Raw genomic sequence first — 101,061 nt, 5'->3', positions numbered from 1 at the left:
TTCTTGTTGCTTGATTTGGAGTATAGGTTCGAATTTGGGTTTGTAGGGGGTAAGATCACCCCTATTCTGTTGCGATCTCTGATACTGAGTAGTAAAACCAGGACCTACTACACTTTTTGCTTGTGTAAGTCGGTTTGCCCAGAACACCCTTTCTCCTTTTCTGAAGCCTATCGCTTCTTCATCCTGAATGAATCTCTGTTGGAGAATAAAATCATTTCCCAGCAGGAAATCTGACCCTTGGCCTTCAGATTGCCAAACATTCTGGATGATAAATGTTCCTCCACCAATGGTGATATGAACATTTTTTGCTACTTTATTCATGGTGAGAGGGCTTCCATCAAATGTAACACCAGTAGCAGTTCTTTTCTTTTCTTCTTTCCAGAGTTCTTCTGGAATTGCAAACATCTTTGCAACAGTAAATTCTGATCCATTATCTACAAAGGCATGTAGATGATATTTTTTATGATCAGGGAATTTCAGTCCAATTTCTATGTAGTTGCTGTATCTACTAGTAGAGACGACTTTCGATTGTTGAAGCTCATTTTCTTGAGCTTGTTCCTTTGGAATGAATGGTTTACATTCTTATGGAACAATTTCTTGTGGTTCAACCAGTTCAAAATTTTCATTTTCATCGATTTTTTCTTCATCGATGATTTCTTCCTTTATTTTTGAGGAAGATGGTTCCATGATTTCTTGGAACAAAGTTTCTACTTCTTTCTCTTTTTGTTCAGAGAAATATTCTTCATATTCTTGTTCTACCAATTGGCTGACAAGGCCATTCTTGGTTTTTCTTCTTACTTCAGCTATGAAGCATTCTTTGTGATAAGTCTTTTTAGACGTTTCACAAAACATAGGGAGACCATTCTTTTCGTGACATAGGCAGTAATCACAAACGAACGTACCAGGGTTCACCTGATAAGAAGACATTAAAGATTTTGTCTTGCTTTCTTCCCAATTTTTGATTCGTAGAACATTCATTTGTCTTGATTTGAAGTACTCTACTTCAGAATCTGACTCAGATTCAGATGAATCTTCTTCTTCAGACCAGGCAGAATAAACTGACCTGTCGTCTTCTTCATCATCAGAATAGGCTATTTCGTAGCCTTTCATATTTGCTGATTCTACTATCTGCTCATATTCTTCAAAGAGAGCCTTAGTAAATCCTTTACCCTTTTCCGGGCATTCATTGGCATAGTGCCCTTCAGCTTTACATAACCAACATCTGCAAGCTTTCTTGCTTGGTTGTTTATGCTAATGAGTATTCTTCTTTTTCTTGAAGAATTTCTTTTTAGGATCTTCATCCTGTTGTTTCTTGTAATTGGAACTTTTCTTGAATTTCCAATCCTTTTTCTGATTACTCTTTTTGAATTTTTTAGAGTAATATTTTTCTTTCTTCTTTCTGTGGAACTTGGATTCATGACATCCCCAATTGGTTGGCATATCAAGTATTCCATAACAGAAATTCTCAACTCCTTTGAGTTGTTTCTTGGCCATCTTAGCTCTAAGATTGGCTTTGCATTGCTCTTTTAATAATTGCCGGATTCGGTCGGCAATTCCTCCAACTGAAAATCTTTCAATTGGTTTTTCAACTATGTTTTCTCTCACAACTGGTCTCCATGGTTCAGGGAGTTTTCTGTGCAACATATTAACTAGATCAGTATTCTTTAGTTCACCAATTGTACAGTAATATTCTTGAAATTCATTCAAGTATTCTTCAAAATATCTCATGTCACAGATTTTGAGAGCATAGATATTTGATTTGGCCGTTTCTTTAGCCTTTTCACTCAGATTTGAGAGATCTCCACATAACTGATCGTACAGGGGTACTGCAAAATCATACGAAGATTTTGAATTTTTGATTTCTTCTAGCCAGTCTCTTCCTCTGGCAATTTCCTTGAAAGACAGATAATACCTTTTTGCTACTCCGATAAGAGTAGTTTCATAGTACACCTGCAAATCTTGTGCTTCAAATTTTCCAAGGGTAAGTGCAGAAGCCATCATCAGGCTATCTACCCATTGGTCAATGGTTTTTCTTTTATTTAGACTCTTGTCTAGATTTAACCAGATGCCATAGTTCGTAATTGGAACTCTAGGCATATTGTCCTCTAGGACAAATCTTTGGGAATTTCTTTCCCCTTTTCTACCCGTGGGGGCTTTCTGAACTAGGAGTTTTATTTTCCCTTTTCTCTGCTAATGAAAGTTCTGGAGCTTTCTCCTTCTTCCATTTCAATATCTTGGTAAGGAAAGACTTTTCTTGTCTTTCTGATTTTGAATTCTTTCATCTCTTCGATTAGTTTTTCTAATCTTTCAGGATCTTCGCAAAATTCTGCTTCTTCATAGAGTTCATAGAGCATTTCTGCTCTGAACATATTGACTGGTCTGTTTAGATCAGCTTCTAATTCTTCTTCAGATATTGGTTCTTCGACAGTGGGTTTTGTACCATTAACACTAGCTTCTCTAGTGCTATAGCTTCTTCTGAGAAGATTTTTATTTATCCTGAGGTTGTCAAGATAGACATCACTTTTTCTGTGATTGTCAAAATTGAGACTGATTTCTCCAGTCTTTCTGCTTTCATAAATTTTTGCTTTCGCTCTTTCGGGTGACTTTTTTGGACCGGATAATTTCCATTCAAGAGGAAAAGTCACTTCATTCCAAGTAACTTTATGAATCTGTTGTGAATGGTTCTTCTGATTGGTGAGGAAGCCAGTAGTAAGACCTGGAATATTTGTTATTCTTGTCTTGGGGGCTTCTGTAGTGCTCATCAATTTATAGTATATTCTATATACTATTGCGAGTTCTTGCATATCTTCTTTCATTGATATGTCATCTGTCTTGACTCTCAGTCGTAGACAGTGAGCTGCATCTTTCAAGCTGGTTGTGAAATTTGGGAAGCAGTTGAAATATGCTACTTGATCACATAGAGATGCTTCAAGAGTTCCCAACAGACTAGCTCGGAAGTGTGTTAATCTATTGTCTTGTAGAACACATAGAACCGAACAGTTTATGCCTTCACGAGAAAGCAGATTTATGCCTACTTGGACTGCTCCAATATGCATAAATTGGTATTTTTTTGCTTGAGCTATGGCAACTTCTGAAGGAGTGATCATTAGAAGATCAGTCTCTCCTCCTGCTGTAGCGGGGGTCGTAATTTTCAGTAGTTTAAAATAATGGCTATCCATTAGATCAAACGTTCCTTTTTTGTAGATTTGTTTAAAATCTAATTTTGGAATTGAGGAGTTTTTTACCTCTTGTTCGATTTCGTTGAATTCGAATTCTTCAGCATTTAGGAGTTGTACTCCTTTCTTTTTTCCAAAGATGCTTAACATCTTGATATCTCTTTTTTCCAGGTTTTCATACCGGATACTAGTCTGACTAGTAGATGGTTCCAGAAAAATCATGTTTGGAACAAGATTCTTATCTGGTTTTTCTAATGGTTTGAATCCATTAGCTTTCTTTTTTACTGTAGGCACTTTCTTGTCCTTCAGTATAGTTTTCATAGAATCCAGCGTTTTTTGCTGTTCATTGATTTTTCTACTAACGACTGTTAGCTTTTCTTCTTCTGTTTTTGGAAGTTCTTTGATATAATCCATTTTGTTTTCCAATCTTTCCAATTGGTGGATTATAGCAGGTAACTTTTCTACATGAGTTTGACATCTAGATAATTCTAGTAACAGCCTATGATATTTCTCATCAGAGAAATTTAATAGAGAATTTATTTTTTCTAATAGCAATTCTGACATTGTCCCCATTAGGAGGGATTCCCCTTTGAGCTATTTTACAAGCTCTGATACCAGTGAGTTGCAGATCTAACAAATGCTCAAATAATCAAGAGGTTTTTGTTCCTCTTCCAGAACATATAAGAGATTATCAATATCTTATTCTATTTTATAAATTCTGGTTTGAAGTCTATAGATGATATCCCAATAGTTGAGAGTTCCTCTGTTAAGACTTTCTCTATATTCTTTCAATTTTCTCAATTTTTCTCTCTCTTTTTGCAGTTCTTTGCTAGTATTTTTACAAATAGCAACTAATTCAAGTCTGTCAACGATCGAAATTATGAATAGTAAAGTTTTACTGTTTACCGTCGAATAGAGGATGCAATTTAGCTGCAATTATATCTAGACAAATAAATTCAAGATGAGCCCACCACGCTTTGTCAAAAATAAAATAAAAAGAGAGGGGTAAAAGTGAGATGAATAGGAAGTGATATTTTAGATAGTAGTGGAAAAGTGAAAAGATTTGTGTGAGTGGGATTTTCGAGGGGTGTATGGGAAGTATATTGGTGGATTTGGGGTTTATGAGAATTTTACCAAAAAAAAAATCTTTAGAACAGAATAATACGGGTACATTTAGAGATCAGTAGAATCTATAATTGAAAAATGCTTGAGATTTCTTATCCTAGAACCTTGTGGGTGTGCTTAGAGGACAAAATACAGTGTCATTAGCTACTTACACATCTCAAACACATACGACTTGGCTAAACCAGGAAGACATAAACTTGATCAGCCATACAACTTCTCAATCTCACTTTTGAACTTGGACTTGATCTGTTCCCTCTTGATCTTGAGAGCAGCAGTAACCAATCCGGATTCAGGTGTCCATGGATCAGGCGCCAAATAAATCTTTCCAGGAAGTTCAAACTTGTCCAATTTTGCTTCTTTTGCTACCTGCATGAGAAAGGCAAAAAAGAAAGATATAGATGCAGAGGAGAAAGCTATAAACTATTGAAATCATTTAGTAGATAAAGAAAAATTTATGGACCTTGGAGAGGGATTGCTGGACCTCACTAACTGCTTCAGCTTTTCCACACAGCTCAGAAAAATCATTGTACTTGATTCCAGCTCCCTGAGCCCACTGCTCCAGGGCTTGACGCACAGGGACAACTACAGCTACGCAGTAGTTGTGGAAGGGGTCTGCAAATACCATGATATTGTCCACATAATTACTGTTTATCAATGCTGCCTCAACCTGCATTAAAGCCATGACTAATGTTAACACCCCTGAAGAAACTACAGCTTGTTAAGTCCAGCAACATAGTTTAATAGAAATGGCACATTAAATTTTATAACACCTTTCCAAGGGAGATGTATTCTCCATGCTGGAGTTTAACGATATCCTTCTTCCTATCTATAATTTCAAGGCATCCATCAGGATGAAACATTCCAATGTCACCAGTATAAAACCAGCGCATGCCATTCTCATCAACCTACAGCATCCACGGAATCGTCAATATCACATATAAATAAGAATACAACGACAGGCTAAGGTAGAAAACTCACCTTGTAGACCTCGTCAGTCTTTTCTTGATTCTTAAAGTACCCAGCAGTTACACAGGGTCCCCCAATTACAATCTCCCCACGAGGCATTGGCTTGTCAGATGCCAAGTATCCACCTTCTTTCCAAGAAACAAGCTGCATTCAAATAAAAGATACATTCTTTTATATTGAAAGCTTTAAAATCCTATAATGTATCAGCATGAGTCCCTTATCAAATTTTCAAATCATCCTGTCTTATCTTGGTCAGTGAAATTTGCAGAACTTAATATTAGAGTTGGGATATAGACTTGTATTGTCATAAAAGTAAAACAGCTCATATTGATCAAAAATCTCCACTAAATTTTTTCTCGAATATAAGATACCTTAATGTAGCAACTAGGCAATGGTGGGCCAACACGGCCCACTGCTGTGTCATCCCACTCAGAAAACGTAGCTCCAGCAAATGTTTCTGTCAAGCCATATGCTTGCCCGATTGGAGCACTGTTTACAAACAACAGCTTGCCAAATTAACTAAAATGTATGCCTGATTAGGATCAACAGCAACTTGTGAAAGTTCATTCTATAAACTTATAGCAATTGATTTAACTGCTTTTGAATAGTTATGAAACGTAGAAGGATGCCATGTCATTTTTAATTTTTTATATCAAGACACAGTATTATAATCAGCTAACACCATGGAAATGCAAAATATTCATCTAGCGCCTAGAAAGCAATTACCCCATGCAGATATTGATGAATCGTTGTGAATCAGCAGATAAAGGAGCTCCACCACAGATCATAAAGCGAATGCGCCCTCCCAGCCCTAGACGTATAACTTTAAAGACAAAATTATCCCAAAACAATTTTTCCAGACCCCAAGCACCAAACCAGCTTCCTTCAACAGCAGCCAGTCGCCGTTTAAATCCAATGTCAAAAAGGTTCTTCGCTGTCCCCCCTTTCTCCTCAACCTACGGTACATCATAGCGATTAGTATAGAAAGAATTCTCGACCTACAAATATGAACAAATAATAGACGTGCAATAACATCATAGGCAAGGTGATTCACATCCACTTCTACCTTTTTAAAAACTGCATCACGAATACGATCTATAATAGCAGGAACTGTAGTCATGAGAGTCGGCTTTAACATAGAAACATCTCCCTTGGTTCCTTTCTTAATTTTATTTGAAGTGTCTGTTAAAGTCAATGCTGAACCATAACCAACTTTAACACCTGAAGCCATCATCACAGACTGGAAAACAACAATATTACGATTTCACCAAAAGTTGTACAGGAATTACAATTAGTATAACAAATTCCAAATCAAACTTACCTCCGCGGCCAATTCAAAAACATGAGCCAAGGGCAAGTATGCTAAGTATGCATCAGTGCCACCCAGACTTGGAATCAGTGTCGTAACAGCTGCCGTAGTGGCTACAATATTGCCATGAGTTATCATGACCCCCTGTATCATTGCCACTTAATGATGTTAAAGGAAAGCAACATTCAGTTTTAGGAACAACTAGTGCTGTCGTAGAATATTCAACTAACGATTGAACAGCCAAATTTATGAAACATGTCGTTTGAATCTGCATTACTTCCATAGCCAACAAAACATATGCAATTAGGGAAAGGAAGATAAAGGGCACAAACCTTTGGTAGACCTGTACTGCCGCTCGTATACATGATAACAGCGATGTCATTCTTAGAAGGTAAACGTGGATGAACAGAATTTTCTTGTCCAAGTTTCTCAACTTCAGAAATGGATCTGACCGTCCAATTGGTAGTACTTTCAAATTCTTTAGCATCTGAACTTCCCTCGTCTTCAAAATAAATTACATTTTTTATGCTATTTAGCCTTGAGCTTATGGAAGCCAGCTTTTTCAACTGCTTTGAATCACAGATCAATGTTGAAACTTGAGTCTGTCAAAAACATAAAAGCTTAAAATGAGGACTATCCATGTTCTCAATCTTTGATATATTGTTAAATTGTAGCAACAGAGCACAATTTGCTTAACATAAAACATTCATACACTACAGGTTAAAGAAAAAAGCTAATTAGTATGGAGAAGCAGTGGTTTGCAACCCACCTCATTAAGCGAGTGGATTAGTGCATCCTCACCTAGGGAAGAATAGATCGTAACAACAGTAATATTCTGCCGGAAGCACCCCTGGAATAGAGAAAACCAACTCTTTTAATAACAACAACAGAAACCAGAAGGCAGGTATATTAACAAGTTGAAGACTACCTGAAAGGTTATAAACCACTCTGCGCAGGTGTCAGCAAAAATTGCAGCACGGGTATCCACATTATGACCTAACTTAATAAGGCCAGATGCAAAGTTGCAAGCACGATCAAAGACTTGTCTGTAAGTTTGCCATTCATAATCTCCTAAGTGAAGTTTCTCAAACTTCTTGCCATTGCTAGCTGTGACAAATTCCCTTCCAATCAACTTCCTGGTTCCAAGAAACTGATTCTGTGCGTACTTTTCACAAGATTGCTCAAACAAGGCTGGCACAGTTGTCGCCTCTTTATGAGGAGTTTCAATCAAGTCAGTAACACGAATGTTGCGCATTGCATAACCTTCCTCACCACCAACTTGCACGGGAACTCCTCGTTGCTTCCTTTTCTTTCCCAGGAACACAGTTGATAGCAACAAAGGTACAAGTAGGGCAATAATAACAGCACCCAATATCCCAAATGCTCCATAGCCTTTCAGAATTGACAAGTGATCACTAGCACCCAAGTTTTCTTCAACCGGTGAGTTCAACACGCTCCCTTCAGAATCCTCCATCACTGAACGGACCAAATAATATTACCCACGGTAGATGATTGTTTATGATTAGCGACAGATCAAAATTTTATATCTGACAAGAGTTAAACAAGCAAATAGCTTACACTGCTTTAGAATTACTAGAGCACTGACCAGAACTAAACAAAATCCAGTATGCAGTGCACAGATGATGGAACAAAAAAATCAAGTTCCACCGCAATGCGGCACCACGTATGCTTTTCAATTCAACAGCAACTAACACAAAACGCGCGCAAAAGGAAAACGAAATTTTCGCTTCTTCTTTGAAATCACTCAAACTCATCACTTTAACACAAACCAGTGACAAACGGGAGGAATTTGAATTTCAAAACCAGTTCGATACAATTTCATCTGCGGCACAAGACTGTTGATTCGATGTCAAAATTCACCGATGCCAAAATGCAAATTCGTCGTACTACGATCAAACACTCAGTCGTACATGACAGCCAACTCATGATTCAGCTAGGTTTAAATCAAGCAACAGAATTTCAAATGCCACACACAAAATATACGAAACCCAATAAGCAAATTCATGGAAGAACATTCATCATCAACCAAAAAAAAAAAAAAAAAGATCATCAACCCTGATATCAAAACAATTCAAATCTTAACAAAAAGAAACGTAAAGCAGATACCTGTTGCTTCAAAACTAGGATCAGGATCGTCCCAGAAAAACTGAGCTCGTCTCTGTGTGTGTGTGTGTGTGTGTGATGAGAGCCTGTTGATCCTTTGGAAGAGTATTTGAGTAAGAAAACAACCGCACGAATATTAAATGGCCTATGGCATTGCGACTAGTACTGAGGGTTAGTTTCGGTAATTCGACTCCGCGTTCTAGAGTTACGACAAAGAACCGTATCCAGTGTCTGACACGTGGGGACGGGAAAAGTAATGAGTCACCTGGCATCTGTGGTCGCTTGCGAAATTTTCGTGACCGATGATTCTCCACCTGTTGCTGCTTTATTAAGCATAAACTAGGTTTTCAGGTGATTAGGCTACGGTGCATTAGTACGAACCAAAGTGCTTTAATAATTACATTTTTAATTTTCCTTCTCGTTTGTTTTTTTTGCGTAGTGACTTGCGCTAATGCGAAGGGCTTTTCATCTTTGATAACACCATATTACGCAATAGGTGTGTGAGATAAGGCTCAAATCAATTCTGTCAATCTTGCTCGTGATGATTAGCACCTCAACCACTTGGAAGTAGTCTGCAGTTGTGATTATCCTTATCCAAGTGAATTATACTTTAGGAATTCTAATTCAAAACTGAGTGGAATTTAAATGCAGCAATCCTCTTGGCAATCTTAAACACCGAGAGAACAATGGAGTGGATACTTCCCTGGCTAAAGGAAGGCATTACTGTCTCTAGGGCTACGCAGTTTCCCTCAGTATCACTCATGTGCACATTGTGAGGAAGATGGTTTTGAGTATGAGCCAGATCAGTTAGGTGCTTTGGTTCTTTCACTTAGGCACTATGGGCCTCCTTGTAACCAAAAGAAAAACACTGTGATATAGTTTCAAAGATATTTTCGATACCTACTGATCAAATGCTATTTGAGAATAGTCATAACCACGAGTCAGGACTTCAACAAAAATACGGGAGATATTGGTCACGCTTGAAACCCTTGCAATTTAACTGTAACAAGTCATTTATACCGGTTTACCAACAGAAGAAAACAATGGTAACAGTACATCAAATCATAGCTTCTAGGAAGAGACACAACAAAACCAAGCAGGAATTTCTACTTACTAGCTATAGCTTTTAAGGAAGGAACCTACTATTTTTATGACTGAATGATAAAAATTTGTGTGGTCCTGAATGATAGACTTTGACCTATGTGGGCATAAGTAAACTATTTCACTAATATCTCACAACAGTGCACACTCTTAGGAACAGAAGACAATATCCAATGGGAAAAAAATAACTGGCTCACAAAGCACTAGAAAACAAATGAATATGGGAACACAAACTACACTAGGTTGATTCTAACAAATGTTTATCACATAACGGTGAGCATCTTCTAACTGTCAATGGGAAAACAGATAACATATGACTAAAATGACAAAGTCTTCTAAGTAGATGATGATCTAAACTTGCAACCCGGAGAAACTAGTGGTTCATCTGCTCTTCTAGCTAGTACCTCTTGCTGTAGTGCCTAGGGACGATGGAACCAGCATGCAACTTCTATATGAAAGCTTAGACATATTTCTACCTTCCATAAGGGTGGTAACGACTACTGCCACCATATCCTGCCCTACTAGCACCGTACAAGCCTCGCGGTCCTTCATAACTAGCACCAGGGCCTGAATCATAACCATCACCCGAGCCTGACCCAGCATAACTTCCATAGCCCCTAGCTTCACGCCCATATGCACCTAACCCGCTACCACCATATCCCCCACCAAGCCCTCCACGATAGGATGAGAATCTACTAGGATACCCGAATGAAGAATCTCCGTGATAACCAGGAAAAGGACCACCTCTGAGACCCTCAAAACCAACACCAACATCATTAGCATCTGAATAACCATTGTAATCATCAAACCTATTGCCAAATTCTCCATGTGACCTATAGGAAGGAGGGCCATAAGAAGGAAGGCCATAACCACCAGGGCCATAACCACTATATGTGTTGCCGACTAAATCATAACTAGCATGGTATGGGGGTGCCCTAGAGTCTCTACTGAAGGCAGGAACATGAGCGGGGTTTGAGGCCTTCTTCGGTTCAGCCTTCTTGATCTCAACCTACAATAAAGAAGTGAGTTAACCTAAGCTCTTACTTAGCAAATTTATTCGTGAGACCTGGATTTGGGTAGAGAGAGAAAACCCTGCATTCAAGTCCACTTAAGTAGGAAATACGGAATGTAAAAGTCGTGCAAAACTTTCATGAAAAAAAATACACGTGCTTAAAATTAGGAGGATACTTTAAAATAAAACCTTTCAGTGTTCCTTTATACAAAACATTTACGTATGTATATACACCCAACATCATCAAAGACCATTGCCAAAAACTCACCTGTGTTCCATCCATATCAATTTTATTTCCATTTGCCAGCAAATTATCAACAACTTTTTCGCTCTCAAATACAACAAATCCAAACCCCCGAGAGCGGTTAGTGGCATGCTCACGAATGATCTGATGCTCCTCTACATTACCATACTTTGAAAAGAAATCTTTCAATTCATCTGATGTTCAAAGGGAGACAAAAAAAGAAAAAACATTGATCAGTTGTGCAACAAAAATTAGAGTATCACAAACAACAACCTATGCCAAGAGATAATACACAAACCTTCTGTAACAGTTCTTGGAATCCCGCCTACAAAAACTTTCTTAGTTTTGAAATCATTAGCTTGTCCGGCACCTTTTGGAATGGTTCTCTTTATCTCAACCTGGTTACCACGACAATAATCACAATCAAATAACTGGCCATATAATGTTGTAGCGATGATGAAGAAACATCAAATCCTGTAATTCTTCTACTTAACTAACGGAAATTCGATTTCTCTTAATTGAACATGCTAAACATTACTTGTAACTCTTCAATCAAATTGTAAAAGGCTGAAGATTACCTGCTTGTCATTGATGACGTGAGTCTCTTGAATAACCTGGTCAACAACGGAAGGATCGGCATAGGTTATAAAGCCGAAACCCCTAGGAAGCCCGGTTTGGCGGTCCTTCATGATGACAGAATCAATTATCTCCCCATACTTCTCAAAGTACTTAATGAAGGTCTCTGCAACAAACACAGATATGAGCAAATCGACGGAAACCCCTAATCAAACTTAAACCATCCAAACAACATCTATATAACTGTTTTGAATAGTAGACCCATATCAATTTTTATCTAGATAGAAGAAATCTATCTTACCTAAGGTGGTGTTCTTTGCCAAGCCTCCGATGAATATCTTCCTGCACAAAAAGAATGATGGAACCAATTAGCTGATTGTTCACGTATCGATGACAAAACCATCCAAGAGATAAGAGATAAGAGAGAGAGAGAGAGAGAGAGAGCTGACCCAGGGCTAGCGCCGTCGCCGGAGTGAGGGTTGTAGTCGCCCTTCTTGGAAGCCATGTCGTCGATTTGGTGGTGGTGTTGTGGATTTGAGATGGGGAAGCGATTTTAGGTCTTTGGAGCCAATCAGTAAATTAAGAAGCTGCTTTTATAGAGACGAAGCAATTTTTACAGAGTCGGTTAAGGCCTCAAGGGTTAACTATAAAGGTTGGGCTTTTTTCTTTTTTGTACAATAGGTTGGGCTTGGAATGGATTGGTCCACCCGAGTGTTGCGACCGACCGCTCTGTCCGAGTGGTTTACTAAGGGTTAGTTTGGGATTGCTGTGATTTTTAAAAAATTAAAATAAAATAAAAATGCTGCTACTGTATTGTGAGAATAATTAGCTGTGAACTAAAACAGTTTCATGTTTGGTAAATGATATTTTTAAAAGTACTGTCAGTACATAAAACAACTTCAGAGCGTGTTTTAATCCACAACAGCTTCTAAAAGCAACATTTGGGCTCATTCTAAAATCTGCTGTCAGTGACCTATAATTTTCAATTAAAGCTGTTTTTTATTTATTCACCAAACACAATAAAATCTAGAATTAAAAATAATAATAATAATAATTTTAAAGCGAAGCAATCCCAAACGGAGCCTAATTGTTATATGATATCTGACAAACAATAATGAGCTATAGTATGCAACGTGAGCTAGATATTTAAAGAGATCCAGCGTTTGATCATTCGCTTGTGAAATATATTTCTCGGAGAGAGTTTTATTCAAATCAAGTCCCAGTTCAGACTGGTAGCACACTTTGTCACCATTTTTGTATCCAAAAAAAATGTAATCAAATCAGACTAAACTTTAAAAAGAAAAAAATTAATAGTAAAGTACTATAAAATATCAAAGGAAAGAGTTTTCATGTTGTATGTCTAACTTGAATGAAATTTCTAAATAGTGGAATGCTTGGGTTGGGTAGTTTAGACTTGGTTGTGCGCCGGGTAGTCCACTAGTGTCTTGCACCTGCACACACGACACAAATCACAACAATTCATTTCCCCGTTCTTAGAGACTCGACGTCCCAGTCGACACACTTTGAGTCAGACAAACATTATTATAGGATTTAAGTCCTCGCGCGTATTTAAGTCCTTGCCTGTACAATTTTGTTTATTTTCTAACTTCTCTTTGCACCTCTAAACCTAACACATACACATTTTTCGTATGTCTTTATAAATTTATACATGGTCCCGTTGAAAATTATGGTTTTGTTTGAAATTATTTATTCGCTGTCTTTATAAGAGAGAACCAAAATGATTAGATGTTTTCCTAGGTTTGTACCAAAAGTCTATTTAACACTAAACAAATACTAAGTGCCTTGAACTATCAGTTCATCGGCACCTGGCCATTAGTCTTAAAACAATTATAAAAGAGGGAGATCCGTAAACTAATCTACTTATTTAGTCAAACCCAAGATCCACCCAACTAATCATGTAGTTTAAAAAGTTAATCCAAAGTAGGTGAATTATTGATTTGTTCATGACCTTCTTTTTTAGTAATACACTAATGCTAATAATGTAAAAACATTGTGCTAATGGATTGGATTAGCACAGTGTCCTTATAATATTGACCATCAAATTAGAATGGTTTCTATCTGCATCATGGTTCCATTAGCACAGTGTCCTTATAATATTTGACCATCCAATTGGAATGGTTTCAACTTTCTATTTGCATCATGGTTATACCTTTTAACTACTTATTCGCAAGGAAGAACCGTCCCCGATCTAGTAATATATACTAGCCTTCCTCCACACATGTTCCGCATGTGCAAATAATTTTTTTTTTCTTCAGAAAATAAAAAAGAAAATATAATGGAAGAAAACGGTTATTGCAGAGAAAAGTTAGTTGGAGAAAAAAGTGGGTTGTGAGATTTATTTTGTTTATTTTTATTAATAAAATTATAATTTGTAATTGTCATAATAGCCCTTGTGATTAAATTAATTTTCAAAGTTTTTTTTTTTTGAAACGATTTTCAAAGTATTTTAATCTCTTAAGATCATTTCTGTCAAAATTTTTGATTTTGGCTAACAAACTCTCTTCTCTTAATAATAGTATATATATATATATATATATATATCTGTCTACCAAATATGTTGCAAATGAAGCACACTAGTAATTTAGGTGAGTTTTTAGTGGCGTGGTAATATACTGATTTCCTATTTAGGAGGTTATGTGTTCGAGTCCCATCAAAATTGGAACGGGGTCGGGTTAAAAAAAAAACACTAGTAATTTGCTGTTCATAAATATTTTGCTTCATTATAGGAAGCAATTTTAATTAAATGAATAGCATTGGAAGTTCTTATTCTTTCCATCAAATAGAGGAGAATTACCAGCAATCAGAGACACCATGATCCAATGAAGTGTAAACTGTATTCACAACAGTCTCTAACTCTATTCTTTTGAACCATTGCGTTGATCTTGTATTAGAAATTTCTTTTCTACTAAGGGGGGTGTATTCAATTCAGATTTTAAAAGACTTTGTTTGAGTTTTTATAATCCATTGATTTATTTAATCCACGGATTGTTTAAATTCTATATGGACTCTAATTGATTCTAATGGATTTATTTACTAGTATTTGTTTAGATTTTACAAATCCTTATAATGTTTTTGATAGGTTAATTTTTTTTTTCTTCTTCTTTAATTAAGCAACGGATGTATGGATCCAACTATAATGCTATATCAATGACAAGAAAGTATGACACTCTACTATTCTTTATGTTGTGTATAATGATATATGAACAATAAGAGAAAACTAACTAGCCAAAATGTTACACAAAAAATAAAGTAGTAAACTAATGACATCATTTATTTCATATCTAATTTATAAAAGAATCATGTGTGTATGTATCATGTTAATAATACCATTGAAAGTGAGCTTAATTAGCTAGAAGGATTAAGGCTTCTAGAGCTATAGTGATAAAAATAAAATAAAAAATTATTAGATGAGAGCAGAGGTAGAGGAAGATAGTGGGAAAATAGGTCTAAGACAAAATGGATAAGTGTCACCTATTGAGACCCATTTTCTTTTCTTTTTTTTTGTGAAGAGCTTCTTCATTTTTTTTAGTGAGAAATAATCCATCAAAATCTTTTGGGAAGTGGTTGGATTGTTTTTGAGTTTTGCTATGTATAAAAGGCACTATAAAATCCTCCAAAATTAAGCATTTAATGAAATCCTTAAAAATCCGTATATTTTTGAATATCAGCATATTTGAATATATAAATTTAAATCTTAGTTGAATACATCAAGATTTTAAATGACTATTTAAAATCTCATTTGAATACTCATAGACTTCTAAAATATAAAAAAAAATCTTGTAGACTTTTAAATGATTCACCCCCCTAAGTCTATTTTGAAGTTTATTGTCAGTTAAGCAAAATCCTAATAATTACTTTTAGTAACTAACATTCTAGAGTTAACGTTTACTTGTAGAGTCACAAATCATGGTAAAAACTATCTGTCATAATCATATATAGTTTTTCTCTGAGCATCTCTAATAGTTATAGCTATTTTTCTTAGTTAAATTGGCTAAAAGTGAAATATAGGTAACTAGTTTTTGAGTTCTGCTCCAACAAGGTAAGCTAAGTCTCAAGTTAAATCAATTTGAACGTTAAGATATTTGAGTTTTAGTTTAATTCTCTCTCATCTCTACTTAAATACAGCTAAAAAGAATAAGAAGGTTACTCTCTCTACGAGAGAGGTGTTGGCCTTTGCCTACTAGCAGTAGTTCTGAAAATTTGGCTCAAGGAGATGGTGTATGGTCATTGTGAGAAATAGGGCAACGGGGTTCTTCATTGTCAGCTTCTCAAAAGTCTTACGGAACCCTGGTTCCAACTTTTTATTTTTGCTTCCTTGCTCGAGGTCTCTTCATTGGTTGCGGCTGTGGTGGTTCTACTGGCTTGCCATGGCGCCTTCTGGGATCGCGAGTGAATTTTTGAGGTGGGAGAGACGGCGAGCTGTGGTTTCAGAGTGGTTGGGCAAACCATATCGGGGTCAGATATTTGGAGTTGGTGGGGCAGCTGATGATGGAAAGTTTGTTGGTTGTAGCATAGTGGTTGGGATAATGAAAGGATTCAATCGACGAACTTCGGTGGAGGTAGAAGTGTGTGTCGGGTCGATGGGCTAATGCGGCTAAGTAGTAGTGTTGTGGTTGGGTTTGGCTCTAATATTAACAGTGGTGGCACGAGGGGGGTACTACACTCCGATGGGGGCTTTTCTTCAGGCGGCGGCATATAGTGGCGATGGGACAATGTGGTGGACACATACGAGGTTGCAGCTGCTTTCTACTGTGGGCTAGGATTGCAAGATTGGATTGGTCGTTGGTTTGGGGTACGGTTTCCCAGGTCATGGGATATTGTCCTTTGGGGCTTCGGCTCCTTAGTTTGGGCTCTTAGATGGTCTAGGGTCCTTTATAGGATCATGAGCTAGCGTTATAACATTTGGGTTTGGGCCGTAATTTTTGTATTCTCTATTTTCTTTTGTAAGAACTTCTTCTCCTCTACGGAATGAGTTTGTAGGATCTCTTTGAGATATGTTGCTAAAAGTACCCACAACATCTATACCCATTTGATTCCTGTGGATGTTTGTAGAATAGTTTTGATTGAGCTTCATGATCTTTAGAAACGTTGAATTGCTTAGGTAATTGCTCTTTTGTCAGCCCACACCGAGATGGGTCATTATGTATACTTTTGTTGATAAATAGAATGAGTAAACATTTTCTGAAGAAAAAAATAATAATAAATAAAAAACTAAAAACAACTAGAGAATTTAGCAAAAGTTTTGTTTAAGTATTCTGCTGAAGTAAAACTTTATCTTAAAATTAGTAAAATTTTAAATTTATTTTGAAATAAGTAATTTGCTAGAGATGTCCTTACTAAGAGTAATGAAACAACCTAACAAAGCACAAAAACAATTCTCAAACCTCACTTTCGTGCGAAACCATAACCTGAGGAAACCAAAAATAATCCAACATACTATTTGTACTAGACTAAAACCACTTAAATAAATAAAAATGATTAAAAAAAGGAAAAATGATGTCACTAAAACTTGTCATACTAATTGTACCAACAAAAAAAGAGCATTGTTATGTTGAAAAATAATATTGAAATTGAAAAGAATATGAGTTTTAAATTTAATTTTGCCAATCCATGTCACCGGGTAGAACCAACCAAATGACAAGCATTACACCATGTTGTCATCTGAAAGACCTTGTTGATTACAATAAAGATATTGGCTCAAACTAATAAAATGACATGCATACGCTTTGTTTCCATTTGGAAGACCCTTCGTGGATTACAATAAATATATCGATTCAGACCCGTCAAATGCATGTATGCACCCGATCTCAATTTGAAAAACCTTGCGAAATTACAATAAATACATTGGCTGGATAAGAACGAATCTATCTACTGGATGACAGTTAATCTATCTGTTAGCTTACAGAGAATATATCCGCTGGATAGCGATGAATAAAAGTGCATTATATTAAAACGGACAATCAATATGTCCGTCGGCTCACAGAGAATCTATCCGCTGGATAGCGATGAATAAAAGTGCATTATATTAAAACGGACAGTCAATCTATCCGTTGGCTTACAGAGAATCTATTTACTATATAACAATGAATAAAAGTCCATCAGACTAAAAAGAATCGTAAGATGCGAATTTGACATTACACTATATCCAGTATGAATTTCTATAAGGAAAATAAAATTTATGACCGTCCATATATGCATTTTGGGTATTCCCAACAATTGAGCGAGTTTTTCACCTTTGGAGTTGCTATGATTTGCATACCTAGAACTCTTTTAATTGATGAAAAATTGGGGGACTAATGACCAAACTAATCTACCAAAGTACCAAGTAGATTGGTTTCTGAACCCGCCTCCTTCCTTGCTTCATGTACTTCAATCAGATGCGGTGGCAGCTGTAAGGTTACTGTTGTAAAAAAAAAAAGAAAAAAAAAAGTACCAAGTACTACCAAGGTCTACCAGTCCATCATGTCGAGCTAGTGGTATGATTGAGCTAGGATAACAAACACATTCTGAAAAGTAGTGTTCTACTGCAAAAACATGGAACCAGCATTCCCACTTGGTTCCATTCATTATTCATATCATGGTGCTCAGTCTGCTGACCTCCCAGAACAAAAAAACATCAAAAAAGCACAGATTTTTATAGCACACACACAGTGAAGAAAAACCTGTATATATATTTTTTTTAAAAGGCAATTGGGAATCAAAATAATTATTAAAAAAAACCAAAAATAAAAATTGCCAAAAATAATTAAAACATATAAAAATGAAAAACCAAAAAGCCCTACACTCCAAAAACACTTTCATTTAGCTCCCTTCCCCCCCTCGTTCTCCTCTCTTCTTGTTCTCGTTCTCATTCTGTCTGTCTACTTGTCGTAGATCAATTCAAAACTACCCATTAAAAAAGTTCATCTCTTTTCTTTTTTATTTTTTCCCAGTTTTTTTTTTCTTTCTTTGTTTTTAGTTCTTCATGTTGATATAGTGTTCATCTTTGAAATCAGAGGAATTGGGAACCCAGCAATTCATTTTTCTTCTCCACCAGAGTCTCTCTGTCTATTTCACATTCTCTCTCAGAAACTATAAAGTCTGGGTCTTTCGGGTTTTCTGGGTCTGCAAAGATGAGTAGTGGTGGTGGGTTTAGGGTTTCAATCCCAAACAGTGTGAGGAAGACGATCCAGGACATCAAAGAGATCACAGGCAATCACAGCGAGGAAGAAATCTATGCAATGCTCAAGGAATGTAACATGGATCCCAACGAGACCGCGCAGAAACTTCTCCTTCAGGGTACCCTCCAATTTTTTATTCTCTTGCTCTGCTTTGGATTGGGTTTTGATTGTTGCGATTCTGTTTGAGTAATCTGATGTGATCTGTGAGGTAAAGTTCTTGTCTTTGCTACTGGGTCTGGTTCGTTTTCGGGTTTGATTTGATTTTTGATTGTGGGGAGTGGGAATTTGAGTTGGGTTTTTGATTTGCTATGATGGGGTTTCACTGTTTGGTGTGCCTTCATGAGGTTTTGTTTGGTTCTGATATTGTGTTTATGAATTAAGCTCTACTTTGTTTGAGTGACTATGCCATTTCGCGCAAAATGTAAAGATCTGGACTTGGTTTTAGGATTAGGATTTGATTATGTATTAAGCTTGTGGTCACTTTTGGGGTCCAGGAGTAATTAATAGCTTTTACTATCCTCATTCTTTAGTTGATGTTGAAATACTGTTGTTAGGTTTAGTTCTCCATTTGTAGTCCTGAACATTGGTGAAAAATGAAACAAAACTTTGTGTTCGGCCTCAGTTTTTGGTCCGAAATATTTGAGCTATGTACTATATGAATTATTGTTGCATTTGGCACAATGCATTGTTCAGTTTGTCGAAAAATGAAAATGTATCATGTATTGCTTCCGCAGAGATTGCTACCGCCCTCTCAACAGATTTTTTTAGCACCTGGTTCCGCACAATGCAAAGCCTATAGTAATAGCGCATGCCAGTAAAGCAAAGAGATCGTTGTGCTTTATTGTGATAATGGATGAATCTTTATCGAATAATATTAGCAGTAACGATGTAGACATCAGTGTTGGTGGGTGTCTTTTGGTTGTTGTTGACTTGCAGTGTCAATGCAAGATTTATGTGTTGACCTTTGTTAGTGTAGAAAGCTGTTAGACAGCTGAACACTATCTGAACCTCCCCCTCTTCCTCCTCTTCTCCTCCTTCTCCTCATGCTTACCTGTTGTGCATGCCCACTCACACACTTTGACATAGGCAATTCAGTAAAGGTGCCACTTCTGATCCTTTGCATGTGAGTAATTATTCATGGTTGTCTGTTGTTGTGCATTTCCTGCATGGTAGCTGCTAACAGACAAAATAAAGTTAATGCCTCTATGTCCATCTCTACTATGTGAATGATTATTTCCATATAATCTTTCTGCTGTTCTTGCTCCTTCTAATTGTTACTTTCTTTTTAAATAAGAGTTTATATGTCGGTCTGCAGATCCATTTCATGAGGTCAAAAGGAAACGTGACAAGAGAAAAGAGGTAAGAGATTATAATTTCGCAGCTGGTCGGTAATTTAGTGGGCCTTTAAACTGGTTCTATCATGAAGCAACTCGTTTGTTTTATTTAAAAAAAAAGAACAGAAAAAGAAATTCGGTTATGTGTTTTCAGGTACTTATTATTTTACTTCTGATGCAGATAGTATTTTTTTTTTAGCTTTAAGCCCCAACTGATTGTCGAATATCTTGCAGAATCTGAACAACAGAGAGTCTGCAGAGCCACGGTGGAGGCCTGGAATGCCGGGTAGGGGGGGTAGGGGTGGTCGGGTGAATTTTTCATCTCGTCCACCACATGGTAAGTGAAGTTCAAATAGAAGTTATATAACTTGTTTGTGGCTCAGTATTCTGTAGTTTCCTTTGTACCCTTGTCAAAATTTGGGTTCAATTATATGACTTTGATTATGTTTGCTGATTAATAAGTTATATATGTCTATCATTGATAACTGTTTTATACTTTCTAACTGCTACTGGCTTTGTGTTAATCCAACACTTAGCTGTGCTACACCTGTTTATTTTCTGGGTATGTCTGGCTTTTCGTAGAATTGAGGGAAACCATCTCTTCCCTCATCAATAGAGGGAACGTTTATTAACATGCTGTGCAATTGTTTTAGGATTTTGAATTTCTTGTGCCATTAATTTCAGTTGATGCAACCAAGCTAATTTTCTTTTTGTGTACTTGTCAGATGCCGGTGGTGGCAGGAACTCAGGTCCTGGAACTGAGAATGGACCCGCTCAGGTTGCAGAGAAAGGTGTTGCTCCCTCTTTGCCAACCACTCGTGAGACAAAAACTAAAGAGAGAAGTCTGGTAACAAGGTGGCTATCACTTTAAAATGCAATGCATTTTTACATTTTTCACGGTCCTTTTTCTGAATGTAGTTCATATAAATACAACATGAACAATTATGTTTAAAATCATTTACAGCTCTGTAACTGTGATTGTGGGTGGTCCTTCCAATGTGGCTTCGGGAACTACTACTGTTGTGCCTGCCTCACAGTTATCTACTGGAACTAGTGCTGAAATAAGTTTGTCATTGGTTGGGGATAAATCGGGTAGCTCGGTCTCTGCAGTGGATGCAAAAAAAATCCCCACCAGTGCATTCGGAAATGAGGACTTGCACGAGCAGGCTGCACCAAGCTCCAGTAGTAGCTCAGTTTTGCCAAACCCAGCGTCTACATTGGGAGCATGCTTTTCCCCCTCTGATCCTGTACTGGTGCCGTCTAATGATTCACGGCTCCCAGGTTCTGTGGGCACAATCAAACGTGAAGTTGTGAGCCATCATCCTCCTGGTGAGCCAAATGCAACTAGAATTCTTTGGAAATTTTATTAGTTTTATAGATTATTTCCTTTCCCCTCCCCTGAGTATCTAGAATCTAGATGATGCTTAAGTTTTCACCAAAAAAGAAAGAAAAAGAAAAAAAGATGATGCTTAACTAATAATAGCTTTTTTGGGTGACAATATAGCAGCTTCTGAGGTTGGCAGCTCTTTAGCACAAGGAAAAACAACAAGCAAAACACAGGGAGTTGGGAAAACTCAGCCCTCTGATTTTTCACATCCTTCATCTACATCAACTCATGGCGGTTCGGTTAGTCGGCCATCATCTAATTATAGTAGCCGGTCGCAACAACTAATTGGCACTCAAAAAGGTAATATATTAGGTTTGTTTGTCTGTCAGCAGAGGTTTATTTAAATGATTGTGTTGTGTACTTAAATTTCTCAAGAGGTCATATGGTCTCTGTGAAACTCTAGGGTTCTATAAAAAGTTAGGCTTCATCTTGTAACTGCTCCCCAACAGAAGAGGAAAAATAAAAGGAAAGTATAATGAATTTTGTTTGCTTTTGTTATCATATTGTTGAGCTTTTGCATCCTACTCAAAGTTGAAGTTGTACTGATCCTTTTGAAGCATCCAGTCAAATTGATTCAAATGCAAAAGGATTGGTTAGAATGAGCGAGTGTTTTTATAATTGATTCAAAAGGTGATTCTTGTAAGTGTGAGTTGCTGACTTTTGATTTTTACATGGGAGAATAGAACAACCACCTTACTCATGTTTTGTTACTTGACAAATAGAAGTCTGTCTCTCTTTTCTTTGGTTCCTTTTTCTCAGTTCTCTTTTATATGGTCAATGTATTCTTTGCAAAGAAAAAAAATCAGAGTTTGTTTAATATAGCATGTTGCTCAATGATAGCTTTATGGGTGATAATTTGTATGATGGGCTAATAGAAAATTATATTCAATTACAAGGAGGAAGCTATAGTGATTATGTAATTACTAAGTTGTCATTTAATTTTTCTCAAGAAAAAATACACCTGATGACTTCATCTTTTATTGCTTGAATGTTTATGATAGTCTGAATTTATGATTTCTACTTCGGCAGTTGGTACCAACAAGGAGTGGAAACCAAAGCCCATAGTTTCTGCTGTTGTTCAAGGTCAAGCAACAGCTAATGTAGCTGCACCTGAGGTGCCTGCTGATTTGGTAGAGGTCTCTCCGCAGTCACAACCTGTTTCAAGTGTCCTTGATTCGGAAGAAGCAACTTCAAAACTGCAGAAGAAGCTAGAGGAATTACACCTTCCACAGCTTCCACAGCGCAAATTAGTTATTCTTCCAAATCACATACACGTTCCTGAGTCTGAACGAAACAAGTTGAGTTTTGGAAGCTTTGGGGCAACTTTTGGTGTAACGAATAGCTATGTCAGTGGTCCTGAGAGTGAGAAGAGCTCTACCCCTCGGTCTGAAACTTCTCAGGTTATTGAAGAATCTGTGGAGGAACAGTCCTCAAGGTTTGTATGATAATTATTTTACTTAAACAGCTTTGTTGTTTGGTGCATTTTGTGGCAAAACAAAAGACTTTGTTAGACCTTAATAATTAATTTGATCTCATTCCCGATCAAGCAGACATATATCTTTCCACCACTTTGTTTAACCTCTGTTTGGATTTAGCATTGCACTCTATTGTTAGTAAAATTTGACAAAATTCTACTTCAAATCCCTGTATTTCCATTTTTCATGTGGTAGTATATTATCCCTATAATTTCTCTTAACACGTGCTGATGTTATTTTGTTAACATGTTGGATCCAGCAATCAAAATGTGTTGGCAACTGCTGATGAGGGTGATTTTCCTGATCATTCGCAATCACCTACTCATATGCTTGAAAATCTATCATCTGTTGAGGGTGATGTCTCATCCAGTGCAGCCCAAGGACATAATGAATCTAAGCATGACACTGTATTGACTTCTGGAGGTCATCAGCTCCCAGTGGCTAATACTTCTCCGAATTATAGTTTTGGTATTGTACCTCCAATTTTAGGGAGTCAGCTTGCGGCATTTGAAAACTCTGAATCTCAAGCACGTGATATATCTCGGCTTCCAAGCTTTGTAGTAAGCTCATAAACCTAATTTCAGTTATCTGATTTGGCTATATTTAAAAATTGCTTATAGGTTGTGCCTTGTTGAATATTTTGATATTGCAACTCCTATGTGATTACTAACCCTTGATCCCAATTAATCGGATTGCATGCATAGATGTGCAATGACTTCTGAAGTTTAACTTGTTGATTGATGTATGAAAAATTTGTCAACTGATTCGACTTGTGAAACTTGGATATTAGATGTTTTTGCAGAGTGTTTTCTCTGATTTTGCAATCAAATGTAGTCATCATAACTGTGTATCCACAGGTACAACAACCCCTTGACCCAGCAAGTTATTATGCCCAATTTTACCGCTCAGGTGCTGATAGTGATGGCCGTCTTTCTCCTTTTCCATCTCCTGGGGTATCAACAAAGTACAATGGCAATGTTGGAGTATTGCCTCCAAGTTCTCAGTCTCCACAAGAGGTTCGCAGTTTAGTTTGCACTAAAGTTTATTTTTTATGCATCTTCATAGCTTAATAATTTTTCATTACTTCTCAAGTTAATGCTACTGTTTCTTACTTTCTTTTGGTGGTGGTTGTGTTTTTGTGTGTGTGTGTGTGTGTGTGTGTGGGGGGGGGGGGGGGGGGGGGGCGGTTAGATTAAAGCAAACTAGAACCAGGAATTGTTGAGTTACAATATGCTATTTGTCTGCATTATCCTGTTTGAATTTGTCACTACTACATTTGGGAACAGTTATGTGGCAGAAACCGAAGTAAAAGCTATTTGGCAGAAGTTTGTTACTGACCAGTACAAGTTATTTGGATTATTTTATCTTTTAGGGTAAACAACAATAATAACACCTGATTAGTTCTTAATTTTTAAAAACGTTTTGTGCTTAGACAACTCCACCATGCACACTAGCAAGTAGCAACTCACATGCATGCCTGGAACAAAGGCATTATATGGTCAAGCACCTCCCCCCCCATGTGTGATCTTGAAAGTATCAATTCATTTGTGGTCTTTTCTCATGAAAATGTGCAACAGGGCTTAAAATTATACTAGCGTAAAATCTTGCATTTATGTAAACCATCTAGTTGTCAAGATTTGCATTAAATACTACATAGTCTTAAATATTATGAAGCAGTGGTACTACTTTTGTTTCAATTATTGTTCTCTGATGGAAAAATTGAAGGGTATGTCTGTCTAAGATGTGTGTATCTTGTGCTGGGATTTCAGTTACGCCCTTTTTTTAATGCTATTTTGTCTATTAGCAGGGTGGGGTTCTTTCAGCAGCAGGTCCAACACCATTGGTGACACAGGCTTCTGGGCTTGTGCAAAGCTCAATAGCTGTAACTCAGCAGCCAGTTCCTGTCTTCCGACCGCCAGCTGGGGTGCACATTCCTCATTATGCTAACTACATTCCTTACAGTCACTACTTTAACCCATTCTATGTTCCGCCTCCTATCCACCAATATTTGGGTAATGGAGCATTTCCTCAACAACCTCAAGCAGGTGGTGTGTATCCAGCTCCACCAGCAGCTGCTGCCACAGGAGTCAAATACTCACTGCCACAATACAAAGCAGGGACTAATACAGGAAACTCAAATCACATGGGAATGGCAAGTGGATATGGGCCCTATGGCTCTTCCCCAGCTGGTTATAATCCCAGTCCTGCCACGACTGCAGGAAACACTACTCCCAATGAAGATCTTAGCACATCTCAGTTCAAGGAGAGTAATGTATACATCACCGGACAGCAGGTTGGTTTTCATCTTTACCTATTGATCTTTGGTGTCCCTTTCTCCTTTGGGATGTTAATATAATAATTATAAATCTTGAAGAGTGTAGGTTTTGCTGTGATCTGTTCTTATTTCTTAGGACATAAACTTCTGCAATTTCCCTACAATGCATGATATTTACAAATGGCTTTTCTACAGAGTGAAGGTTCATCTGTATGGGTTGCTGCACCTAACCGAGAAATGCCCAGCTTAACAAGTTCATTTTACAACCTTCCTCCACAGGGTCAGCATGTGACTTTCACTCCAACGCAGGCTGGCCATGGTTTCTACCACCCTGCACAAGCAGTATCAGCTGCAGCTGTCCATCCACTTCTGCAACAGTCCCAAACCATGGCTGGGGCAGTTGACATGGTGGGACCTGGGGGAAGTGTTTATCAGCAGCCTCAGCATGCACAACAAATCAACTGGCCGAGCAACTACTGAAACAGAAGAATTGCAAGTCCAGTCTCAGGAATTGTTTTGGGCAACTCAAACTATTTTGGATGGAGGGAGACATCAAGAAGATACCAAGTTGGCAGAGATTGAGTGTAAATCTGTAAAAGGAGGCTGAAAAAAAGAGTTGCTGATAGTATCTTCTGAATGTTTGGGTTGAGGACATAAAAGGTGCAATCCACCTGTAACTGATATTGACCATTTTAGTTAGTCAAGGTAGAAATGGCAGGTCTTCTCTTTTTGCTGCTTTATGGTGTTACCATTTTCCCCTTCCCTTAGTTTCAAGTCTCTCATCTCTTCCGCTTCCTTCTCCTCCTTTGTTCTTTCTTTCTACATTTCTTTGGAAGTTCTTGAACTTAGAATTTACTGTTGAGTGGTGAGAATCTCTTTCATTCTTTTACTCTTATATATTTGAGGTTTTATAGGTTTTGGAAGGTAAGATATAGGCTGGTGAAGAATTTTTCAAGTCCATTGTTCTCTTTCTGCTGTCTTACCTGTAAAGTGAATTTTGATAGCAAGGAAAATCTGTATTGAACTGTTGTATTGGTATAACAGAAGCAAACATCTCAATTGTTTTAGTTCACTGTCATTGCTTCTCATAGTTTGCAGGGTTTCAGGGCCATTTATTCCTTTGTCCAAATAAAAATTATGTAGATGGATTTTGATATCATAGTGCAGAAGTCTCTTTTTGTTATACCCTTCACCGTTATAGTAATACCTACCAGCTAATTAGATCTCTTCTTGGCATGGTGATTGTTTCCCATAGTGGTGCGTATCAAAAGATTGATGAGCATGAATAGTCTGTCTTACATGATTGTTATAAGTGGTGTCGTTGCCCCTTGGGGGAAATCCGATAAAATTGGAACGATATAAACAGTGAGCAAGAAGCCTGACAATATTTGATCAGTTTTGGCTGCGATGAGTTTGATGATGAATTGACGATTGTTGAAGTATACTTTATTTGTAGAACACGCTTTTGAAATCAACTGCAGGCCAATGTTTATTGATGCTTTCTGCTGAGTGCTCACAGAGTCACAAGTCACAACCAAGCCAGAGCCAGAGCCAGAGCCAGCCACGGACTCTTGTGTTGCTTGCCTAGATTTGTCCTATACTAATTTAACCGTTGTTATCAGCATCTTTGAATTACTTAGCCCAATCAACGTTACCCCGAGCTCCAGAAGGGACTCTTAGTATGCATCGATGTGCGGAATGTTATAAAGGGTGCGTATTGTTTCAGCTCTGGACTGACTGCTACGATTGATGTCCAGTACTTTGCAGAAGAACTATAGCCAAGTTGTCATGCTCCACAAATTCCTCAATATCGGTAAACTTAAGCCATTCTCAAGGCGTGTGCCTGTGCCTGTGCCGGTGCCGCCTAAGCAAGCTCCGGCACAGTCAGAGACGGGCAGCAACTCTATTTTGAAGGTTGTTCACGCAGGTGGAAATGTTGAGAGTTACTACATGGCTATTCCTGCAGCCAATATTTTGGAGAAGTACCCTTCTTTCTTGCTCGCTAGGCCTGAAGTCTTCAGGCGGCCGTGGGACTCAGTAGTGAAGCCGGATGCAATACTCACACCCGGAGAGAAAGTCTTTCTTGTACCCCGCAGGACTGTGAGGAAGCTCCGTCGCAGAATACGAAGACCCGGGAAGGATTTTTCAGCCAATTGTTTCATGTCTCAATCGTCTATTGATGTATCAACTGAGACTCTACCACAGAGGAGAGATGTCGGTAGTGCAGTTGGTGATGCAAGTGAGAGTGACGCTTCTATTTGTAGTGCTATTAGCAGAAACAAAAGTGATGGCAAGAAGCATGTGACTTTTCGTGGCATCAAGAAACATGTGACATTTGCTGGCCTTGATGTGAAGCACAGGCCGGAGAAGACTCACAGCGAAATCGAGGAGCAAGATTCGAGTGAAAGCTCGAGTTCTCTAAAATCTCTCCGAGGGAGAAGGAGGGTACGGGTTGTGACATGGCAGCCGATTCTTACAGCAATAACAGAAGCTCATGGGAATGATTTGATGAGATAATGATCGATTAATGTTTGCCCTTGATTATGTTCTTTCATTATTATTTTATGTTTTTTAGAGGATGTTCATGCATTATTTGAACAGGTGAACTTTGTGTCTTCTGCATACTGATCTAGTGTGCTCTTTTCCATTTGCAACTTGCAACTCTATGATATGAATTTGATGATAATTAATTAATTATTGTCTACATATATGTTTTTTTTTTTTTTTTTTGAGAATTCTACATATATGTAATTTTATCTTTTCCAATAGTGGAGTTGTACGTTAGACAAACAATGGCCCCAAAAACCTGAAACTCAGAGAACTCAAACATCAAAACAACCATTGACCTTTCCGACAACGAAGATGGAAAATTAGAGATCGAATGATTCAAACCTGGAATGAATTGACATCCAGTTGATTAGTTTTTTTTTTTTCTCAGTTGATTGGTTGGGAGTAATCTTTTGGTTCCTAATAAAAAAAACTCCCTATCTTGCTCAACAACAACAATTTTTTTATTTATTTACTAAATTTCCTAGTGTATATATATTCTCCTTATTCAGCCATATTATTATAAATTTTTCCTCAAGAGTCGAAAGAATACAAAAAGGAATCAGGGTTTTGTTTTGGGTTGGTAACTCGTGTTTCTGGTTTAGGGTTTAGGAGAATAATGTGGATGAAGAAGAAGGTCAGAAAACAACAAAATCATCATCTAATGGCAACGAAGATGAATTTTTATGGGTCGTTGAAAGCAAAGGGGACAGACTGAGGCGTCTGCCTGTTCCCCATGTTGGTGTGAAACACTATACAGACAGCGGCGTTTCCTATAGCTTTGTGGTCTTGAACTCGCGCTTAATCCTTATTGGTGATGATGATGTTGGTAAGAATGAAGTTGGACAGAAAAGAAGAAGAGTACCGTTGGCGGCGAGAGAGCGGTTATAATCTAAGATCGCAACACCGGGCAGGGGCTAGCCACGACGGTTGATTTATATACAGTGGGATATAGAAAATACCGCCTCAATTATCTGACCGGATAAGTCAATGCTTCTTAGTTCAAGTTTTCTTGGTGTTTCTTAGAACAAACTTTTCATGTACGTACGTACGTCAACAATGTCATGTTGTCACAACATCATGGTTAGTTATGATTCCGAATCCGGTGATTGGGGAGCTTCTTTGCGAATCTTTTTTAGCTATGTGGTCACTTGGCGTGGTGTTTTATAATGACCGCTACTTGTTTTCGATTTTCCTTTGGAGATCAGAATCCTATTGAAAGATTTTCCCGACAAGTACGAACCAGACGTACAAGTTTTTGATATTAAGAGTATGTTCACCGGTTGGGAGAAAATGTCAAGGTTACTGGGTCGACCGGTCAAGAACTGTTCACTGCTACTGGACATGTGTTTCCACCACTTCTGTTTCTTGACCGATCAGTTACTGTTCATTGAATTTTTTTTTTAAATTTGTTTATTGTAAAATTGAAATATATTTGAATTAAGAACTTATTAAAAAGATTTAGAATTAGAGAATTTTTTGAAATATATTTGAATTAAAAATGAAATAGAGGATTTATTACAATTTTTAGATTTTTTTTAAATTAACTTTTCTTACCAATTATAGCTAGTTTTTCTCCTAAAATATATATATATATATATATATATATATATATATAACCCGTTTGTTTTAATTACATTTGCAAACATATTAATTGAATGTTATTGGATGGAGACTTCAATTAAAACCAACAGCCCAACATTGGTTTCAAAGAAGAAGCCAATAGCACTGAGCCACGTGCTCACCAACAGCCCACTCTTTTAACTGCATGCACGTCTCTCTCTTCACCCAGCTCGCTAACGTCACCCATGATAGGGACTGGGCCGAGCTGGCAACTGGGCAAGAAGGGTCAAGAAATATGTCATCAGAGCAAATTCACCCGTAGTCAAGAAATGTCAAGGTCGAAAAGTCAACCAGTCAAGTAACTGTTCACTGCCACTGGACATGGGTTTCCACCCGTTTTTTTCTTGACCAGTCAATACTGTTCATGTATCACTGTTCATCGATTTTTAACTGTTCATTTTCATTGTTTATTGATTGTTTTAACTATTTATTTTATTGTTTTTATATGAAGTGGAGGAAGGTGTAACTATGAAATATAATTTTTTTGGTGTGAGATGTAAAATAAATAGTAGGTATTTATATAGAAATTTTTAGAATTTCTTATAATTTATTTTTGTTACCGTTTATTAACGTTACGTATATATATAGTACAAATATAATTGTTGGCCGTTGGATCCGGAAATTAAAACCAAGGCCTGGGATTTCATGACTGTTAGGATCATTTTCAAAGCCCTCCAATGGCTCTCTTCCATGTGCTCCTACTCCGGCCCATTCCATGTCGCTGTGCGACAAGCGACTGAAGCAACGCGTGTGGGAGTGGCGGCGCCACGTGTCAAGCAGCTGTCCTTCACTTCCGTTGCTGGCGCGTCTCCTTCTCCCCTCATTTGCTGATGTCGCCCAAGTTTCCGGGCTGGGCCTTGCTAGTTGATTTCTTGCCTGGGTCATGGATTTAGTCATGGCCATAACTAAATTCTTGGCTTCGGTCAAGAAAGCCAAGTTTTTGGCTGGTCACAAACAAACCGCTGGAAACCAGATTTGCAAGTTCAAGGTCACCACCTCAGCAAGATCTAGCTCCTGACCGATCAAAAACAAACAGGTGGACTTGCTCTCAGCTTGGCCTTTTTCTTCGCCTGGGTCAGGAAAGTTCATGGAGATGCCGGTCAGGAAGCCACCGCTGGAAACAGATTCTTCCTCCATTGCAGTCACCAACTCAGCTTCTCTAGGTGGAGACCGGTCAGGACTGCACTACTGAACTTGCTCTAAGCGGTGTAAGTAGCTTTCCAAAGCAGTTGAGGGCCTCCTAATGATGGGACGGTTCTCCCTTGTTAATTTCAAAAATCGATATCGGCTTATGCCTATTCCAGCATATTCCATGCATTAGCTTTGCTTTGGTCCATATATATCGGAATCACTACTAGCCTAAGCCTCATAGAACACTACTATTTTTCTGTATCTTTTGCTCTAGAGGATATGGATAACCGTATCTAATGAATATACAGTGCAGCCGTGGAATGAAAAAGAGTATTCTCTATTGCAGACTCCACTAACCAAAAGTCACGCTTATGACTTTGGTGTGTCCATTTTTTCTTTTTTTAATATTGCGTTAGTTTTATTTTCTTTTTCTTTTTTATTGCTTGTCTCCATATTTTTTTTTTGGTATTGATTTCATGTTTAGCAAACATTATTTACCTTATTTTTGTGTATTTTGCATACCTGATACAAAATACACAAAGTCCGCATATATTGCAGAGATTTTTCAATCGCCAATTCTAGAAAATCACATCCTTTTCTTCCCTCCTCTCCTTTCTTCTATTGCGAGGCCTGATCGAGCAACCAAAACTGATACCAACGAACGAGATCAAAAACTAATACCCAAAGTCTTTCAATTTTCTCCCCGTACATTAGAACCTCTTAATCCCGATCATAAGATATTTAATCATTGATCACTGCCAATGCTTGTCTTGCACTTAAATATTAACACCGTTGATGTTTCTACACATTCAACACAGATCAATCCAATTTGAAGTGAATAACTGGCTCAAAATCAGTTATAATTATTTTTAATATCTGAGATGGTTAACTCAATTTGAGTTTGAGTTTGTTTCAATACCTATTGCTGAAGGAGATTCCATAATTCCTTTTGAGTAAAATGAGTGAAGTCAGGCTTGCTCTTCTACAAAACAAAAACAAAAAGAAACTTCAGTAAGTCAAGGAGAAAGAAGAAAGAACTCTAAGAAGGACGAAGTGGTGTTAGCTCAGTGGTTAGAGCACCCACTACTTATGTACGAAGTCATGAGTTCGAGTCACCATGGGGTAGGAGTGAAATTCTTTGATCCTCTTTTTTAAAAGAGAGAAAACAAAAAGCAAAAAAAAAAACTCTAAGAATACTGGAAATGAAACTCTTAAGTCAAGGAGGTAAAGGAAGAGATGGGGAGTGGTTATCTCCAAGGGTTTTTGTCCATTTACCCCATTTCTAGAGATTCTTTTCCTACTTACCCCATTAAGTTTTTTTTAATTCTCTCTTACCCAAAACACTCTAAGGAGGTATTCCCTAATACCCCATTAAGATTTTTTTTTTAAATTTTTTTTAATACCATTTTACCCTCACCCCTTGTTACTTAGAGAGAGAGAGAGAGAGAAACCATAGGAGACTTCGCCGAAGCCCCGTCACCGGCCGCAGGATTCCGGCCAACTTTTGTAGGAATCTAGTCACATGTCGCAGGATTCCGGCCAACTTACGCGGGAATTCGGTCACCGGTTGGCAGATTCTGGTAATCGGCCGCCGCCCACTGAAAAGATTTACTGCCCCAATAGATATCTATTTCCCTCCAATAGAGGGGCAATAGACGTCTATTTCCCTAATAGTCTATTGCCCCCTAATAGACGTCTATTGCCCCCCCAATAGACGTCTATTATCCTCTAATAGAACTTTCGGTTGCTGGAATATGAACTAATCTCCTAAAATTTAGACAATAAAACTTTGTTTAAAGAAAAAAAGAAAAGATTATATTAATTTAAAAACGTCTATTGCCCCCTAATAGACATTCAAATTTTTTTTTTTCTTTCCTTCTGTCCCATTACTTAAAAAAAAAAAAACTAATTTGAGCACCCAGAAAATGATTTGGGCACCCACCGGTACTGTGAGAGATCTGGCTGCTCTCCATTCTCTTCTTCCTTCTTCGCCGGTTGAAGACTTACACTGTGAGAAACCCAGCTCAATGGTGTTGTCCAGATGGGGGGAGCTAGAGAGACACACAGGCAGGCACACCCGAATCGAAGTTTAGGCTGCAACACGAACTCACCGCAGGTGATGGATGACGCGACCTCCGAGCTTGCTGCACGAACCGGAACTCCAACCTAGCTGCACGGAGAATGTCGATCATGGTGGCGCTGGGCAACTAATCGACGGTGAGTGCCGAAACGATTATAGCTACGACGGCGAGGCTGTGGAGGCTCGGGATTGCCGATCAATCGAACAGCGACGAGAACGTCGGAGTGACTGGAGCTTCGACTGGAGCTTCTTCGTCGTCTTCTAGCTTGGACTACATCTCTGGCGCGACAATTGTAGATAGAGAAACCGGAGGTGGAGATCGGGGAGGGGAGAGAGAGAGAGAGAGGAGAGAGGACAAAGTGGCATCATGTAGTTTTTCAATTAGGTGAAGGGAAAAGTTGTCATTTCTCTTTAAATTGGGTTAGTGAGAATAAAAATCTGTTGCTGGGGTAACTTTGGCTCATTTTGGGGCTTTTGGTCAAGGACCCTTTGAATAAATCTGATGCATAATTGGATATTAAAGTCTGAATATGCATGAGAGAAAATTTTGGGATTGGATTAAAACTCTCTCTCCCTACACCTTATCTATAAGAAAAGGTTATTAATCTTTAAAAAAAAAAATTACGAAGATATTAATTTGCAATACAGCTGAAAGAGTTTTAATAACATTAACATAAACTTTTTTCTATTTAACTATTAATATAAAAAGCTCTAATAATATTTTAAATAGAAAAAAATTAAAAATATATAATTTTGTGCAATATGGCTGCAAGGAAGGGATGATTAATTTGTAAATTTAAATATGTTAAATGCAAATAAATAGTTAGATAATGTTAGTTCATACCTTTAACCGTATGCATTATACATATATAAGATACTTGCTTGAGGATCGCCACACCAGCCCTTTATTAAAAAAAAAAAAAATACTTATCTGAATATTAGCGTCTTTAGAAGACTCTCTATTTTAGCTCTTTAGCTATTTTAGAGAGCATGTATAGCTTTTTATCTATTTTAACAGCTGCGCCAGATTCCTAAGAGCATCTTTAGTAATGCTAGTCATTTTTAGTCAAATTTTGGCTAAAAAGTCATTTTAGCTAGCCACTTTAGAATTACGTCTGCATCAATACTCTATATTTTAGCTAGTTTTGAATTTATATTATTTTTTAAATGAAGATTAAATAGTTTAAATGTATTTATAAATTACATAAAATAACTTAAAATGAATGTTTTGCATTATAGAGAGCCTCTCATCTCGCTCTCTATATTTAAGAGCGAGATAGCTAAAAGTTATAATAGAGAGTCACTTAGGAGTCTGGTGCAGCTACTAAAATAGATAAAAAGCTAAACATGCTCTCCAAAATAGCTAATGAGCCAAAATAGAGAGTCTGCTAAAGATGTTCTAAGTGGCTCTCCGTTATAACTTTTAGCTATCTCGCTCATAAATATAGAGAGTGAGATGAGGCTCTCTATAATTTAATACATGTCTTTTGAGTTATTTTATGTAATTTATAAATACATTTAAACTATTCAATCTTCATTTAAAAAATATTATAAATTCAAAATTAACTAAAATATAGAGCACTGATATAGAAGTAATTTTAAAGCGGCTAGCCAAAATGACTTTTTAGCTACTTTGGCTAAAATTTAACTCAAAAATAGCTAGCATTGCTAAAAATGCTCTTAATATAATACATTAATTTAGTCTTTTATTTAGCAATGAATACATATTTTTGTTTTTAATAAGTGTACTAGATTATTTTGTTGATTATATTTTTTGTTTGGGCTTTTGTCCATTTACTCCATTTCTAGGGATTTTTTTCCACTTACCCCATTAAGTTTTTTTTTAATTCCCTCTTACCCAAAACACTCTAAGGAGATCTTTTCTAATACTCCATTAAGTTTTTTTTTTTTTTTTTTTAAATTTAGAGAGAGAGCGAGAAACCATACGAGACTTCGCCGGAGCCGGTCACCAGTCGTCAGAATCTGGCCAACTTTCATTGGATTTCAACCAACTTTCACCAGAGTCCCGTCACCGGTCGCCGGAATCCGGTCACCGACCTCCACCCACAGGAATTTTCTGAAAACCTCTATTGCCCCCTCATAGACGTCTATTGCCCCTCAATAGAACTTTCGGTCATTGGAATTGGAACTAATCTTCCTAAAATTAGATAAATAAAACTTTGATTAAAGAAAAAAACAAAGAGATTATCTCAATTCAAAACGTCTATTGCCCCCAATAGACGTTCAAAACTCTTTTTTTTTTCTTTCCTTATGTCCCATTACTTAAAGAAAAAAAATAGAAAAAAAAATCTGATTTGGGCACCCAGAAAATGTTCTGGGCACCCACACATCCTCTCCCTTTTGTGAAGTCGTGAAGACGTGCCACCACAGCTCGCTCTGGCTTCTTCCCGTCGGCGCCACAGCAGGTCGCCCCTCCTCGGCCCTCCGCTTATCATCTCCCTCTATGATCAATCCCCACCTGCCACGTCCCCAGCCTCACTCTCGCTCCTTCGTCGCCTTGAAATCACAGAGGATCAAACCTCTCCTTGGCCACTGTTGTAAGGGCGTCCTCTACTCCAGTTTCTCAGATGCAGCGTTGAGGTCGAATCGGAAAGCATTGTCGAGCCTCGAGGAGGTAGTCTGATCCAGCGGTGATTTGGCTCCTCAGAAGCGGAAGTTGAGGTCCGATTCGTTGTCACCGATGAAGCTGGGTCCAGTCTCGTCGTCGATGAAGTGTAAATCGGCTCGTCGGGGCCTCAATGCTTGCACCAACACTCCTGCAAATTTGAGAGAGAGAGAGAGAGAGAGAGAGAGAGAGAGAGAGAGAGATAGATAGATAGATAGATAGATAGATAGATAGATAGGTACATAGAAAGATGGCATATGGGTCCTCAGAAGCGGAAGTTGAGGTCTGATTCGTTGTCACCGATGAAGCTGGGTCCAGTCTCGTCGTCGATGAAGTGTAAATCGGCTCGCCGGGGCCTCAATGCTTGCACCAACACTCCTGCAAATTTGAGAGAGAGAGAGAGAGAGAGAGAGATAGATAGATAGAAAGATGGCATATGGGTAGTTTAGAGATAGATAGATAGATAGAAAGATGGCATATGGGTAGTTTATTAATTTGATTGAGGGTAAAATTGTATTTTTATGTTAAATTGTGTAGCTGCTAATAAAAATCTGTTGTTGGAGTAAGTAGGATCATTTTTGTTCATTTTGGTGCTTTGGATCAATGACCCTTTTTGTTTTTTCACGGTTATTAGTACCCATAGAGCAAATAATACTAAAAATATAAAAGGGTGTTATTTGCTCTACTCAAATAGCGCAGGTAGTAAAGTGTATCCAAAGGACTGAAAGGAGGGTGTCTATTAGCCAATTTTCTATTAGTGAATGCACGGCGACGACCAAAAGTTGGCTTTGGTTTGGGACTGGTGCTGCGAACCTCCTGAATCTAACTACATATACAGAGTAGGGTTCATTGGTCAAAATTCATACTCCATCCAAGAGATGCAACCAAGAGCACCAAGACTAGTACTATTACTGAACCACCCTGCTTTTTGCTGGGCTCAACTGTTGTCAAATGGAATTTGTTGGCTTGGAGAGAAGACCATCTCGTTGAGATCTAGCACGGCACAGTTCAATTGTACAGACTCAGTAATTTGTTCTGCGGCCATCGTCAAATTGATTTCGAAACGTAAACCGACTAAGTAATTATTGTCCCGTAATCTCTTCTCCGAAATTGAAATCATAACGGTGGCTTGCAATTACGACGGAGATAGTTTACATTGATGATCAGTGGGGTGGCCGGACGTTAGGAAGAAGGGAGATGGCGTGAAATCCTCTTTCCCAGTTTTTGGATACCTTATAAATCCCTAAATTAAAATGGCATGCTCTGTAAATTGCTGTATAAACATAGGTAAAGAATTTGCTTCCCTGGCTAGTAGGCTGATTGGGTGGACCGCAAATAGTAAAAATTTTGTTAGTGGACTGCATCCAATATTGTAGGGTGGAAATGGACCTATAATCAATTAACTCTTTTGTAGGGGAATTGGATCTGAGAAAGGAATTACCAATAGAGATAGAAACAAGAAAAATCAAACAAAAGAAAGAGACAGGTTCAACAACACCCCACCCGGACGACGATGAACACCAACTACGACACCAGGAAGGACAGCGGGATGAGCTAATCAAGAACTTGCGCTTCTGTCTAGGGGTAAAAACATTTGAATGAATATGCTTTTGACAAGTTTTGAAATGGGCTTTTGACAAGTTTTAAGAGGGCCAAATGAATGAAGAATTGTACTCGGTCGACTTTCAGATAAAAATGTTCAAACCGGGTTTTGGTGTCCCATTAGATAAAATGGTCACCAAAAACTTAAGCTGTCAAAAATAGGTCGGTTATAATGCATGTAAAGAACTGATTTGCAGTATGTTTACATGACAAGAGAATTTCTTCATGACAAACATAGTAGAACTGTCTGACGATCCTATAACAGATTGATAGCATCAACTACCTGACTATATATGACAATATATATGTCTATCAAAATCGCAGACTTTCCAACATAATTTGAACATGTTTACTTGCAATTAATCTTAGTATATGCTAATCTCTAAACAGGAAGAGTCATTTGGGAATCTAGTAATGTAATATGTGGTTAATAGGTATAACAAAAATGTATAATCTCAAATGATGCTTCTTTCCACAATGGATTTCCTTGTTAGTAGCATCAACTGATATTTTGACTGCATTGGATTACAAGCCAACCCATGGTGTCATCAAAGAAAGTCCTAAAAGAAACAGAAAAAACTAGGCTGCTGTGATGGCTAACCTTTAAGGGTTGGTGTGCATTGTTTAGATTTTATGAAAATGATTAGTTTATATAAAACAAAATGGACCAAATAAATACTATTCTGGATGATGAATTCTTTGACAAGAACTAGTAGATGAAACAACTTTGTTTGTTTTGTTTTAGTTTTCCGAAATGAACAAGAATTTGTAGGTATTTCTTTATGGTACAACTTTGATGGTTTGTGGTTGTCCTGACTTGGGTGTTTGTTTTCCCTCTATATATTCTTGAGACCATCGAATACTTTGCAGACCGCGACCTAATTTTTTATATTTTATTTTATGAAATTAGTCTTGGTAAGAAATTTGGAAATTAAGGGAAGCCCTATTCTTTTGAATGGTTCCCTTTGAAAGAAAACCATTTTAACTATCAAAAGTAGTTAGCTGGCCACATTGTTGGACTCAAGTTGCAGTGTGATCTAAGGACTTGAATGTTCTATTTTGAAGATTTGTTTTTAAGCATGAAATTGCTATTCAAACTATTTCTTTAACCTAATTTGTTTTTTCTATTTAAAATATAATATGAGTCTATTTATTCAGTCTAGAACAATTAAAGTGAGAATAGTCTAATACTATTTGGTTTGGTGGTATTAGTCTTACAGTTATAAATGGGAAGTCCTGAACGGAATTAAGGAGAATTGTCTTAAATTGTGTTTCAAATGGCTAATTTAAGTAAAAAAATAAGCCATTACGTTATAAGAGTGTAAATAGCCACAAAAAGATCTCAATTGAATTGTAAAACAACTTAACAAACCTATACTTCTTTACTGTTCGTTTTAAGCAAAACATTGAAGAGAACTCTGCACCAATAAAAGCTAAACATTACATATTGCATATGTAGATGATGTACAACGCAAGGGAACTTTTAACATTCTTTAAATAACTCTTCACCTAATACACTATTCTCATCATCTCATTGAATTTTTTTTACACAATGTGATCAAAAGACATCAAACTCATTTCTATATATAAATAAATTGTGAATAACTGTAATTAAAAAAAAAAAAAAACTTGGCTCAAATCATTATGCATCGTGGACACTCAAAAAGTCAAATCGCAACCAATTGCTTTTCTACAAAAAGATCTTGACTTCCAACTGAAGTACACTGTCGTATAAGCAAACTCATTGAATGCTTTGCTAATTATGAATGCGTGGATCATTCACAAGTTCTCACAGTGGTGTTCACCTGGTCAATTGCTGACCAAAGAATTTATGCTCAACAACCCTTAGATTTACATCCAAGAGTGGAAAACAAAACACCTCAACTTAATAATAATTCTCTCTGTCCTTGGATGTAATTGGATTTACATCCAAGGGTGGTTGAGCATTACATTCTTGATCAATAACTGACCAGGTAAACATTTTCGCAAGTTCTCATATAAACAATTGGTCACACCCACACTACACAATTGAGTTTATGCATCCATACTTTTATTTTTTTGGAAGATTATTATTCATGGAGTTTTCCATTTTTGGTTAGACTCTCTTGGTTTTGCTTAGGGTTGTCAGTTTAGACATGTCTCGAAACCCACACGAAATAAAGCGGGTTGAACCCGCACGACTAAAGCGGGTCAGCCGTGGGTCAACCCGCCATGACCCATTTAATAAATGGAGCGACCACGGGTCAACCCGCCAACACGAAGTGAACCCGTATAACCCGTATAACCCGATTATGCTATATTTATTCTTGAAATAGTGGATGTTAGGAGTATTTGATCATAGGATTAGACAATTTGAAATATTTTGCTTTATAATTATTGGATTTGATTAGTTATGAAATACATATAATTATTTATATTATTCGTCTTGTGGAGTTTTTAGTGAATTTAATTAATTTTTGTATTTTTTTAATTAAATGGGTCGCATTGTTAACCCTTAAATTGGTCATTTTGTCTAACACGACACGACCTATTTATTAAATGGGTTAAGCAGGTTGGAAACATGTAACCCGTTTAATAAATAGGTTGGGTTTGAGTTTAAATTTTTGACACGATTATTAAATGAGTTGGGTTTGAATTTGTATCTTGTGACATGATAAATACATTGACCCGACATGAACCCAACCCGACACGATCCATTGACAGCCTTACTGACTTTTGATTGTTGTAGAAATTGTGCTTTTTTTTTTTGTGAACAAAAGTTTGGAGGGAGGAAGGTTATTTTACACCTCCGCACCAAAACAAACCTACAACCTTATTCGTGAAGTGGAACACGTACCTGTTACCACAGTCCCCAAGTATGGATTTTCACAGGTTATTTACAGATCGCGTGATCCAACGCAAGAATGCTAGTAGCAATGATCAAACTTGAATTGCGTCTCGACCATAGACACACCCATACCAACTGAAGCAACCGTAGGAACTGTGCATTTTCCGGTGAATGAAAAACATAATTCCAAAATAAATAGAGAATAAAAAAATTATTTATTACAAACCTCTTATAAAAAGCATAAAAAGACCAAGAGAGTGAGAGAGGGAGAAGGAGAGAGAAATGGGGCAAGAGGAGCAGAGCACTGTAGGTGTGGAAGAAGAAGAAGAAGAAGAAAGACATGAAATTTCAGAGTCATGGAGCCAAAGGAAGCAAACCCTAATACTCGAAATCTCATCCAAGCTCATCAATGGTGATCTTGAGGCCAAAATTGAAGCCGCCAGAGACATCAGAAACTTGGTCAGGAAGTCTTCTTCTTCCTCCTCCTCCTCTTCTTCTTCTGCGGCCAAGACTCGATTAAAGTTGGGAGCTTCAGGTGTGATTCCACCTTTGGTGACTATGCTGGTCTCTCCTAACCCAGATGCTCGCCAGGCTTCTCTTCTAGCTCTTCTCAACCTCGCTGTTCGCAATGACCGGTATAGCTTCTTCATCTTTTGCCTTCTTTTTTTTTTTTTTTTTTTTTTTTAGATTTCTATGTGTTTAAATCACTAATAGAGCTGTTTGAGACTAGTTTATGCTAATTTGGATGATGGGTTTTGTTGGGTTTATACTGATTTTGTGGCTAAAAGTGAAAGATTGAAGCTTTTGGTGCTTCTGGGATTGTGTTTTTGTTCATTAAGAATGAAATTAGTGATGTTGGGGCTTTGTTTTAGAGGTTAATAGCAAAAATTTGTAGTAGAATTTCTTACATTTCTTAGCAAGTTAGCTACCAATTGGAGGGTATGGGGTGGTTTTTTATTTGGTGTTCTATTTCATTTAGTTTCTGGAGTTGAAATGATTATTTTTGTTATAATCTGTGAGTTCTTCTTTGTGGCTTGGGGGGGGGGGGTTATTGGTACTGAACAAATTGTAACTTGAAGGGAAGAGTTGGCTTCTTTTGGTTCAATCTAGTGAAAATTCTAACTCATGGTGGTTATCAAAAGAAGAAGAAGAAAGAAAATTCTTGAGTGAGGGTGTTATATTTGCTGAATACTTGAGAAAGAGAGCGCTTTTTCCTTTAACTACCTTTCTTTTACTGGTACTGATTCATGGGAAGATCCAACTGGATCTTAGTTTTCTGATGGGAGATTTGTTATATTTGCTACAAATGGATGGAAAGTCCCAGCCTTGACATATTTTGTAGAATTTTGCTCTCTTGAATTTCTTAGGAAAAGTATCTGACTGAAGGGTGAGGCTATGGAGTTCAGTTTTTAGTTTAATCATATTTGCTTGTTTTGCATTCTAGATATGGATTAAATATCTATAAGATGGATAATGGATACCACTTGTTTCTCCAAGTTTAAATTATTTGTACTGTGCTGTTAAAACTGGGGAAAATGTCAGACTATATTGTTCCTTTCTTAACGGTGCAAAAGCATTCTGATCTAAAACTGAGTCCCCAGTCCTTTTTGTCCCTGTAATTTGAGGATTTTTTCCATATCTGTGGATCATGTGAATGCACAGAGTGATAGCTGTGGTTGCATTATTATATATAAATTTTAACTGCTCTCTATTTCTGCAATTCTTTTCCATATTAGGTATTGGGTTGTAGTAGTATAATATTTGACTGGTGTCAGTATGTCTCATTGGGTCCGTGTTTGGTGTTATCAGAAACAAAGTCAAGATTGTGACAGCTGGAGCTGTTCCTCCTCTTGTTGAGCTCCTCAAGTTCCAAAATGGTAGCTTAAGGGATTTAGCCACTGCAGCAATCTTAACACTGTCAGCTGTTGCATTGAACAAGCCAATTATTGCGGCTTCTGGAGCTGCACCGCTCCTTGTTCAGATCCTCAGCTCCGGAAGTGTTCAAGGAAAGGTTGATGCCGTGACTGCCCTACACAACCTCTCTTCCTGCAAAGACAATGCGACTCCAATTCTTGATGCTACAGCTGTTCCTCCTCTTATAAACCTCCTCAAAGAATGCAAAAAGTATTCCAAGTTTGCTGAAAAAACTTCTGCCCTTCTCGAAATCCTATCCAACTCAGAAGAAGGGCGCGTTGCAATCTCAAACTTAGAGGGTGGGATCTTAACCTTAGTAGAGACTGTTGAAGATGGATCCATTGTCAGCACAGAACATGCTGTTGGAGCTTTGCTCACTCTATGTGAGAGCTGTCGAGATAAATACCGGGAACTCATTCTTAAAGAAGGTGCAGTCCCGGGCCTTCTGCGGTTGACTGTAGATGGCACAGCTGAAGCTCGGGAGAAAGCTCGTATACTTCTGGATTTGCTGAGAGATTCTCCCCAGGAAAAGCATTTGGCGTCGTCAGTTCTGGAGAGAATCGTATACGACATTGCCACGAGGGTCGATGGAGCTGATAAAGCTGCTGAAACCGCAAAGAGGTTACTGGAAGATATGGTTAAACGAAGCATGGAGCACAGCATGAGTCGCATTCAGCAGAGAGCCGCGTCTTGTACACCTTCTAATATTCAGTCTACATGATGCTTTCGGTTCACAAAAAAAAAAAAAAAAAAAAACCTGGTATAGAGTTTTAATCTGTATCTCTATGTATTTGTTTGGGCGGATAGACTCTCAACTCAGCTAAATCACTCTCCAGAAGTAGTTAGGAATCACTGGAGTTGACATGTTGGTTTAGAGTAGGTGTTAACAAGTGGCATTGTGGATGCATTGTACTTGTAAATCTCAACTTCGGTCATGTATATACAAATTTCACTCGGCTATTTTTACTGCAGATTTCTTCTGATTACATGTGTATAACTCTGAGAAGACCTTGTTTTTACAGCTAGTGACCCCAAATTTGGAAGACAGTGGTACCACATAAACCTTATCCATCACCAACATCACATTGGTATTTATGGGCACAAGTAATAGTCTCTTTACTCTCTGAGTTTCCTAACCTAATCAATATTTAAGTAACTGAGATGTCTGTTATTTACATCTTTGCCACTGTCGGTGTGTCTGGCTGTCACCGTCCTTAAATACACACAGAACTAGTAAAGCCTCAAGCTTTTATATAGTATTTTCACTCATCAGTCATACTAAAACCAAAACCAGAGGCTCAAAAGCTGCCATCTTCTTCCACGTGTTCTTTCTCCTCCACGTGGAGACATCACAGCAGACACTCCCCTTCCTCAGTCTAGGATTCAATTTAATCATCACCATCAATCTTTTGACTTATGCAAATCCGGAGACTAATGAGAAATCTAGTAGCCTTCCCCAGCTCACACTCTCTCATACTCAAAAGACTCAAAGGCGGTGGTGGTGATGAAGCTTTTTCTTCTTCCTGGTTTTGCTTGATCTTCATGTGAATCACGTAAGGTAATTCCTCTCAAAGTCTTCACCTTTTTCCCTTCAATTCACAGATCTTGCTAAACCCACTCCGTATTAGTTTCAGGATCTGAAAATAAACAAACCAAATCGAATAAAGATCTCATCTTTAACATTCTCGGGGTTTTTGGGTGAATAAAGATCTCATCTTTATCTGTAACCAAAAAAAAAAGATCTCATCTTTATCGTTTTTGTGTATCTGGGTGTTTGTGTTTTCTGCTATATACTAGATTTGAGTGGCTCTAGCGTAAGCTTTAGGTGTCAAACAATGCTGGGTCGGTCCACATTTTCCAGAACCGGAAACTTCCGGCCTGAGAATCTGGGCCCCAATGCGGTTGCTTTGATCGGAAACCTGTGCTTCACGTTTTTCGTGTTTGGGGTACTAATCTTCACCATTATTGCCGCCACTTATGAACCTGAAGACCCTTTGTTTCACCCATCAACCAAGATCAGCAGTTTCCTCACATCCAAATCCAATGCCACTTTCAAATCCGATGACACTGAGGCCAAGACCGGTGAGAATTTCCTGGCTCCCAATCAAACCGAGTTTGAGAGCTTCATCAATGCAACCGATGTTGCTGACTTGAAGTCGGCTGCGACCGTGGCGGTGGAAGAGGCTAGAGAGGCTGAAGTGCTGCCCGGCTCCGATTGTGAGGGTCCCATTGATTGCAGGGACACCGAGGTGTTCCATTTGATGATGACTGCTGCTATAGAAAAGTTTAAGGATATACATTTTTACAAATTTGGGAAAGCAGTTCGGGGTGAGAATGATACCACTTGTGATATGGCTTGGAGGTATAGGCCTAAGGAAGGGAAGACTGCTTCGTTGTACAAGGACTATAGGAGGTTTAGTATTTTGAGGTCTAATTGTAGTCTGAGTGTGGCTGATATTGGAGAATACCATACAGGAGTAAATGCTAGGAAGAAGAAGAGGAATCAGAGACACGGGGTTCAGAAGACGGGTGGGAAGCAAGAAGAGGGGAAGATATTCCCAGTTTATGGGGAACAGGTGAATGATAATCTTCCGGTGGTGGAATCTGAGGGTTCATTTAGCCATGGTAAGTACTTGATTTATGTGGGTGGTGGAGACAGGTGCAAGAGCATGAACCAATACTTGTGGAGTTTTTTGTGTGCTTTAGGTGAAGCTCAATACCTGAACCGGACTTTGGTTATGGATTTGAGTATTTGTCTCTCGTCCATTTACACTAAATCAAATCAAGATGAGGAAGGGAAAGATTTCAGGTTTTACTTTGATTTCGAGCATTTAAGTGAGTCAGCATCTGTATTGGACCAGGTACAGTTTTGGACTGACTGGGATAAATGGCAGAAGAAAGATGGGCTGAGCCTTCATCTTGTGGAAAATTTTCAGGTCACACCTATGAAACTTCAATACGTGAAGGATTCTTTGATTATGAGAAAGTTTGCCTCTGTGGAACCAGACAATTATTGGTATAGGGTGTGTGAAGGGGAGACAGAATCTGTCATTCAACGACCATGGCATTTAATATGGAAATCGAAAAGGTTGATGGATATAGTGTCTGCAATTGCATCAAGATTGAACTGGGATTATGACTCTGTGCATATTGAGAGAGGAGAGAAGGCACAGAACAAGGAGCTTTGGCCTAACCTTGCTCAGGATACTTCACCTGATTCACTTCTCGCGACCCTGAAGGACAAAGTTGAAGATGGCAGGAACCTCTACATTGCAACAAATGAACCAGAAACATCTTTCTTTGATCCTTTGAAAGACAAGTATACCACTCATTTCCTTGATGAGTACAAGGATCTTTGGGATGAAAAAAGCGAGTGGTACTCAGAGACCACCAAGCTTACCAGTGGAGTTCCAGTTGACTTTGATGGTTACATGAGGGTGTCAGTTGATACCGAAGTGTTCTTGAGAGGGAAAAAGCAGATTGAAACTTTCAATGATCTCACCAATGATTGCAAGGATGGTGTGAACACTTGCAACACCGCAGCTAGCTAATCCCTACACGTGTTCTGGAACTTTGTCATTTGCTGCATTGCAAATATCCACGGTTTACTTTTTTGTTATTTCCTGTGTTGCATTGAGAAATTGTAAGCCTTCATTTTAATTGATAGTTCTAGCATTAAGTAAACGTTTTCATGATGTACTAGTAATATTTAATTACTTCAAATTTTTAGCCTCAAGTTAAACTTTGGTTTTGTTTGATGTCAATCTCTTCAATCATGTGCTTTCTTTTTTTAACGTGGAATTGGCTTCCCAGTTCCATTTCATGATTGTGTTTTTTTTTGGCCCTTTCTTGTGGACCTTTTTAGGATTGTTATTTTGGTCTAGTTCTAATGATGAAGAACAACAACTAGTTGGCCTTTTAAACTTTTCTTCACAAAAGTATTCATTTACTAATAACTGATTTGTAGTAAAAAAAAACTCCGATAGAACCATATTAGTATAAAAAAGATGATACGTCTTTGCCGACGAATAATGCTGTGTACAGGGACATACCAGTAAACATCTCATAAAAAAATGTTATAAATATCTCACATAAAAATATAAAGAAGATACATTTTTAGCGAAAAATAGTTCGTTCATAAAAGTCTCCAATAAAAATAAAAGTAAATGGACACAAATAATTTATCTCATAGAAATATGAAAAAGAGGACACATACTCGCCAACAAATGACTTATCTGTAATGTACTCCCAGCAAAAGCACGGTTTAACCTGGTTTGGGGACAATGACCAACTTGTAGACACCAACTTTCCATTTTGTAGTAACTGTTAAGTTTGTGTGATTAATTTTAGTAGAGCAGTTCCTGAACTAGTCGTGTAGATGGATAGTAGTCCAATTAAATGCCACTACCTATTTATTGAGAAATATAGCATTCTCAACAACACAAGTACTGGCCTAGCATCAATACAATATGAACCAAGTAGATCTAAGGTGCATTTGGGTGAATGAACCGATTCAAGAAAATGAGGTGAATAGCACTAAACTGAACAAAATTACAGCTTCCCTTCCTCTTTCTCTACATCCTCCTATGATGTGATAATCATAAAGAACATTAGAAAAAATAATGGTTCTTGTCTTTCTGTATACACAACAAAAACAGATCAACCTGGAAATATCATTTCCCACCACCCTTCCATTTCTTTACCGGAAATAGGGTCACCCTTTTTCCTGGATTGTTAGTTCTTCTGGCTTCTGTAGGTCGAATCATTGAAATGGTGACTTGCTGCAGATCTTTGTGTGCCTTTTCATCTGTAAATGGTTTTACCTCAAATGCACCCCTAGTGAAACCTCTAGCCACCTGAAGAATAACACCAGAAAATAAGTTTATCAGTATGAATCAGCTTTGAAGCAATAGCTAAGAAGTGTGGTATCTGTTTGCTACTGGGATTGGTGAAGCAAAACATAAATTTCAAATTAATTTGTTTCTATGGACAAAACAACTTAGCAACTGTTGGACCAAAAAAAAACTTCAGCAACTTTTGATGATTATTCATTTATGCACATCCTTACCAGATAGAAGGTCAGAGTACATGACAATGGCATCAGCAGAATCAGTCATACTATTCCTAAATCTTGAACAGAAACTAAACTTTCGAATACATACCTTTAGTAGAATCCAAGCTTTGAGGGAACTACTCAACAATGCAAGTCTTGTCCTTTTCCCAGAAGTTAAGTAGTCACACATGTGATGGTCAACTCTCAGAATGAACTTTGGCCAAGATTTTGGGTTCTCTGGGTCTGGTTTCCATTCCATCATTGCCTGAATATAATTTCAAAAAATAGATTCTTTAGTGAGGCAAAAAAAAAGTCGGTAGTGAAGTTACAAGAAATTACTATCCAGGCCAGATGCTATGAACCGCTTGCAAATTGAAATTCCACCATGGAGTTTATTAATAAAGGAAGCTTTCAAGGGTTTCTTTAAAAGTTGTACCAAACTCCATGTGCTGGTTTTTCCCAAAGGCATTGATGCTTCTCTTTCAGATTTGTAGGTCGATGGAATAAAAAACGTTAGTAGTCTAAGCCTGCACTTACCAGCAATCGAGAAATTTCTTGTTCAATTTTGGAGAACGAGGTCTCTAAGGCTTCTACTCTCCCAGTGGCATGACAACAAGTACATGGTTCACTAATCATAAATGTCACACTAGGTCGTACCTGTCCAACATGGAGCCAAAAAACTCAATGAGCTCAAACATTGTGCCAGCAAACTTTAGTTAATATATAAATAATAAATCTAGTGAATATTTTCAAGTTGTCCTTAATATAAGTTTCTGAATGTTGGCTGATCGGTATAGCATTTCTACTTTCAAGCAATTCCTAGCAAATCTTACGTATTTGAGATTTGGATCCTTCATTGCAAATATTTCACAACTATTTTAATAGCAAAGAGAAAATTGTTAATCACGATAAAGTGCAACATACTCTCTTTCTCGTTATTTCCATGAGTCCATGCCTAGACAGTTCAGAGACTTTAACCATCGATCTATCTCTCTCAACAGCCTTCTTAGCTTCTTCGTAGACCAATCTCTTATTTGCTGAAAATAAAATGGTGCCAAAAATAATCTATAAATAAAATAGTAAAGTTCAATAAATGATGAGCAAGTTTGGAAGAGTTGATTAAGAAGGCCCCTCTTTCTCATATTAACATGAAGTTTTCAGAATTTCTTTCAATCCCAAGGGACCATAACTCACTTCTGTCTACCTAATCGTACTTTTTGAAGGAACCCAAGACCACATAACAAAACCTTAGAAGTTTGATAAAAAGATAGTTAGCAACCTTAAAACATATAATTTGTTATTACTTAACTTCAAATACTTTACTGGTACAACCATATGACTGCTTGATACTTTTTTTTTTTTTTAAATCTTCTTTCTGTTCAAGAAAAAAAGAGGGGGGGGGGGGGGGGGGGTGTTGTGTATAGAAAAGAATATAGTTTATGCCTAAACAAGTGAATGTGAAAAATTATGATATCAACCATAAACTGGAACAAAATCCAGCTGAAAGATAATAGGCTAGTCCAGTAAGCAACTAAGTACACAATTAGTCCCATGGATGTGCAAAAATATGTGCATATGTGAAGCATGCACATTTGCACACACAAAAGAAAGAAACTTTGACTTACATTCATCGGCCATATCAATGAAATCTACCACAATTATGCCCCCAATATCTCTCAGTCGTAACTCCCTTGCAATCTGAAACACATTATTCTCTATCAAAAACTACTGCAAAGCTTAAAGAAAAAGAGGGAAGAATAGAAAATTTATCTTAAACCTTTCAAATAAGAGCCTAGCAATTTTTAAAAGAAAACCATGTATCAAAGTCATACACAACTTCAACGCTGTTTATATGCATGCATGTAGTTAATTGGAGAATAAACAGGGGTAAGCTTCTTTAAATAGGTTCGGGACAAGTTTGTACCAAACTTACAACTAGCCCTTCTATGTTCATATCCTTCTGTTTTTATATCAATAAAATAGATACTAAATGAATGATTTGATATTTAGCATTGTTTATGGTAACCAATTAATGAGATACTGGTTGCATAGATACTCAGAAGAACAACCCAGAAGAAAATCTACACATGCAGGGAAATCAAGGCCCAAATGTGGTAATAAGAGTTCAGCATAAATCATACCTGTTTGGCAGCTGCAAGGTTGACTTCCAGAATAGCTTTCTCCTGTGAGGTTCCTTGACCAAACATCCCATGACCCCCATTCACATCAACAGATACTAATGCCTCAGTTTGCTCAATCACTAGAGAACCTCCATTAGCAAGTGGAACCCTATAACACAAGAAAAGAGATGTAACTTAAATCAAGAAAAAGTCCAGTATGTGTCTCCCCACCGAAAAGACAAAAGGATATGGAGAATCTACTTTTAAGTTCAGAGCATTTGATCTTGTAGCAAGTATTGAAGAATTTGTCCACAAATGGTTCACAATTAAGGGGACAATAGACTAGACAAGTTGGGCTCTCATAATCTGATCTTTCGATTTCAAAATCAGTTGAGCTCCCCCTTCAGTAATATTCGGATTTTTCATATTCTAAATTCAACACTCAACTGTTTTGTTATTAAAGATTGATTATCAGGCTGTCATTAACTTTAAGTAACAAAATAACTGCAAGAAACTGCTTCACAGTGTCAACTATTTAATAAATAAATAAAGAAGATTATTTTATTGCCTCTTTATTGGCCACAACATCTATGAACTTCAGTGGCATCACGCTAGACAAAGATTGCTGCAAGCTATGTCATTAACCTATCATCATAATACCCTAATTTGTGTGGAACCTTGACAACATTTGAAGGCTCCATTTCTGAATGACTATTTCCAGACAAGTATGGAGATCATGGAGCAAATATGAGACTATCAACCTAGGGAATATTGACTACCCCTCACCTTTTACTGAGCATATTGTTGATCTCTTCTTCAATGTTGAATTCATCAAAAAGAGGGATTCTTTTACTGTATAGCTCAACTCGATCACAAAGATCAGGGGCAATCTCCTGAAGGTAATTGGTAACCTGGAAAACATAGCAAACATTAATCAGTATTTGATAGCAATATAATGAAAATTTAGATCAGAAACAAACAGGGTTTTTAGTGATAGTACCATACCTCATGATATGTCCTTGGAGAGTCAACTACCATTTTCTCAACCTGAAGTATCCATAATTAAGAGTGCTATTAGGGATAAGAGGGATAGGACTACCAGAGGTTCTTGTAAAAGGTTGACGTAAATTGTAAATAAAACCATGGAAAATGATACAAGCAATCAGCATAATGCCTTTGATATAAATGACAGATAGTTACCGTCTCATTAAAATAATCCTGCACAACTGAGAGCGTCTGACCCATTGCACAATGCAGAATAACAGGAACGGCTCCTTCCACACCTTCATCTGCAGCAAGAGCTGCAGATTTTGCATGCTCCGTGATATTCTTCCAAGTTAAAACCAAACCTTCCAGATCTTTTTGCAGTTCCTCTAAAGAATGGCCAGCAGCAACAGTCCTTACAGTCAGACCAAAACCTGGAGGCTGCAAAGTTTTTGCAATGACTTTCAATCGTGTACGCTCAATACCACTGATTTTCTTGGAGATTCCAATTCTATCACAACGAGTTATCAATATCTGCAAGCCAGGCAACTCAAAAGTGTTAAAAATATAAAAGAAAAAAAAAGAATAATCAGAGACTAAGGCTGCAAAGGGTGCAGAAAAAACATACCCAGAATCTGCTCTTTAATTTTGGATAAGCAGTCAGTGTGGGTCCTTTTGAACCCAGCCCCTCTTTGACAACTTGTACAACAACTTTAGTGCCCTTCTGAACTCGGGCCCACTTATTTTCATGAGTGACAGTATTTGCACCATTCTTCTTATTTTGGGGGTGAGACATTTGAGAATTGCTAGAACCATTGATGGCAACAGGAATGGCACTAGTTTCACCTTCTGGATAATCAGCTTCTACTTTGCCATAATCAAGTATGCTACCATTCATGTGTTCCTTAACATCTGAGAGATCAAATGCATCCTCAATTTCATGCTCCTCATCGTCACTGTGCATTGATTTTACAAAATCGTCCTGAGAGCTAATTTCCATGATGTCATCAGTCACTTCGAAATCAAGTGACATGCGTTCATTTTCATCTGCAGTCATGTGTTCTTCGAACATATGACTGTTGGCTTCCATTTTCTTTGTCCTTCGGAATGGAGGGAATATAAAAGGCTCCCTGTTGTGTTTGATGTCCATTAGAGATGGTCTAGAATTCCCTATATTTACAAATGCCCCACCCATATGGGGGACAAGTTTTGTAACCACCCCTAGATAAACGCTATCACACTGCACAGTACTTTTAACAGGTTCCAATAGTAGCTCAACCAGTTTCCCATATTCCAGTAGAGCTATCCTTTGCATGGTACATATAGAAGAGTTAATCAGTATAATGGTAGAAACAGGTTCCCTGGGAATTAGGTTATTGCTTTCTTCAGGCAAAGAGTTTCCTGTATCATCCAAATTTGTAATGCCATCTTCTATGTTGCCATTGTCTGACATATCAGACCCCCTCATATCCTTGGATACAAGAAAGAAGGGAGGTGGTTCGACTAACCAGGGCTCCTCAACAGGTTGATATCTTTCCGTTGAGAAGCTATTAGAAATTGAAACCCTCTGACTAGGATTCACTGCAAGGTCACCATCAGAGTACGCACTATCCTTCCTAAGATCACTTAACAATGGGTCTATTATGTCACTATGAGAAATAAAGCCCTTCTGTGTAGAATTTGCTGTAAGTTCACTATCGGAGTCTAACATTCCCTTCTTCATGGGAATACTTAAGACGGGCAGTGACTCTAACATATCACTTCTAAGGTATTTCATAATCTCATCCTCATCTGTCAAATAACTGGAAGCATTGAGTGTTCAGAACCATTTCAAGTAAGGAGATTGCATATACTAGGGCATCAAAATGAAAATTTACCTGTAGCTGGAGCTGAGAATAAAGGCTGTATTGGAAAATATGTCTCTTCTATCAATGAGCCCCATGGATGAATAGGAGACATCGTAGTCCTCATCCATGAGTCCCTCACCACGAGTTTTCCACTGTTGACAGGTCGGGGTACTGACAAAGAGAATTCAGGTCCAGGTCTCCAAATAATGTCACATGAAGGCCATACTTCTCTCTTTATGAAATAGTTATACTTGAAATTTACACCACCAGCAATCTGCCAAGCAAATATTGGTGAAAACTTGATACCTTACAGCATAATAAAATAAATAATTGAAAACCAACATCATACTCTAAGTATCTTTGTGTCTCTCAAACTCTTCTTTTTCTTGGACAAGTGTCTCTACTTAGTTCTACATATAAAGTGAATTTCAACTACTTGGGTTCTATTATTAAGAGAAATGGTACCATTTAATTTTGTTGTTTGCTTTGTTTGTGATAAAAAGGATAAGGAGGTCAGTAGATCCAGAAATTTATAATCAAAATTCCTATGTGTTTTGAGTTTGACACCATAATGGAAATCTAGCATATAGTTCATAAGGGGATATTTTAGAAAGGAAAAGACCGAGGGGAGACAGCTTCCGCAATGTAAAAAATTCATGCTTCACTCACCAACATAATCATGTGCAGCCAGGCAAAATTACCTTGAGTTTAGCCTTCCATAAGTTTGTATGTTCTGCATGAGACATTAGTATAGCGTTCTCTGGTTCCCAGGAGCCGAGAGCTGAAAGGTCCCCAGTGACGTACAAAAACTGACCAGCTTCCAGATCAGCCTCGATTGTCCAAACTATATTGCACATTCCTTTAAGAGAAGTATTTGACTTGCCTGGAAAACCAGAATGTGCTAGATCCATCAGCCAATTTAAATTGTAGGAAAGAAACTCCTTTAAAAGGATGATGTGAAAGTTTAATCACTTTTAAGGAATCACATCATATGAAACATAGATATTATAGGTTTATCCAAGTAAAAGCTAGAGACATATTCATTCTGTTTATTATGTGTGTGTGTGTGGAGGGAGCTGAACTTTCCCTCATAAGAGGTAGAGATTGGTAAAGAGAATTTAGATTAGAAATGCTACAGCTCTAACCAGAAATTGCATTAAGAAATCTGAGGGAACTTATTTTACTCATTATTCATTCTTCTTTACATTTTTATAACTTTGTCTAACCATAGAGGGAGTCCATAAGTATCTAAATTGGCCACTATACACATATCATTTTCAGGAGGAAGGGGGGAGTTATCATTGGAACGAAGTATTGAAAGGAATGACGTAAAGGTCTAAAGATACAATTAACTGTGATTAATATGTGCTAATGTAGACAAGGAAAGAAACAAAATGCATGCAGCTTATTTAGACAGTAAGATCGATCTGAATAGACATAATATGATCAAGATAGCTATCTTATTGTTACTTGGAGTAGCAAAACACTATAAGCTAACATTTTGATTTCCAGTAATGAAGCTAATGATATGGCGACACAATACATATATGAAAGCCACCCGCCAGAGGGTCAAAACAGGATGCGTGGTTACCTTTCTCCATGGACTTTATAGGAGCTCTTTGCAAAGAGCATTGCTTTGCTGTACAAAGAGAAAATCTGAACACATTTCCAAGGGGTATGTGATGGTATATGTACCTGCTTTGATACAAGAATCTAAATTAAAGCTATTGAGAGAGAAAGAGCGGGTAGGAAGACTATGTAAAAGAATATAATCCGCGAATTCCATTAAGTTCCATCAATCATATACGAAACTAAAGACATAATAACTACACCGTTTTAAGATTTTTGGGCACACTGTCGTGACAAAACTGGTTCGAATTCAATGCAATGCCTAAGTCAGTCAGTGTGATTTCAAGTTCATTCTGCAATCCACAACAATGCAGAATCCACTCTGCAGTTAGATTTCGGGGGGTATATTTCGATTTCAACGTACAACATATCTGCAAGCTGACCAACCCTAAAATGAACAACACTACCCAACTCACTAAAAACTCAAACTTCATAACAGTTGCTACACAAAACCCAATTACTGATATCAGTAGCTAATAAAACCTAGTTCTAAAGCACAAGAACTCCATAAAGACATAAACTTTAGGTGTGTGTATATAACTATATATCTCAATTCATGAGCAACCTATAAAATTCAAAGCAATTCAGAAGCAGAAGCAACAATAACAGCAAGTGGGTTGTGATACTTACGGCGATAGAAACCTGACGCTAAGCGAAGGAGGGAGGCAAGAGGAAGAGGAGAAGAGGGTGCGGTGGCGCCGAGGACAAGTATGAGGTTCGGGAATGTCCATGAGCCGCCCGGCCTCCATTGTTATCAGAGCAGTGAAGCAGAAGGTTGGTAAATTAGGAGTGCCGGCGGGGACAGTTTCGTCATTTGTTTGGTTCAAAGGCTTCAACTTTGGGAGTGGGGAATACTGGATAGAATGAAATTTGGGAGAAGAAGAAGATAGAGTGATGTGTTGGTTTGCAGTTTAGTGATGTTTTTGGCTTGGCGCCTCGTACCACACCTGTGTTTGAGGCTGTGAGCGTGTGGGTAATTTTTGCTTTTTTTTTTCTTTTATACTCTATAATTACTTTTTTTTTTTTTTGAGAAATTGTTGTTGCATTTGATCCAAAAAAAAAAATAATAATTGTTGTTGTCAATGTTGGTAAGGACTTTTGTTCTTTTATAAAGAAACAAGGGTGTGTGAAGTTTTGCTCGATTAAGTATGGTTGTCTTAATTTGTTCATTTCAGTGAAGTTACGCTAAACACACTTTTGGATTCTCATATTAGAAGATTCCTCCACATGGTAAGGATGAGTAGTAAACCACAAAAAAATTTTAGAAAATTACATAGTAGCACATGACCAAAGATGTAAACACAATAAACCCACCTTCAAAAATATTTATACAAATAAGGACATGAGCCTAAGCACAAAAGTCAAATGATGCAAACCTGATTCTCAATTTTAATAGAAAATGACCAAAATACTCGAATTTCATCACAATTTACAGCACTGCCACTATCCAATACCCAAAACCTAAACCAAGCTAACGGCGAAACAGAAGCCAAATGCCCAGCAACCTAGACCGAGCTACCACCGAAACAGAAACCCAAATACCCAACGACGGGGCCAACGCAGTAGCCGCTACGATTCCGTGCTCAGCTCGAATTTGGCTTCAATGGAGGTCGATAAGGTAAGCCCTTTTTCTTTCATGGGTTGGATGTGAAGATTTGAGTTGCAATCTTTGAGTTGGGTTTGGTTTCAGCTGCATTTGGTAGTTTCAGAGTGGAAATTTGCTTGATTTTCAATACAGCTGCATTTGGTAGAGAGCTGTTGAATTCATGTATTGGGTTGGTTTCGAGTAGTTGATTAGCTGCTATTTCCTCATTTGATTAGTACCAATAAAATTGATCACGAAACTAGGGTATTGGTGGTAGCAGTAGCATGCTTAATGTGGAGGTTCAGTGAGGCTCTTCTTTTCAATCTCTTGATAAACTGAAATTTTCGTTAAATGTATTTTGGTTTGGAGAATTTGGATGTTATTAAGTTGGTTTAAGTACTGCTTTCGAGGTAATATAGATGAGTTGAAGGATTTTTGATGGCCCAATTATGAAATGTTGTGGATGCTGTTATGGTTATCAAAGCCTATGATATGGGTTCTGCATTACAAACTTCTTTTACAGAACTAGGGTACTGGTGGTAAAAGTAGCATGCTTAATGTGCTAGATCAAAAAAAGTTGAAGCCATGATAATCGTAGCTGCACTGGCATTTCTTTTGTACAGAATACTTTTCAAAATGAAATGTAGTCAAAAAACAAAGAAAGAAATGATAATCATGTTTGTCTCAGTTGGGTTTCCTTGCAAATTAGTAAGCCTATGAGCTCACTTCTGATTATAAGCACTATTTTAAAAAAAAAAGACAAAAAAGCTACTGGGAGTTTGTTGCATAAAAGACTCAGATTTTGGACTGTATTGTTTAAGTTTAGGAGGCCGCACGGTTGAAATTTCTCAGCGAGAGGATTTTGATTTTGTGAAATTGGGTTATGATTAGACGACCTTGCTTCTTTTGTGGCTTATTTTATGTTTCTGTGATAGTTGATGGTTTAATTCTCAGCGGTACTGATATTTGAAGTTAGCATTTTAGTAAACAAACAAAGGAATGCTAAGATTTGAAAGTTATAATTTGCGAAGGGTATTGATAATGCTATCTTGGATTAGGCACTGAATATATGGTGCAGACTTATTTGGGTTCGAATAGGCCAAGGCTTGGTTAGTAAAGTTGATTGTTTGTAATGTTGTAGGACAGTTATCACCTGCTACTGCTACCACCTTTTTAGAAAAGACTGAAATTGTTCTCATCTTGCTTGTTATATCAATGTTCTTATCTTGCTATATGTGTCTTTGTTTTGGATGATGCGATTTGGTGGTCAAAATACAATCCAAGATTTGTGTTTTGGATAGATATCAATTGATTTCAAATTGTTAAATTTGATTGGGGTATTAGGTTTGTGTTTGACTATTTCAGTTTCTTTGTCTGGCATAATTTATTTCATGATTCTTTTCCTGTTTTTTGGAATTTAGTTATTCTTGTTTTCGATGAAATAAAAAAGAAATAATAATATTTTGGAGAGGCTGACGAAAACTGAAAGGTGGAAGATAACTGAGTTTGATTGAATTCTGATTAAGGTGGTAGTTTATGTAATGGATTGTGTCAAAAGTTGCATCACTAATTCTGTTTCTGGTTTTATAATCTGCCACTCCTAGAAGTTATTCCGATTAATCGTGTCGAGTAACTTTAAACTGATTTCTTTTTGTCTTTGTTTTGAAAACCTGCTTGCTATAGTGGTTTGTAAGGGATAGATAGCTGAAGTTTCACAAAATATGCGTCTTACAGAAGATTTTCTCATGTGTCATACATGTTCGGCAGATATCTTACTTATTTCAGTTACTTTGTGCATGTTTTCGTGATCAATTTGTATTATTGTTATGTGCTGCTATGTGTGCAGTACATATTCTTCATGAATTTATTTGTGAAGTTTATTTGAAGGTTCTGGTCTTTTATTAATCAAAGGTTCTGTAGTTTACTTTGATATACATGAGGAGCAGATTCATGATTTTAGTATCACTATGGTCCTATAGTTTAGTTTGATATGATCGGCTACTGTCAATGATATGATCTCTACTGTTCAAAATGAATTGATCTGCTACTTTATAGTTTATGGTTTATGTTAATGATATGATATCCATTGTTTATGGTTCAAGTTGGCTACTGTGTGTAGGTGCAAAAAGGTGATGACACAAAAAATAATCGAACAAAACCAGTGAGAAGAAAAGCTCCGGCACTTAGGAAAAAGTTTCCAAGCACAAGAGTAAAGAGACAAAAGCATAAAGAAGTGGAACAAGAAAGGGAGGAAGAGGAGGATGAAGAAAATGAGGAAGAAAAGGATGAAAAACATAAGAAGGAACAAGACGGGGGAGAAGAGGACGATGAAGAAGAAGAGAACGATGGAGCAAGAAATAAAGGCAAAGGCCAGAAACAATCATATTGCCAATACAAGTGCAATATAATTATGAGTGCAGCGAGTGTAGTAGTAGGATTAGGCAATGTCGAGTGCAGTAGCAGAACACAAGTACAAGTGCAGTAGCAGAAGTGGACGAGTATGAGTGTAGCGAGCGCAGTAGCAGGATTGACGAGTGTAATAGCAGGATTACGCGATGACGAGTGCAGTAGCAGAACACGAGTACAAGTGTAATAGTAGAAGTGGACGAGTATGAGTGCAGCGAGTGCAGTAGTAGGATTGACGAGTGTAGTAGCAGGATTAGGCGATACGAGTGCAGTAGCAAAACATGAGTACAAGTGCAGTAGCAGAAGTGGACGCATATGAATGCAGCAAGCGCAGTAGCAGGATTGGACGAGTGCAGTAGCAGAACATGAGTACGAGGGCAGTAGCAGAACTAGACGAGTATGAGTGCAGCGAGTGCAGTAGCAGGATTAGGGGATGACAAGTGCAGTAGCAAGATTTGACGAGTGCAGTAGCAGGATTGGGCGATGACGAGTGCAGTAGCAGAACTAGACGAGTATAAATGCAGCGAGTGTAGTAGCAGGATTACGCGATGACGAGTGTATTACTGGAAGAGGGGATTTGTATTGGGAAACGTATTAGTGAGACGAAGTTTAGAAAATTTTGGTACTTCAAAATTGTGGAAATTTCAATGGATATTTTGCGCAAATTAAAATTTAGAAAATTTGATGGAAGTTTTTATATATGGGGGTAAAAGGTAAATATTGGTATCTAAAACTAGTTTTGAAGATATTTTGGAGAGTTTAAAATATCGATAAAGCTAAGTTACGAAAAAAAGTAACATAAAAAATATTATTCTAAAAAAAAAAATAACATAAAGGGAATATTCTTAAAAAAAATAACCTAAAGGAATTAAAAGTCAAAAGAAGTAGTTAAGGGTAAAAAAGTAAATTAACTCATGATATGTGTCAAGTGGAGAGCAGATTGTCCTTATTTGTAATATTTAATCCTTATAAAGAGATAAGAAGTCAAAAGAAGTAGTTAAGGGTAAAAAGGTAAATTAACTCATGACATGTGTCAAGTGGAGAGCACATTGTCGTTATTTGTAAGATTTAGTCTTTATATGTTTAATTCAATATTTAAAAGATGTATTTGTTAAGTCATCTTTTGTCAATAATTTATATGTAATTTGTTAAAAGAAAATTATAGGTTAAATGATTTGATTGGATTATTAGCTTCAGAATCCAGTGGATTATGATTCAACCCTGTGGTCAAGTCCTGATTGTACAAAAAAATATAAAAGAAGACAGATTTTTGGTGTGTATGTTGGATGCCCCAGAAATTCGTATTTATTTTCCAAGGAATTTCCGGAATCTAATTTATGATTGTTAGACGGTTTCGTGGCTCATGGATGGAGCGGAAGTGTTTCGGACGAATTAATTATTTAAAAAGTATGGTTTTAGGGGGGTTGCCAAAGGTTGACTTTTTATTTGTTGGGATTCTCCGAAAACTTCATTCACGAAAGTTGTAGAGCGCGTCGATACGAGTTCGTGGATATGTGGAACGCGGAAATCGGAGTTCGTATGAGAAAGTTATGGCCATTGGAAGAAATTTCCATTTTAGTATAAATAGAAGTTTCCCGAAGGAGAAATTTACTATTTTCATTTGTTTCCTTTTCCGGAAACCAATTCCTTCTCTCTCTCTTTTCTCTCGGCTGCTACCTTCAAAGCCGAAGATATCCGGCTGACCCGACCCGGACCCGGTCGATCCGACCCGACTTTTCCGGCGAGCTCCGACCATCTCCGGCGACTAAACTTTCCAGACAGGATCGTCTCCGCCGTCTGGTGGTCCCTATGGTGTTCTCTTGCGCCGATTCTCGGTGGTAGCGGCGGTAGAAGGCGGTGCAGGTTGGTGTTTTCCGACCCGGCCGGAAAACACAACTCCGGCGACTTCGTGGCTTCGTGATTCCTTGGTTGAGTTCAGAATAGCCTCGCTGATCGATCCTTGGTGTTTGTTTGGATCGATTCACGTGAAACTTCGATCAACTCGGATTGGATTACTGTTCACGGCTTGTGAGGTAGTTTTCGATCCCTTAGGCCTGTTTTCTGACTTCGATCCAGTTATGAAAGTTCACAAGCATGCTTAGATGAAGCTTTTTTATGTTGGGAGTTTTGTGAAATAATGAGTTTTTGGCCGGCGGCGGTGCACCACCGTCTGTGGTGGCGTTCCGGCGGTGTTCCGGCCATGTATGGAACTGTTTCTGGTATTATATGTCTTCTACTCGTTGATACGAGCGTTTCGATATATAATATGCAGATTTTGGAGTTCGATTGGATTTGTTATGATTTTTGCAGTTTCATACCGATCAATTTATTTGATCCGTGAGGATTCGAGCGTCCGATCGACTTGTGGTTTGGTCACATCGATCGTGGACGTATTCCGAAGACTTTGGGAGGTCTTGGATGTGGTTTTGCCTCGATTGGCGCCACTTTGGGGATTTTAGTTCAAAAACAGAGGTTTCGAACTTAAATCAAATTTGAATCGTTACTAAGTTGGAACCATATGTGACCAGGTACTTGACGAGGTATCTTTGGACGGGTGTTTTGTGGTGTGGCTGCCTTGTTCTGTATTGAAGACGCAACAGGAATTTCGAGGTGAGTAAATCTCGCGATATGTGTTATGAGCCTAGTTACCATATTGTCTTGGAGTTATGGGCTTAACTGTGACTATAGATGGTATTAGTGACATTTCTGAGTGGATGACTATGTGTGTGTGTGTATATATTATGGGGTATATATATATACATATGTATTCATGTATTAGTGGCTTCGTGGTGAATCCTTGTGATGATTGTCATGTAAGGCTTGTGTAGGAGTATCTGTGTGATGAGTTGGATGATTGTTACCTGGATGATGACTGATGAAATTGTGTATTGAGTTGTGATTGTAGGATATCATGTGTTGAGATACCATGGGTCTAGTATGACCACCTTAAGTGAGACTTAAGATATGGTAGCTTGTATAGGAGTATCTGTGTGATGAATCGATGACATCAATATGATGAATCTTTGTGATGATTGTCATGTAAAGCTTGTGTAGAAATATATGTGTAACTTGTGTAGGAATATCTGTGTGATGATTGCTATCTGTGTGATGACTAGCAATGAATCTATGTGATGATCGCTATCTTTGTGATGACCGGCGATATCTGTGTGATGAATATGTGTGATGATCGCTATCTTTGTGATGACTGGCGATATCTGTGTGATGATTAGTTAGATGATCGCTATCTTTGTGATGACTGGCGATATCTGTGTGATGATTAGTAGGATGATTTCCATCTACGTGATGACCGGCAAAATCTATGTGATGATCCTTGAAATCTATGTGATGATCAGTAGGATGATGAATATCTGGGTGAAGACCGGTGGAATCTATGTGATGATCAGTGTGATGACTGCTCGTTAGCGGAGCTGAATTGTTATTAAGTTAACAAAGATCGAGAGGACTGCTGTGATGGTCGGGACTACCCACAGATGTCAGAGTGAGGGATTACGATGACTACTTTGATTTGAATTGCTTGACTTAGTGTGACCTCCTGAACTAAATTATATGTAGGGGTTACCATGACTTGGTTTGCTTGTTTTTGAATTGTGATTGCCTTGTTTTCTTCTTGATTTGTTTGATTGATTGTTTGATTTATTTTGAAGACCATAGTGGTGATGATTGTGCTCTGTGTGAGGATAGGAAGGTGATTCATTGTTTTCACCTTGATGTCATGTTGATGACAAGGGTTCCGGTGGGAAGGAAATGAGTGTGATCCTTGTGACTCACTGTTGTGCGTCGAAGGATTTTCAAACATTATCTAAGTAGATTTTGTTTGACGGGGAAATTTGTGTAATGAGATGCTAGGTTGAGAATCTGGGCATGTAGTTTAGTCACCAGTTGACTTATGTAGGCACTATATGGAAAATTATGGAATCGATGGTTGTAGGTGTGAGCTATGTGTATATCGTGTTTAGGTTGGGGTGACTTAAGAAATGTGTTTTGCTTTGTGGTTTTGAGTTTACTCATACGAGCTTCATAAGCTTACCGGGTTTGTTGTGTGGCAATCCGGTGCACTATTCAATGGAATTGTGTAGGGGTTAATCCTGCAGGTCAGGGTAATCGTGGCTGAAGCTGAGGTGGTGTGCAGGCAGCATTACGGGTAGGAAGCAAATTTTGTTGGCTTTGCCATTGTTATGACTTCCGCTTTGTAGCAAAACTCTGATGAGCATTTACGTTTTATTTTGTGATGGCAATTTAATTCGTAAGCTTATGTAATATATGACTCTGTGGGCGGGTCAATATTGAGATAGTGGGTTCAGGGCATCAATATGTATATGGTATAAAGGGAAAAAGTTTCCAGGTATTTTGTATTGATGGCTGAACGTTCACGCATATGTAATTATGGGATTATATATCGATTTTCATGTTTGTAAAATCAGGGGCGTGACATTATGTTAAAAGAGGGTAAGGAAAAGAGTGGAGATTATGACAAATCATGATTTTCCAACTGAGCAAATTAGAGAACAAAGTGATTGCAATTTTAGAGTTTCAAATTGATTCTCAAACCCAAATTTAACTCGATTAAGTTAGCATGCGCTCATGATAACATAGTTCATTAATGAATTTTTAGACTTTGTGTCATCCAAATTCGCTCAAATTAAGATTAATATGCAATTGCAGCTCATAAACTTATCGATTTAACTTGTGAATTTCACAAGCTTAAACTTTTCTATTTTAGCATGAATTATTATTTGATTTCGCTCATGAATTCAGATCGATTCAGGTTGATCTCGAGTTGCTCAAACCCTTACCCATATTTGGTTTGGGTCACATTTTCTCAGCCTAAAGCTCCAAATTCGGCAATATGCTTCAGCTTCTTTTTGTTTATGCCATTGTAAAAACTATGAGGAAGAAATGGTCCATCAAGCTTGTGTCACTCAAGATTCACACCCTTGATGTTTTTAACAACTTGATGCCTCATTCGAAAGTGCTAAATCTCTCCAACACATTACCAATGAGCGATTCGAGATATGACAGTTTCGGATACCTTACAAAGACAGCAACCATAACCATATATTAACCTAATGGTGGGGTAAAAATGACGGAAATTTCTTTACCTTACAGTGTTTTATAGCTTAAGCATTGTTATGCAATATGTCTGCATAGAATTTGATTTGACACACTACTTCATGATACAAATAGAACTAAAAAATTCAATGAACTCGAAGATGAAAGTAGATGTGTAAAACATCAGTAACTTCATAATATGTACAACGGTACAATTTTTGGTCAAGATACTAGGATACATCAACACATTATCACAGTTTTACCCCCCCCCCCCCCCCCACATAAACATAGTCATAAGAAATACTATGGCCAGCGGATGCATTCTTGTAAAACGAAAAAAAAAAAAAACACATGTACACTAAATACTATACATGAAATCTCAATGACTTGCATGCTCGTAAATTGTTCACCAAAAGCAGGAGGTCTCCTCCACAGGCATTAAAGGAGTCCTACAAAGTGGGCATGTAATGTTCCAGTAGTTCAACCACTTCTCCAAGCAATCTTGATGGAAAACATGGCCACAAGTCAAGTGGTTTATCTCGGATTCTGGTTGGAACTCAGTCAGGCAAACAGAGCAGTCGTGCTCCGTCTTGAGGCTACATACACTATCAAACCGAATGGCAGGGATGCGGCTCCTGATCTCCTCAACGTAACTGCCTGATGAAGAAAGGTGGAGCTCAAATGATTCTGTGGGGGCTTCAATGTATTCTTCTGATGGGGGTGAAGATGGTGAGGCCGAGGAAGAAGATGACAGGCGAATTCCAACTATTCGAAGGATTGATCTCACTAGGCCTTTGATAATTGAAACCGATAGAGCTGTGTTTACCAAAATCACACACATAAATCCTTCTGATGGAGCTGGGAGACTTGAGAGACCCATTTAAGCAGAGGCACAAGTTCTAAGGGACTCAAATTTGTAAAAGATAGTTGTATTTTGAAAACTAGAAGGTCCAATATCAATTTGATGAGTAGGAGTTGAGTCACATAAAGATGAAATAACCTTCTTGCCAACAGCACCTGCAATGCAATAAAGAGTAGGAATTAGAATTTCATACAAAGAAGAATAAATGATGCAATTGACAAGAAGAAAAATTAACCATACAGCTTTGAAGAATACAAATGTATCATATAATTCGTACCAAACACAAACTATAGCTATGAAGATCATGAATATGCAGGAAAGGGTCTATGAATTCATTTTTAAGTATCAAGAAAACCGATCTGAAGCAGAAACCACAAAATATGATTGCCATCAGATCAATGAAGCATAAGTGCATAACAGTAATCAATATTTTCTCTCTTAGAACTCCCCCTTTCTTAATGTGCGCATAATCTTAAAATAGAAATGAAATTTTAAAATAAAGGTTACTTGGGATTGGTAAACGCTATAGCCTGCATAGCCTAGGCTTAAAAAAGCAGAACCTATATTCCTTCAAACCAACCACAGCAATTAAAAATTTAAAAGAAGCACAAAACAGTCATGGATAAACAATAATGGATCCAAAATCTGAAACCTTGGAATAAAATGAATGAGAAAGCAATGCCAAATTTGGATAGATGTAGAGGAAAACCATTGAAAAAGTTTTATTTATCATCAAGATCTAGCAAAACTGTGATCTTGGTGCAAACTAACATGGCCAAAAAAGAAGATCAATACCAATTAGAAGGAAGAAAACAGCATGAAATGCTCAATCAACATGATCCCAATACAAAACCCAATTTCCTGAACCCCAACAAAATGAATTGAGATCTAGCATTCCTCATATTATCGAAAATCAAAACCTGAAGTAAAGCTTTTGCCTTTTTTCTTTACCAACAACAAAAACTAACATTGAAATTCAAAAAAGGACCCAGAAAACAAAGATGAACAAAGAAGCAGAAAACAAAGGCTATGTGGATTGAACTGTAGCTGATTAAGAGAGACTTACACAAAGTGAGGTTTAGAGTCTAGAGAGAAACTCAGAAGAAGAAGTTCTTTGAATTTAGGCAGTAGTTTGGTATACAAGCACAAAGCACAGAAACGTATGTTTGGTTTGACAATGGCTGCTCTCTGGACATCTATTTCTTTCTATATATGGAGGCCTTCAAGCTCAAGGCCTTAGAATTTAGATGATGGGCAACTAACCTATGTTTTCTAACCATGGTTAGACTTCCGTCTTTTGCGGGCTATATTTTTCATTAAACCATGGTTACTTTATATCAACACCTTTTTCATCCGAATAGGGAGACCCTCTGTTAAACTGTCACGCTCATTTTAAGGCTTTAATGCTTTAACCGTCTTTTTCCACTTTCATAGCTTAATTTACATGTCTTTTCTGTTAACGTCATAACTTCGATTTTTGTGTTCAAATCTGAATTACCTACCAAGTATGTTAGTATGACAAAGATTTAAAGCAACGAATGATGTAACCCTCCCCAAAATAGTAAAATTTAGTTTCACGAAGCAGGTTGATGTAAGAAAGTACTACATGTTCGCGTTGGGTAATTACACAAATAAGAGAGAGAGAGATATAGAATAAAAGGAAAATTCATTTCTACTAAAAAAAATAAAAAAAGATACTGGACTTGTTCCATTATCTATAAGATTTAGTTTCCATTCTTATTTCCCAACATTAATTTTACAGTTTTAGCAATAATTATACGTATTTTTTTCTAGAGATAGTTGGGTGGTAGAAGGTCCTAGTTCCAAGATCTGGCTTTCGAATCCCCATGAGGCCTTGGTGACCAGCTAATGGGTGCTTAATGTCTCGTGGCGTTCGGAATGAATTAGTCCGGCTATGCTAAGATACCCCCCGAAGGGTGTGTGTGTTGCTAACTTTCTAACGCTAACCTCCCCCAATCAAAAAAATAAAATAAGATAGCTCATATTATGGATGATGGATACAAATATCAAAATTTTATGACCGTCTTCTCTACGTTACTAAATATTTTAGTAAAAATATTTGATTTTCGTCCCAGTCGAATCAATACATTGAGTATCTCTCAAAATTTTCACCTCTTAACCAAATGAGATATTCTCATGTGATAGTACCCTTTCCTAAAATTATCACCTTTTTTAATCATACATTCATACCATTAAAAATTTGACTTCAATAAAACTAGTCAACCACAAAAGGCCTACTAGCTAAATGATCTCCCGACCTAGCTCTGCTAGGGCTTTGAGCGCTGCCGCATCTGGTGGTCGCGGCTCTTACACCTTCTCCATTTTCATGGACAAAATTGCAAGCCTAGTCCTACTGTCTTTCTTTTGTGTCCCTTTTGCTGGTTGTGTCTCAAAGCTTTTGGAGATGAAGTTTGATGGGGAGACGGTTCTTTTGGATTGGATGGGGTCGTTGGATCGCAATGCAGTGATGGAAGGCCTTCGCTTCTGAGAGGCTGGGAAGTTGGAATTGGGGTTCTGTGTTTTGTTGGTTTGCCATCGGCTTGGGCTATGTGAAGTCGTGGCTTTGATGGTGTTGCTAGGTCGTCAGAAGTGATTGCTGGTGTCGATCGATAGTCTCATGATTTCATGGACTCAGTCGCTTTCCGGTGGAGCGGGATAGATGGTGTGGGTGGTGGGGGCCACGGTGGAGGTTCCTCTCTGACTGCAGTGGTTGTTAGCGGTGGAGTTGAGGGAGTGTAAAGCTGCGGCGGCAGGCTGGAGGGTCTGCCAATTCCTGTGGAACCCTTGATTGATTGTCCTAGGGTTTCTCTTAGATTGTGTTGATCTGGGCTGGGCTTCGCTGCTTTTGGCCCTAATTTGCTCTGTTGATCTATTAATTCTCTTCGGAACGTTAGGTTTTTGTTAGAATAAAGGTGCGTAATCTCAAAAGGTTGGTGTACTACGACTCTTTATGAATTAAGAATAGGTTCTTATGGTACTCTGTAATACGATTCTTTCTGACGGCCCCTATAGTGTATCGTGTTGGTACTGCTTGCTGAAATACACTATTGGGATTACCTCATTTTACTTATAAAAAAAAAAAAAAAAAACTAGTCAACCACAATAAACCTTAAGTTGGTTCATAAAGCATTTGAGTTATTCACGATTACTTCAAGTTGATAGTATTAAAATTCAAACTCAATTTATATTTCTTATCAAGTTTGATATTAAGTGCGAGGACATTTCATTTCTCTTGTGCACTCAATTCAAACAAACAATTAACAATGAAACATAATCTAAATTTAAATATATTTAGTCAAGTTAGAGAATGTTCGTTAGAGTCTCATTAAATATAACAGACTTACTCATCTCAGTGACGGTGAGAAACAAATAAATCTCAGTCATATATATTAAATTTAAAAATTAAAATTACAATAACTTAAAACTATATATTTATTCTTAGCCATCAAATAAACTTGTCCCTCATAATTTATTAAAAATTGTTCTTTTTAGATGAGCAGTTTGTCAAGTGTTAAAATATATGTGAACTTTTTTTGTTTTTTAATTAATATGGGAATCCTTTTTTTTTTCCTTGAAATACATGTGAATCTTTTTAGTTATGGTGGGATTGGGTAACATCCCCCCTTGCTCATACCTTCTCATCTACTACATAGACAGGTGTCATTGATTTCAATTACATGTCACTTTGCCCCCCAACGTCACTTCAGTCTTCAGAATACATGTCCTATTTCAACAATGTCACTGGACAGATAAGTGTATATGTGTCTTCATTTACTTGCGTGCTTGTGAACCCCCCCCCCCCTTCTAAGCTCCTGCCTACGTGTCGTTTAAAAGATGGTGAGCAGCACCAAAACGACGTGACGGTTGGCCAGTGCCCCCAATCATCTGCCCCCATTGTACAGGTGGCAAACAAGAAGTGTTTCAAAAATGTGGATGTATGCATGCATTTTTAGGGTTTGTTTTTGAGCCTCTTCTTTGAACCTTCTTTCACATCTCATAGATTCTCTTTTTTTCTATTTTGGTTACTAATGAAGAGGAAGATAAGGTATACATTGTACACATTTAAATTGTTGTGTGGTTCTCTGATGGAATCTCCAACAAGAATGACAAATTGTCCTTGGTTGGTATAATTGCACCATGAACCATATATATAATATTAATGGAGTGGTTTATATATCCATGCAAACAAATATCAAAAATATGAAAAATCACTTGCCACACGTCAAAATGTTATTGTCTACATGCATAGAATGTTTCTGATCGATATATCATTTTAGATAACCAAATAGTTGTGAGCTTAGTGAAATATTATTAATTGAATATGCATTCAACTATTTATATATTGGTTTTTTTTTAACGCAAATAGGTCAGCCATTTCATTAGATTCAGCAAGCAGTACAAAAACGAAACACCCCTATGGGGTCAACAGAAAACAATCGTTCCTTAATATATTGTTATTATTAAGTTTCACGTGTAATAATAGAGCTTTGTAATTTATATATAAAAGAAAAAATTGATAGAGAATTAAGTAGAATGTGTACGTAGGGGCACTAGGTGGACATTGACATCGACGGTGTTCCCTTAGCTCCATAGTTAGTCATATTAGTATGTGAATAAAATTTCTCTGGTCAATATCTGACAAGTTGAATTTCATGGAGACTAGCTTAGTGTTTTTAAAAATTAAATATATCACAAATTGGCATGACTTGACACAATTAGTACCAACTGTGATCAATTGTTCATTATTATTATTATTATTTTTTTTACCTATCCCTAACTCGGTCAATAAATTATCTCTTGAGTAAATGACGGACCCAGATAAACTTTGCCCGTGAATGCATAGATATATAAAATACTCCACCATTGGAGGCACGTATTAAGCCTATATGACCTCGTTCATCAATTTTGAGAAACTAGTAAAACAACATACACAACCCTAAAGAGGAGAGATCCTTTTTATACAAGAAATATTCTTAGAATGAGGATGCTCGTAACACACACACACGTACACGATCAGTTATCTCCTTATCATAATCACTCAATTTTAGAACTAATCAGGCCTAAGTATTGTTATTAGACTTCTTAATAAAAGACAATTAAATAAAAAAACTGTTTAATCACTACAATGCAGACTGCATGCATGTATTGACAAACCAAATTATTTATTTGCATTTTTTGTGTGTGGCAGAAATGATTCTTGGATAAGAGGTAAAAGCTGTAGTAGACACTAGACAGGTCTTTCTAAAAGCTGTAACCCCAGCTAGAACTTAATGCATGGGTGAATCAAATGTAACTGTGGTAATATCTATCATTCCATCACATGGTAGCTAAAACTTGGACCGTTGAACTAAATATGGACATTGACAAGGAGACAACCTCTCGTAACTGACGGTGACACGTACAGAAGTAATGGCCCCTTGGCTGCTGCACAGAAATGGACATGGACGATCACATGCCCTTGCATTCTTCCGGTGTTCCATCGTAATAAAATCTGGAAACATGCATATGCAGCTGTGAAATTCCCGTGAAATAAATATATACGTTAAATTAAGCCCGCCTGCAGACGCGAGCGAGAGATAGAGAGAGAGAGAGTTTGCTGATGATAATATCATCGATAAACATGTCTCCATGTCATCGATAAAAGGAGTGGAGGCCGGAGATTCTTGGTGTCTCTTTCTCCTCCAAGAAACTAACTCTGTTGCATGTATACTTGTATATATCTTTTAATTCTGCAAATCTCTGTCTTTCAAATCAGTTCTGTAGATCAGTCCTCTGTTTTTTTTTTTTTTTTGGGTCAAAAGATCAGTCCTCTGTCTTCTTTTTTTTGGGTCAAAAGATCAGTCCTCTCTTAATTACAAGCTTCACACGTATGCACATGCCCATAATCTCCAGTAACTTTTTCTCTCAAGGTTCTTTATATGTGCGCAGGGTGACGATTACTCTTGCATGTGAATGAATTCTTTTCAGCAGATTGATATATTATGTGGGAGCGGCTGGAATACGCCCTACGTAGGGTGCGCCCCTGTGGGTCCGGACGTCGTGGCTTCTTCTGGTCCTCAGGATTTGAATTAGAAGGGCAGCGTTGTCATTGCAGAGAAAACGTTCGTGATCAGTTAAAACGCTGCCGTCAATGTGGAGGGCGGAGGGTATTCAGGTAATATGCGAAACGAGGTAAAATGCAGGTTAATGGTTCGGGTGATGCAGAAACAGCCACGGCCCCCTTTCAAATGCAAAAAGAAACAGCGACGTCCTACTCCCAGCAGCCACATAGTATACCTGTTAGAGGAAAGAGGGATCCCGGAAAGAGTAGGCAAAGAGTAGCCGTCATCATCGATAAACAATGGTGTAAAATTTGTAGACGGCTGCGAGGAGATCAATGAAGTGAAACATCCGACGGCATTGTCCCTTGTATCAGATTTTGGAGGCGCTTAGAGGGTCACTTGGATCTGGTAAGTGTGTATATTGATGAGACGCATGTCTGGGGATTTATTGATGATAGTTTTGTCTAAAGATTCGGTTGTTTAGGATTTATTGAAAGATTCAGTTGTTTAGGATTTATTGAAAGATTCTGGTGTTTAGGCACCTTAAGTCAAATTAGGTGGTGAATGAAAACGGGGAGACAGACCAATAAACTGTGGTATTAGTTAATTGTTGGTTGATGTTGTTATAAAATGCATTCGGAGAACTGAAAAGAGACAAATGCAATGACTTTATGGCTGAATTTGAGTATGTGGTAGACTGATAATTTTATCAAACTGAACCCTTTTTGTGAACCAACTGAATTTAAGAAACTGTGCAGTTGATCATCATATAAATGTAGCGATTCCTAAAAGTTTGTTTTACAGTGAATGTTTGGGTTATGTTTTAATGGCTGGTATGATTTTGCCCATGCGTATTGTCTAATTACTGAATATTTAAAAATGTTTACAGGAAGAAGGGTGATTGTGAAGAAGTTGTTGCAGGGAACTGGTTGTCCAGTTATATAAGACAAGCAAAGGTCGCCACTGACCCAGTTTAATTTTTTCAGGTTCAACAACATTTCCCGCCTTTCCTGGAATGTAGCATTTTTCTATTTGTTTTGTTGGTATTTGAAAATAAGGGTGCCTCACAATAATACTCATTATCATGTTTTGAGATAATGCATGTCTTTGTTCCTGAAAAGATAAAAAGGGAGAGGGAAATCTGAAACATTTACTATGTTGAATAAAGGTTGGAGTGATATAAGCCATGTACTCATTATTTAAATTTGTTTGTAGGAGGAAGGGTGATTGTGAAGAACTGAAACTGAAGGAAGGTTATACGAGAATTTTGAGGTAAGGGATTTGGTGGTGTTGCTGCAAATTGTTCAAGTGAGCTGAGGTGCTGAAACTGATAGCACTCCATATCACAGACAGTGAGTAAGGCTAGGAGCATTATTTGACTTTCAGTATGCCGCTCTAGTGATAATGTATAATTCGTCAAAAAAGAATGCTGCAGGTTGTATTGTAGTTACTGAAGATTATGCATTGTCTACTTGATATAGCTTTGCATTTAATGTGTAAATTTTTAAATAAGGTAACTGAATGAAGTATATGCGATGACTTGGATGGTGGATGCAACATATTAAATGAGTGGTAAATATAGAAATGAACTGTTAGCCTTTCTAGAGATAAATTACTAGACATATGAATTCATTGTTTGCTTGGAAGATACTCGTCCAATCTCTGACATTCCGTGTTGGAATTACAGGCTAACATGGACACAGACGAAGGGGGCCTTAGGTACAGTGACCATATTTATCATGAGTGTTTATCATCAGACGATGAATCAGAAGATGAAATTTTGATTCGGTTTGGTAAATGCAATAAGGTAACAGCGCGTACAAAGGAGGCAAATGACAGTATAATACCTGGTGAATCAGGTGAATTGAGGAAATCACCAGGCGTAGTTGAAGAGGAGGAAACATTACCTGAGTGCGCTGTTGAAAGAACAGAATATGTGAACCACACGGGGTCCGCACAGCTGAATGGGAAGCACTTCGAAGACCTCACAATGGATGATATGATGGGGGTATACTTCCCAACTGTAGAAGAGGCAGAAAAGTTCTACTCGCTGTACTCACGAATACTTGGTTTCAGCGTAAGGAGGGACAGATTGCAGAAGGAAGGCAATGGTTTGGTGGTAAGGAGGCAGTGGGTCTGTTCAAAACAAGGATTGGCAAGTATCAAGTGCAGGAAGCAAAAAGGTGTGGATAAGAACAAAACTGCAAATAATGAGAAAATTGGCGAGCAGAAAAAATCGAGGAGGAACATAATACCGAGGGGAGTAAGATACACAAGAGTTAACTGCCCGGTTTCATTTAGTGTTCGATATTGCAAAGATAAGGAGCTATACCGCGTGACTAAGTTTGTACAGGAGCACAATCATGACCTTGCAAAGTCCCATGAAGTTCAGTTCTTGCGGTCAAACCGTCGCGTGGAAGACAAAGATGTTGCTCAGGTGGAGTGCCTGCGCCGCGCACAAGTCCACACTAGTAGGGCGTATGAGCAACTGGTAGAGCAAGCCGGGGGACACGACGGTGTTGGCTTCTTGATGAAGGATCTGTACAACAAGATTTATGAGTTGAGGAAAAATGCTGAGATGGATGGAGATGCACAGGCTGCCATCACTTGGATGAACATGAGGGGAATGGAGTCAGAAGAGTTCTGCTGCAGGTACAGTTTGGATGAAGAAGGCAGACTTGCCAATCTGTTTTGGAGGGACTACCAATCATTTTTGGACTACAGCGCATATAGTGATGTGGTCATTATGGACAGCACATACAAGACAAATTTGTACGGAAAGCCTCTTGTTGTATTTGTTGGGTGCAATAATCACAGAGCTACAGTTGTTTTCGGGTTTGCCCTTATACGGGATGAGAGGGAGGATACGTACACATGGGTGTTCGAGAACTTCCTTGAGTCCATGGATTATAAACAACCTTCATCCATCCTAACCGATGGCGATGAGTCAATCAGAAAGGTTGTTGAGCGGGTGATGCCAATAGCTCGGCACAGGTTATGTGCATGGCACATTGGAAGAAACATATCGCAGAATGTGAAGGATGTTGCAGATCAGAAAAGTCTTTCAAAAATGATTTATTCCTCAATGTGTGTCAGTGAATGGGAGGCAGCTTGGCAGTCAATTGTGGTTAGAAATGGGTTGTCGGACAATGCATGGGTTATAAGTTTGTATAACAAACGGGAGAGGTGGGCAGAAGCATTCTTCAGAGGGCACTTCTTTGGTGGAATGTGCAGTACGCAGCGCGTCGAAGGCATGCACGCAAAGCTGAAAAAGGAGATTGGGAGGCACACTAGGTTATGTGAAGTTATGCCAAGAATGGAGAGGACACTTGGCCGCATCCGGAATCGCGTACTGTATGACAACTTCAGGTCTAAAAACGGTGCTCCAGTATATGAGACACACATGAGGGGAATAGAGGAAGACGCATGTAGGCTGTTCACACACGACATCTTTGTTATGATTAAGTCCCAAATCTTGTTTGAGAGGAGGTTTGTTCTGGTGCAGAAAGTACCATTTCCCATTTCTGATACAGTGATGTTCTACCTTGCCCAATATGATAGGCCTGAACGACGGTGGTGTGTTGAGTTCCATTCAGACCCGACAAACCCAACATGGCTGTGCTCCTGCAAACTTTTTGAATCAGATGGTATTCCTTGTGGTCACATTTTCTGTGTCTTGAAAGATCAGCTTCTGTCAAGATATCCGGCGTCTTTGATAACCAAACGTTGGACAAAGTGTGTCAGTGATTCAACAGTTGCACCCAAAATTAAGGTCCCCGATCACGACAAGTCAGCTCAGGTGGCCAGGTATTCTGCCCTCATATCAGAAGTGTCCAAAGCGTGCTTAAATTACTCATTTTCAGATGAAGGTTTCAGGGTAGGAATGATTGAATTTGCAAGGCTAGTTCAAAGCTCAAGTGAGTTCAAGATAGATCCACCCATGGACACATCAAGAGTGCCTCCGAGCAGAAACGTTGTGAGGGACCCGAAAATATCCCGTACAAAGGGCATGCCCTCTAATCCCACAACAAACACTGAAAATGCCAACAAAGAGCAGCGGCTTTGCGGTAAATGTTTTATGCCCGGTCATAACAGGCGCACCTGTACAGCCGGTGAAGAAGGGGTTCGAAATCGTGGATATGCAGATTCCCATCATACGGTACCTTGTGTTGAAGCTTACTCAGGTTCGGTACCTGATGTTGCACCATCAGTCCCAAATATGGCACACCTATCATCCTATGTGGTAGCCGCAGTCCCTGATCCCCCTGCCTCAGTTCAGCTTCCCGCAGACTTACCATATCATCCCACACCTTGTGTAAGTGAGTATGGTATGGAGCTTGATTTTGATGACAAGGGCGCTAGCAGAGTTGGTGGTATTGGTCAATTCCCATTCTTCGTTGCATCCCAGCATTCCTCATCCTTCGGTATTCTGCCTTTTTCATTCAACCTGAACCAGACCGCCCCAAATGATGATGTTACGCAGCTGAAACCGGACTGTTCATATCCACCCCCGAAGTGGATCCCATGAGGTACAAGTTGGAATTAAGCTTCATTTTCGCGTTACCTAAGTCCGAATTGGTTCATGAATGTAGTCCGGATTGATGCATTCCGATTATGATGGATTATTTTGTGGTGATTATATTTCCTTTCCTCAATTGACACAAGTAGGAAGAGACATTGTTAGCTTTAGTTTTTGGTGGAACAATTTAAGTCCCTTCACGTAAAATATTTATAGCATATATTTTGCCTGCTGCCTGCTATTGTTCACTGTTTATGTACGTGTTGTATTGACAATATAATCCAGGTTTTTGGTCGGAACGGTCACAGCCATGTTTACAATTATCTGATGGAAATTGTATTTCATGAATGATAACCGACCTGTCCCCATTTTGACAGTGACGATAAATGTCGACAATGTATATGTTAAAAATTAACACAAACACACTAGTGATTACCATTAGTAACTTAAATTAAACAAATTACAGTGGCGAAACTTGGTTTAGAACATTAACTGCGGACTTTAGTCGTCGGAACTGCAAAACAAACCACGTACACTGAAATAGAGGTAATATAGAAATGCCCTAGTAGGTGGAACACACACTAATCCTTATCATTCTTCCACTTGTTGTGGAGGTTGTCCGATCAGCGTGCTTCAGATGCGGGGAATGTCGTCAATGAATGCATACCAATCGAGCAGGTGTTGGAATGAGGATGCCGAATTCCGTAGCTTGTAGTAGAAATTTGAGGCCTCGATGTAGCACTTGCAAACATCACAAGTTTCACCCATATTCCTATCAGAGTTAACTAACCACATGTTATGTAAGAACGGACGGTGGAACGAATGTTCACCGCAACCCTGACATCGTTCCGGAAGGAACGAGTAGTCGGTAGGGATGTGTTTCAAGACATCGGAGTGCGTCGGCTGCCCAATATCCAACCATCTGTGAGCCTCATGTCGACAATATTGTACTTCCCAGCCACTTTTCCTCCAATCCAACCGACCAACCATGTCTTTGAGTGTCTTATTTCGGACCTCCTGGTTTCCCCTGATGATCTGCAACATGCACAACACATAATACGCAATGTCGTGGTAGTCAATCCACTTATACCAACCTTTAAAGATTGTGCCCCCCCTGCATGCCATTTGTAAGTATTGGGTTGCCATGGGAATGTTGCCGGACTTCTTCATGGTTCGGAATGCCTGACGGAACAGTGATTCCGGATTATTCGCCTCCAAGCATTGCTTAGCAAACAAGCGACGTCGCGTCACTTTCGATGATTCACAAATGTCAATATCCCAAGGACCACATATGCCCGCCATGTCTATGCATGAATAGACATGGAAGTCATCAATGAGTCTCATAAAAGTCTTACAAACACTCCTACACTTTAGAATTGTGTATAGGTCATCGGCGGCAACAAACTGAAGAATATATTGCCATATGACGAGAGGCAGTGTGACGTCATTGGCCGCTCTCGGGTTGAGTCTTCGGCGCCTTCCAGGCAGAGACAGTGGCTTGAAGTATGGCATTCTGGAAGTGACGTCTAAGGAAATACGGTCGGTACCTGCTAAATGTGAGGTCATGTACCGGATGATCAATGTTCAATTATCGGATGTCAATGTTTGCAAGTTACATGTACAATATATAAGGACCCAAACGAGTGGTAACTGCCTTCCGTGTGGATGGGGCAACCGTCCTTGTTAGTTGTTTTTTTTTTTTTGTAAGTTGATCTGTTATTTTTTGTACAACTTGCCCGCAAGTTCCTACATGAACTGCTCCCTTAAACTGTTAAACAAATACTGAAGTGGTGATTCACATAAATAACAAACTGAAGGTCCAATCATCCAATATAATGTCCTTAATACACTTTCACAGATGTGATTAAGCATCTGGAAGCAAATACTACTCAAAGTTGATGATATATCACTTTGGACAACTCAAAGATGCAGCGTGTAATTGTGGTTTCTGTATACCAACTAACACAAAAATCCATTAACATGAACCAACCAATGGTATGATGTTAATGGATGGAAACTAACCCAGTTGTCCTTTTCCAGCCACGGGTCTTTCCGCATTCCATTGTTCATCGACGCCGCTTTCCACCTTCACAAAATATTGTTAATAGTAGCCGGCGGGAGGTAATAAACTACTCGACCGCCTCCAAAAGGACTCAAGATGAAGCCTAATCACGGAACATTCCCTTAGGAAAGCCTTCCCTAAGGTCCATGTTCCTCTTCAATATGCCTGACTCACCAATTGGCGCTGTACTCGGATCACCAACTTGAGTAACTCCCAAATCATCATCCAGTTCATCAAACTCAGACAGATCAATACCTTCCCATCCATTTGGCTCCACTATCTTGTCCTCCTTCATACCTCCCTCAGATCCCTTATCAACAGCAAAGGAGTGTGCTTCTCTTAGTGTAACCGTAGCCCTCTCATTATCAGGGGCTTTGAGACACCGAAGAAGCACCCTTGCTCTAAGATCATCTGACCCGGCCTGCATTGAAGACAATTTTTTGATTAACATATTTCACACAATTAATACGTCAACTAGATGGCAATTCAGTGAATTTAACAGAGCCTCACCCCTTTCAGCCAATTGGTCCGGTAGTGCATCATATTAAGGATGATATAAACCCCACAGTCGAAACCATTTGCCTGTTTAGGTGCATCTACAGGCTCAACATAGTTGAATAACCCAAAGTCAGTGTTGGTCCCTTCCATCCTCAACTTGTCAAAGTAAAAGCAATGGTCAAGATGGCGCAGCTGCAAATACAATTTATGGTACATCGATCAGGATCCTCATATATATAATCCTTTCATTGTCAATCGTATATGTTAGTGTGGATATGCACATGGTTAGGGTGCATGCAGTTAGATAGATGTAGCTGTTTGACGCATAACCCAGTTGAATCTGAAATTATTTACAACGGATGGTCAAGGTGAAGATGTGCGTTTTAGTTACCGTTGTCAGTGCATGGTCCCATCTACTGCTTGCTGATGACAGAGTCGGCAGACTGTCCCAAACCTCAGCCACCTTCTTTTCTAGATCAACCACCATCAGAAACCAATGTCCCCCCGCCTTGTCCTCGTGCATCGGCAAAAACATCTGCATACACAAAAACATAATCGTTTTAGGTCCATCCGAGTTCCAAATTGATCGGGCAACGCAAAGTGACAGCATAAGTTGGTAACCTCAACTCACCCTCTTGCAATTCTTCATGCAACCGTTGAATCTATCAAGGTTGCAGAGTGTCCTTGTGTGCTCCACCCATTCCCGAAACGATTCCCCTGCATTGTACGAACTGGCCTTTTCCTAATGTCAAAACACAAGGCAATTCATCAAACATGAAACCCAAGGCTGTGTGCAGTAATGCACATATGTCCATTTAGTTACCGGAAGCACGTAACAACTCACCGAGAAGTAAGTAGGAAAAAACCAGTCCCCACTCCCATCCTTGTTCAAGCATTCTGCGACAAAGTTGATGACCTTCCACCCAAAAGGAAAGGGTTATTTTTTGTTAAGTTAAAAACACAGTGGAATCGTAAGATGAAGGGGTATATATTTTAAAAGTATTGATTTTCCCTATCATCTATCCATACGAGGCTGGAGATTTGGATAACTCACAAAGCTGGAAACATTTGTGGCTGGCCCCAAGCATAAGGCCTCATCACGGTAAAGTAGTGCCTTCTGATTCCCGGTTGAAGCAACCATAGTTCTGCACGAATAATAAACGTTGTTACATTATACTTATTGGCACCCACAAACAACGACTCATATTACATGTTTCAATAATATCACTACTGAAAAACCATTTTAGGATAATAAAATAGTAAGTTAGTTATCAAGGAAATCTCAAAAATTTATTTAACACTACTACAAATGAATATTACTACCCCATCGAGTTTGTGTGCTAACCTTCCCTCCTCCACCGTAACTTTCTTCCCACCCATGAAAATGTAATTGATTAGGAGAATGTCGTCATTCCCTATAGGGTGCATCAGCATGTAAGGTCCTGGCAGCATCCAACTTTTGGCATTAGTGAGCCCTGCTCCATTACAGCCCGAACTAATCACATGATTGACCTCCTCGTTGCGGGTGACTGCATAAGTGAACATGGCCCTGGCATGTGGAGATACAACTGCCTTGGATTCAGGCACACAACCGCCCTGATATGGTCTCATCTCTCTTGTTGGGGCGGCACCAGGACTGCTTGAGCTGGCAGATACTGCCTTACCAAAAGCATTATCACATAGCTTTGATTTTGCCTGCATACACAAACGGACAAACCAATTCCTAGTTTACTTCACAAATTCAACCTCTTATTTAATTGAAAGTGCCGTATGAAGGTCATTAAGGCAAGTGTTATATATATGTATATATGATATATTGGGGACATTACCTTCATTCGCTGCAAGCTCTCTTCCTCCAGAAATGTGTCAGCATGGAGGACTGAATCTCCACTCCCCATTCCATCCCTCTGCCGCGGTTTCCACACAGGGACTGTGTGAACGTTGCAGTCATCCCCCCTCCTGTTTGCCGATCTCAGCAGTTGGATCTTCACCATGTCGGCACATTCCTCCCTCAAACCGCTTATCTGATGTGCTATAATCTCCACTTTCCTTGCTAGTTCGGCCACATCAGGCTGAATCCTCCCACAAGCATCCATGAGCCTCCACACGTCACCCTTGACCCCCATGAGCTCCAACTTGACGTCGAAGATGTCCTCATGAACTGACTTCCTCAGTCCGAGTCCAAACTCACCATCATCATCGGCGCATTTACTAGCCATTTTCACCCGCTTGTTCCTCTCCATCATGACAATTGGACTCTTAAAGCCACCATATGTCCTAACCCTGGTTATCAACTCCCTTACCTCAAAGTCCCCCCAGGCCATAAGTGGAAGTATAGACCTATCAATATGAAAACAAGCCGAGCCGACCTTCTCGAAGTATAGAACCTGGAGGAAGAGCACACACCCCCCAACAACACCGTCCCCATGTTCCCTCTGGGCCGTCACAGAGTCTAGCAATCTTTGGAGACAAAAGGAAGCCCAGTTCTTCTGCCCAATGCGTCCCGTTTCCAGAAGGGGTAGAATCAGAGACGTGTCAACAGCGTCATCTGTTGTAGGGCACAGAACCAAACCTAGTGCAAGCAACGAAAATGCGATCCTGAACTTGTCGTCGGCTTCCTCACGGTCCCGTACTATTTCCTTCAGATGACAGTACTGGATCCTTCCTTCTCTGTCACACATGTCTTCAACAATCATGCCATACTCAGCAACGTCTGTGGCAGTCCCCAGTTCAAAGTCAGAGCCTCCATCCTGCACTCCCATTACACGGCCAAACTCATGTGGAGTAACTGCAAAGTTCTGGCCCATTATCGACACTCTGCGGTTGCCGATGTCAACACTGTGCACCATCAGCCTCCAGACAGGTCCAACAAGAGTGTTGCATCCAATCTGCAAGAGACCATCAAAGCCCATCTCAGCTATGGCAGCCACCTTTTCAACGGAGAGTCCAGATACGGTGAGTGTGAACTCATAGGGTTTGGAATTTGTCACCAAGTCCCCCATAACAAGTTCAGTTGATCTCGTAGCCACATCACGGGTATTGGGTGAGTCATTTGCTCCAGTGGCTCCCGTGATATTTGGTGGAGAACCGAATAGATTACCTCGCCGGGCCTTCATCTGAATTAACGAAACAACTCAAACATATTAACGAAATTTCAATTCCATTTGCTCCTAAAAAAGCAAATATTTGTAATTTTTATAATTTTTTTCAGTGATTGGATCTTCGCACAACTACAATAATCGTCAATTATATATTTGGGCCTTAAACGGAAATATAAAAATAAAACTAGATCTGTAATTATGTGTGTATGGAGAACACCAAATTCTGGAGGCCCAAAATGAAGATAATCATTTAATCACAATTGTGCAAAAAGCCTACAACTCGATACACAAGGTGAGCACGTTTCTGTACCCACATCTGCATGTGCATCCATTATGACCCGCACTGTTGGTAGTTTTAAGCGGTTAAGATCTACATCACATGGTGCCAACTCACTAGTTGGAAGCTAGTGTAAGACCCAAGTGTGAACAGCAACCCATTCCAGACGTCACGACCCCGATCTAGAATACTAGGCTACTATCACAGTACATCACAGCAGTTATATGTTCCTAAAGTAGCATCACACGGTGAAATGGTCATTTTGTTCTACCAGTACCCAACTACCACCAAAAATAACATTGTTCGTAAATCCACACATTTAATGACCAAACAGATACAACCACAGCATTCAGTTGCTTTAAACCCACGAAGGTGGTCAGCTAGCTAAGTAGATATAACTGACTGGTAATCATGTAATCACAGAACGCTAACTTTGCCGAGAATGAAAAATCACAGAACGCTAACTTTGCAGAGAATATTTGCGTGGAGAATAATATCCTTACTTTTGCAGGCGCCTCCTCTCACTACGGACGGTCTGTGGAAGGTTGTATTGTAAGGTTACGAGACTCTAAACCCTGAGCCAAAACTCTCCTTTTCAACCTACTGTAACCTCAAGAGTATCTGGTGTCTGGAAACCTAGCTGAGAACAACATGTGAAACCGAAATACGAGATCTGAAACCATATAAACTGGACAAAACTCGGTGAGTGATTGTAGTTGAGCCACGTCCCCAACAACCGATCGCAATGTCTCGATATCAGAACACAAAAAATTTTCTCCGTGTTTCCGCGCCAAACGCTCCATTATCATAAACCCTAATTCAGTTAGCCCGGTTCAAGATGGTGAAAATCAGACACGTTACCTCCATCGATGATCAAACCCTTCATCAAACATACCTGATCAGTTGACGTGTACGTCGTCCGTCGGATGAAAGCCCACGTCGAATGGGGCTGTTCCTTTTAACGATTCCATGACACGGCGTTTGCCCAACTAGTTACAGTCCCTTCAGGATCCATTAAGTGGCCCAATTGTTAAATGGAAGGAGATGTTGCGATTTGCCATGTCATGTTTGTAGTTCAAGTTATTAGTTACTCTTTGGACCTCTATTGGTGTGCGGAAACAGTCGTCAGACAGTTACATAATTTCGAACGGCCTGACCACGTGGTGGAGGATATCAGTACCGTTGATTTTGAATGAACACTGAAGCCGTCCACCCGATGATCGACCCCTTGCTTACCATTGATGTGACTTGACCATGGAACCTTCCCCAGCATGGTGTAGGGCTGTGATACTGACTATGATATTAGTGATTTTGGGCTGAAAAACCATCGTTTCGGGCTACGTCATATACAGTGACGTCTGCCGTCCCTTAAAAGTAGCGAATCCCATGTGCCAACCCCCAACCCTAAACCCTAAACAGGCTACCCTAAACCCTAAACAGGCAAGTTTACCCTAAACCCTTAACCCTAAATCCTAAACGCTAACCCTAAACCCTAAATACTTCCCCCCTAAATACTTCGTAAACCCTAAATCCTAAACGCTAAATACTTCCCCTTAAAGCCTAAACCCTGAACCCTAAATCCTAAACGCTAACCCTAAACCGTAAACCCATATAACGCTAAATACTTCCCCCCTAAATAGTTCGTAAACCCATAATCCTAAACCGTAAACCTTAAACCGTAAATCCTAAACGCTAACCCTAAACACTAAATACTTCCCCCCTAAATACTCCCTAAACGCTAACCCTAAACGCTAAATACTCCCCCTTAAACCCTAAACCCTAAATAAACCCAAAATCCTAAACGCTAAATACTTTCCCCCTAAATACTTCGTAAACCCTAAATCCTAAATGCTAAATACTCCCCTTTAAACCCTAAACCCTAAATCCTAAACGCTAAATACTTCCCCCTTCAACCCTAAACCCTAAATCCTAAACGTAAACCGTAAACCCTAAGCTTGTTACCCTCCATGAGCATTGTCAGATTGATCAATTTCCATTTAGAAATTTTTGGCCCGCCCGAATAAGCCATATATTTTTTTCTATTTTTTAATTACGTTTCTCTTTTTTCTATAATATGCAATTTATCTCTTTCTTTGTAATTGATTTCATAAGTTTTGTTTTCTTTAATTTCTATTTTCTTTGTTAGACAACAATTAATATTGGGACATTTATATAGATAGTTAATTGAATATAACCACCTTAAGTAATATTAATAAATGTTATAAGTTACAAGTATTATATTAATATAAAATATGTTCAATAAAAACAATGAGTCTTTTATCACCAATATATACCATTACGTCATATTTTGAGAAGACAAAAATAATGTTTTTTTTTTGTTAAACAAAATAAGGCCGTTTTTGGCCCATTTCAGCCCTATTTGGCCCTATTTGAGGGCCGGGTCGGCACTAACGGATCGGGCTTTTCGGGCGGGTAAGGGTTAGCATATATAAGCCCTGGCCTGACCCTACCCGGCCCATAATTTTGTTGTCTTTGACTAGGCCCGGCCCGGCCCGACCCTAAGCCCTTATATAAGGGCGGGTAGGGCCGGCCCTAGTCCGGCCCATGATGACCCCTAGTTTTACGTGGTATTTAGGGTTTAGGGTTGACCTACTAGATCGAGCCCCAAACAACTTTGAAAATGGCTGAAATTTTGATCATAATTATATCTTCTTATCATGATGACATCCAACGGCCGATTATAATAAAGTCTATTTCCTCCACATTCTTCCTCATGGAAGGTATAATTTTCAATACAACTAATAAACAAGTTATACCGCATTAGTAGGCATATATAAGTGCGATTGGAACAATCGAAACTGAAAATCGATAAATTTGATATTACCCATCTATTTATAGGGTATTAATAGATATTGTGTAAAAAAATTAATCTGATCTGCCATCATTTAGAAGTCAAATAAAGCGGTCAACCACTTACACACTTACAACTCCCTAAGGGGAGCTTAACCGTACCACGAGTAGATAAACATTTTGAAATTTTGACATTAGTTAATATAGATTATACCCACGAGAGAATGAGAGCTAACAGATCCGTGGGTTGACTTTCATTAAACAGCCATCTACTCTATCAACCATAATGTCTTCATTATTACTAACCCTTAAACACAAAAAAATTAATCCGTGATTAATACTATTTGGCCTCGTTTGGTTAGTAGGAATGTCAAAATAGAAACAAGATTTACTTTATTTTCCAGACCGATATAGAATAGAATATGTGTTGGTATTTCCATGTGAGTGTTTGAAACATTTTTCGGAATTAATTTTCCATTCCTATTGTAGTGTTTGGTAAGTCATAAAAATAAAATATAAAATTATAATTTTCAACAATGCCCTTTTACTAATTAAAGTACAGATCAACTTATAAGGAATATTGGTATTAGAATATAAATTTTTATAAGGATAATTAATGTAATTTTGCCTTTGATAGTGGGAAATGGAAATAGAATACCACTCCCTGACTAGGTAATTCTATTAATTCTCATTCCATACCATTATTTTTTGCCATCCAAATGGGCCGTAAGAGCATTTCAAGACCATTTATCAAATGATATACCTCTATTACTCATGTCCAAAAACTCGAGGGACTTGATATTCGTAGTTAGTTTTTCTAAACACGTAAACGCTAAATTTATAAATAAAATTTAATCAAGTCAACATCTTGTTAGAAAATTTAATTTTTTAAATCTTTCTTTTTATTTTAATTCTATGTCAATAATATGGTCGAAACAAAAACAATAACTTATAAATCAAAACAAATTCAGTTTAATACTTTATTATATATTAAAAAAATAATAGAGATTATGGTGTAACAAACAAAAAAAGAGAGAGTCTCTAACCCAAAAAAAAAATTTCATCGAAATAAATAAAATAAATAAATAAACAATCCCAGCCCCTGCACCCGTGTTTTTTGTTTTTTTCTTCCCTTCTTCTTCTTTGATTAAAAGGATTGAGGTCTGCAAGGAACGCACTGCCAGCAGCTTATCCGGAATTATCCCCCCGTCGGCCCATCATCCTCAACCCAAACGCTACATTCCATTGACTGCGTCTAGCATCTACGGTCACCTAACGTCGCCCTTATCGATCAGCCCTTAATCCCCTCATGCCGGATCTCAACCCCATCAACGTGCCCGTCCAAGTCTCCCACACAAGGATTGCCCGGAGAAGATGGCGTCCTCGAAACTAAAGAGCTGATTCCGAGTGAAGTTTTCAAGAATGTAGCTAGAGAGAATGGGTTGTGGTGATGGTTGACGAGCACGGTGATGAACACTTTCAGGCTACAGAACTTGATCCAAGATCTCCCTCTTATCATCAGAGGTAATTACAGGTGTAGAGATATGATGAACCAGCTCACCTGGGTCTGCTCTGGGTAAAACCCAATTCAACCCAAATAGATTCACCCTCTAACTGGTAAAAACTTAATTGAGAAACAAATGACCGGGAACAGGCTAAGCCTTTCCCATGTGAATTTCATCTCAATAAGTTGGCACGTGAATGTCATGTGCGTGGACCGAAAAAGCCCGAGCATTTGTTCCTCGGAGCATATAAGACGTTCTCCCTTTTGGTGGGAAATTGGACTGCTTGAAGTGGGGTCCACATGAATAATTGAAGCCGTCTCTAAATAAGTGCGATTGGACAACTCTGATGAGTAAATGGATGGAAGGTGAGAAGTGAGAACATTCATAGGAGGCGTACTGTCAACTACACTGTGTCCCCCACACTATGCATGGTTTAGTGTGAAACAACCCGGTGATGCCATGTGTACACCCTTTTCAGGGGCAACCCGGTGATGCCATCTGTATACCCATTTCAGTGGCATGTTTTGTGTAGGTTGGAACGGGTTTCAGACCATTTGGTTGTCGTTATATTTTTATTTTTATTTTTAAAATTTTTTTTTTTTTTTAACATCTATACTATTATTAATAGAAGAGCCTTTGTTAGCCAAAACTCAAAATTTTGACAAAAATAACCGTAAATGATTAAAATACTTTGATAATAAATTAAATCACAAGGGTAAATACGACAATTATAAAATAATTTTAGGGGTTAAAAAAAAAAGTTATCCCACAACCCATTTTGTTTCTCAGTATCTATCTCTACAATAACTGTTTTATTCAATTCTTTTCTTTTTGATTTTCTCAAATAAAATAAAAAAAGTACTACACATGCTGACATGCAGAGCATGTATGGAGAAGGCTAGTTTTATTTATTGCAAAAGGAATTCATACCATTATGCGGAATCGTGTGAATCTTATAAGTAAATTTATAGCTTATATGCGTAAACTATTGTTCGACATATACAAATTAACACTTCCCCCTTAAACCCTACATCCATAAACCTAACATAAAAGAAGAAGTCTCGACAAATAAACCTGAAGCATGAATGAAGAACCCCACACCATGAGGCAACCGAAACACTGAAGCATGAATGAAGAAGCCTCCAAGTTGTAGACCCCGTTAACCAATATCCCCACAACGGAACAAACAATTGACCAGAGACAACAATTGTGTGATTTTCATGTTGATTATAACTTTGTGTACACATTTTGATTTACCCTAAACCCTATCATGCCATTTGGTACATTAATATATGATCTCAGTTACTCGCAATAATTTTGGTACTTCATCACATGGGTAATGTGTGTGTGTTGATCTCTTCCCACATGCAATCCATATATCGGATATTGTGGAATTGCGCAATAATGTGTCTTAGTATATGAAGCATATATACGGCATTTGGGATGGAGAATATTGGCTTGGCCATATCTGAGCTTGATCCAATTCCGTAAGTACTTTATGAGTTAGAACTCATTTCATGATGAGGATAATGAGAATGGAATGGGTTAGGGTTATCACTAATTCACTATATTGAGTTCCTATGTCCATTGAGTCAAGACTTGAAGAAACTGATTCAAACTTTTTCATTAAACAACAATGCAAATGTTAACTTGGAACATTTGAAATGTTTTTTGCATTTCGACTTTTTCATTAAACGGTCGTAATATGAGATTGATATTATATGTTAAAATGTTACGCAATGCAAAAAAGTATTCATCACGACAATGACTACCGTGAATTTTTCCAATCGGCTGTCTCGGTGGTATGTACCGTCGAAGATGTAATTAGGAAAGAAGACTATACATGTAGCATTTTACATAATGATGTACAATGTATGCCACAATGTATCAACGAAATTATGATACATTGGGGAGGTAAGGGGATAAATTGAGATATTTACGAGGAGGCTACTACAACAGGCTGGCCTCACTTAATTTATGACTCTTAAAATGGTGCGACCGTGCCACTTGACGTCTTCCCAAGAACGGTAATCATTAATGTCTTGACGTCGGAAATTCCAGTTCAAACCCTTAGTCTACACAATGATAATGTAGATAACGTTGGAGGGATAGTATGGTAAATGTAAGACCCAATATGGTAAATTCACTACCACTATCGATTCACGTAATCAATTAAGTCAAGCCGCCCGTGTTTCCGAATGAAGAATCGGAAAGGTTATTGCCTAAAACGAGAGACAACAGTCGCCTCCCCATCTAATTACCCAGATTGAACTCCTAATCGATCAATCCAAATTATCATTCCGGTGCGGCTGACAGTATCGCAGATACCAATCGGAAGGTGTGTTAAGCAGCTATTGCGATAAGGCTAGTTTTGTAAGTAGATTTTGGTACTCGTACTGGTACTGATCATGTACTTCAATTTCAATTCCAGTTTCGGAATTTGATGCAGATATGGCCGATTTCAGCACAATGTTTCACCCAAGCTTCATCATCGTTGTGCGGTACCCGGGACAGAACGTCGAAGATGCGGTGAGTTGTTGGTTGGGGTTGGATTTTTTCATGGATTGGGTTATCATAACAGTGCAATTAAGAGTGTTTTGGTTTTCAATTCAGCAGTTATATGAAATTTAGGGTTATTTAGGTGGTGGTCGTATAATTTTGATGGTTGATTTTGCAGAAAATTCCACCGCGCTTTAGTAGGGAGCACTTGAGGGACGATGAGGATGGGGTCGCTCGACTGGTCTTGGATGGATGCAGGGAGTGTTCATATTATGTGAAGGTTACCCCACAAGGGCAGGACCATTGGCTGGGTTCTGGTTGGGGGAGCTTTCTCGAGAATGTCCGACACGGTCAGGGTCGAATGGTGCTGCTACTCCAGTACAAAGGCGGAATGAAGTTCGTCGTGCGCCGGTATGATGTGAACGGGGCGTTGATGTACGCTTCTCCTCGACCCAGATTCGGTCGCCCGCCTCCCACATCACCCACTATTAGGGGGGTATTCGATGGCTTCGTTTCTGACATTTGGGATCAGACGGTCACTGTGGTAAGTAACAATTTCCCATCACTGATATGATTCATTAGTAGGCATATACATCCTAAATACCTATTACCGACTGATATTGTCTTGGGCGCATTTGACAATGTCAGCCTGTCGTACCAAGAGGTGTCGTCCATGATAGGCTGATTGCGGACGGAGCCCCTGCTGTTTGTGACTTCCGATGGGAGACGGATCCTCCAGTATTACAGCAGGTGGAGATCACGGGAGGACGTAGGAAGCTAAGATTCGTACATGAATGGGAACGCTTTCACTTGGAGAATCGCTTGGGAAAACGTCGGTGCTGTGTGTTCACCTACCTGGGAAATCTCCGGTTCTCGGTTCTTGTGTTCGACACTGTTCGAGGAACCCTTTGCACGACGCCGCTGCAATTCACCCGTGCTCCAGACGCGGCTCCACATACCAATGGTATTGAGCAAGAAGAGGGGAATCTGGACCCTGAGGAGGACCGTAGGGATGAGGATGGGGCACGGGTGGAAGATATGGAGGAAGATATGGAGCAAGGAATCAATGAAGATGCAGTTGAAGAAGGCGACGACGAAACTCCGGAGGAAAGGGTGCCAGTTTCATGGCGTACAGGGAGATCCTGCCAATGCACAATCCAGAGATGTCACGGTGTAAGTTTTTTGTTAAAGCCTTTAGGGTTTAGGGTTACATGGGTTACTTTCCAAACTGCCCCGACAGTATAGGGTTTAGGTTCCATTCAAAAGTCGAATATGGTTTGTTAAATTTTCATAAACTATGCAAGTAGGATGAAATCGTTTATCAATGCCGCAACTAACCAAGGACTGTGCTGTTCTTGTAGTATCTACCAGCCAAGTTTGCTCAGTCCACATTTCGCAGACGAACACCAGTGCAGATAAAGGTGCAGAAATCCGACGGACGTGTGTGGAGAATGAAAGCCGTTCCATCCAATACCACTCACTACTTAAGTAAAGGGTACACCAAATTCAGGACGGACCTCAGTCTGCCTATAGGGTCTGCAATCGAGCTCCATGTGGTTGACGGCAACAGATTGGTTTTCGAGTGAAGGGGATATGGTTGGCGAAAACTGAAATGTGTTAATGTTTCTGCTCATCCAGCTGTGTTTCTGGATGTTTTTGGAATTCTCGTAGGTGCGGTTTTTTCCCCCTTTCAACGGACAATTATATTAGTACATTTTAGTTAAGTTGATTTTAATTTACTTTGGACTTTGATATTAAGGACTATGATATTAGTACATTTTATTCCAGTTCAATTCCAGTTTAATTGCTGCTTTGGGTATTGATATTATCTCTTCCAACATGTTTGCTCATTAAAACCGGAACATGGTTTATGGCTTGTAACTTAGTAGGTTTTGCTTGGTTGTGGTTATCATGAATTACCCAAAGGGCCGCGCTCACGTGTGCGCTCATTAAGTTCAGTTATTAATAGGCGGCTATTTATGTATCGACAACTAGTTCCATTGGGTGCAATATCCAACTTCTGTTGTTTTTCTATAATCGACGCCAGACAATTGGTCAAGTTGAGATTCGATAATGACACCTTAGTTTTGAGATTTGATGTTTTTTTTTTTTTTAATTACATTGTTCGTAACCAACAATCATATACAAGGTTTGGTTGAAAGTCATAAATATAACATACTGTTACTACTACAAAAATTGAATCAGACGACGCCTCTCACCCGACGCATCATACGTTTCCGTCGTCTGATTAATTTTTGAATTTTCGGACGTCGTTTTTACCAAATCTGTCGTCTAATATGGACTTATGAATTAGTTCAGAAGGCGTTTAAGGAAAAAACCGTTGTGTGACGCCTAAAAAATTAAGCGGCAACTTTCCCACCATGTAAGTAGTGCCAAACCCCATCTCAAACCCCAAATTTTCCTCCCCCCCCCCAACATATATTAATCATAAGACGAAAAATAATAAAACTGTGGTCTGATCAATATGTTTGGCTTAGGCCTCATCATATGGCCCTTGGGCCCTAAGCCCGCCCGGCCTGTAGGGCCGAAGCCCGGCCCGGCCCTTCCATTAGGGCGGGCCGGCCCGACCCTTTTTTATTTAGGGTAGGGTATGGGTCACACAAATAAAGCCCGGCCCTACCCTACCCTACGGCCCGGCCCGATTGAGCCCTTAAGGGCTAGGCCCGGCCCTAACCCGGCCCTAAAATTTATATTTTATTTTTGTTATTTTCTATTACATGTGTTATATGTATAAAAGTAATAAAACTATGGAAGTGTAGAAAATTATTTCAATCGACCATATTAGGAAATGAGTCTTTTAAATTGAGCCATATTTTGAGAAGAAAAAAATAAATTTTTTTAAATAATTAACCGTTAATTCGGCAAAAACGCCGCCGTTTTAATATAATCTTATGGGTATTTTAATATTTACCAATAATTACTGTTAACTAATTAACTGTAATAATGACAAAGCTATTATTCCAAATTGGACAATATATTCATGTAATACCAATTTTGAAATAAATCAAGTAATCAACATAACTAAAAATAATCAATTGGTCGAGTTGAAACCTTTTTACCAATGTAATGTTAACTTCTTAATGAGCAAAATGGGGGACTCAATGGAATTTTTTAAAATGAACCGTTGGATGTTGTTTTCATATGAATATATGTTAGTGGTAGAAATTTCAACAATTTCCGCATTCGGTTGGACCTCGATCTACCCAGTCAACTCAATACCCTAAATAGAACATAAAACAAATATGTTCTTAACCAGTCCTTGGCAATTCAATTTTTTTCGATCTTTCAGCTCCCACACTCTCATGGGTAGGGGGTCTACTTATGGATGTCAAAATTCCGCAACGTTTGTCCGCGCATGGTGCCGCTCCCCTTAGGGAAGTTTGATTGTGCAAAGCGTTGACCGCTACTTTGGACGCCTTATTCACGGCGGATCAGCCTAATTTCTTTACACAATACCTATCACTATTGTATAAACATATAAGAATTGTCAGATTGGTCGATTTTCATTTCAAAATTTTTGGATCGCACATGATCCTTATATGCCTTGTAATGTAGTATAACTAGTTTAGTAGGCTTGTTACCCTCCGTGAGCATTGTCAGATTGATCAATTTCCAGTTCTCAACAATTTCCCGCCCGAATAGGCCATATATTTTTTTCTATTTTTTAATTACGTTTCTCTTTTTTCTATAATATGCAATTTATCTCTTTCTTTGTAATTGATTTCATAAGTTTTGTTTTCTTTAATTTCTATTTTCTTTGTTAGACAACAATTAATATTGGGACATTTATATAGATAGTTAATTGAATATCACCACCTTAAGTAATATTAATAAATGTTATAACTTACAAGTATTATATTAATATAAAATATGTTCAATAAAAAACAATGAGTCTTTTATCACCAATATATACCATTTAGCCATATTTTGAGAAGAAAAAAATAATGTTTTTTTATTTTTGTTAAACAAAATAAGGCCCTTTTTGGCCGATTTCAGCCCTATTTGGCCTTATTTGAGGGGCGGCCCGACCCGGCCCTTTCGACTCTAACGGATCCGGCTTTTCGGGCGGGTAAGGGTTAGCATATTTAAGCCCTAGCCCGACCCTACCCGGCCCTAAATTTTGTTGACTTCGACTAGGCCCGGCCCGGCCCGACCCTAAGTCCTAAAATTTAGGGTAGGGCCGGCCCTAGCCCGGCCCATTTTGGCTGAAGGAGGGAGATTTCCCACCACTATTTTTCTCTACCTCCCTAAAGAGGGAAGTCACATTGATTGGAGACAGATTCCAAATTTAAAATTGCGGCATTCAGACCACATTTTTATAAAATCCTGTTGTGTGAATCTTGCCCAAATTGATATAGCCGGGCTTGAAGCCCTAACACTCGAGCAAAACAATAACAAAAATACCCGCATCTCATCAATCTCTTGACAGCGCCTCACTCTCTCTCTCTCTATCTCTCGACACAGACACAGACCCAGACCCATAACCAAAACCCACAACTATGAACTACCAGTGCCTCCTCACTTCTACCATATCTCTCTATTCTACACGGTGTCGAAATCCATCAAATCTAAAACCTAGACCTCTCTCCTCTTTCCCTCTATCTTCTACCCTAGACCCCAAATCTAGGCCTCATCAAAAAGCCCGCGGCTCGGCCCGTAAAAGCCCGTAAAATATTTTATATATATATATTTGTAGTTATGTGTGTGTGTGTTTATAAATATATATACACACACACACACACACATAGATATATATGTGTGTGTGTGTGTGTGTGTTTATATATATGTATATATATTTATATAAGTGTGTGTTTATATATTTAATATAATAATATATATAGAGATATATATATATATATGTGTGTGTGTGTGTGTGTGTGTGTGTGGAAGTTCTTATACTTCTATTATTCTATATAGAATATGTGCATATATATATATTCATCTAATTGGTAATCGGTTGACCAATTAGATCGGGTTCAAAACTATGGTGAAATTGACTAAATTTTTAACCACACGCATAATTTATTGTAATAAACTCATCCAACGGTCGGTTTTTCCATTTTATTTGAATTGATATGGGTTGCTCTTTGAAGTGTATGATCTATAAATATAGGTTTATAAGAGTAACTAAGTTTGACCTAGTTGATCGAATTCTAAACGATAACCAAATTAGCTGAATTTTCTACAACCACCATAAAACATTACAATCTCTCAATCGAGCGGTTGGTTTTTCTGAATTCATTTTCCACTTCATGGTTGGTTTAGAATGAACCTAAACAATTTAAATGCAATGTATAAGTCATACAACTAAAGGAATAAAATTTGGTATACACCAATGTGTTTGTAATTAAAATTAATTTTTTTTATCTTATGTCCACGCACATCCATCGATGGAATATATACAAACGTGATGTGAAAAAATAAGCATGTTTCGCGGTTGCCACGCCATCGGTCAACCAATAAAACATATAAGTGACTACGGTTGACCAATCCGATCGGATTCTAAAATATGGTGAAATTGGCTAAATTTTTTACCATACTCATAATTTATTGTAATAAACCCATCCAACGGTCGGTTTTTCCATTTTCTTTGAATTGATAGGGGTTGCTCTTTGGAGTGTATGATATATAAATATAGGTTTATTAAAAATTAGTGTCTTTAAAAATTTATTTATCAATAAATTAGTATCTATATATAAATATAGATTTTTTTTGGTACAATATAGTTATATATATCTATTATCTTTGGTTGTATTTGATCATTATGCATTGAATTTCCAAAGCTTGATTAAAAAAAAAAACTTGTGTCTTTAAATATTTATTTATAAATAAAGCCCGCAAGGCCCGGCCCAAAAAAGCCTGCAAGGCCAAGCCCGGCCCGGCCCGAAAAAGCTCGCAAAGCCCGCTTCATATGGACGGGCTTGGATCCTTTGATTTTTAATAAAGCCCGGCCCGGCCCGGCCCGCAATTATTTAACAATATAGCAAGGCCCGGCCCGGCCCGGCCCGTTGACGACCCCTGGCCAAATCCATCATTTTGAAACCTTGGACCTCTCTCCTCTCTCCTCTCCCCAACAACTAAACTAGTTTCCGCCATGCAGGATTGATGGTGAATTCATCCCATCATTATCTTTTCGAAACAGACCGGAGAGAGCCTAGATTGGAAACCCTCTCTTCTCTAATTCTTCGAGTCCTCTTTCTCTTACATAATCCAAGGCAGCCTCTCTATGTATGAGCAGAAGAACAAGAAGATAATGCATTACCTGAAGTCTTAACTTATGACAGACTTGTACCAATTTAATTTTTAGCTGTTGAAAGACATGTTTTGAACTATCATATAACTTTTTTGGGTCATAAGTATATGAATATGTAATTTCACTCATGACTCTTTTGTTGCATATACAGACTATATGCAGACCTTTGAGCTTTGAACCATTTTATTAAAATGATGAGTTTGTTGTTCTTCTAACATTACCTGGTTCTGACTTGTAACGTTTTCAGATATTAGAAATGAATCCAGAAGATGAAGCTGAGGAAAATGGGGCAAACATTGAGATTGGAGGGCTATGGAGGTTGATGAGAAACCAACTGAAGATTACAATGATATTGGAGGGCTAGAGAAACAGGCAAGTTTCTGACATTAGGCATGGGCTGCTGACTTGCTCACTGTTTGTATCCCATACTCATATCTGTATTAATGGAGTCAAAATTTTAAAGTCAATAGCTTTCTTGATTGAATTTGTTCTCTCATTATTGGTTACAGTTAAGTGAGTGGTGATAGGGAGGTGCAGCGTACAATGCTTGAATTGCTTAATCAACTTGATGGCTTTAGTAGTGATGACCGGATCAAGGTTTTTTGTTTTCATATATTCACTTCTCTTGTAACTATGACTATTTGAGAACACTTTGTAGATTTTGAAGTTTTTTTTTTGCTATTATTTTGTTGTGACACATGGTTGCACATGGTTGCACACAGATTATAAAGTATAGTAGACCTCAAATTTTGTGACTTATATGATTTTATCATCAAAATTTTAATTTCCTTTGTAAAGTGTAGTCATTTAAGAAATAGGGTCAAAACTTCAAAAGTTGAAATTATTTAGTATATAGAGGATCGAATAGGAGGTTTACATATAAAAAATTTAGCATTTATATTACTAGTCATACAATATAATATAACTTTATACAAAGATGAGAACAATATGTTCTGCATCTGGCGAGTATTCAACATTTAGACTTGGAATATATATAATGATGAAGATTCTCAGGCATTTTTCGGTTGGGTTAGACTAATTAGTCTGAAAATTACAGGTGATAGCAACAAAAAATCATTGAATATTTGACCCTGCTCTTATGCGTTCCGGTCGATTGGATCGTAAAATTGAGTTTCCACATCCCACTGAAGAAGCAAGAGCTCGGATTCTGCAGGTTTGTCTTTTGCAATTGGTTATGTTTTGGGAGAATTTCGCTCTTACCTGGATCTAACTTAATTTGTTGCATTAATTTTGTACATTCACTCTAGGAAGATGAATGTTCACCCGGACGTCAATTTTGAAGAATTAGGTTGCTCTACTGATGATTCAATGGTGCACAACTAAAAGCAGTTTGTGTGGAGGCAGGCATGCTGGCCCTTCGCCGTGATGCAATTGAGGTACTCCATCTCATTACATACCTATTACTTTGATCTTTAGGGGAACTATGTATACATTATGTGCAGACGACTAAGCAGTTGGTACATCATCGTTTGCCATACAATTCCTTATTTATGATATTTTTCTTTTGCTTGCTCTCGAGTCAACTTGATTGTTTGGTATTGTACCTTTTTTGTTGTTTTCATATGAGCCTGATGATTCCATGCATACATTTACTGGTCATACGGGTAAGAATTTGTCTTTTAGTGGTTACTTCCTATTTATAATGCTCCTTACGTGTTTGTTACATGCATAATGCATTCTTAGTCATTAGAGTGTTATCAGTAGTGACTTATTAAAAGCTAGATCAAATTGTTAATTTCAATTGGAAATGTGTTATACACAAAGTTTATAATTTTTACTACTTAGGGTAGCCACTGTATGCTCTATCCATGTCAGAGTTACGTTTCTTTGGATTTAGAATGTGAGAGAAACAATTGCTCAGAAATAATTGAATTTTGCACTGGTGTGTCCAGTTAGCAACTAACTTTAATTCACATAGATCCACCCTTCCTTGTAATATTACGTAATTTCTATTTACATCAACTAATATAATGGAATGAGGATCCACCCTTCCTTGTAATATAGTGTCATACGGGCAAAACCATTTATTTTATACGGACGAAAAGAAAAAGAGAGGAGACAAAAGAACAAAAACGAAAAAGCAAGAAGAGAACAGGAAAGAAGGGAAAAAAGAAGAGATTCAGAGGAAAAAAGAAATGGGGGGAGAGGAAGAACGAAAGAAAGAAAAGTAGTGGCTCTCCCTCTTGGCAGGGTTCATGTTGACTTTTATATACTGTCAACTAGGTGCGAAATGTCGATCCGGTGTGCTTCTTGATATTTTAAAAAAATAAAATAAAATAAACTAAGGTGGTATGTTGGACCACCTTTCAGTGGGCTGGACACCGTAATAAACCCTATTCCAACTGCGGCCCAGACACCGGAACAAACCCTAGTATAAATGTCTCCCGTTCCCGGAACTCTTCTCTTTTCAGCCACCGAAAACAACCAAACAGACGTCTGAGCGACTGGCCGACCACAGGGTTCGAATTGCAAATCCAACCACCAGGAGGGGAGATGGACTCGGCTGGGAACATCAGAACTAGCGGGTATGTAAACATGTTTGAATGTCTGTTCGTCGATAACTAATAGACCACACGAATGTAGCATCAATAATCTGATTCCATCCCATTATTATTATCCTAAACGACAGATATAAATCTCTAATCTCTGTCTAATATAGTCATCAATGAAGATTGTGATCTCTAACTGAATCAGCTGTGGTTCAAATTACATTAGCGGTCTTAAGTTCCGGCCGAACCGGTTTTTAAATTCTTATTCCGTGTATGAAAGCTACGCGACTATCAAATTCTTCCGTTGGCTCAGTATGTTAACCATTTACAGTATGGGTCGTCGTCATGATGGACACTTAACATTCTGTCCAAATCACATAAACAGGTTGAATACTGCTGGAGCATGCGGTGAGGATGTCAACTGTCCTATTCAAAGGTGGTGTCACCTATGCGGCCAGGTCCAGCAGGTAGTTAAAGGACCACGCTCTGAAGAATGCCCACCTTTTGACGGCAAGCACCCTCCCAAGGAAGGGCCGGACGAAAGTCCCCGATGCCCTCTCTGTGAAGGGAACATGACGGTGATGCAGCATTGGGTGCCTGAAATCAAGAGGCTGAGGCCGTACTGGAGGTGTGCCGGTACCAACGTGAGATGCCCTAGACTTCGATTTTTATAGCCTTTCATTTTTGTACCGCGTATATAGATAAGCTATGTCAAATCTGTAATCCAATTAATACTTAGTTGGCCGTTCATCTTGCAGGGGTTCCCATATTGCAGGGGGTATAGATGGGTGGACGAGATGACCGTGGGATGCACCGAGCATAATGCAGGGGTGAGATATAATGTAGTGCTTCGGTATAACTAGTCTTAACTGAAAAAGCAGGGGTGACATATTCATATGCCATACCACAAAGTAGATAAATCATCTGTTTTCATGTTGTCGTTGCAGGACATTGATGCACGTACGAACCTCACAATGTACGGTCCTAATTGTGAAGTGTGTGATGGCTTCATGATGTCGTTTATATCACGATCTGAATTGAATCCAGGCAGGCCTTATTGGTTCTGCTATGGTTACCCTGTCAGTAGAGACTTTACTTTCAAAACATATTCAAATCAATTCACTCCTCAGTGTGTATCTTTATCAGGGAATTGTATAACCAACTTGAATGTTTATCGGTAAAATGCAGGGTCCAATCCACAGGCCACAATTCATATGGGGAGATGAGTGCAAAATACATTTTGCGGGATTTGATTCCTTCACTCAATATGAAGTTCCGGCACGGTCACCACAGGAAGGTGCATAATGCGCCTACCGACGCGTCGTGTGGCTATTTACATTCAACGTAGTTGATATCCGGCTCACTCCACTTGTTCCATTCGTCGGACATTGACTTAGGTAACAAAGACTATTTTGGTCAAACTGCCCTTGTTCGATACTAGTTTAGGGTTAAGTTGGAACGCTAATCGTACATTAAAATGCCGTCAGTTTTGGGACTACTTACGTGACTGCAATGCCATAACTGTTATTCTGTTAGTTTATGATATCTTGTATCCTACATTTTTTTACAAGTTATGGTCCGTACGAGATTTGACGTTCGTATGATACGCAGAATATTGGCTTCTCCAGTTTCATCAACGTTTTGGCGGAAGGGTCTACAAATTTCAATACAGACACGATTCTGCACAAACTGAGTTCAACCACCATTAAATCCAATGATGTATTCTAAACCATACATCATTGGTGGCTAAAGCATAAACTGCGATCGTAACAAATTCAATATGACAATCCACATTCTTAACTCCTACCTCAATGGTGCCTAATGCATACTGGGCCTCGTAACTGGTGTACCTGTCCACATGCACAATAAATCTCAATGGTGCCTACTGCATAATGGGCCTTGTAACAGATTGAATGCGACAATCCCCGCCCTCAATTAAGTCGAAAATTGCCACTTCCTTAGTGATGGAGACCTGAAATATGCAAGGGAAGTGAACCACACCAACGCACTTAGCTAGGTCATGCAGCCATGCCGTTAATGTGTTGCTGCAATCCACCCAACAGGACAACTGTATTAATATGCGGTTGAAGGAGGGATTCATAATGACAATGTGGGCTACCATTACTGTCTCCAACAGTTCCACCTAAACCTGCTAACCTTATTTATAATGCCATTCCATGAAGGGCAGTGACTGGAGCTATACATATCATCCTTTCATAAGGCAGCAGGAGTGCTCAGTGTGGTTGAGAATTCATTGCTCCATGGCCAGAAATGCCTTCAGTCCCAACACCGCTGTGCATGACGACGATGACTTCACGGACCAATCATTGGCCCATTTCTATAAAGACAGCAGCATTTCACCGGTGAGATGGGTGGTGGCAACAGGCCGGGACGCACAGTTGACGGGAGGTTTAAGGGTAGTCACAAGTCTGAGGCATTCAAACACCAGTTCAGTCGTGGCGGGGGGGGGGGGGGTTCCCATCATCCCAACAATGGGAAGGAGTGCTATACTGTAGGAGCTGCCGATGAAGGCACGGGTATTGGGACCGAAGGGCCACAACCATCATGTAAGGCGGGTGAACGAAGGAAATGTAAGGCCCTCCAAACTACATCCATTGTTACCGTTCAAGTGCTTCATGGTGCAGGCAACAATCGCAACATGTCTAAACAATGATATACTAAAAGGAAGCGCCTGATCGATGCAGTTGTGGTTACAGGAACTGCCTCCGGTACGCCGGCAATGCTACATAACGGGTAAATTCCACTCAGCAAAATCTTCGTCGACTTCATTCGGTGTTGCTTAATACATGTATTATATGAAGTTGATTTATGAGATTAAAGGTAATCAACTCGATTAATGTTGAAGCTAGTGTATTCAGTCTGGTGCTATATATGTATGTTGTTAACATTCCTACATATTCCAAGTACACAAACCAATTCCTAGCGAATTAGAAACCCTGATAATGGCTCCTCCGATCAAGTTCAAACATAACAATCTGCTACACAAGCCTAGTGGCAACTTGTTCATTGTCCACAAATTTAAATAACAAAAAAATTAAAAATAAAACCAAAGTATATACCGTAAAATTACATTACATAGTCCTTTAACACATAAGTTCCGAATATGGTGATTAAGGGGGTTACTAATAGAACATGCATTGAAAATCTATCCGCGCCTGGATGGGCGTGGATTGAACTTCATGCCCGAAGTTGGGAGAACTACATCCTCCTTCAGAGATAATGGTGGCACGCCCGTGGTAGGTACATCATATGGGACTTCCTCGGCGGCGGCACTCCACACCCGTTCACGAATTTCATTGTGAGGGTGATTGACAATCTCAAGTGCCATACGAACCCTCTGGTCGCCGGAGTTAAACTGATTCAAACAAAAAAACGATAATTGGACAGTCATGCACCTTATGGTATTGACACGTTAAACTAGCCATATATTTGGGTTGCTGTTCATAGCTAGTACTCACCCCTAGGTACCACCGCTGTCTGTAAAACTGCATGTTTCTTATCACAAATATTCCGGAGTCTTCAGATCTGGGATGCAGAGGGCAAGACTCTGGATAACTAATGGAGAATGATCCAAACCGTGCGTACAGGTCGGGTGCCATTCGCACTTCATTGCCAAATACTTTTTCAAGCAAACACATCTGTCATCAAATAAAACGATTGGACAGACAGATGTTGAACTATCAAGGTTAAGCAAAACATACAAACTGCAAAGTATTGATGGAGGATTCACTTACCGATGCAATGGCATATTCCTGCCTGCGTGTATTAGCAGAATCAACAGGGTTGCTGTCCCATATTTCACACACGGCGTCCGGTATGTTCACCACAGCCAAAAACCAATGCTTCACAACCCCGTCATGGATGGGGAGGAACATCTGCACAGATATTTCAAGTTTTAACAATCACACACATACCATTTAAACACGCTTCATTACATAAGGTATTGTAAAATCAAAGGTCGTTACCTTATTGCATGACAATAATCGGCCAATAAATCTTCCCAGTTTGCAGAGTGTAATGGTCGAAGGCACAATAGCTTCCACTAGCATACCTGCCGAAATCTCCTTAGCACGCTCCTGCAATATTACATAAGAGGCTCGTGGTTAAATAAAAGCCGTTAAATAGATTCAATCCGTACTACATTGCAATCACTACTTATTCCAAAATCATTACATATTCAAAGTAGTCTGAATGGCTACATAACATACCGACACTGTAGCTGGCAAGAACCAGTTCTCAGATCCCCTCTGGCACAAGTACGCAGCCGATATGTTGACAACCTAAGTTCAGGGCCAACCCCATTTGATGTTAATACAATATCATTTACTTCCATATATGCATATGCTTCCACACCACATTCATTAAACATAACACATTAAATATAGCAGGGTTAGGTTGAAGGTTGCTACCTCGGCAGTCAACGACTGCGTTGGGGACAAGCAGCTCAGGTCCCAGCGAGATACACCTGAATCCTCAAACCTAGCAACTTCGTTGCTGTTGTGCAGGGAAATTTAATGCCGGTCATGTGTATACAGATATTACCATCTTTGTGCATTTACTTATGTGGTGTAGTACATCATTTACTTTATTTATAAAGCACATGGTTCAAGTATTTATTCATTAAACTACTCATTCGTTATTTTCTGTTCAATTGGGGATTAGATAATATTTTCAAAAACGTATGTTACATATATCAAACTTTGGTCCGTAATTACCTCCCAAAACTGTCGTCTGCAGAAACCTTCTTGCTGAAGAGATATGCCAATAAGTATGCATCCCTCTCTGAAATCTCGGCCACCGCTTCGAACCTCGTCTGTTCACTTCTCTCAACCTCAGTGCTGCGATCCCGGTATGCTACCACCTCATTGGAAATGACCTGTGCAAGGAACATTAGTATCACCACAGATATCGTTAATAATGCAACCAACAACAAAGTAAAGAGAACTAACCTTCCAACACACACATCACATTACTCTATTGTGTTATTCCATGGTGTATAACATATTGCTATTCGTAATTAATGTTGAAATTATTCTATATGTGTACATTTTCTGCTATATGATATCACTTACAATTTTGGATTTAGCATTAGGCATCCCATCATCATCTGACTCAAATTCTGGACCATGCTGCTTTTGACCATCAACAAAAACATCAGTCCCATCATTGCCCACATAATCATTCTGCTTATCCTCAAACACTCCCATGATAGTGTCTGAAACAAGCTGACAGAGGCCCTCAGCCTTCAGCTTCTCAAGAGATGTTTCTAACGTCAGAATTGCGCTCCTCAAACGGCACATATCCGGTCCCAATTGACCGACCATTGCCTTTAGATTCCGGATGTCCCCTTTAACGACACCCACATCAGCCATCACTTCTGACAAGTCTTCCACGACATTGGTTTTTATCCCTGTGCTGGCATCAACCGATCCACTGAACTGAATTGTTCTGTCCCACAAATACCTCTTTGTCACATAAACAGACTCACTTTTCCATCCCCCCATGCTCTCCACCTGCTCATAAATTTTCTTTGCCTCGTCCGCGCCCCATATCATAACAGGTTTCACCGTCTTCGGCAAAACAAACATGCCATTGCTAACAACGTCCAGATAGAACAACTGAAGGAACAGAATACAACCTCCGGCCAATCCAATCCCCGTGCCCTGAAACAATGACACCCCTTCAACGAGCTTATCAAATGCAAACTTTGCCCAGTTTTTTGAACACAGGC

At 38.6% G+C, this 101,061-nt stretch overlaps 10 protein-coding genes across 26 annotated transcripts; 6 read left to right on the top strand and 4 right to left on the bottom strand.

Annotated features, from left to right (window-relative positions):
* Nucleotides 1-4,294: 4,294 nt before the first annotated feature.
* Nucleotides 4,295-8,850, bottom strand: LOC112186082 (long chain acyl-CoA synthetase 8). 2 transcript variants are annotated; one of them, XM_024324445.2, is made up of 12 exons: nucleotides 8,704-8,850; nucleotides 7,505-8,052; nucleotides 7,346-7,426; nucleotides 6,909-7,178; nucleotides 6,589-6,720; nucleotides 6,334-6,507; nucleotides 5,994-6,223; nucleotides 5,639-5,756; nucleotides 5,280-5,411; nucleotides 5,072-5,206; nucleotides 4,762-4,968; nucleotides 4,295-4,667 (listed from the first exon to the last, which is right to left on the bottom strand). In XM_024324445.2, the coding sequence occupies exons 2-12, from the start codon at nucleotides 8,048-8,050 to the stop codon at nucleotides 4,503-4,505; spliced, it is 2,190 nt and encodes a 729-aa protein (XP_024180213.1). In that variant the 5' UTR covers nucleotides 8,051-8,052; nucleotides 8,704-8,850; the 3' UTR covers nucleotides 4,295-4,502. The 2 variants fall into 2 exon arrangements, with proteins under 2 accessions (XP_024180213.1, XP_024180212.1); XM_024324444.2 differs by having other exon boundaries at nucleotides 7,505-8,075; nucleotides 8,704-8,793.
* A 1,068-nt stretch (nucleotides 8,851-9,918) lies between these two features.
* On the bottom strand, nucleotides 9,919-12,230 carry LOC112186083 (RNA-binding protein Musashi homolog 2). The gene is made up of 6 exons (XM_024324446.2): nucleotides 12,083-12,230; nucleotides 11,935-11,975; nucleotides 11,636-11,799; nucleotides 11,356-11,455; nucleotides 11,082-11,251; nucleotides 9,919-10,810 (listed from the first exon to the last, which is right to left on the bottom strand). The coding sequence occupies exons 1-6, from the start codon at nucleotides 12,136-12,138 to the stop codon at nucleotides 10,274-10,276; spliced, it is 1,068 nt and encodes a 355-aa protein (XP_024180214.1). The 5' UTR covers nucleotides 12,139-12,230; the 3' UTR covers nucleotides 9,919-10,273.
* A 6,211-nt stretch (nucleotides 12,231-18,441) lies between these two features.
* Nucleotides 18,442-26,363, top strand: LOC112186783 (mucin-12). 5 transcript variants are annotated; one of them, XM_024325295.2, is made up of 11 exons: nucleotides 18,442-18,932; nucleotides 20,130-20,173; nucleotides 20,383-20,485; nucleotides 20,874-21,003; nucleotides 21,113-21,477; nucleotides 21,653-21,835; nucleotides 22,562-22,970; nucleotides 23,270-23,570; nucleotides 23,868-24,026; nucleotides 24,818-25,303; nucleotides 25,565-26,363. In XM_024325295.2, exons 1-11 carry the CDS (start codon nucleotides 18,767-18,769, stop codon nucleotides 25,763-25,765), a joined length of 2,547 nt encoding a protein of 848 aa, XP_024181063.1. In that variant the 5' UTR covers nucleotides 18,442-18,766; the 3' UTR covers nucleotides 25,766-26,363. The 5 variants fall into 5 exon arrangements, with proteins under 5 accessions (XP_024181063.1, XP_024181061.1, XP_024181062.1 ...); XM_024325293.2 differs by having other exon boundaries at nucleotides 18,444-18,932; nucleotides 21,656-21,835; nucleotides 25,481-26,357; XM_024325294.2 differs by having other exon boundaries at nucleotides 18,444-18,932; nucleotides 22,565-22,970; nucleotides 25,481-26,357.
* Nucleotides 26,364-39,956: 13,593 nt separating this feature from the next.
* LOC112185959 (U-box domain-containing protein 4) lies at nucleotides 39,957-42,621 on the top strand. The gene is made up of 2 exons (XM_024324298.2): nucleotides 39,957-40,356; nucleotides 41,531-42,621. Exons 1-2 carry the CDS (start codon nucleotides 40,004-40,006, stop codon nucleotides 42,354-42,356), a joined length of 1,179 nt encoding a protein of 392 aa, XP_024180066.1. The 5' UTR covers nucleotides 39,957-40,003; the 3' UTR covers nucleotides 42,357-42,621.
* Nucleotides 42,622-42,929: 308 nt separating this feature from the next.
* On the top strand, nucleotides 42,930-45,393 carry LOC112185958. Its single transcript, XM_024324297.2, has 2 exons — nucleotides 42,930-43,193; nucleotides 43,433-45,393. Exon 2 carries the CDS (start codon nucleotides 43,471-43,473, stop codon nucleotides 45,184-45,186), a length of 1,716 nt encoding a protein of 571 aa, XP_024180065.1. The 5' UTR covers nucleotides 42,930-43,193; nucleotides 43,433-43,470; the 3' UTR covers nucleotides 45,187-45,393.
* Nucleotides 45,394-46,084: 691 nt separating this feature from the next.
* LOC112188188 (ribonuclease E/G-like protein, chloroplastic) lies at nucleotides 46,085-54,209 on the bottom strand. Of its 5 annotated transcripts, XM_024327254.2 has the most exons (15): nucleotides 53,899-54,206; nucleotides 53,472-53,561; nucleotides 53,231-53,334; nucleotides 52,341-52,522; nucleotides 51,670-51,913; nucleotides 50,421-51,583; nucleotides 50,009-50,326; nucleotides 49,814-49,855; nucleotides 49,595-49,719; nucleotides 48,830-48,977; nucleotides 48,314-48,386; nucleotides 47,613-47,725; nucleotides 47,226-47,345; nucleotides 46,798-46,953; nucleotides 46,085-46,491 (listed from the first exon to the last, which is right to left on the bottom strand). In XM_024327254.2, exons 3-15 carry the CDS (start codon nucleotides 53,238-53,240, stop codon nucleotides 46,309-46,311), a joined length of 2,877 nt encoding a protein of 958 aa, XP_024183022.1. In that variant the 5' UTR covers nucleotides 53,241-53,334; nucleotides 53,472-53,561; nucleotides 53,899-54,206; the 3' UTR covers nucleotides 46,085-46,308. The 5 variants fall into 5 exon arrangements, with proteins under 5 accessions (XP_024183022.1, XP_040370897.1, XP_024183021.1 ...); XM_040514963.1 differs by lacking the exon at nucleotides 53,472-53,561 and having other exon boundaries at nucleotides 53,231-53,352; nucleotides 53,899-54,207; XM_024327253.2 differs by lacking the exon at nucleotides 53,472-53,561.
* Nucleotides 54,210-54,737: 528 nt separating this feature from the next.
* On the top strand, nucleotides 54,738-57,949 carry LOC112190574 (uncharacterized protein DDB_G0286299). Its single transcript, XM_024330015.2, has 2 exons — nucleotides 54,738-54,886; nucleotides 56,973-57,949. The coding sequence occupies exons 1-2, from the start codon at nucleotides 54,872-54,874 to the stop codon at nucleotides 57,336-57,338; spliced, it is 381 nt and encodes a 126-aa protein (XP_024185783.1). The 5' UTR covers nucleotides 54,738-54,871; the 3' UTR covers nucleotides 57,339-57,949.
* Nucleotides 57,950-62,595: 4,646 nt separating this feature from the next.
* On the bottom strand, nucleotides 62,596-64,411 carry LOC112187287 (probable E3 ubiquitin-protein ligase XERICO). Its single transcript, XM_024326028.2, has 2 exons — nucleotides 64,258-64,411; nucleotides 62,596-63,346 (listed from the first exon to the last, which is right to left on the bottom strand). The coding sequence occupies exon 2, from the start codon at nucleotides 63,207-63,209 to the stop codon at nucleotides 62,736-62,738; it is 474 nt and encodes a 157-aa protein (XP_024181796.1). The 5' UTR covers nucleotides 63,210-63,346; nucleotides 64,258-64,411; the 3' UTR covers nucleotides 62,596-62,735.
* Nucleotides 64,412-69,203: 4,792 nt separating this feature from the next.
* LOC112184948 (protein FAR1-RELATED SEQUENCE 5-like) lies at nucleotides 69,204-74,039 on the top strand. Of its 5 annotated transcripts, XM_040513993.1 has the most exons (5): nucleotides 69,204-69,661; nucleotides 70,143-70,239; nucleotides 70,469-70,605; nucleotides 70,941-70,972; nucleotides 71,061-74,039. In XM_040513993.1, exon 5 carries the CDS (start codon nucleotides 71,244-71,246, stop codon nucleotides 73,779-73,781), a length of 2,538 nt encoding a protein of 845 aa, XP_040369927.1. In that variant the 5' UTR covers nucleotides 69,204-69,661; nucleotides 70,143-70,239; nucleotides 70,469-70,605; nucleotides 70,941-70,972; nucleotides 71,061-71,243; the 3' UTR covers nucleotides 73,782-74,039. The 5 variants fall into 5 exon arrangements, with proteins under 5 accessions (XP_040369927.1, XP_040369926.1, XP_024178938.1 ...); XM_040513992.1 differs by having other exon boundaries at nucleotides 70,469-70,525; nucleotides 70,941-74,039; XM_024323170.2 differs by having other exon boundaries at nucleotides 70,941-74,039.
* A 20,789-nt stretch (nucleotides 74,040-94,828) lies between these two features.
* On the top strand, nucleotides 94,829-97,239 carry LOC112185857. Of its 4 annotated transcripts, none has more exons than XM_040515661.1 (6): nucleotides 94,829-95,345; nucleotides 95,695-95,953; nucleotides 96,068-96,151; nucleotides 96,257-96,388; nucleotides 96,498-96,706; nucleotides 96,921-97,239. In XM_040515661.1, the coding sequence occupies exons 1-5, from the start codon at nucleotides 95,314-95,316 to the stop codon at nucleotides 96,612-96,614; spliced, it is 624 nt and encodes a 207-aa protein (XP_040371595.1). In that variant the 5' UTR covers nucleotides 94,829-95,313; the 3' UTR covers nucleotides 96,615-96,706; nucleotides 96,921-97,239. The 4 variants fall into 4 exon arrangements, 3 of the variants coding, with proteins under 3 accessions (XP_040371595.1, XP_040371596.1, XP_040371597.1); XM_040515663.1 differs by having other exon boundaries at nucleotides 94,836-95,345; nucleotides 96,068-96,139; XR_005807619.1 differs by having other exon boundaries at nucleotides 94,871-95,345; nucleotides 95,695-95,945; nucleotides 96,068-96,139.
* Nucleotides 97,240-101,061: the final 3,822 nt, after the last annotated feature.

The sequence above is a fragment of the Rosa chinensis genome, chromosome 2 (genome assembly GCF_002994745.2).
Source record: "Rosa chinensis cultivar Old Blush chromosome 2, RchiOBHm-V2, whole genome shotgun sequence".
NCBI classification, from domain to species: domain Eukaryota; kingdom Viridiplantae; phylum Streptophyta; class Magnoliopsida; order Rosales; family Rosaceae; genus Rosa; species Rosa chinensis.
This window is presented reverse-complemented; position numbering and strand designations above follow the sequence as displayed.

Coding starts and splice junctions, on each gene's coding strand:
- LOC112186082 (XM_024324445.2), bottom strand. CDS start 8,050: ATGGAGGATTCTGAAGGGAGCGTGTTGAACTCACCGGTTGAAGAAAAC. Junction 7,179..7,345: donor TAATCCACTCGCTTAATGAG/GTGGGTTGCAAA, acceptor TGTTTTTGACAG/ACTCAAGTTTCAACATTGAT. Junction 5,412..5,638: donor TGCCTAGTTGCTACATTAAG/GTATCTTATATT, acceptor ATTTGAATGCAG/CTTGTTTCTTGGAAAGAAGG.
- LOC112186083 (XM_024324446.2), bottom strand. CDS start 12,138: ATGGCTTCCAAGAAGGGCGACTACAACCCTCACTCCGGCGACGGCGCT. Junction 11,800..11,934: donor GGCAAAGAACACCACCTTAG/GTAAGATAGATT, acceptor TGTTTGTTGCAG/AGACCTTCATTAAGTACTTT. Junction 11,252..11,355: donor TCCAAGAACTGTTACAGAAG/GTTTGTGTATTA, acceptor TTTGAACATCAG/ATGAATTGAAAGATTTCTTT.
- LOC112186783 (XM_024325292.2), top strand. CDS start 18,767: ATGAGTAGTGGTGGTGGGTTTAGGGTTTCAATCCCAAACAGTGTGAGG. Junction 20,486..20,873: donor TTCATCTCGTCCACCACATG/GTAAGTGAAGTT, acceptor TGTACTTGTCAG/ATGCCGGTGGTGGCAGGAAC. Junction 25,304..25,480: donor TATACATCACCGGACAGCAG/GTTGGTTTTCAT, acceptor GCTTTTCTACAG/AGTGAAGGTTCATCTGTATG.
- LOC112185959 (XM_024324298.2), top strand. CDS start 40,004: ATGGGGCAAGAGGAGCAGAGCACTGTAGGTGTGGAAGAAGAAGAAGAA. Junction 40,357..41,530: donor CTCGCTGTTCGCAATGACCG/GTATAGCTTCTT, acceptor TGGTGTTATCAG/AAACAAAGTCAAGATTGTGA.
- LOC112185958 (XM_024324297.2), top strand. CDS start 43,471: ATGCTGGGTCGGTCCACATTTTCCAGAACCGGAAACTTCCGGCCTGAG.
- LOC112188188 (XM_040514963.1), bottom strand. CDS start 54,017: ATGGAGGCCGGGCGGCTCATGGACATTCCCGAACCTCATACTTGTCCT. Junction 51,914..52,340: donor TATGGAAGGCTAAACTCAAG/GTAATTTTGCCT, acceptor TTTGCTTGGCAG/ATTGCTGGTGGTGTAAATTT. Junction 50,327..50,420: donor AATTAAAGAGCAGATTCTGG/GTATGTTTTTTC, acceptor CCTGGCTTGCAG/ATATTGATAACTCGTTGTGA.
- LOC112187287 (XM_024326028.2), bottom strand. CDS start 63,209: ATGGGTCTCTCAAGTCTCCCAGCTCCATCAGAAGGATTTATGTGTGTG.
- LOC112184948 (XM_040513992.1), top strand. CDS start 70,947: ATGGACACAGACGAAGGGGGCCTTAGGTACAGTGACCATATTTATCAT.
- LOC112185857 (XM_040515661.1), top strand. CDS start 95,314: ATGGACTCGGCTGGGAACATCAGAACTAGCGG. Junction 96,152..96,256: donor ATGCAGGGGTGAGATATAAT/GTAGTGCTTCGG, acceptor TTGTCGTTGCAG/GACATTGATGCACGTACGAA. Junction 96,389..96,497: donor GGTTCTGCTATGGTTACCCT/GTCAGTAGAGAC, acceptor GGTAAAATGCAG/GGTCCAATCCACAGGCCACA.